The 121,896-nt window shown below is 50.5% G+C and overlaps 7 protein-coding genes across 21 annotated transcripts; 4 read left to right on the top strand and 3 right to left on the bottom strand.

Moving 5' to 3' along the window:
- Positions 1-1,722: 1,722 nt before the first annotated feature.
- On the top strand, positions 1,723-21,724 carry Gtf3c5 (general transcription factor IIIC subunit 5). Of its 4 annotated transcripts, none has more exons than XM_027423064.1 (12): positions 1,723-2,226; positions 4,458-4,677; positions 6,716-6,914; positions 12,754-12,949; positions 14,052-14,156; positions 15,605-15,719; positions 16,998-17,078; positions 17,220-17,317; positions 18,368-18,450; positions 19,213-19,355; positions 20,055-20,225; positions 20,838-21,724. In XM_027423064.1, the coding sequence occupies exons 1-11, from the start codon at positions 2,011-2,013 to the stop codon at positions 20,198-20,200; spliced, it is 1,602 nt and encodes a 533-aa protein (XP_027278865.1). In that variant the 5' UTR covers positions 1,723-2,010; the 3' UTR covers positions 20,201-20,225; positions 20,838-21,724. The 4 variants fall into 4 exon arrangements, with proteins under 4 accessions (XP_027278865.1, XP_027278867.1, XP_027278864.1 ...); XM_027423066.2 differs by having other exon boundaries at positions 1,724-2,163; XM_027423063.2 differs by having other exon boundaries at positions 1,724-2,226; positions 20,037-20,225.
- A 1,583-nt stretch (positions 21,725-23,307) lies between these two features.
- Cel (carboxyl ester lipase) lies at positions 23,308-32,942 on the top strand. The gene is made up of 11 exons (XM_027423062.2): positions 23,308-24,695; positions 26,723-26,873; positions 26,955-27,077; positions 27,322-27,519; positions 28,059-28,189; positions 28,317-28,424; positions 28,560-28,677; positions 29,865-30,051; positions 30,269-30,472; positions 31,345-31,542; positions 32,400-32,942. The coding sequence occupies exons 1-11, from the start codon at positions 24,630-24,632 to the stop codon at positions 32,878-32,880; spliced, it is 1,965 nt and encodes a 654-aa protein (XP_027278863.1). The 5' UTR covers positions 23,308-24,629; the 3' UTR covers positions 32,881-32,942.
- A 3,011-nt stretch (positions 32,943-35,953) lies between these two features.
- Positions 35,954-57,705, bottom strand: Ralgds (ral guanine nucleotide dissociation stimulator). 7 transcript variants are annotated; one of them, XR_004770498.1, is made up of 19 exons: positions 53,655-53,915; positions 48,701-48,811; positions 47,230-47,423; positions 46,695-46,793; positions 45,786-45,979; positions 45,115-45,542; positions 44,192-44,407; positions 43,875-43,978; positions 43,474-43,558; positions 42,146-42,214; positions 41,750-41,836; positions 41,255-41,287; positions 40,842-40,963; positions 40,609-40,704; positions 40,147-40,348; positions 39,761-40,003; positions 38,438-38,552; positions 36,454-36,946; positions 35,954-36,361 (listed from the first exon to the last, which is right to left on the bottom strand). XR_004770498.1 is itself a non-coding variant. In XM_027423058.2 (18 exons), the coding sequence occupies exons 1-18, from the start codon at positions 57,688-57,690 to the stop codon at positions 36,771-36,773; spliced, it is 2,757 nt and encodes a 918-aa protein (XP_027278859.1). In that variant the 5' UTR covers positions 57,691-57,705; the 3' UTR covers positions 35,954-36,770. The 7 variants fall into 7 exon arrangements, 6 of the variants coding, with proteins under 6 accessions (XP_027278859.1, XP_027278860.1, XP_027278861.1 ...); XM_027423058.2 differs by lacking the exon at positions 53,655-53,915 and adding an exon at positions 57,508-57,705 and having other exon boundaries at positions 35,954-36,946; XM_027423059.2 differs by lacking the exon at positions 53,655-53,915 and adding an exon at positions 57,508-57,705 and having other exon boundaries at positions 35,954-36,946; positions 46,695-46,790.
- Positions 57,706-85,684: 27,979 nt separating this feature from the next.
- Gbgt1 (globoside alpha-1,3-N-acetylgalactosaminyltransferase 1 (FORS blood group)) lies at positions 85,685-95,165 on the bottom strand. Of its 3 annotated transcripts, none has more exons than XM_027423052.2 (7): positions 94,884-95,165; positions 94,063-94,246; positions 93,454-93,519; positions 89,387-89,434; positions 89,272-89,307; positions 88,417-88,551; positions 85,685-86,966 (listed from the first exon to the last, which is right to left on the bottom strand). In XM_027423052.2, exons 2-7 carry the CDS (start codon positions 94,131-94,133, stop codon positions 86,282-86,284), a joined length of 1,041 nt encoding a protein of 346 aa, XP_027278853.1. In that variant the 5' UTR covers positions 94,134-94,246; positions 94,884-95,165; the 3' UTR covers positions 85,685-86,281. The 3 variants fall into 3 exon arrangements, with proteins under 3 accessions (XP_027278853.1, XP_027278854.1, XP_027278855.1); XM_027423053.2 differs by lacking the exon at positions 94,884-95,165 and adding an exon at positions 94,812-94,850; XM_027423054.2 differs by lacking the exons at positions 93,454-93,519; positions 94,063-94,246; positions 94,884-95,165 and having other exon boundaries at positions 88,417-88,586; positions 89,387-89,430.
- On the top strand, positions 94,602-100,862 carry LOC113836465. Its single transcript, XM_035447095.1, has 4 exons — positions 94,602-94,673; positions 98,585-98,803; positions 99,404-99,451; positions 99,985-100,862. The coding sequence occupies exons 1-4, from the start codon at positions 94,602-94,604 to the stop codon at positions 100,831-100,833; spliced, it is 1,188 nt and encodes a 395-aa protein (XP_035302986.1). The 3' UTR covers positions 100,834-100,862.
- A 10,330-nt stretch (positions 100,863-111,192) lies between these two features.
- Mrps2 (mitochondrial ribosomal protein S2) lies at positions 111,193-113,390 on the bottom strand. 2 transcript variants are annotated; one of them, XM_027423047.2, is made up of 4 exons: positions 113,304-113,390; positions 113,053-113,199; positions 112,495-112,624; positions 111,193-111,974 (listed from the first exon to the last, which is right to left on the bottom strand). In XM_027423047.2, the coding sequence occupies exons 1-4, from the start codon at positions 113,344-113,346 to the stop codon at positions 111,389-111,391; spliced, it is 906 nt and encodes a 301-aa protein (XP_027278848.1). In that variant the 5' UTR covers positions 113,347-113,390; the 3' UTR covers positions 111,193-111,388. The 2 variants fall into 2 exon arrangements, with proteins under 2 accessions (XP_027278848.1, XP_027278849.1); XM_027423048.2 differs by having other exon boundaries at positions 113,083-113,199.
- On the top strand, positions 113,081-120,713 carry CUNH9orf116 (chromosome unknown C9orf116 homolog). 3 transcript variants are annotated; one of them, XM_027423050.2, is made up of 5 exons: positions 113,081-113,216; positions 114,579-114,674; positions 114,801-115,097; positions 115,881-115,959; positions 120,261-120,713. In XM_027423050.2, the coding sequence occupies exons 3-5, from the start codon at positions 114,955-114,957 to the stop codon at positions 120,447-120,449; spliced, it is 411 nt and encodes a 136-aa protein (XP_027278851.1). In that variant the 5' UTR covers positions 113,081-113,216; positions 114,579-114,674; positions 114,801-114,954; the 3' UTR covers positions 120,450-120,713. The 3 variants fall into 3 exon arrangements, with proteins under 3 accessions (XP_027278851.1, XP_027278850.1, XP_027278852.1); XM_027423049.2 differs by lacking the exon at positions 113,081-113,216 and adding an exon at positions 113,303-113,598; XM_027423051.2 differs by lacking the exons at positions 113,081-113,216; positions 114,579-114,674 and adding an exon at positions 113,303-113,598.
- The last annotated feature ends 1,183 nt before the right edge of the window (positions 120,714-121,896 follow it).

The raw sequence follows: 121,896 nt of genomic DNA, 5'->3' as shown, positions 1-121,896 counted from the left end.
TTCTCAGTCCTAGAGCAGTGGATGGAGAGGTGTTAGGGGTGTTGGCCTACACAGGCTCAAAACCTACCCAAGCAGCTGGGGCATCCCAGTCTAGTTCCTTTGCTAGTTGCTCTTGCTACTCAATGCAAGCTATAGGAGGGTAGGCTTTCTGCTTCATCATCTATGTCTCACAGAGTCCCAGGCATGCAGGAGATACCATTTGCTAAATGCATTCCTGTTGGACACTGCTCTTTTCATTGGCTTCCTGGTCCTTTTTGGCTTCTCTCAGTTTCCAGTCTGCCCTCCCTGACTCAGATCCCAGGTCGTACCACAATTATGTCTCTCAGAAGCTTGGTCTGATGCCCTCACGTTGGTCCTTGTCTTCCCCTCCCTTCTCCTTGGTTTCTGTGCACCTAAGGACATCCCTCTATGGGATGGGACCATGTCCTGAGACTGGACTAAATCAACAGCTTGAATGAGTCAAGAAAGTGGCCTCATTCACTGGCTCACTACATCTTTTCTTTTATTGCAGCACTCGGGAGACAGAGGCAGGAGGATCTCTGTGAGTTCAAGGCCACTCTGGTCTACAGAGCTAGTTCCAGAACAACTAGGGATACACAGAGAAACCCGGTCTCGAATTTTTTTTTCTTAAAGATTAAAAAATTATGTATATGAGAGTTTTGCCTGTATGTGAACCATATGCATGCCAGAAGCAGATAGATGTCAGATTCCCAGGAACTGGAGTCACAGGCAGCTGCGAGACTGTGTGTGGCTAATGGAAACCTGTCCTGGGTCCTCTGTGAGAGGAACAAGTACTCTTAACCACTCCAGCCCCTAATCTGCCTTTCTAACGCACCTACGACAATGAGTTGTTTGAGAAATCACTTCAGAAACTTGGGGTGCCCACATACAATCGGTCTCCTAATATCCTCAAATGCTGTTCCAAAAGTTCATTCTCATAGTCACTTCCCCACCTTCAGGATACATCTCCTGCCAGAACTAGTTTGCCTCTTAGTGTGTTTCATCTGAATCCACTTTAGCTTTCCTGATCCATTCCTCCACACAACCAAGGTCTTTAGTATGAAGGATGCCTAAATTCTGTCCGAGCTTAGGCCTTTGAGTCTATGTGGTGTGAGGAGATTACTTGGTGAACAATACCTTAAAGCCACCATTTTCACCCAGAATTCTCTCGAAGGGGCGTCGGAAATCTGGTCCCGCGCTGGGACATGTTGGCAAATGCTTTTAGTCCCAGCGCACAGGAGGCAGAGGCATGGAGATCTCTTTGAGTTTAAGGGCAGCCTGGTCTACATGGCGAGTTCCAGGATAGCCAGGGCTACACGAATAAACCGGGAGTGGGGGTGGGGGTAAGGGAGATCCTGTCCTGCATACTGTGTTTAGGACTGGAGAGCTGCACCCATGAAATCTCAACAATACGATCGCCTAAACACCACCACCACGGACATCAACGCGGATGGGGGAAATCTCACAAAGCCCACCCCTAGATAAAGAACTGCAGGTAATTAGTGGCTGCTGAGAATTAACCTTCTCCATTGTTGACCCCTATGATATCCAATCTCAAGTGGTCAGTCCTAAACTCTTATTCGCAGGAGCGATGCTAAAAGAACTCAGTGGGCTGTGCTTTTCTGTTTGTTTGAAAGTCTAAAACCAGCTAACTGATGGTAGACTGGCCAGAAGGCTCCTTGGGCACGCCTTCAAACTCTCATTGGATGGGATATCCGGAAGGACCCGGCCGAGTTGGGCTAACTGGTGGGATACGCCTTCGTCTCGCCCCCTTCATTTAAACAAAACAAAACAAAACAACAACAACAAAAACCTCCGGACCTCTGAGGTATCGCAAAATTAACAGACGCCGTGGCGCGCTGGTTCCGGAAGGCCTTCGAATTTCAGTGATTTAGGGAGACGTGAACGGTAAGGAGGACCGGAACCATTCCTTAGCGGAACCATTGAAGTGAGGCCTGGGGGAGCCATTTGAGAAGCGGACCACGTCAGGCCGGGACCGGACTGGCAGGCATGGCGGCGGTGGAGCCGGACGCGGAGCCAAAGGCCGCCATCCCTGTGGACCTACGGCGGGAACGGCGACTGGTGTGCGTGGAGTACCCAGGCGTGGTGCGTAACGAGGACAAGATGCTACAGACTCTGGGCGGCGAAGAAGGCGTCTCTCGAGTAAGGAGCTGGGAAAACTCCGGGACCGCGGGAAAAGAACCCGGCGAGAGAGCGGTTTCCTTGGTAACGGAAAGTTTAGGCAGGCTCTAGGGCCTTCTTTGAGACAGGCTTTGTTTTCTTTCTGTACTCAAATGTGAGTAGCATGCTTAGCATATGTCCCAGGAACATAATTCAGCTGCGGCCTCGCTGGGTGTAGTGCGCTTATTTCTCTCGGTAGAAAACCTATACACTGGAGGAAAGGGATTTAGAACTTTTGCCCCACCTGTAGTTGAACTTAAAAGTGTTGCAATTCGCTGACATTGAATTCTGTATTAGTCAAGTGCCAAGTGCTTTATTTACAAGCTGCAGTCCTTGGAACACCTAGAGTAGGAACTGACAACGTCTGCATTTTACAAGTGAACAGTTTAAGGCCAGACAACAAGTTGGGGGGCTAGAGTGATGCTCTGTGTGCCGGATCTTGGGATATTTCTTTTTCTTTGGTTTTTCGAGACAGGTTTTCTCTGTGGCTTTGGAGGCTGGCCTGGAACTAGCTCTTGTAGACCAGTCTGGTCTTGAACTCACAGAGATCCACCTGCCTCTGCCTCCCGAGTGCTGGGATTAAAGGCCTGCGCCACCAATGCCCGGCTTGGGATATTTCTTCAGAAATGTTTTCCCTAAACACCTTAGATTCTTGTCAGTTAATATCTAGCTCCTTCCATTGTTAATTCCAATCTGAGATTTCATTTTGATACACTTATTACCTGTTTATTACTTGACCCTGGGGCTATAAACTCAGAGCAGGGACCTCTCTTGTTCACCTCTGTATTAATATCTGTATAAGTCCCCCATTTTATAAGAATTTATCAAGTATGTGATTGAGTCCTAATGACAATCTCATGAACTAGATACTATTTTTATTCCCATTTTCCAGATAAGGGGACAGGTAAAAAAGGTTAGGCCAGACAAATCACTACAGGCCCGACAGGGATTTGAATTCCTGCCTGACTAGTGTCTGAGCTGCTGCTCCATTTTTTTATGATTGGAAAAGAGCTGGTTGTGCTAGTAGAGTTTCCATTATACACATTATGACCTTGACGGAATCCTTATTCTCCCATACCCCAGGGATGCCTGGTAGGGTGATCCTCCATCATTCGTACATTCTGCCTAGGTTTCTGGAGTACTCAATGTGCTAGGCAATGTCTAGGCTTATCCCTTCTCTATTAAGTGCTGTGTGCTTTGTGAGAAGGGGATGCTGAGGAATGAGGCAGCTTCTTTTTTTTTTTTTTTTTTTTAAGTTGTGTATACAGATGACTCTGAAAGCCAGAAGGTGTTGGGTCCCTTGGAGCTTTGATTCAGGTGGCTGTGCACTACAAAATGTTTGGGTGCTGGGAACCAAACTCCAGTCCTTCAGAACAGCAGCAAGTGCTCTTAGCCTCTGAGTCATCTCTCCAGGCCCCAGGCATTTCATTTTTTTCCCTAAGTTGCTCCTGAGCAATTCCTGAAGGCCCCCTGTCCCGAGTATTGGGAGTTAGGAGTTGAACTTGTGGGTGACCTCAAGCCAGTGCACATTGTTGGCTCAAAGGTGCATGGCTGATACTCACTGCATGCCTCTTACCAGATGTGGGGCAAATCTTTGTTCACATGTAGGTGGCATGTGCTGAGTGCTTACCATGAGTTAGGCACCACTATTTTAATTGAATCTTTGTAACAGTATTATAAGGTGGACACTATTCTTAGGGCTTTTTTCTGGGGGGATGGTTGTTTTTGTTTTTGTTTGTTTGGTTTTATTTTTATAAGAAGAAAGAACTGGGGCCTTGAAGGCTATGAGTAGTGAGAAATGCCAAAATGGTCATTACTGTTGATGTAATCTCCTGTGGGTCCAGAAACGCTTGTTTGTGAGACTGACTGCTGATTGAATCCTGGAGCTGTCGAGTTTTGGCATAGCCTAGTCAGTTCTGAAAGTTAACTTCTGTCAACTCAGAAGTAAACAGGGTGATAACCTGCCTGTGATATGGTGCTAGGAGAGTCCTTTTGTGCCTTACACTTGATAGGTGATAGTTTTCACTTCATTAGCAGTTATCTCTCACTTATAACCTATTGGGAGGAAGCTGTTTGACTTCATTTTCTCTATCTAAACACTGAGAAACTTGGCTTGAAAAAAAATGAGTTCTATGGGAACAAAGAGCTAGAAGTAGAACCTGTGCCTTCTGGCCTTTCCTGGCTCACCGTCAGCTGGGCTTTGTGGGAAGAGGAGCAGTGTTCTGTGGGATGCTTAGCTGCTTACTGTTCCCCCGTCTCCCTTGGCATTGCTGCAGATCTACACTGACCCTACCAAGAGGCTTGAGCTCTACTTCCGGCCCAAGGACCCATACTGCCACCCTGTGTGTGCTAACCGTTTCAGTACCAGCAGCATGCTGCTCCGGATCAGGAAAAGGACAAGACGGCAGAGAGGTGCCCTGGGGGCTGAGACTCACCCCCAGGTCACGTTCGACTTGGAAATCCTTGGCATCATCTCCACAATTTACAAATTCCAGGGTAACTGACATCTGTAGTGGTATTGGGTGATTTCAGGGCCTAATGTGGAGCCACATGGAAAGTGGGGTACAGTGTGCCTATGCATGAGGCAGAGCCATAGCCCATGGTGGAGGCAGCCTTTCTCATCTCCAGTTAACAGTCCCTCACCTCACGGATTGTAGGTACACTGCTTTCCTACCTTCTATTCATACTTTTATTCTCTCTCAAACTGAGTGTCTTAATTAGGGTTTCTACTGCTATGATGAAGCACCATGACCACAAGCAACTTGGGGAGGAAAGGATTTATTTGACTCTAAGTTCCTTATAACAGTTCATCATCAAAGTAGTGAGGGCAGGAACCTGGAGGAGGGCAGGAACTGATGCAGAGGCCATGAAGGTGTACTGCTTACTGACTTAATCCTATGGCTTGCTCAGCCTTTCTTATAGAATCCAGGACCACCAGCCCACAATGGGCTGAGCCCTCCTGCATCAATTACTAAGAAGGCTTATCTGCTTACAGCCTGACTTTGGTTTTTCGAGACAGGTTTTCTATGTAGCTTTGGAGCCTATCTTGGCACTCGCTCTGGAGACCAGCTGGCCTCAAACTCACAGAGATCTGCCTGCCTCTGCCTCCTGAGTGCTGGGATTAAAGGCCTGTGCCACCACACCTGACCTGAGTTTATTTTCTATTTTTGTGTGTATGTATGCCACATGTGTATTAGTGCCTGTAGATGTCTGAAGACAGTGTCCAATCCCCTGGAATTACAGGCAGGTGTGAGTCATCTGATGTGGGAACTAAACTTGGGTCCTTGGAGAATCAGGAAGTGCTTTTATGCCCTGAACTATCTCCTCAACCTTTTATACCCTTAAGAGAAGCTAGGAATCTAGAGTTCTGTGAGAAACTTTCTAGTTTTAAGATAAACCATTGTGTGGGGCCAGATCAGACTAATGATCAGATCTCCGGTCTGAGACCCCAATATTTTGGAACCGTCTCCCAAGCTGGCCTTAAATCTCTATGCCAACTCCCCAAATTGTTGAGATTATAAGACTGTGACACTGTCTGGCTCCCCTGTCAAGTCTTGATTGCTGCTGGCTTTATCCTCTGAAGCTTCTCTGCCTGACTTGGGTCCTGTAGCACCTCATGCTTCTTTGAACTGCAGGCATAATTCCAAACTGAATGCTACTTCCAGGGAGGATCAGAAAGCGGGAACTGGAAAGGCAGAGCCAAAGAGCATTCAGTTTGGAATTATGCCTGATGAGCCCTAAGAGTTTGTCTGTTATCAAATTTTGAAGTTAGCTTATAAAGTAGTGAGTTTCACTGTAACATTTTCCTACACATATATCTAGGCAGGCGCCCTAGCTTCCCTTTGCCTCAGTCTCCTTGTCTGTGCACTAGGGGCTGCAGAGCCAGGAATTCATTAAGCCCTGGACAAGATTCACAGTGATGGTGTCTTTTAAAGAGCCATGTGGGAGGTGCTTGGCAAATGATCAGCATACAGCTGCTTACGGCTGCTGCCCTAAGGAAGCAGAATCTGAAGAGACTAAATGACTGAGAGGAGAAAGGGGAGATCCAAAGAGAAGGAAGGAAAGGGAGAGGAATTTGGGGCCAGCCTGGGTTCCAGTAAGATGGTGTCTTAAACATAACACAAAAGAAAAGAAGAATAGGACCTAGGGTCCTTTGGTAGATGCTTGTTTGGAAGGATTGTCCTTCCAGGGGGAAGGTGGCTCCTCATATATCACAGTTGTATTTCTCTTTAATTGAGCCAGCACCCTGTTGCTCAGCTTGGCCCTGGAACAGCAGCCCCTGGAGCTTGGTGAAAATACTGTATTGTAAGCAGGGCACACCGTGTTTTATGATTTAGCTCCCTGGACTTTACCTGCTGTTCCATGGCTTCCCTGCCCCCCACCCCCCAGCCATTCTTCCTGCACTACTAATTTGCACACCCATCAGAAGGGTGCTGCACAGCTTATTCAGTACCTTCCTAAGATGATTTGGGTATCAGCACAGCAGTGCCAGAGCCTGAGTGAGAGTGTGCCATCTGTTCTCTTGTCTTTCCAGGAATGTCTGACTTTCAGTACTTGGCAGTGCACACAGAAGCGGGTGGCAAGCATGTGTCCATGTATGACAGAGTGCTCATGCGCAAGCCTGAGAAGGAGGAGTTCTTCCACCAGGAACTGCCGCTCTACATCCCCCCACCCATCTTCTCCAGGCTCGACACACCTGTGGACTATTTCTATCGCCCTGAGACACAGCACCGGTAGGCAGCCTCCCCCACACTCCCACCCCAGTGCAGCAGAGGATCTAGGGCCGAGGCATCAGGATTAAATTCAGAAGGCGAGTGTCATAAGCAGTGGTCTGGTGGTCACAGAGTGGCTTTGTTCCCAACAGACAGTGAACTCTAGGACTTGAGAGTGCCTGATAATGGTCTCTTTGGACCTTGCAGTCATCAGTAGTGACATTACCTGTGAAATGCCATGTGTGAACATTCCACTCTGACCCATCCCTTTTCTGTCTCCTCTGTTCACCTCATGGCCTCCTGGTTCCCGTCACAAAAGAGTTCATAGCTAGCTCTGTAACTCAGCCTTCTGCCATCTCCCTGCAGAAACTCAACCTGTTTGTCCCACTTGCCACCTCCCTGTCTGCTCACAGGGCTGGAGGTTGCTGCCAAGACAATCCAGCCCTTTCCTGTTTGCTGGTGCCTCCCTTCAAGCTGACCTTGACCCTCCCTGAAACTTGCTCAGAGTATGAGGTTGTGCTCTGAGGACGGGTGCTGTGTGTCTCAGAATCAATGGTGCGCATCTCTTGCACTGAGGGTTGTGAAAGCCCAAAATAAGACCACATGCAACTCAAGTGGGATGAGTAATTTTTCACAATCTGGGCAGAATGGGGACCCTACGGCTGTTGGAAAGGCAGGTCCTAGGCATTGTCGATTGTGGGTTTTCTCTGGAGGCAGCTGCAAATTGACTCAGAAGGGTCCCTTTGTATAAGAGCCAGGACTGACTAATGTGGAAGAAATTAATTTGAACATTCCCAATATGAGATTAATAACAGTCACCAGCTGTGGGGAATGCTGAGCCTGCACTTGGTCTCAGCCTCCCAGCAATTTGCCAGTTCCCTGTCATCCTGACTTTACAAGGGAGGTAGATGAGACTTGGGGTCTCCAGGCCACATGGGAAACTCTGAGCCTGACTTGCCCAACCTTGGGCTTTGCTCCATCGTTAATCTCACACTGTTCTTTTATGCTTGTGATGTTTAGAGAAAAGGTCTGTCTCTGTAGTCCAGGCTGGCCCAGAGCTTATTGCATCATCCAGGCTGACAACATCTTTGGCCTTAGCCTCCCAAGTGCTGGGATCATAGGCTTGAGTCACCATGCCTAGTACCTTTTTAAAATTAGATACACAGAAACAGCATTTCTCATTTTGTTGTATGCTTCCCAGAAGCAGTGGTTTGGTTGCCTTTGTTCTCTGCTATAACTTTGGGCCTGACCTGAGCAAAGCGCTGCCAATAGCTGGGACCCAGTGAAAGAAGCCTTGGGAAGCAAGGTCAGTGTGCCAGATAAACTAGAGGATGGAACAGCTTGAAAGCCAGCCTGTGCTTGCTCTCTGGTGTTCCTGAAGGAGACGCTGGCTGGCTGGCTGGCTGGCTGGCTGGCTGAGTGCAGCCTTCAGAACTTTGAGCTTGGAGTGCTGACGTGGCACATGGTGGAATCTGTGCCTTGTGAAAAGTGCAGGTGCTGGAACAGATACTGTAGCACAAAAACAAATGGTAGCGTTAGGGAGAGCAGAAGCCTGGGACCTGCCAGAAGGTGTTCCCAGGGTGGCCGTTTTGGGAGGGGGTGAGACAGAAACATTTGCCAAGTCCCGAAAGAGTCCTGCAGTGACCCAAGCTTGGATCTGGGGGTCAGCAGACCATGTGGCAGGGAGGCTTTGCTCTGGGCTGGAGGCTGTGAAGCAGGACAGAATATGAGCAAATGGATAGGTGCATTAAAGATATTGTGTGGGTGGGCTGAGGGGTGTGAGAGGCCATTGAGGAGCTGGCAGTAGAAATGAGTGGGAGCACAGCAGAGCAAGGCAAGAAAGGGTTCTGAGAAAACATTCTAGATCAAAGCTGAGGCTGTGCAGAAGAAGCATGGGGAGCCGCCGCCTCCAGAGCCAGGTTTAGGGTTAAGATCTCTGGGCTGAGGGGCTGGAGAGACGGCTCAGTGGTTAAGAGCACTGGCTGCTCTTTCAGAGGTCCTGAGTTCTATTCCCAGCAACCACATGGTGGCTCACAACCATCCATAGTGGTATCTGATACCCAATTCTGACCTGCAGATAGATCACTCATACAAAAGATAAGTAAATAAATCTTTTGTTTTGTTTTGTTTTGTTTTGTTTTGTTTTGTTTTTTGAGACAGGGTTTCTCTGTGTAGCTTTGGAGCCTATCCTGGCACTTGCTGTGGAGACCAGGCTGGCCTCGAACTCACAGAGATCCACCTACCTCTGCCTCCCGAGTGCTAGGATTAAAGGCTAGTGCCACCAACGCCCGGCAAGTAAATAAATCTTTAAAAAAAAGTCTCTAGGCTGGCTGGGCGTTGGTGCTATACACCTTTGAGGCAGAGGCAAGTGGATCTCAGTGAGTTTGAGACCAGCCTGATCTACAGAGACAGTTCCAGGACAGCTAGGACTGTTACACAGAGAAATCTATCTCACATAAAAATCAGCTTCTGTGAATAGGAGGTACAATAGCATATACTCATATTCCAATTACCCAGGAAGCTAACGGAGAACACTCACCTAAGCCCAAAAGCTTGGGGCCATCTTGGACAGAAAAGAGTTTGTCTCAAATAAATGAATGAATGAATGAAATGAATGAATAAATAATAAAGCTCCTGGGATTATAGGTTCATACACTGGTAATCAATCCCAGCACTCACAAAATTGAGGGTCACAAGTTGAAAGCCACCCTGAGCTGACCTAAAAACAAAAAAGAGCAGAGTGGTGGTGGTGATGCACACCTTTTATCCCAGCACTCAGGAGGCAGAGACAGGAGAATCTCTGAGTTCAAGGCCAGCCTGGTGGTCTACAGAGTGAGCTCCACGACAGCCGGGACTACATAGAGAAACCCTGTCTTGAAAAAAAAAAAAGGTGGGGGGGCGGTGTGTGTGCTTAGGTATTTCCAGAGCTGTTCAGTCAGTCTGTTGCTTTCCTGTCCACTCTTCTATTGTTTTTCTGATTATCAGCGTAAGTTGTGCTTGTTAAGAAAAAACAAGTATTATGAAAATATACAACCAAAAAGAATAAGTGCCATTGCCTCCCTGCCAAAATCTCTTACAGGTGGAAGGACAGTACATTGCATGTACAGTGTGCCTGCATGACAGTGTTAGATCTATATTGGGTATGATTGCTGTTTTCTTTTTTTTCTGTTAAATTTATTTATCTATTTAGTAAGTGTGTGTGTGTGTGTGTGTGTGTGTGTGTGTGTGTGTGTGTGTGTGTACATGAGTGTGTGTATGCTAGTGTGTACTCAAGAGTGTGTTTGAGTGCTTGTGGGCATGCCTGTGCCTTGGTGCGTGTATTGAAGTTAGAGGACAACTTGTAGGACTCAGTTCTCCCCCTCCACTATGTGTGTCCTAGGGTTTGAACTCAGGTCATCAGGCTTGACAGCAAGCCTGTCACTGCTTCATTTTTTTTTTCTTTTCTTTTTTTGGGTGGTGGGGAATTGTTGATTTATTTCTTTAAGACAGGGTTTCTCTCTGTAACCTTGGCTGTCCTGGAACTTGCTTTATAGACCACCAGGCTAGCCTCAGATTTACAGAGATGTGCCTCCCGAGTTCAGGGATTAAAGGTGCTTGCCATAATGGGTGACTGCCTCATTGCTGTTTCAAAGTTACACACTTCTGGTGTGTTTTCATCTCCTCACAAAGCAGTTTACACCTGTAGTAGGAAGAGCAATGCACAGAAGTAGAATACCTGTGCTACACTCTGCACACAGAGGCTGGCAGGCAGCTGGTCCAAGCCTCTGGAGTAGGTCTGGGTGGGGGCCAGCTGACTTTGGGGCTTTAGGTATGACCCTTTTTCTTCGACCCTTTTTCTTCCTCGTGTGATTGACCAGGTTCCCTGCACATGGAAAGAACTTGCCTTTCTTCCCAGGCACTGTTGATTTTTGTGCATAGCTGGCCTTCCTGTCGACCTCAGGGGGTTGAGTGTCCTACTGCCTGCAATTGCAGAGGGGAGGCTGGCAGGGTGTTCAGCCCCTTCTGCTCCTAGAGCAAGCTGAAGGCAGTGGATGGGCCGCAGAGGCAGCCATGCCACCCCCACCCCGCCCCCGGCCCCTTCCTTATGCTCCTCTCTGAAGTGAAGACTGGCTACCTACTTTCCTTCTTGGGGGCTAAGGGAGAAGACTTTAAGACAGGATAGTGTTATACCTACCTGGAATGGTTCCTGACAGTCACATTTGAAAAAAAGCACAGACTTGACCCTGTGTTTCATATTTTGTTTGCCAGTGTTTTTTTTTTTTTTTTTTTAAGCTGGCAGATGGTATGTACTCACATAGAAAAGTAGGATAAAGTGCAAACTGAATGGGGTTGAGGAGGATTGCTTGAATCTAGGAATTCTAGACCAGCCTGGGTTATATAGCCGGTGATTGTTTTTTAATAAGGGTAAAAGGGCAGGAGAGGTAGCTCAGTGGTTAGGAGCACTTGTTGCTCTCCCAGAGGACTAGAGTTTGGTTCCTAGCACCCCCATTAAGTGGTTCATAACTTCTGGCATCCACAAAACCCTCACACATACTGCATAAACATACAGATACATCCGCATAAATGAAAAGGTGATGGTGTGCAAATGGGCTTGTGGCATCCAGGACACACAGTACAATGCATTTTGCAGTACTGTGGGATGGGGTAGTGTGGAGGAAGCAGAGGCTAATGTGTGGGAGAAACTGTTGAAGCTGAGGATGTACACATGGGGGTTCTTGATACTATGTCTCTGTCTTCTGTTTCTGGTGACTACCCTTAAGTGTGCTTCAGGGTAGTCATGCTCTGTGCTGATACATGTACTCTGTGTGCGTATGTGCGTGTGTGTGTGCGTGTGTGCGTGTGTGCGTGTGTGTGTGCGTGTGTGCGTGTGTGCGTGTGTGCGTGTGTGTGTGTGTGTGTGTGTGTGTGTGTGTGTGTGTGTGTGTGTGTGTGTGTGTTTTCAAACTATTTTTTAAAGGTTCATAGCAAACTGAGGAATGTATAGAGATTTATGTATCCCTGTGTATGAGAAACACATCTCATCCACTTCTTACCCCTTCCCATGCACACACACAAAGGGGTATGTTTGTTCCAGGGCAGAGAGGTCAGGACATACTACCCTACAGGTAGTATGGGTATTACCCTACAGGTAGTACCCTACAGGTTCACATGGGTCCCTCTTATTCTTGGACACTATAGGTATGGACAGGTGGAACCCTGGCTTAACCTCTGGGCTTTGGTAATACCATCTGGTTGCATCCTTTTCATTCACCTGTGTTGTCCAGATGCTGCTGAGCCAAGTCATGCTCTGCTTGGTGGAAGGACAGTTGGCTAAGGGATGGCTACAGCCAGGCCTCTTGGGGCTAAGCCCAGCTTCTGTAGCAGATGCTGTTTGGACACATTTCTTAATCTTGGTGGCCTCAGTTACTTCCTTAGAAACTTACTCCTTGGAGGGTCATTTTGAGAGTTGAGTGAGTCGTGTTCATGTCACTGTCCATATATGTGGCTAGTGGACATTTGGATTGTGCCCAGCTTTTCACTGGCTGGATTGTGGTGTGTGGGACTCGATGCAGTTGCATTTGGGAGGCCATCAGACTTGTTATGATGCCTTTTTCCCATACCCCAGTCTCTGGGACTTTGGAGCCTTGTCCTCCTTCAAGGCCAATGGCCCCAGAGTTTCCCTGAGCCACTGCAGCCCCTTCTCTCCCTTGATGGCAGCCTACCAGCATATGCTTCTCCAGCAGGCAGTGTTGGGGTCCTCTCTCCACTAATCCAGAGAAGGCACATGGATGTGGTCTACTGGTAATGCATGTCTGCTGGACTTCCTGCCTGCCTGGCCAGGCCTGTGCCTGGGACAGTAATCTTAGCTCTTTGTCCACAGGGAAGGTTATCACAATCCCTCCATCTCAGGTGAGAACCTGATTGGATTGAGTAGAGCCCGGCGCCCCCATAATGCCATCTTTGTCAACTTCGAGGACCCTGAGGTACCTCTACAGCCTTTGGAGGCTGCAGTAACGACATGGAAGAAGGCCTGCACTAACCCCATAGATCAGAAGGTGGAGGAAGAGCTGAGGAAGGTGAGTCTCATGCCCCACCCAACCTGCTGGGCCACTTGTTCTGCACCACTGTGGGTGGTTAGGCTTTTTCTAGCACTGGCTGGTTAGCACAGGTTTTTTGTTTTTTGTTTTTTACCTCCAACTGCTACATCTAAAAGCTGTGTCTGAAGCTGGGCTTGGTGGCACAGGCCTATAACCCCAGGAGCAGAAGTAGTGCAAGTAACAGACCAGCTGGCTAGCAGAGTGATTTCAGGGCTATCCTTGGCAACTAGAGTATCTCAGAAAGTAAAAAGAGGACTGGGAGACATTGTGCTGGGTCAGAGTCCCTTTGGGATGTCATTGCTGGGGTGTGACTTGAATGTGAAGCTTGTGTCTAGGAACCTGTAAAGAGCTATTAACATGTAGCAAACCCATGGAATGTGGTCATGTGCCAGACTGTGGTGCCTTTATCCTGGGTTAAGCTGCAGACATGTGACAGGGCACTGTAGTCTGTTCGGGCTTGAGGAGCAGTGTGCAGGTAGCTGGGTTTCTGCTGGGTCCACAGGCCTAAACAGCAGTTTTTCAGTGAGGCTTTCCGTGTTGATGCTGAAGTCACAGCCTGTTCAAGGACAGGGTCCCTTGGAGATTTCAGCTCTTACTGAATCTCAGTTGTCACTGAGGCTTTCTCTGTGGCTCATCTTTGTCCTGGTTCACAGGGCTTCTCTGCCTTGCCTTCCATTCTCAGTGGCCTTGCACAGCCCTCCTCAGGACCAGGCCATCCCCTTCACCTACTTGGAGTCTTATCTTCAGCACTTGCCTTCTGGGTTAGCAAAAATCAGGGCTCTGGGGTTTTAGCGTATGCTTGCTCAGCCCTGTTGATCCATTGCACTATGACTCATATAAGGACAGGGACTGTTTGACCACTTCAGGACCCCACTTTCACACTCAGGACGTATAGTCCATGCCTTTAAGGGGTTAGGGGTAGGGAGGAGGGGTTTATGAAGGACTAGTAGATGTGTCGGGTTCCAGAGGCTTGTTGAATCTCAGCCTTCTACCACTGGGGCCCAGACACACAGGGATGACTGGTGTGAGAAGGCAGTAGGTGTTGGTGTTCATCTCAGACTCTATCTGTGACTTTCCCTAGCTCTTTGATGTTCGTCCCATATGGTCACGAAATGCTGTCAAGTCCAATGTCAGTGTCCACCCTGACAAGCTCAAGATCTTACTTCCCTACATGGCTTATTACATGGTAAGTGACAGCTAGTCTCACACTCACTCCCACCAGTGTGGTCCTTGATCCCTGATGTGACATATTATTGCCATGGCAACAGAAGATAGCCATACCTCCTAGCAGCCCTGCCACATGGCACCCTGAGACAACTTATTAAAACTAGTTAGAGAGCAGGGACATACACACACACACACACACACACACACACACACAGAGAGAGAGAGAGAGAGAGAGAGAGAGAGAGAGAGAGAGAGAGAGAGAGACAAATAGAGAGAGACAAATAGAGAGAGAGAGAGAGAGAAACAGCTAGAAAGATTTCAAAGCTCCCTGGTCCACCACAACCTTCTGATAATATTCTGGTTGTGTGTGCATGACTTGAGATGAAGAAGCATTACCTAAGTCATAGGTAAGCATTCTGTGCATTGTGACCATGTAGTGAGAAATTTCTAAGGGCCTGGCACTGGGTGAGGCTACATATCACTGCCTTTATTCCTCCTGGAGGTGACAGAAAGAGTCCCTTTGTATCTCTGAGGAAAAGCTGGGCTCAGAGAGCCCAGGCCCCTGAGTGACAACAGCTCTCATCTCAACTGCTTATTCTGAGTGGGGCTTAGTGGAAGAAGTCCACCTTAATTCCTCCCAGGAGAGGAGGAGATGGGGATGGTGGTACAGAGGCTTCCAAAAGTTTGGAAGGAAAGGGGTCCTAGCTGCCAAGGGGAGCCAGCATAAAACATGACCTCAAAGATTGATGATGGGCAAGGGCACTGTTGGACTGCAGCCTGGAAAGCTACCTTCTCTCATTGAACATGACTTCTTTTTTTTTTTTTTTTTTTAAAGATTTATTTATTATATATACAACATTCTGCCTCTATATATGCTTGTACACCAGAAGAAGGCACCAGATCTCATTACAGATGGTTGTGAGCCACCATGTGGTTGCTGGGAATTGAACTCAGGACCTTTGAAAGAGCTAGCAGTACTCTTAACCTCTGAGCCATCTCTCTCCAGCCCTGAACATGACTTCTTTTTTTTTTCTTTTTTTTTTTTTTTTTTTTTTTTGGTTTTTCGAGACAGGGTTTCTCTGTGGCTTTGGAGGCTGTCCTGGAACTAGCTCTTGTAGACCAGGCTGGACTCGAACTCACAGAGATCCGCCTGCCTCTGCCTCCCCATTGCTGGGATTAAAGGCGTTGAACATGACTTCTAAGTCTAACTGTAGTGCTATTGTAGTGCTATTCAAAGACAGGAATCCATGCACTAGGACAATTGTCACATTGTGCCTTGGGTACCAGGAGCAGTGGTAGAAACTCCTGATCTCACTTCGTCCTCATAGAACCTTGTCAAAGGGTAGGGTCTAAAGCCATGCTGTCAGAGCTCAGAGGGCCTGCTACCTCACTGGAGGGCTAGGTTCCCACCCAAGTAGGAGAGGATCTTTGGTCCTACCTCACACTCCGTACTTTTTTGGTCTTTAGATAACAGGTCCATGGAGAAGCTTGTGGATTCGATTTGGCTATGACCCTCGAAAACACCCAGATGCCAAGATTTATCAAGTCCTTGACTTTCGAATCCGTTGTGGAATGAAATATGGTAAAAATAACTTTATTTTCTGTCTTTGTCTCTTTGTGTCCTCCATTTCTAGCAGTCTCCTTAAAAAAAAAAAAAAAAAAATATGTATCTGTGTGAGTATGCGCACATGTGTGTGTACAAGTGAGCACACCTGTGCGTGCACTTCGAGGCCAGAAAAGAAGGTCTGTGACACTTTCCACCTAGTTCTTTGAGGCAGAGTCTCTTCATGAATGTGGGGCTCACATTTTCTCAGATGTCTGGAGGCCAGCAAACCTCAGCAATCCTGTTTCAGACAGACAGACAGACAGACAGACAGACCACACACACACACACACACACACACACACACACTCACACAAAGCATCCCCAGAGGTGGGTTGACAGGATTCGTGCAGGAAGCCCTGGCTGCTGTGTAGATGCTGGGATTCTTCCTCCCTTGAGTCCTCGTGTTTGCACAGCATGGCTCCAGCCACTGTTCCTGGCACTCCCTTCTGCTCTGGGGCTGAGTAGGGTGGCTCAACAGTTACACATGTGCTTGCAGAGGACCCTATATTCCCATTATCATGTCAGACAACTCACCACCGTCTGTAACTCCAGTTCCAGAGAATATGACACCTCTGGTCTCCATAGGCATCTGCACTTACATGCACATCACACACACACACACACACACACACACACACACACTTTTAAAATTAAATGTGTATACATGTATTTGTAAAATTATAATTTTAAAATTATACACACACTTTTAAGAGTCTATTCCCAGCAGGGCATGGTAGCACACACCTTTAATCCCAACATTCACAAGGTAGAAACAGGCAGATCTCTGTGAGTTCAAGACCAGCATAGTCTATATAGTGAATTCCAGGGCATTCAAGGCTACATAATGATAGCCTGTCTCAAAACAAAACAAAACAAAAAAACAAAAACAAAAAAACTCTACTCCTATAGAGAGACTAGAAACATTTCTGTACTCCCCCAGGCCATCCCACCCCTGAGAATCTATGGAAAAATATAAAGGGTCTTGGAAATAGAAGTGCCAGCTCTTTTCTGGCTGTTCTGTGGCTTTCTAGTTTATAAACAAGGGCCTGTGACACAGGTCCTACTTAAAATTTTAAGCCTGGGATGCCAGGAAAACCACATAAGGATATCAGCATGTGGGAATTGCTAGATGTGCTGGTGTCCATTCCTTCTGTAGGTGGCAGATGGAGTTGGCCACCTTAAGGTGAACCCCTGACTGTTGCCCAGATGAGTTTGGCACCTACTTCCCTTCTGACACATGGCCCTTGCATGTAGGTTATGGCTCCAGGGACATGCCTGTCAAAGCAAAGCGCAGCACATACAACTATAGCCTCCCCATCACCGTCAAGAAGACATGTAAGTAGCTGGATCACCTGCACCAGGACATGGCCAAGGGAGATGGGCAACAAGATGGGAGGCCTGCTGGCCATTCCTTACAGGTCAGACAGGGTTATCCACACTCCCTCTATACCAAAGCACTGCCTTGCTTCCTTGTAGCCAACCAGCTTGTCACCATGCATGACCTGAAGCAGGGCCTGGGCCCATCAGGAACAGACGGCCCACGGAAATTGACCTACAATAAGTACAAGCTCAAGGTGAGTGCTCTCAGGCTCCAGTGGGAGGTCAAGTTTGGGAATGAAGTGTCTTTGCAGGGCTGGGTACTTGTGACCCTGGGAAGGAACTATGACTGACTGAACTCTGCCTACCAAGTGCCTTTGCATTACTCCCATGTCATCCCTCCAGAAACAAAATGAGAATTTGGAGTGTCATTTACCCAAGGCCATGGGGAACTAGGGCCATCTGGGCAGAGATGTGGTGACAAGTCCTAGAGAGGGAAATTTGACACCAGCAGATGTATGGCTACCCCTGGTGAGCCTGGCTCCCCTGAGGCCTGTAACTGCTGCTGAGAAGACAGGACTCGGGCATAGACATGAGCACATGAGAACATCTGGAGCTCAGCTGTGGGTTGACACGTGATAGGATGGACCCGGACCTCCAGGGCTCACATTTTTTGTCAGTATCACCCCCACAATGGTTAGCACACCCCCACACTTCTCCTGATCCCTCTACAGGCCTTAGAGAGGCCAAACTAGTGTGTTCTCTGCCCTGGAGTCCCTGCTTGAGTGACTTGTCAGAAAATTCAAGATCAGCAGAGACAGGCGACATGAGGGAGACAGCTGTCCTCTTAGTGCCATCGTGCTTGGCCACCAATGTCATGGGGCCTTATTCTTGACTTTAGGGCTATATTCCAAGTGGAAAAAAGAGAAAATGATACTCATTAAACCCTGCCTTCCTCCCCAAAAAGCAGTCAAGGAAGCATGCAGGAGCGCATAGAGTGACTGATTAGAAACAGCTGGTGAGGAATAGACCAGATCCTTGTGGAAGGCAGAGCCCAGTACAGGCTGGTGGCGGCCCCATGCTGTAAACTGGCAGGCTTCCCAGAGGTCTGAGGAGGGCCTGACTGCCCCACCCTCCAGAACCTCCTGGGGAGTGAGAGCCTCATTTCTCCATATGTGCTGGCCACCCTGGGCCTGGGGACAAGCCAACTCCTTAGATTTCCATGAAAACCACAGCATGGGTGTCCTCAGCACTGTTAGATCCTGGGTACTACAAAACCGTCCTCTCCATTTCCCTCCTGTCTACAGGATTCAGTCTACATCTTCCGGGAAGGGGCTCTGCCACCCTATCGACAGATGTTCTACCAGCTGTGTGATTTGAATGTGGAGGAGTATGTATGAGGGGTCCTGTGCTGCTGATGCCCCGCGGAACTCTGGGCTAGAACTCACTAGAACAAGACCAGTGTTCTCTGTAGCTCTTCCTGCAGCAAGCTTTAAGGGAAAATTGGCCACTGAGAGCTGGGTGCTGCCCTTGGTCCTGCCATATGTGGGCTATAAGGCAGGAACCAGCAACTACGGCTGCACTGTGCCCTGTAGAAAGCAGCCCTGCTTGCTAGTAGCAGTCACTCTTAGTGGAGTCTTTTCCCGAGAGTCCCCTTGAGATTGACATGGTTCCTGATCCTGGACACCTGCCCATTTGTTCACAACCAAGTTTAGAAAACACCAAGAGTGGGGCAACAGCATGGAAACAGCAAGGCAGCGTGTGGAATCTAGGGAAAGCCTTACTGTTAACATAAAGTGTGCCTGGGTATATGCCTGGCTTTGTATAGGTTTTTTAGTTTTTTTTGTTTTTTTTTGGGGGGGGGAGGGGGGGCGGGAGGCTGCCCAGAGACAGCAAAATGTTAAGGTACCTAGCTGGGTCCATTCATCCCTGCAAGCTCTTCATTACCTTTGAGACTTCCCTGTGAGCACTGTTTGTCACACAGAGCTCATGTAAGAGCTTCCCCAGTGACATCCTGTTGCCACAAATGTCCTGCCCATAGAGCTGTGCTTGAACTCTAGCCCATGAGCTATCACACATACAGCCACACTCTGGGGCTCTGTATAAGTTCCCCACCATAGAGCCCTGCCCACACAGCCTCCTCTGCCTTCAGGTTGCAGAAAATTGTTCACCGCAATGATGGGACAGAGAGTGTGTGCACAGAGAGAGATGGCTGGTGCCTCCCGAAGACCACAGACCACCTGAGGGACACCATGTCACTCATGATTCTGCAGACCATCCGCTCTGAAAGGCCTGGTGAGAGCTGCATGTGCAGGGAGGCCCCAGGCCTGTTCCTGACAAAAGCTTCAGAGACCCTCATGCTGTCCATCACCCTTGGGAGGGAGGCCTGCGAGCTAGGACTCAGCTGTGACACTGAGCAGTGAGCAGACAAGAGGGAAGGGGTGCTGCCTTCCTGTACCTGAATGGCACCTCTGCTTATCTCTTCCTTCGGGATTTTATGGCCCATGGCCCTGCACTGCATTCCCTAGCTCCTTTCTCAAACCAAACGCCAGAGCTAGCCACTGGGACAGTGGAAAGTGAGTGGCACTTTCTAGGCAGGGGGTTTACAAAGGGACCTGCGGAGCAATGAAAAACTCTTGCAAAAGATTCCTCCAAGCTAGATAGTGGGTGTCTGAGTAGAGGAAGGCTTCTTAACTGTGGGACATGGGTTCACCCTCTTGGGAGTCCAGCCAAGGCTGTGAATCCTTTCTGGGAATGGTGTATGTCCTCTCAAGGTGCATAGGGTCCTGGGCTGCTTATGGCTCTCCTCAGAAAATGGACTTAAAGATGTCTTGTGAGGCTTCACCTTCCTGGGTCCCCACCCTCATACTTTCCACAGTAGTCTCTCAAGCCCAACTGCTTGAGCTGGTAAATGAGCTCCAGGGCCACCTAGGAAGCCTGCACTGGGAGACAGGACCTTCTTTCCTTCTCGTGCAGCTCTCTTCTCCGACACAGGGAAGACTGATCGTGGGAAAGGGCAGCTGATGTTTGAGTCTGGAGAGGAGGGCGAGGAGGAAGAGGAGGAGGAGGACGAGGAGGATTTCAAGCCCTCAGATGGGAGTGAAAATGAGATGGAGACGGAGATTCTGGATTATGTGTGACAAAGCACTGGTCCCGGGCAACCAGGTGAGACTGGTGACTGTCTGCATAAAGAAGCCAGAGCAAGTCACAGTAGTGCAGGCGGCCCAGAGACACCTCTGAAGAAAGCTGGTGTCCTAACAAGCAGGCCCTGGGTGTTTGAAGACAACCCGAATGCCATGTAGATCACCCAAGGCCAAGACCAGCAAAAGCCATAGAAGGATGATAAAGCCAGGGGCACCCATCCTAGCGGAGGCCTTGCGACTGTGGTGACAGATGGCCTGGGGAGCCTGGTTTGTCATCACAAACAGCCAGACTGCACTTGGGTTTGGACACCATCTGTCTGGGGAGTGTTGGTAAAAGCCAGGCCCACCCATAATAGTCCTGTTAGAGAATTGTCCTTGAGCTGGGCGGTGGTGGCCCACGCCTTTAATCCCAGCACTCCGGAGGCAGAGGCAGGCAGATCTCTGTGAGTTCGGGGCCAGCCTGGTCTACAGAGCTAGTTCCCGGACGGCCTCCAAAGCCACAGAGAAACCCTGTCTCAAAAAAAAAAATTGTCCTTGGTGGTGTCTGGGTGTCTCAACATGTGGGTTTAGAGTTGGGAATGTTTCCTCTTACCTGAAGCTCCCTAACACCTTATTTGTTCCTTCACTCATTCAGGACATGCTGGTATACCAAGATGGGACAGTTGGGACAGGCCTGTGCCCCCACCCAGGGCAGAGGGGTGAGGACACTGGGCATCCTCAGGCTGGGCTCAGCCTGACTTCACCAAATGGACCAGCTCTTCGGTTCCCTAGAAACACCCTGTTGTCTCACAGCTTCCTTCTGTAAAACCAGAAACTGTCATGTCCCTGCCAAGCTGGCCTCCCAAGCTCCCAGGGCAGCAGCACCACTTTGCTAAAGAGTGCTGAGCCAGAGGTGCACCATTGCCTTGTCCCTGGAACAGCCTGGCATACACAGTCAAGTCCCAGCAAGTCCAAAGCCAAATGCTTCAAGCTAGCCCATCCTCCTGATAAGATCGAGGAAACCATTGTTTCATTTGGCCTAAGTGGGCACCCCTAGGAACTTCCCAGCCTTGCAGGGAAGCAGCTGGACAGACCGTGTCCCCTGCTGACCCTGCTTCCTGCTGCTTGGAAGAAAGCTCAGCCCAGAGGCAGGAAGTACTTCTTCCCTAAAGGCTGGCCAGCCTTGCCTGTACTGCAGAGGACTTCTTTCACAGCAGCTGCCAGGACACCTCAGCTGGGAGTACTCTCACTTCTGAGCTGCTGCCCAGCCTGGTCTTTGGGGAGGAGGTCTAGGTTCTGGTCCCATCTACCCAGGAATGCCTTGACTCTAGATATAAGGAAGGTGCTGAGTGAGCGACCTCATGCCCTCTGAAGGCCTTACCCACACAGCCCAGGCCAATGGCAGTCTTGCCTTAGGTTGGCCAGACTAGAAGGACTTCTGAGGTCTAGCCACATTTGGCAAAGTGTGGTTATTCTTCTCCTGAATTCCCATGTAAATAAAAGTGCTTTTAATATGAAAACTATAAAGCACCCTCGGAAGCACTCATGTTTCATGCAGCTCGTTACCCATCATTAGACTTCACAGTTACTGAGTCTTGGTACATATAACCCCTGTATAGTTTTCTATTTGTGTTTTGCTGCGTGAGTTTGAGAAAAGACCATACTTGTCTCTAACAGAACTGTAGTGCTATTTGGTACTTGCTAGCCAAGATTTTACAGACCAGAACCATTAGTATTTATTGTAAGCAGTTGGCTCACAGTTGAGGTGCAGGTCCACAGTCTTTGGGGCATGGTGTAGGCTGGAGGTTCAGTGAGCGGCTGCCCTCAAAGACAGCATGCTGGCTGCTCCCTGCTCCCCCTCCCCCAGTCTCAGGCCTGCAATAGACTGGGCATGAAGCCCACCCACATGAAGGCTAAGTTGTCATGTCAACACCCATTGATTTAAACAGCATTTCATCTGAAAACAGCCTCACAGAAACATCCAGAATGTTTGACCAAATGTTTTAGGGTTTGTTGTTGGGTGGGTTTTTATTTTGAGACAGGCTCTTTATGTAGCCCAGACTGACATTGAACTTGGGGAGATCCTTCTGCCTCCAGCTCCTGAGTGCTGGGATTGAAGATGTGTATCACCATGCCTACCTTGACCAAATATCTGTGTACCATGTCAGTCAAGTTAATACTTGACGTTAATCACCACACTTAACATATTTCCAGTAACTTGTAGTTCTTTCCAGCAACCCTTTGGCCTCTGGGGCACCTGCACTCATGTGCGTATACTCCATACAGACATATATGCAAAATTTAAAATAACAAGTCATTGAAGTACCTAGGTTTAACGGTTGATAAATTAGACAAAGTAACATGATAGAATCAGAAGGCTGCATAGGGTCATTTAAGCCTCTCTGCTCTTTGTACTTGGGGTGAGTTCTGCAGGTCAGTGCCTGAAGAGAACTGCACCCCCACTATTGGATTGGGCCACTGCATCCTTTAGGCTTATGTCTCCTGCCTGAGAACAAAGTTCAAGTGCCTCATCCAGGGCACCTGTAAACAAGAAAGGGCACTGCAGACCCTGTGCTTGCTGTGCCAAGAACTTGTTGGAGGTTTCCTGGAGGAACAGGCTCAGGCCACTTAGCTGGGGAGTGGCAGCTGCAGGCCTGGCCTGAGTTGTGGTTGTAGTTCTGCTTTATGTGGCACCAGTGTTGGTGGATTTTGCTTTTAGGAAAGATTTTCTCACCGTACCCCACCCCACCCCCACCAAAAGCAACTGCTCTTACCTAAATTCTGATGTGTTTATGTCCTTGGGGTTAGTGTTGTGTATGGTCCTCCTGTCTATCAGTTCACCTTGATGCGTTCAGCCCAGCCTTTTCGGGAGGTTGTGGACAGTGAGCATCCAGTTGTGGTCCTAGACCCTCCATATGCCACAAAGAAGTACATCCAGTGTCAGCAGCAGCCAGCACTACTGAACTGTGTGACACAGATGTGTCCTTGTAGGTTTGTCACTGTAGACATAGGCCACTCCAGTGCTGGGGAAGTGGACATGAGGATTCTCCTTGCTTCTCGGTGTTGCTGTGAACCTAAAAGTATTCCAAAAGCTAGATACAAAGAGCCTCCCCACCCTCGCCCACCCCAACCCCCCTTCCCCGCCCAGCGCCTTCCCTGCTCCTGCCCTCTTTCCTCCTAAGCTATCCTGCATTACTCAACTCAGCTCTCCCCAGTACACAATTGCTTTCTTTAGCACTTGTTCTCAGAATCAAGACCCAAAGTGTGTGTTTCCTGCTACCTCACCTCTGTCCCAGCTTCCTATCCTCTCACCTCCCACATTTGCACACCTACTATGCACCATGGAGACCTGCACATTGGATTGGGCACAGCACATGGACACTGTGCATTGGGTCTGTAGGTTCCCCTGTGTTCTGGCAGGAACACATGGAGCTGTGATCTGAGCTGGGGTCTTGGGCTCCTGGATGGGAGGGGCTACTGGCCTGGGAAGACTCTGGCTATTCCTGGCCAGCTGTTGTGTCCTCCAGGTGTCCAAGGCAGCTGCACTCCTCAAAGGGAGCCTCTTAGGACTTGGTTTGTGTCCGTCACTGTGATAACCTTTTCCTGATAGCCAAAGTACACATCCCTAGGATGGTGGCCATTCTGATAACCTCATACTGGCCTTCACCTCCAAGCCCAATACTTTCCTCCTCCCTTCCTCATCCTGTGCCTCTACTCCTCCCAGGTATTGTCTCTTTCTACCTGGGCATGCCCCGGAATCCTTGCCTGTGTTCCCGGGGAGCCCCACCCGACCCTCCAGCAAGGCACAGAGGTAAAATATGACCGTTTAATCTAAAGGTGCCACCAAGCCCTGGTAAGTGGGTCACACCAGGTTTTGCTGTGGGAGCTTCCCTCTATCTGTGCCACCATGTCCACCTAGAGTTTCTTGTCCTATCCCAGGATTCTGCCTCCTGCAATCAGCTCAGCCTGCACTGCCCCATACCTTAGTGCAAACTCTCAAAGTTACCAAGGGTCAACCATACCAGTGCCCAGTAGCCCACAGCCACCTCTGGCTCAGGAGTCCTTCATGGATACCCCATTAAGGTAGGGGGCTTAATTCAGCGCCTTGAGATGAAGCACACCCATTTTTCTGAAGGTGACACTAAGCCCTAAAATTATGAAATTAATATGACAGAATGCAAAACACCCAGCACCCAGCCAGGTTTGGCCCTGGAAGGCCCTCCCCCATACCATGCAAGCCACCTGCCTTTGCTCCCAGGTAGGCAGTAACCCACACAGGTGCACTGTGGGCGCCACTCAGGATGCAAAGGGCCAGCCACCTGGGAGAAATGGACCATCCCACACCTGTGTGTCTGTGAGTACATGGTATGCACACGTACGACCTTGGCTCCAGCTCCATAAATACTGGACACGTGGAGAGAAGGCCGCCTAGAGGCAGACACTCACCATGGGGCGCCTGGAGGTTCTGTTTCTTGGCCTCACCTGCTGCTTGGCAGCAGCTTGTGCTGCAAAGGTAAGCCAGAGTCCTGCAGGGCACTTTAGCCCTCTCTTTCATTATGATCTGGAAACTGGGGACAGGGTCTGAAGGACTGAGGACAGAGAGATTACAGAAAGGGAAGGAGTGAACGGCCAGCAAGCCCAACACCAAGCTCATGTCCTGTCTGGGCCACACGCAGCTTGTCTTGTTCACATGAAGCCCAGCGCAGCATGCAGAATTGTACTGGAATCTCATATACACTTTGTGTGTAAGGACATCCCGTGCACTATTTGGAGCATTTATACTAAAAAGCCCACTCGTGCTCTGGTTTCAGGTGTGCCTAAGTCTGGCAAACCTCCCCACCACCTCTGGCTTTTCTTCTTTTCCAGGGGCCCCCCACAGAGAAACAGCTTGCCTGACATTACACAGCAATCACATCCTGTTCTTGAACAGGAATCTGAAATGTCTGTTCCAAATCCGGGGCCTGGCTCCTGAGTAACTTCCACTTCCTGCTCTTCCCTAGAGGAGTGAACACTACCTGTTGTATGCAAGGCTCCCCCTCCAAGTGCCCTGAGGAGGCTGCACCAGCTCTTCTGGAGCGCCTGTAAAGTCTGCCCTTTAGCTATCGCTCTCCATGGTGTGTGGGCAAGTCACAGAAAGCTCAACAGATGCAGGTCCCTGCACAGGGACCAGCTCCCCACCGCATTGCTTTTCAACCCGCTCATGCTCCAACCCTTGTCGTCTTGAGCCCTGGAGGCCATCCTCCTTCCCCGGGAGCCTGGAAGTTGGAGTGCTGGTCCTGGGCTCCCACCAAGGGAAGGAAGTAATTATCTTTCTTAAGAGAGTTTTTTTAGGGTGTTAGAAGGACCTGAACTTTCTCTCCACATCTCTACTGCCAGACAACATACTGATCCTGATACTGGCCAGGATCCCTGCATCCTTGGGCCCCCACCTGAGGCACTCAGGTCAACCACTAGCATATAGACACAGAAGTGACATTCCCCACCACACACACACCCCCACCAGCTGGCTTTCTGACTCCTCCCAGTAGCCTGGAGGCTGAAACAAAGAACCTCAGATGCCTCAGTTGTCTGTGCAGTCTCCCCGGACTCCTCTCTTTCTCCGATTTCCTTACCCAGTATAATAGGGAGTTCATTGGGCTTGGACTTCAGAGGGTTGCTGGGATCCTAACTTGGGCCTGCAGCCTCAGGCCACCTACTTCCCCCTCCCTGAAACTTGCACAGGGGAGAAGCAGTGGGCCACACCGTCCCTGCTGCCAGGTAAGCAGAGCTGCTCCTACGTGTGTCCTAGACTCTGATGCAAACGGAACAGGAAGGGGGCATGCACTGGCACTGAGGTTGGGCAGCCTTGTCTCAGCAGAATGACTTCCAGTGGGAAAGCCCTGCACCTCAGTTTGCAAGGACAGTGGGCAAATGAGTACCTGCTTCCAGGCCACTGGGTAAGAAAGACTACACACCAGCTAGGCAGTGGTAGCACACAACTTTAATCACAGCACTCGGGAGGCAGAGTCAGGTGGATCTCTAAGTTTGAGCCCAGCCTGGTCTACAAGGCAAGTTCCAGGACAGGCAGGGCTGTTACACAGAGAACCGTCTTGAAAAACAAAAAAAAGATTAGACACCAAGTGGCAGTACTGGATTGGCCCTGTGAGGACTTGGGGCCTCCATGCCTAGCTAGCTAGACAGTGGGGAGAGGTGAGGGAAGGAGAGAGAGACATGAGAAACTAACTCATGGCTATGTCAGAAACAGTCTGGTAGCACTGCGCATCCACCACTGTCGGCAGCAGGACATGCCCTCCCTCTGACAGCCATCAAACTTTGGGGGAAACTGCTATGACCGAGCATGCATACCAAGACTCAGATGAGCAGAATATGGGCTGAAGTGTCTTCAGATAGATGCAGGAGGGTGTGCCAGGGTTGGGTGGGGGTGAACTAGTCCCTCCATCACTTGGCAGGGGACCTGCTAGCACCCTGGAGCAGTCAGCTACTCTGGATTCAGGCTAGCCATGCACAAGCCCATCTGACCCTGCCGTATCTCACCTGCAGCTAGGTGCTGTGTACACAGAAGGTGGTTTCGTGGAGGGCGTCAACAAGAAGCTCAGTCTCTTGGGTGGTGACTCTGTTGACATCTTCAAGGGCATCCCCTTTGCCACCGCCAAAACTCTAGAGAATCCCCAGCGTCACCCTGGCTGGCAAGGTGGGTGCTGGGTTCTGGGGCTGGCCCTGGCTGGGGTGGTCCTGGCTGTTCCTCTTATATATGCCCCTTCTCTCATTGTAGGGACTCTGAAGGCCAAGGACTTCAAGAAACGGTGCCTACAGGCTACCATCACTCAGGACAACACCTATGGTCAAGAAGACTGCCTCTACCTCAACATCTGGGTCCCCCAGAGCAGGAAGCAAGGTCTGGATCCCAGTTTCCCGGAGGATCTTACCCCACCCTCACCCCACTCCCACCTCTACCCACACCCCAAGCTCCAAACCCTGCCCTGGAGTGCATTTGGTGCTACAAAGCCAAACATACCTAAAATAAGGGTTGAGGAGAGGAGGGGGTGCCAACTGCTGATCCCGGGCTGAACACTGGCTCTAAATGAGCTGGCAGAGGAGAAGGCCAGATAGTGTCTTAAGTCCCTGTCTGCCCCTTTCAGTGTCCCACAACCTGCCTGTGATGGTCTGGATCTATGGAGGCGCCTTCCTTATGGGCTCTGGCCATGGGGCCAATGTCCTCAAAAACTACCTTTATGATGGGGAAGAGCTCGCCACTCGGGGCAATGTCATCGTCGTCACCTTCAACTACCGTGTGGGACCCTTGGGTTTCCTTAGCACCGGGGATGCCAACCTTCCAGGTATGTTGGAACAGTGGATGTGCTGAACCCTGTGAACTTTCAGCCCAGAAGACAGATGCACTCTGACAGCTACAGGAAGGCCCAGAACCTTTGTCACAGAGTCAGATCCTGGAACTGAACTGTGAGACTTGGGGGCTCTAGGCAGTCATCAGGAAATGAGAGAGGCTGAGGGACAGACAGAATGACAGAGACACAAGCTGAGTCCTGGAGAGCAAGGAAGGGACGCTGAGGTAGAGTCAAATGGACATGGAAGCCAAAGGACAAACAGTAAGAGGAAACGGTGCAGGAGTCAAGCAGAGCCACCAGCCAGCTTCGCTTCCCTGCACCTCCCCACCCCTGCAACTCCTCTTCAGCTCAGCCTCCAGGAGATCCACAGTTGCCATCCTGGGCTCTCCCAGATTGTCCATGGAATTAGGACCGGTTCCCTCCTGTCCACATAACTTGCACTCTCTGTAATAAGCCCCAGGCCACTCATCTGTAGCTTCCTCTAACTCTAGTTGAGTGCCCCTCCTGATGAAGGCTACTCCCCTTACCCTCAGGTAACTTTGGCCTTCGAGATCAGCACATGGCTATTGCGTGGGTGAAGAGGAACATTGCAGCCTTTGGGGGGGACCCCGATAACATCACCATCTTTGGGGAGTCTGCTGGAGGTGCCAGTGTCTCTCTGCAGGTCTGTGGCCCTCTGGTGTGGATAGTCTGACCCCAAGATTAAGGAAGGGAGCCAATGGGGAGAGCAGGGTGCAGCTGGGAGCTCTAGACCAGGTGCAGACTACTGATGGAACTTCTGGGTATTGCAGACCCTCTCTCCATACAACAAGGGCCTCATCCGGCGAGCCATCAGTCAGAGTGGTGTGGCACTGAGCCCCTGGGCCATCCAGAAGAACCCACTTTCCTGGGCCCAAAGGGTAAGTGCAAAGGGGCAAGAGTAGCCAGGGTGGGGAGCTTTCCCGTGTCCATGCTGTCCTGAATCTTCCATTGCTCCTAGCCGTTCCAAGCCTGGTGGCTACTGCCTCGTCTAACCTGTCTCCACCTTCCCCTAGATTGCCGAGAAGGTGGGATGCCCCACAGACGATACCAGCAAGCTGGCTAGGTGTCTGAAGATCACAGATCCCCGGGCCTTGACACTAGCCTACAAGTTACCCATGACAAGCCAGGAGTGTGAGTGGCTGCTGCTGGGTGGGAGACATTTAGGTTGGAAGTGAAAGGACATCCTTGGGGAGCAAGGCAGAGCTCCAAGATAGAAAGATGCCAGACAGCACCTTCTCTAACTTCCTGCCACTTCCCCCTGGCAGGCCCTAGTGGTAAAGGGGATGTGTACTGATCTTTCTTCCACTCCTCCAGGGACTTTTAAGAAGCGAAACCTGGCCAGGTGTGGTGGCACACACCTGTAATCCCAGCGCTCTGGAGGCAGAAACAGGCAGATAGATCTCTGTGAGTTCAAATCCAGCCTGATCTACACAGTGAGAGACCAGCAATAGACACATAGTTAGACTCCCTGTCAAAAAAAAAAAAAAAAAAAAAAGGCAAAGCACAAGTCCCAAATAGCAGAAACCCATATATAGTTCAGGGAGATGTGTGGACCCAGACCCAGAGCCTCTAGGCTGGATAGACACTCTTTACCTTCCTTGTTAATGTGGCCATCATTTGCAAATTTCCAAATACCTCCTGTGGTGTTTGGACCTTCTAGCTGGAGCTGCTACCAGCAAACATGCAGAAACAGCCTGTCAGCCTAGGAAATAAACAGAACTTTGTGCTTACTGTTCTAAAGCCAGGTCTAGCAGTCTTAGCATCTGTGTCCTGTTTCTCTTTTGTCTTTTTGTGTCATAGATTGAACCCAGAGCCTATGCATGATAGGCAGCAGCTCTACCTCTGAGCACCTCTGCCACTCAAACCAACCATTTTGTTTAGGGAGCCTGGCTGTGCTGGGCCTAAGGTCAGCCAGAGTCTCCACCTGCCAAGCCAGTGCATGGGCCAGATGGCAAGCCTAGAGGGCAGGCAGACCTCATATAAGGTGACCAGCAGACTAGAACCTCATCCCTGGTTTAGGTTCAACAATGAAGGAGGGAAGGGACAGGGACACTAAAGCAGGAGAATGCTATTGCCTGTCACAACCAGAGAAGGGTACCACTGCTGTCTAGCAGGTTAGGCTAGGGACAAGCAGGTTAGGATAGGGACAGTAATCCTTATCCCAAGCTGACTGTGGCCCAAAAGTCCCTGGGGCTGGGGTTGAGGAACCCTGGTCTGGTCAAATAAAGGAAGAAAGAGGTCAAGTCTAGTATAAAAAGTCAAGAGAGGGACCAGGCAGGCATTTGAAGGTACAAGAACCTGTTGGCTTTCCCACTCAGACCCCATTGGGCACTATCTGGGCTTCACCCCTGTTGTCGATGGAGACTTCATCCCTGATGACCCCGTCAATCTGTATGACAATGCCGCTGACATTGACTACTTAACTGGCGTTAACAACATGGATGGCCACCTATTTGCTACTGTTGATGTGCCAGCCGTGGACAAGACCAACCAGGATGTCACAGAGTGAGCAGAGGGCCCAGGGCCCAGAGGATCATGTACCTGATAACACCTGGGAAAGAATAGTCATTGCTTGGGGGGGGGTAGCCCAGAGATGGGAAGGGGTGCTTAGTGGGGTGAGAGTGAGGAGGTGGGTGCTGTGTTGGGGTGAGTATAGGCAGACATGCTCCTGCCAACACCAACAGCAGCAGGTCCAGTGTCTGATTCACCCATCCCCATGCAGGGAGGAGTTCTACAAGCTGGTCAAAGGACACACTTTCAGCAAGGGGCTTAAGGGTGCCCAAACCACCTTTGACATCTACACTGAGTCCTGGGCCCAGGACCCATCCCAGGAGAATAAGAAGAAGACAGTGGTGGCCTTTGAGACTGACATCCTCTTCCTGATACCCACCGAGATGGCTCTGGTCCAGCACAAAACCCATGCCAAGTGAGGTTCTGGGAAGGTGTGTGTGTGTGTGTGTGTGTGTGTGTGTGTGTGTGTGTGTCCTGACAGGACTGCTTAGGCTGCCACAGCTTTTAGCCAAGTGTGTGTGTGTGTGTGTGTGTGTGTGTGTGTGTGTGTGTGTGTGTGTGTGTGTGTGTCTCCTGACAGGACTGCTTAGGCTGCCACAGCTTTTAGCCAAGGCCTCTTAGCTCACTAAACAATGAATTTAGCTTTGAGTTTCCCATCAGTCAACATTAAATAGGTAATAGAGGCATATACCTTGTCTAATTGTGTGAGAAACACGAATTCAGATGGAGAGAAATAAATCCTTTACCTTGAATTATGGGAGTGGAGACAGGAGCATTGAAACTGTAGATCTATGAATATGGGCTACAGCTTTTCTTGCCCTGGGTATCAAAAACTCCAGGTCAGAGCTAGGCACAGTGACACACAGAGGGTTTTTTTTGTTGTTGTTTGTTTTTGAGATAGGGTTTCTTTGTGTAGCTTTGGAACCTGTCCTGGAACTCACTCTGTAGACCAGGCTGGCCTCCAACTCACAGAGATCCACTTGCCTCCGCCTCCCAGGTGCTGAGATTGACAACATGCACCACCACGCCCCGGCTTTGGCACACACTTATAATTCCAGTACTCATGAGGCAGATCTCTGTGAGTTCAAGGCCAGTTTGGTCTACATTGTAAATTCCAGTCCAGCCAAGGCTGCATAAAGAGACCCTGTCTCAAACAAACAAGCCCCAGTTCCTTTGTGAGTCTTTGGGGTTCACCAGTCACTCACTGCCCTGCTCCTCCTGACCTCTCTCTAGGGCCTGCCTCCCAGTGGAGTCCCCTAACAACCTATCTGCTTCTGCTCCCCTCAGGAGTGGCAAGACCTATTCTTACCTGTTTTCCTACCCTTCACGGATGCCCATCTACCCCAAATGGATGGGAGCTGACCATGCTGATGACCTCCAGTATGTCTTTGGAAAGCCCTTCGCCACTCCATTGGGCTACCGGGCCCAAGACAGGACTCTCTCCAAGGCCATGATTGCCTACTGGACCAACTTTGCTAGGAGTGGGTAAGATGTGGAATTGAGCCCAGGACCAAGGACAGCAAACTTGAGGACTCCTTTGTCACTGTGGCCCTGTAGGCCTGGGCTCTAGCTCTGCCCCTCACTTGTGCAAACTTCTTATCTTCAAGCCTTGCACATGGGCAGAAGAGGTGCTGACCCAGCCCCAAGGCCAAGCACATGCTTACCACTACTGAGCATCAAAAGGTTGGTTCCGATGGCCAACCTGTATGTGTAGAGCTGTCTGGGAGCACAGGTCTCCAGTTGTAGCAAGCTTTCTCAGACCACCAGCCCCCAAATCATGGAAACATTATTAGTTATGAATGCCCAGTCTTTTCTTATGCTTGCCCCACTAGCTCATATAACTTCTCTTCATCTATGTTTTACCCCAGGGCTTTTAACCCTTCTTTCATTCTGCATATCCTACTTTTCCTGCTTCCTCTGTGGCTGGCAGGCAGCTGGCTGGCCCTGGGTGTCTCCCTCTCTCCTTTGTTCTCATTCTCTCCTCCCCTCTCCTGTCCTGTCCTGTCCTGTCCTGTCCTCTCCTCTCCTCTCCATCTCTTTTCCCTCCTCCCCTGCTAGATTCCTCCTCCTACTTATTCTCTCTACCCATGAGCCTTACCTATCACTCTACCACCTAGCTATTGGCTACTCAGCTTTTTATTAAACCAATCAGGTGCCTTAGGCAGACAAGGTGAAACAGCAACACATCTTTACCTAGTTAAGCAAATGCAACACACCTTTACTTAGTTAAATATTCCACAACATAAACAAATGTAACATCTTTACACAGTTAAACTATTATTTCACAACATTCAGTCTTTTTGCAGTCCTTGGTCCCCACTCAGTCTCTTCTCACTCTGCAGGGATCCCAACATGGGCAACTCACCCGTGCCCACACACTGGTACCCTTATACATTGGAGAATGGCAACTACCTGGACATCACTAAGACAATGACTAGCAATTCCATGAAGGAGCACCTGAGGGCCAAGTTCCTGAAATACTGGACTGTGACATTCGAGGTGCTGCCCACAGTGACTGATGACCAAGACACCCTCCCTCCCCCTGTGGATGATTCAGAAGCTGCCCCTGTGCCCCCTGTGGATGATTCCCCGGCCTCCCCTGTGCCCCCAACAGACGACTCTCAGGCTGCCCCTGTGCCCCCAACAGACGACTCTCAGGCTGCCCCTGTGCCCCCAACAGACGACTCTCAGGCTGCCCCTGTGCCCCCAACAGACGACTCTCAGGCTGCCCCTGTGCCCCCAACAGACGACTCTCAGGCTGCCCCAGTACCCCCAACAGATGACTCTGTGGAGGCTCAGATGCCTGTCATCATTGGCTTCTAATGTCTTGTAAGCCTTGGTCCCAGGGTCCTCCTCTTCTCAGCTTTCTCAATAAAGCCTCAGCTTTGCCCACCTGACATTTGGTTTTTGTTCCTGAAACAGCCGGGAGGAAGAAGGGACCCCTCAGTCAATGGTGACAGGCACTTGGTTCATCCCTGCCAATCCTTAGGCTGCAGAAGTCAAAGGACTATTTTAGATTAGGAACAAACACACAGCACCAGACATGTTGGACATGGGGTGGGTTGGGGTGGGGGTCTCTTGCGGGCAGGAAGCAGGCACCCTGGGATCCTGGAAGATCACTCATCAGGGTCATCCTCCATCCCTGGCCAGCATATGTGGCAGAGAGGCAGGGCCATCTTGGGCACAGGCAGCTATAGGAAGCTGGGACCTGACTCAGAGGCCCAGGAATGCTAGAGGGAAGACACAAACTACAGCCTTAAGCACTGCACCCTGGCTTTCCTAGTCACGGTACCCACAGGGGATGGAACCCTGAGGCTGGGGCAAGGGTATCAGGAGTGTCTCCATAGGAAAGGGGTTGGCCAGGGTTCCACCTGTCCTTGGGAAATCCTCCTCCTCCCCTCCTCTCTCTTTCCCTCCTCAAGACTTTTACAAATGACTTTGAAGTTTACATGTCCTTAAACTGTGATCAAAGAAACATTGAGGCAAGCTTCAAGTGCTCCTTTCTCCACAGCTGTGGGAAGGCTCCCTTTTGGTTAGGAATCCATACTTGCAAGTGGATTTTGTTGGAACCTAGGTCTTGCTGTATTGCCTAGGCTGGTTTCAAAACTGGGCTCAAGTGCTTCTCCTGCATCAGCTTTCCAAGAAGCTAGGATTATGAACTAGAACTTATAACTATTTATATTAAATAATTATATTTTGAGTCAAAGCTTTACTATCTACCTCAGGCTAGCCTCCAACTCATAATGTTTCTGCTTTGGCCTCCCAAGTACTGGGATCACAGGGGTGTACCATTGTGTTCAGCCTGCAAGCATAAAATTCTTTTTAAAAATAATTTATTTGTATTTTATGTACGTTTGTGTTTTGCCTGCATGTAGGTCTGTGTGAGGGTGTTGGATCCCCTGGAGCTACAGAAAGCTATGAGATGCCATGTGGATGCTGGGAATTGAACCCGGGTCCTCAGGAAGAGCAGTCAGTGCTCTTAACCATTGAGCCATCTCTCCATCCTGTAAAATTCTTAAAATTGTGATAAACAGGTCAGCAAGATGGCTGAGCAGGTAAAGGCACTTGCTGTGAAAGCCTGAATTCACATAAAGGTGGAAGGAGAAAACCAACTCCATGACGTTGTCCTCTGACCTTTCAGTGTGCACATAACCCCACACACAGTCTCAAAAATGCTTATTGTGATAAAATACATGTCTTAGGGGCTGGAGAGATGGCTTAGAGGTTAAAAACACTGGCTGCTCTTCCAGAGGTCCTGGGTTCAATTCTCAGCACCCACATGGCAGTTCACAACTGTCTATAACTCCAGTTCCAGGAGATCTAGCACCTACACACAGACATACATTCAGGCAAAACACCAATGCACATAAAGTATAAAATTATTTTGAAAAAAGACATGTCTTTGGCCAATTGAACTATTTGCAGGAGAAATACACTGTCGTACCACCATTACCACTATCTATTTCCAAAACAGCACCCCAGACAGAAACTCTGGCTCCCTAAACACAGGCTCTCCACTCCCCTTCCCCAGCCCTTTGTGACCTAACAGGTCTGCCTGTTCCAGATGCTTCTTCTAAGCAGGATAGACAATGAATGTACTGTGGAGGTCTGTCCACATACTCCAGCCCCGTTCCTGGCTGAGCACCCCCATCCTCACGCTCGTCTGCTGCTAGCATTCAAGGATGTCAAGTACTCCTTTTGACTGTTGCAAAGCTGGTAGCAATGTTCTCACTTTCAAATTTGAGTGACTGGGGTCCTTCATTATTCTTTGCTGATCTAACTTAAGGTTTGTCAATTTTGCTCATCTTTTCAAAGAACCTGGTTCTCTATTCTATTTATCTCTGTTATATATTTTCCCTCATTTTTGTGTGTGGAGAGTGCATGTTTGTGTATGTTCAGGGGCGTGCATGTGAAGGCCCAAGGTCAGTAATCATTCTGCATTTTCTTCTGAGTCCCAGGGCTTTTCCTCATGCTACACAAGATATGCCTCCAGCACCCAGATCCTGTTTTTGTTTTGTTTTTTGTTGTTGTTGTTGTTGTTGTTTATGATAAGTTGGAGCCTATCCTGGAACTCACTCTGTAGACCAGGCTGGCCTCAAACCCAGAGATCTACCTGCCTTTGCCTCCTGAGTGCTGGGACTAAAGGCGTGCGCCACCACGGCCTGGCTGGATCCTGGTTGTTTTTAAAGACTGATATATTTTTGTGTTTGGGGTTTTCCCTGCATGTGTTTGTGTGCTACATGCATGCCTGGAGGCCAGAAGAGGCCATCAGATTTCCTAGAAATTACAGGTGCTGGTGAGCCAAATCTGCGCCCTCTACAAGATCAAGAAACAAGTTCCACCATTGGAACTTTCCAGACCCTACTTAAAATTATAAGTATTTATTCATTCATTTTGTGTATGTGTATGCATTATGAGCACATGGAGTTTGTGAAGCTCAGAGGACAACTTATAGGAGTTGGTTCTTTTGCCACCATGTGGGTCCTAGGGAGCAGGCATGAGTAGTCAGGGTAGTGACAAGTGCTTTTTCCCCTCTAAGCCATCTCTCAGGCCCCCACTCCACCCTATCCCACCCCACCTCCATTTCCTTTCCAGACACCAACATTTCAGACAAGTGCTTTCCCTGCTAAGCCAGTTCTCAGCCCTCCACCCCTACCCCACTGTACCCTCCTTTCCAGACACCATACTTCAGATGCTTCCTGAGAACACCCCCAGGAGGTCTGAGAGGCCGTCAGCAGAGCACAGCACCTGTTTAGCCAGTCTGGCTCACATGAGGTGGAGGAGTGTTTCCTGTAGCACGCCTGCATGAAATCAACTGAGAATCCCCCATGAAAGAGAGTCAGAGGACCCTTCTAGGAGCAAGGAAATGAAAAGAACAGAACCACGGTGACCAAGCCATAGTAGAAACGGGATTTTAATATAATATTCAAGTCTAGCATTTTCTATTTACAACAAATAAATATTGCCCCACCCCAAACAGTAAACTTTTTTACTTTTTATACAAATATTCAGTCGACTTCCCCCTCCCCGCAAATATCTTTACCCTCGGCCTCCCATTTCACGTAGTCTTGTACAACCCAGGATGTAGTGGTGTTGAATGGCACTTTCAGTGGTGTGGGATTCGATACCAACCGGGTGGTCCACGAGAGGGCTTCTCTCTCTGATCCAAGGGAGGGCTGGGGCTCGTGGTGGGTGAGACTCCCTCACTCTGTAGGCCCTGAAGGTGGAATCTTTGGTGCAGCCTGAGAAAGGCTAGAGTGGGGGAGGAAAGGCCGGGACTTCCATGAAGATCCCAGGCCTGTGCCTGTGGGCACAAGGAGAGAATGCAGTGGTCAGCCCTGCTGGGTGTGTGGGTGTCCTGGAGCATCCGGGGGCATGGGTGGCAGTGATCTGCACCTGGGGAGGTGTCAGGAAAGTGTGGAGGGTAGTGTCCAGGGCAGGCAAGGTACCATGCCCAGTTGGCAGCACTCCTTGGCAAAAGTCAGCTAGTCCTCTGGTTCCAGAGAGCAGAAGGCACCTAAGGCGGCAAGTGGTCCCCGGAGGCCAGGTCAGCCTGTCAGTGGCAGGTGTCACTCCCGGCAGCAGGAGAGGTTTAGGGTGAAACTGGAGTCTGGGGGTAGCCTGGGCTGGCGGGTGGGCAGAGGTACCTGCGTGGCCTGGGCCACTCTAGTCTAAGTGCTTAGTCCCAGCCAGCCAGACCCTGGGAGACGTCCTTAGAAGATGCCTTTGGCAATCTTGAGTCCTTTCTGCTTCATGCGAGGGAGGGTGGAGCTGGCGCCATGCTTGACCTTAGCCCCCTTGGTAAAGGTCCGCTTCTTTAGAATAAAGTCATAGTTTGCGGTAGAGTTCATGGCATAGAACACGTTGGCATTTTCTGGAATCTTCAGCTCTGGTGGGAGAGGGGCAGGGCAACATTCAGTGGTGCTCATGGGGCTGGGATACCTCCACCACTTGAGAGCCTCCCCAGGCCACGCCACATGGAGGTCCTAAGAGCCTCCAATCTAGCTCCACCAACAAGGACCTCTCCTGTGACTCCCACCGGGGGCAGATGATGCTGAGAATAGAGAAACTTAATAACTAGTCAAGAGTCTCCCCATCCCACCCACATGGCTGTCTGTGCTAGTTGGGACTTCCAGCGAGAGCAGGCTTCCTGCAATTCAGAGAGCCTTTCTTGATGCTCCCCTACTACTCACAAAGGCTCTGAGGACCAGCAGAGGACAGAACCTTCCTCTGGGTCCAATCCCCACCATGCTCCTCTGGCCTATAATCTGTCTACCATTACCAAGCTGGACTTGCTGCTGCTCCTGACCCTGTGTCTGGCTTCAGGTCCTGAGCCTCTGCAGGCCTTTCTGAAAGGCCTTTCTGAAAGGTGTGTCTGTGTGTTAGGGGGTGGGGAGGTGTCACCTCATCCTGTCCATATGACCAAAATGGCAGAAGCTAAGAGAAGGTTTGTTAATACAACATCTAGATGTCACGGGAACCACTGCTGACTGGGGCAAATGGTGGGATGTGGGTGTTCAGCTCACATCAGCAGTGTAATGACAATATGCATGGGTGACTTCTGTGGTCATTTCTCTCTCTAGCATTAATCTGCTGGTCAGAGTCTCCTTTGGGAAAAAAGGACATAGATACAGAATGCCTAGAATTTTTCAAAATCCTTGAGAATGGGCTGTTTTTTATGAGACAGGGTTTCTCTGTGTAACAGCTCTAGCTGTCCTGGAACTCGCCCTGTAGATCAGGGATCTGCCCACCTCTGCCTCCTAAGTGCTGGGATTAAAGATGTGCACCACCACCACCCCCTTCCCCCCCCCCCCCGGGGGGCTGGTTCTTTCATTTATCTTTTTAATTATGTGCATGTGTCTATGGAGGCCCAAAGAAGGCATCAGTTCTGCTAGAACTGGAGTTACTGGAGGTTGTCAGCCAGCTGATATGTGCTGGAAACTGAACTCAGGTACTCTGTAAGAGCAGCACATACTTATGTTTTTTTAAGATTTAATTTAATGTGTGAGTATTTGACTGCATGTATTTGTGTACAACACATGTGAGCCTGGTATCCAAGGAGATTAGAAGGGGGCACTAGATGCCCTGGAACTGGGATTATAGGTGGTTGTGAGCCAGCATGTGGGTGCTGGGAACTGAACCTGGATCCTCTGGAAGTGGATCCTAACCACTGAGCCATCTCTCCAGCCCAGGCTTGTTCTTGATTTCCACCCTTCTCCTGGTTTCTAGAACACGGAAATGTGTGCTTTTTCAGTATGTGTGCCTTTTGTGTCCCAAGACAGGTTGTTGTGGGTGCCAGGACCACATTTACCTGCTACTGTACGTTCTAGGGCCTCGGACCTGGGGCAGAGGATGACCTGGGGCAGGTCATCTGACTTACTATGATCTTCTGAGATGATCTGCACCAGCTCATAGTCCTCTGGCTCATCTTCGTCCAGATTGTGTTTGTCCATGGCTTTTCGGATGACAGTCGGGGCCTTATCCTGGCTGGTCACCTGAAATGGGGACAGGCTATGAGGACAAGGGCCATATGACCCATCTGGGCACCTTTCACCTTCTGCATTCTTTTTTTTTTTTATAATTTTATTTCTTAAAGATTTATTATTTATATAATGTTCCTGCCTGTATGCATGCCTGTAGGCCAGGAGAGGACACCAGATCTAATTACAGATGGTTGTGAGCCACCATGTGGCTGCTAGAAATTGAACTCAGGACCTGTGGAAGAACAGACAGTGCTCTTAGCTGCTGAGCCATCTCTCCAGCCCCACCTTTTGCATTCTTAAAGTGGCCTCCACAGTATGAGGGTGGCTGTTTCCCAACCGTTCCCAGCCTCATTTTCCTATAATAGCCTGCCACCAACTGCCACACTGCCTTGGGGAACCATGTTCTCCTGAAGGCAAAAGGATCACAAGCCTGGGGAACCAATAGTTTCCACTCCAACCCTAAGGAGGAACCAGCCAATGCCCACTGGCCACCTCTATCTTGCCCCGCCCTGAGGCTGTGATGGTATGTAACACAGGCTAGCTCAGGGGGACTCAGTCACGTGGTCACCCAGGTGACTGTTTACCAGAGCCATTGCGGCCCCTGACACAGAGGGGCTGAAGCTCCATTGGCATAGTGTATGGTACCTGACCCAGTGTAGGGGTCCTCTGCAGCTGGAGCCCTGGCAGGTGAGAAAGGTCCTCCCTGGGTGCCCATCCACAATCTGTGAGCAATCCCAGTGGCTCCATGTTCAAATAATATCCAATCCTTTAACTCCACAGACTCTCTCCATGGTCACCAGCCTGCTTCAGCCTCCCTTTCCTGAGCTTGGACTGTACCAGCAGCCTCCTAAGCAGCCTGCCTCCATCTTGGTCACCAGCACTTCCCTATGGGCACACCGCGTCACCACTGACCTCTGTTTCAGTCTCCAAAGGAAGTCAAAGGCCTTACAGTTCAATGGGGTCCTGACCACCTGTCCCTCAACCCTTGTCCCATTGCCTCAGACCTGATGACCTACAGGCCACCGTTCCCTGGGGGCATGAGCATACCGCTCCTTTCCCTCCTCTCAGGCCCTGAATGCTGACCAAGGTCTCCACTTATTTTTATTTTTCCAAACCTAGGTGGTCAGTGCTAAGGGGTCAAAGACAGCACACAGGTATCTTGTGCATGTCTGCCACCTGGCCAAGTCGGGCCCCACGGGGGTGCCCCGCTGCCGGCTCACCAGGATGCTCTTGTACATGTTGCCGTTGTCCACATCCAGGCTGACCCGGATGATGCAGCAGTCGCCCACCTGCTGGTTATAGAGTGGCAGTGAGGAGCTGTAGCTGCAGACCCCTGAGACGGAGCGCTTGTGGGTACGTGTGGTAGACACGGGTGTGGTGGAGGCTGATGAAGAGGAGGTGCTGCTAGAGGCTGAGCTGATGCCAGAGGTCTCTGGTGATGACTGGGAGGCTGACTCCCAGAACTGTGGATGACAGCAATGTCAACAGCAACCTGAATCATCAAGGGCCCTGAAGCCTAGAGGTCAGCTCTGGGGACTTCTGGGCCCCTTGTTGAACACAGCGTAAGAAGCAACAATAAGGAGGGGTAGGGGGCATAGGTAGTCACCTTCTTTTCCTGGCCATCAGGAGACTCCGGGACAAAGCTCATGTTGATTTCCTCCACGTCAGAGCTGGAAGAACCAGCTGAGTGCACGCTGAGGGCGTCAGTGATGTCCCCGCTGCCGAGGTAGGGGCCACACCGGAGCTGGTCACAGGACTTGGAGTGGGCACTGCTACTGGTACTAAGCTCTGTGCTGGGAGCCTGGCGACTGGATGAAAAGGATTGCTTACTTTAGAGAGTCTTCCCAGGGACACTGTCCTTGAATGTGCAGGGTCTTGGACTACCAGTCCTGTTTTCCCTGATATCTGTGGGATCACCCCATTTCAGAGATATGGAAACTGAGTCCTGGACAGCTGATTCAACTCACTCTGTGACTGGTAACACCCTAGTGCCAGCTCCGCTGGTGCTCCTGGCCCACATCCCTGAGGCTTCTCTGGTCCCCGAGCAACCTTGGGCCCCGGTACTTACTCGCTCCAGCGTTTGACAATGGCTGTGCTTTTCTTGCTTCTGAGGGTGTTGCTGGCTGACTCAGACGGGGGTTCCAGCTCACACGAAAGGTTGTAGCTAAGGCAGAGGTGACTGTGAGGTTACCAGAAGCTAAGCTGGAGCTCCCAACCAGGGTTATCCCAGAAGTTGGATCTGGGTACACAGCCACCACCAGACAACAGTGTGACATGGTAACCCAGGGACTACAGCCTTACCTCTCAGCCTCACTGAGCCGTTCCATGGCTCGGAACCAGGCTCCAAAGTGCTCCTCAGGAGCAATGCTATAATTGTTGCAGGCAGACTGTAACAGCTTGATCTGGGCAATCACTTCAAACTCCTGGGTCGGGGAAGACAGGGTGGTGATGGGCCCGTGAGGGTGGGGCAGGAGCTAGCCTCTGGGTCTGTCTCTATCTGCTCTCCCACTTACACCTAACTCGGGCTCCTTCCTGTTTTCACAGTCCAAACAGCCACTCCTAGGAAGTGGTCCTGAATGCCGACTCCCGGCCCCTTTCTGTGGGACAGCCCTTGAATGGTGTACCAAGTGTCATCCTAAATCATCACAAGGATGGAAAGTGCATCTTGCCCAGTGCATGCCCCCCCCAAAACCTTGAGGGTGGCAGCTCCTCACCTTCCTTCTCTTTTCGAAGTTGATGAGTCTCCCCTAGAAGACAGACAGCCAACATCCATAAGAAAGCAGCTCCCTCCACTATTAAAGTCCTGCCTACTACTTTGCTCTGCACTACTACAGGCACCCACTAGGGGGCAGGGAGCACCTGCACCTGGCCCTAGGCACGATTGTAGAGAAACCTGAGAGCAGGTTTATAGACATTTCTGTCCAACCTACTGTGAATTAGAAGGCCCTGCTTGGCCCATATGCTGTCTGACCTTGGAGTGCGGAGCTTCACTCTCTTGCTCAGAGCCACCATCTGAGGGTCACGCATGTCTAGTCTGGCCAACCCACTCCTCAGCTCTGCTGTCAGACAGCTCTGGGGTAGGGGTGGGGGGTCACCAGGAAGGCAAACTTCAAGTTCTTTTGAGAACCAGAGCTCAGGGATCAGGAGGGGGCTTTGTTCTCCTAGGCCTCAGCCCCACCCCACCCCACCTCAGCCCCAGGTTCACTCACATACAGATAGTCCTTCATGGCAGTGTCCAGCATCACCAGGTCAGTGAGGAATGTGCCCAGGTAAGGGACCGTGCCCTGGATGACACCCTGAAGCATCAGGTGGGAAATAAGTAAGGCTCAGCGCCCATCTCCCCTACTCACCAGACCCACCAGGGCCTTCCACTTGGAGCAGCCTAAGAACCTTTGACCCCCTCTCCCAGGTCCCCTTCCCCCGACTCCCATCCCAGGAGAGCGGATCATCAACATATGGCCCCTGCCCATACCCTCCCACAGAGAGCTGCTGGGCCCTGACTGATGGTATAGTTTGTACTTGTCCCCCAAGATGTAGCTGGTCACCTTGCCATGGAAGGTAAGGGCCAAGGGAATCCTTCCTCTCCCAACCTCCAGGTCACTCACTGTCTCCTTCTGCCTCCTCTGGGCTCTCCTTGGGTTCATTTCCAGCGTGGCAAACTTGGAGGTTCCCTCCTGCCAGGGTTGAAGGCAGAGTGACTGAGACTGTCTCCTTCCCGATCCCAACCTATGCTCTGGCCCTGGGCCTGGAGGTCCCTGCGCTGGCTGGTCCAGGATGCCTGCTGCCACGTTTGATGCTTCTACACCAGACTCCTGATCCAACACCCACTGGTGTGGAGAAGGGAGGGCCTGGGCCTGGCCTTCCTGCACCCAAGTCCTCACCTTCAAAGTTCAGAGGACCCTGCACCTGCCTCTTGGGGACAGCAGGGCTCAATGCTCAGCCCCCAGGGCCATCCTAACTTGATTCCTGCAGCCAAATCGAGGTGACCTCCTGCACACTCACCCCTCTTTTCCCCTAGATATCATCACCTCCTATAACCTCAGTACACTCTATTTGCCAGACAAGAAAACAGGCCTAGAGACAGGCAGTGACTTGTGCAGAACCCTACACAAGTGAGTGCAGCCCACTGACTGGGGTCCTGGTCCCTTGGTGTGTGGGAGGATCTTTAACTGAGCTCAGTCACACTGGGAGAGGGACAAGGTGTCTCAAGCTCCTTGTTCCAGCCCCCAGGTGGGGCCCAACACCAAAGCTTCCCAGCTCCACAGAGCCCTCAGCAGAGACCTCTGACTTTGTTCTCTAAGGACACAGCTCCTCAGGGGCTGTCTCAGCCTGACCAATACGGGAAGGTAGGGCTCACTGATAATGCTGCTTTTTTTTTTCCCCCTGTATGGTAGCTTCTGGAGTGAAACAGAGGGGTATGTTAATCATCTCCTGCTATGTCTAAGCTGCCTGGGCATCCTGTGGCTTCAAGGGATAAGGCAGCCTGCCACTGTTTCTCAAGCTGGTCAGCAGCTTCTGCTTCAGGGAAGATGGGAAGAGCCATTTTTGCAGGTATATCTGCACCCTGGAACTAGATGTTTGGCACAGAGGATAGTCGCCATCCCTGGGAGGGGCCTGGCATCACAGAGACAGAATGGGCTGGTTCAGGAAAGGAAATAGTTGCACCCCCCTATAACCTGTCCATCAGTATGCCAGTGGCTAAATCCTAGCAGGAAGCTGTAGACCAGCTAATCTGACTGGATCATCCTCCTGTAGCAGCCTGGCTGGCTGGCTGTCCCCACTACAACAGATTACCAGTGGCCTCCTGATCCTCCAAATTCCTGCCACCTGCCCAAGGGTCAAAGACATCCCTCCTCCCTTTGTCCAGCTTTGACAGGACTGGAAGTTTGCCATCCCCTTGTTCCCTCTGCCCCCATCACTGTGGCTTCCTTACCTTGATGAGCAGCTCTCTGCTCAGGGAGTAGTTGTTCTCATCAGAGAAAATTTCTGACAGTTTCTGGAACACTCGAAAACTGTCCCTGAAGGAAGCACAGAGAGAAGGCAATGGTTGGGAAGAGTGTGCACTAGGGCAGGCACGATGGAGAACCCATTTTCTTTTAGAACAAAGATCCTAAGCTGCTGAACAAGGATGCTCTAAACATGATTCCACTGGGGACTACAGACGGGAGTAAGCAAAACTTTGTTTTGCTTTCAGCTGTGTGCAAGCATGAAACTCTGACCTGGCTCTAATCAGGGTGTGCATACCAGTGGACCGCCCCTTGGACTTTGCTGCTGGGGCTCACTGAAGGTCGAGCCATCCAGGGTATAGCAGGGGCAGGGAATGGAGAGACCTACCTGGAGACCTCTTCCCATGTCTTCTTTAGGCGGTGGATGGCATTGCTCTGTAGAGCAGAGAGGATGGCGTAGAGGGAGGAGAAATTCTTGAGCACTCTGCACTCCTGGGGACAAGGAGTCTGTGAGCGGTGCCCCAGGCTGAGCCCTTCCTTAAGAATGCCAGGAAGCTCCCAGAGGGCATGCCAGGGACATGCCCTCACACACACACACACACACACTCACACAGCAGCTCAAGTGTACAGTGCCAGGAAAGAGTGTGTGGTCCTGAGGTCTGTGAGGGAAAAGAAGAGGTTCCCCAGGCCCCTCCTGCAGCCTACCCTGGCCACCTCGATCCAGTGTTCCACCACCCGGGCCCTGTCTGAGGCCTTCATGCTCTGGTCCCCAAGGCAGGTTGTAATGACACAGTTGGCCACGTTGTTGAACTGGGCGACAGTGGCGCGGATGGTAGGTGCAAGGTGCTCCTTGCCCTTCTTGTCCCTCTGAGACCAGATGGAGCCAAGACAGTGGTAGGGCACCACTTTCTTGAACAGTTCCTAGGGAGGAGAATTGGTGTCACTTGACCCTGCACAGCCCACAGGCCCAAGCTGGAGCTCAGAGTGAGGATGTGGCTGAGCCCTGTGGGACTCTTACCTCTCCACCTGACCTCTGAGAGCAGCACCCAGTGCATGGGTGAACCAGGAGAAATGACGGGGAAAGGGAAGGTGTATATACCAATGGCTCATGCCTGCTCCTCTCAGAAGGCATCTGCTGTTCCCTCCCCTCCCCTGCCCAGCAAGCACACCTGGTACACAGCCTATCCTGTGTCTGGCAGTCTCCAGTACACAGGAAGCACTTCACAAATGCTGAGGCTAGACAGGCCTCCAGGGCAGAATGGAACGGGGTAACCCAGGGGCCTATGGGCACTTTGGTGAGCACACCTCCATCAGGTCAGGCCCGCCACACTTTCTATCTGCTCCAAATTCTCAATTCTGTATTATGTGTGGTGTGTGTGTACGTGTGTGTGTGTGTGTCTGTGTGTATGCGTGTCCGCGCACGCACGTGCATGTGCATGCACACACTCCATAACCACCATCCATGAAGAATCAGTGCCTTGGGGTTAAATAGTGTGCTCTAGTCACATGTTTGTTAACAGTGGAGCTGGGATCCGCCCTGGGGGACACAGGCTCTGAACCAGAAAACAGGTCTAGACAGCAGAATACAAAAGGAAGCCAGCCTTGCCCTACCCCACTGCGCCACTCACAGCATCCATCAGTGTAAACTGCTCAGCCACCAGGTCCGGAGGGAATAGCAGGAGGTGAGGCTTCTCGTCCAGTCCATTCTCTGTGGCTCCAGGCAGAAGCCAGGAAGGCTCTAGTGCGGGAGCTGGCACAGGGGCTGGTTCAAGCTCTAAGGTCTGTGAGAGAGCCGGCTCCAGCTCTGAAGCAGGTGCGAGGGATGGCTCGGGCTCTAGAGGTGGTGCTGGAGCTGGTTCCCGCTCAGAAGCTGGTGCCACCACCGGGCTGGATGCCAGTGCTGGTCCTGGGGCCAGATCTGGCTCAGAAGCTGGCTCTGGCTCTGGCTCTGGCTCTGGCACTGATGCCACCGCTCGGCTGGATGCCAGAAGCAGTGCTGGCGCTGGTTCTAGCTGTGTCTCTGGCTTCAGAGACAGCACTGGAGCTGGGGACAGCGCTGCAGGAGAAAAGGTGTCCAACATGGGTGCCTTGTCCAGAGCATTTCCAAAGACAGAGTACCACTGCCTGCCAGGGAGGCAAGACCCTGTCCCCAGAACAAGATGTTGACCCAGACCACAGTGTACTGCCTAATGGGTCCCAGGCTCATTCTTGCTCCTGGGCCAGTGCTGGCCCTAGAGCCTCTTTGTGGTGGGAACTAATACTCCTACCAGGCTCTGTGAACCTTCCCCTGGCTCCTTACCCTCAGACTCAGCCTCGCTAGGCTCCAGGTCCTCCAGCTGGGCCAGAAGAAGGTGAGCTCGGCGCTCCAGGTCTGAGCCAGGCATGTTGAGCTGCACATAAGCCACCAGCTGCTTGAGGCAGGGAAAGTCCGGAGGCTGACAGAAATCCTCTGAGTATTGGTCCAGCCAGGTGCCCAGGATGGAGGAGATGGCACTGGGGACAGGTAACAGAGTCAGAGGCATGGCCTCTCCTCCCACCCTCCCAGAGCACTCCTGTGGTGTGCTTCCACCCACAAGTACCCTTTGGCTGTCCTGATGGTGGCAGGGCAAGTAACTAGACAGAGGCTACAGAGAATCCCTATAGGAGCTGCAAAGGTTCATCAATGGAATGGCAGTTCTCCAGGGTCTTTAGGGAAACACCCCACTCCTGTCCAACTCTATTGGAATGCAAATACAGGAAGGGCTTATCCTCCTACCTGGCATTCAAGGAACTTCAACCAGTTGCTGGGACTATCTCAGTACCTATTCTATGTGAGCCAGGTGTGGGTTGTGTTTTCCTGAGGCACATGGTTTGTTCTTTGAACCCCTTGAGGACCAGCTAAATGACCATTACCAAGAAGTGAGACTGCATGCCTATCAAGACAGACTGTGCTAGGGAAGGATTCTCATAGTTGCTGGTTCTGATTGATACCCATATGCATGTGAGACACACACACACACACACACACACACACACACACACACACACACACACACACAACCCTCCTTTCTGATCCTTGAATGCTCAGTATCCCCCTGAACTCTATCTTCCTCTTGCTGCAGGAGGAGCCTTAGACCTCAGTCCACCAGCAGGAACCAGAGGTGTGGGACCTATAGTTTGCTCTGCCCTTGTTCCCCAAATCTCCCCTCTTGACCCAAAGCCCACTTACTTTCTGAGTTGGTCCTGTGGTCCACCGTCCTCACTGGAGTATGGGAGGATGCAGCCATATCTAGAGGAGGCCGTGAGGGCGTCACATCTACCGTACCTGCTTATGATGTCTAGTGTTACTGGCCGACTCCCTGATGGGAATGGAGCCCAGGGAGGCAGGGACTCTCTGCTCTTGTCACAGAGAAATGCCTGGCAACACAGCTACACATAGCAGATGTTTTATACACTCAGATACCTCAGAAGACCTGGAGTCTCTCATCAATTACCATGAGGCCTGTGTCTACCTAGGTCAAGGTCCCCCTGACCCCTGCCCCATTTCTAAGTGGGGAACCATTTAGCCCAAGACTCAAGTGAAATGGCTTCTCCATGGAAGAAGAAAGCCCAGATAGGGGTGGCACTGCCACAGCCTAGCTAATTTCGTCCAGACAACAGCCTATGACAATGTTTACTATCAAACTGGGGCTCACAGAGACACAAGGCATTCCCAACACCCAGCCAAGAGGAAGGGTGTGCCTGGGTCTAGAGCTGGTGCTCACCTTTTGAACAGCAGGTCTAGCACCTGCTGAGTGGTGGTGAAGGCTCTGTAGGTGCACAGGAAAACAGTGACGTAGGAAAGGTCACTGCCCTGGAAGGCAGGCACCAGGTGCTCCACCAGCTTCTCCAGAGTGCCAGCCTTCACTGTGCGTACCTTGCAGGTCTCGTAGAGGTTCAGGGCCGAGTCATTCTCACACTGGGTGAACAAGGGAAGAATACTGTCAGTGACAGGGCTGTGGTCTCAGGAATGCTAGAGGCTAGAGCTTGGATCACCTCCTACACACCCTCAGTACAATGTGGCCAAAGCTCGGAAAAATAGGGTCTCCGGTAAAGGGTCTCTGATTTTTTTTTTTTTTTTTGACACAGGGTTTCTTTGTGTAGCCTTGGCTGTCCTAGAACTCGCTCTGTAGACCAGGCTGGTCTCAAACTCACAGAGATAAGTCTGCCTCTGCCTCCCAAGGTATGAGCCACTACCACCACCCAGCAAAGGCCTCAGATTTTAAATCAAAATTTGAGGTGTGGAGGAGGGTAATTTCTTAGATGAGTAGTAACAATATCTAACATACTCTGAGAGGGGAGATTCCAACCACATAGCCCATCCTAGAGGTGGAATGACGATTTACTCCAGAGTCAGAGAGTTGGTCTATCAGGACCTAGGACATTCCCTGAGCAAACTCAATGAATATAGAGAAGAATCCTGTTGGGATCCAATAGCAAGGAAGGTAAACAGCTCTAACAACAGGTTTCTCTTCTGGAATATTATATGGCTGGGTTAGGCCCAGCTTCTTGGCTCAAGGTGCCCAGGAAACATGTTCTGAGACAGCAAGTTGCAGAAGTATATACATGCTTGATAATTTTGTCAACTTGACACAGGCTAGAGTCATCTTAGAGGTGGGAACCCCAATTGAGACAATGTCTCCATAAAACGGTGTTGTAGACAAGCCTGTAGGACATTTGCTTAATTAGCAAGCCAGTAAGCTTGAGGTTGTGAGTTGTTGCTTTCCTTCAGAAATGGACTATGGATGAAGAAGTGTGAGCCAAATAAACTCTTTCCTCCCCAACTTGCTTTTGGTCATGGTGTTTCTTCATAGCAATAGTAAACTTAACTAAGATAGTGTACAAAGCCTGAAATTCTATTCCCTGGGGATAAAGGGCAACCCTACTATGTGAGAGGATTTGTAAGGCTAGGAGGAAGGTGTAGGAGGACTGGCATCTGGGGACACGTATTAAACCCAGCAAAATATTCCAGTATGCATGGCCTTATGGGAAATGAGAAACAAAATCAATGGTGTCTCCTCTCACTTGTAGGGAGGCAAATCAGCAGGGTCTTTGTGTATGGGCTAGACTTTGGGCTGGGGGTGGGTGGGGGGAGAGGGTCAGCCCAGAGTCCTGAGAGGGACTGGGGCCCTCAAACCAAAAACCCTGGGAAGGAGTCTGACAGCGTCACCCTCTGGGTGTCCTCTCTGTACTCACCCCTAGCCAGCGCTGGCCCTTGGTGGCTCCCTGGTGTAGCTGAACCTTGCGCAGGGAGATGGAGTAGATGACCCCGTTGATCAGCTCCTCCCCAATCTCCTGCGTAGAGCTCTGGAAAGACAGGGCCCATCAGCCAGGCCAGGGCATCAGGGATCTGATGCAGGGGGAGGGCACAGACAAGTGGCTCCTAGACCTCCAGTGTGAAGTAAATGGAGAGCCCAGGACTGCCCTTCCCACCATGCTCCTACTGAACAAAAGGACACCACCTCAGGAACCTGCTCCTCACTAGTAATGGACTGTACTACACCATTTTCCTTCTAAGACAGGTGTTGTTATTCAGTCATTTCACAGAAGGGTAAGTGGAAGCTGAGGCAGGAGTAATTGACCCAAATCAAACTGTCCAATGTATATGGCAGAGCACCCATCCCAAAGTCCTAACATGGTCACAGGTGGCACTGGCCCTCAGAAAAACCTAGTCCCCAGAGCCCAAGACCTGGGGTCACCCATGCCTTCATCTCTCTGTCCAATCTGAGACTCCTGGCTGAAACAGCAGCATTAGGCAGTTCTTCCTAGCCCACGCCTGGAGTCAGCATCATGGATCTAGCGCAAGTGCAGACACAGGGCACATCGAAGGCTACTTCCTTCCCCTTCTGCTCATTCATGCTTCTGAGACCTCTTGGGCAACATGGGACTTCCCAGCTGGCTGTTCTTCCTCACGTGAGTGGGGAACAGCAACAATGTCAGGGTTCCGCAGAACCCCAAATCATGAGGCCCAGTTGAGAAAGAAAGGGGTCATGTGGCTGCTTCTCAGAGTCCAAAGCAGAAAGGAAACACTCTTCCCTGACACCCCAGGATCTCTCTGATTTCTGCCATCTGGGGAAGGGCTATACCTGGGACGGAGGGTAAAGAAACCAACCTCTCAGAGCTCAGAGAGGGGCCAGCTGCTGCAAGCCTAAGCCAGGGCTATTGCCCCCACAAGGATTACCATGGGGCCCAGGGGACTCCAGTCAAAGTGCTTACCTACATGGAGCACCACTACAAACCCTTCTCTGGGGGCCGGTGTGATGTGGGTTATCCTCTGTCTGCCATCTACCCTTACAAGGCTCTGGGAGGCCTGGAAACAACTTTTGGAAGTCCACTTCTTCTGCCCTCCCACTCTGAGCTTTGAACCAAGGGTAAAGCCGTGGCCACCACACTGGGCTCATGATCCTCTGCCTTCTCTAGAGACAAGGCTAGGCCTATTTCCTGGAAGTCAGTAGGCAACAAGAAGGCTCATGTACCCTAAGCAATACTGGCCCACAGCCTGGAGAACTTCTCCTCACAGACCAGTGGCATTGTCATCAGCTCACCCCTGGCCTGAATCTAGAATGTCCTTCAGAAGAGATAAAGGAGACCATGGCCCTGAACCACCCACCATGCCTCCTTAGAGGTCCTTGGAAGTCAAGGCTAGAAGTGTCCTCCTTTCCTAAGGAGTTTGGTCACATCTGGCACCAGTGTCCTAAACACCCAAGTGGTCAGCAGCAGGGACTCAGGGTCTCACACGTGAACTTCCCTCTCCCGCCACACAACACTGGATTTTAGCCCAAGGCACCCAGTACAGTGCCAGTTTGCAACAGGTTTTTATTGGTACTCAATGGACAGAAATGTGCCCTGAGTGGCCAGGCAAACCCACAGGAGGGGCTGGATGCAAGCAGTGTAGCAGCCTGAGCAGGGCTCAAAAGCAAGCCCTTTCTCAGCCCTGGGCTTGGGCTGACAGCCCAGCAGCTGGCCTGGGCCCTGTGGGAATGTCATGTGAGCCCTGCACCCTTCCCTCATCTGAGGGGGGTATTCTGTCAGCTGGGTTGGGGGGGGTGCTAACAGGCACTGAGAGCCATACAGGCCTTCCTCTAGGAAGTCAGCACCCCGTCACACAGATGGAAACTGCTCCATGAACTCCATTTCCATCAAGCAACCACAGCACAAGTGAACCAGACCACCTTACAATGCTGAGTGTGGGTACATTTGCACCAGATACTCAGAGGAGATGCCTCAGGCCTGGTTAGAAGGCAGCATAGAAGAGGCTCCCCCCCCCACCTCCTGCCCCTAAGGATCTGCCCTCAGGTCCCTCTGAGGCTGGAAAGGCAGGGACCAAGTACCCTAAGGCCACATTGGACTACCTTTGTGGCACACAGCCCATGCGGGCAGCAGCAGGGACTCAGGGTCTCACACGTGAACTTCCCTCTCCCGCCACACAACACTGGATTTTAGCCCAAGGCACCCAGTACAGTGCCAGTTTGCAACAGGTTTTTATTGGTACTCAATGGACAGAAATGTGCCCTGAGTGGCCAGGCAAACCCACAGGAGGGGCTGGATGCAAGCAGTGTAGCAGCCTGAGCAGGGCTCAAAAGCAAGCCCTTTCTCAGCCCTGGGCTTGGGCTGACAGCCCAGCAGCTGGCCTGGGCCCTGTGGGAATGTCATGTGAGCCCTGCACCCTTCCCTCATCTGAGGGGGGTATTCTGTCAGCTGGGTTGGGGGGGGTGCTAACAGGCACTGAGAGCCATACAGGCCTTCCTCTAGGAAGTCAGCACCCCGTCACACAGATGGAAACTGCTCCATGAACTCCATTTCCATCAAGCAACCACAGCACAAGTGAACCAGACCACCTTACAATGCTGAGTGTGGGTACATTTGCACCAGATACTCAGAGGAGATGCCTCAGGCCTGGTTAGAAGGCAGCATAGAAGAGGCTCCCCCCCCCACCTCCTGCCCCTAAGGATCTGCCCTCAGGTCCCTCTGAGGCTGGAAAGGCAGGGACCAAGTACCCTAAGGCCACATTGGACTACCTTTGTGGCACACAGCCCATGCGGGCAGCACCATGCTCCCAGGAAATCTCAAGCAGACCAGGGAGAAGAGGGGGTAGGCTGCCTAGTGAACAGCTGACACAGCAAAAGTGTCTGCCTGCTCATCTGCCTGGGGCAGGCATCCAGGATGCCTTCAAGTGCCAAGGGAGGAATGCCACATGGTTGGCTGTGTCCGTAGGAAGGATCACCCCCCTCCCCCCAACTACAGCATGTGCAAGGCCTCGGGGCCCTGGGATGAAGTTGGCAGCTGTGTCTAACACACTTGGGTCAATCACTTGGGGGTGACAGTGTCCCTGGGGATCCTGTGAGCACTCCCCGCACCGGCCCCCTGCCATCCCTAGCACTGTCTCTTAAGCATAACCAGAACTCTCAGAATGAGGCGAGAAAACATGACCTGGGTAGCATCACCTGATCAATGTTCTCAGGCCAGCAGGATGCATGTCCCCAGCTAAAAGAGAATGAGCCGCAGGCCAAGCCCAGAACAGTAAGTAGTAAGGGGCCCAATGGGGACTCCAGGCCTGCCACCTCTCCCTGTAGAGCGCTGGATAGTGGTGGTGGAGTGTCGAGTCAGACATTGGCTGTTTCTGTTTCACAGGAGGCCTTGGCAGACATGGTAGATTTCAGAGCACAAGACCACAGCTTCCTTCTACATGTGAAGAGGCTCCGTCTACTTGGTGGTGTAGGTGGACTCTCAACCTTGAGGGTGACTTCTAAACCTGCCCATACTACTGCCCAGTGCCACTGGGTCACTAGATCACTCTAGCAGGCCCCTTGCAGGCACCCTATAGCTCTGGACACACAGGGCCCATAGGACCATATTTCAGGAAGGGTCTTAACCCCCAGCTTGGCTCAGTAACCTAGACATGAGCTGGGAGAAGAGCAACGGCTAACAGGTGGCAGGGCTGGGGCTGTAGCTGAGTAAGGGTAGCAGACAACACCCAGCTGATGATATATGAGAGCCATACCTATCAGAGGCCCACCTGGAACTACTAGACCCAAATGGCAGCTCACTCAAGAGTTCTAGACCTTGAATGAAGCTTCCAGAAGAGGGAGAGAGCAGTCTGTATGCTGGTTACCAACCTTAGGCTGCTCCTCTCCAAAGTGGGGAAGCACACTCCCCATTTCAGAAGTAGAAACCAGAGCCTAAGGCGGGGCCAGAGAGACAGTGTCCAGGACTCCTCAAGGCCAGGCCCTGGTTAGACCATGAGCCCCAGTAGAGAAGGGAAAATGAAAACGCCAACCATTAGAGTCCTCTATCCAAGCTCCAGCACTGGGTGGATATCCTAGATGCTAAGGCCTCACAGCAGCTCTAGGTACTCCCCAAGCCCACAGCCCACAGAGGCCGCCTCAGCTGGAACTATGCAAGGTGCCTGGTTGCCATGGCAGCACTGGAGCACCAAGACCTAGGAAAGTAAAGTCTTGGGCTCAGTCTGTGCATAGCTTTCAACAGAGTGAGATTCAGGTCCCCAGGAACCCTCCCTGTCAGCCTGAGTCCAACTACTGGCCAAGTTAGCATTTTTTAAAAAAGATTTTATTTATTATTATGTATACAGTGTTCTACCTGCATGCTAGTCAGAAGAGGGCACCAGGTCTCATTTTAGATGGCTGTGAGCCACTATGCGGTTGCTGGGAATTGAACTCAAGACCTCTAGAAGAGCAGTCAGTGCTCTTAACCTCTGAACCATCTCTCCAGTCCCCAAGTTAGCATTTTAGGAATGAAAACTGAGCTCAAACGGGGGAGGAAACACCTATCCCTTTAGCCTAGTAAACCCATAACTTGTATACCCAGTCCTGCTGCCCATTTGCTACTGGGCTCTTATCATAAAATGACCACTGCTGGGCAGGCCTGGGAGGGGGCATGGCCTGGTCCTCACAAGGCATAAGCAGGTCCAGTTAAAGGTTCAGACCCACACCACTGACCATGAATATGCCATCCAGCTTACTCAGGCATTTCTTGTACCAGGTCCTTTGTATACTTCATGCAAGTGACTCTCCCAGTATGCTGCCTGGCAGATGAGGGCACAGCCAGGTAGGGCCAGGTGGAGGCTTACTCAGGTAGAGCCAGGAAACAGCAGCCAGGACAAGAATTTGGTCCCAGGCCTGGAGGGACATACCCGGATCTGGCTGTTGCTTCTACCAGAGGCCCAACGCCAGGGCAGGGTCCAGCCTTGGTCACACAGATGCAGGGCAGGAGCTAGAGACAGAAATGACTTCCTCAGGCTACACAGCAAGTGGGAAAGTAGCCAGGCCAGTGGTTTCACACCTGCACCTCTGAGCAAAGGCTTAAGGACATGTCCTGGGGAAAATGCCTGTGATGCCACGCTGAGGCCACATGTCCTAGGAGACCAGAGTCCAGACATTCAGGAGGCTTGGGCTTTGTCACCTAGTCAGGAAAACTAGTTGTGGCCACTTTCAGGCTCTGTAGATGGCACTTGTTAGGCTGTTGGTCTCACTTGGTCCATTCCAGAACTCAAAGAATAATTAGCTGGGCAGTGGTGGCGCACACCTTTAATCCCAGCACTCGGGAGGCAGAGGCAGGCAGATCTCTGTGAGTTCGAAACCAGCCTGATCTACAAGAGGTAGTTCCATGATAGGCTCCAAAGCCACAGAGAAACCCTGTCTCAACCGCCCCCCCCCAGAGTAATTAGCATTACGCCCATTTTACAGATGAAGAAACTCCGAGGCTCACAGGAGCCAAGCTGGCATTCCAGCACAGCTGCCTTCCCCACAGAGCTAGGTTATACACCTCCAGGTTCAAAAGGACAGAACACTTGCAGGTGTGACTGTAGGATAACAGTGGCAGGCAGAGGCATCAAAGGAGGGGAGACTGCCAACAGAATGCCCATGGCTCAGCAGTTCTGGTCCCTGTGCCCTGCTCAGTGAGCAGCCCCTCAGGTTGTCCTTTCTCCAGAGAACTGAGTTTGTTAGGGGCCTCAGCTCCTGTATCAGGAAGCAACCAATCTCAATCTCTCACTCTCACTGGGCTGTGGAGACTGAGCTTCCTAGGGTGTAGGCCTGTTAACATAGCACTTGTGAGCACATCCAAAGCCCAACCCCCAGGGCAGGTGTCAAACTGAGACCCTTAGGAGTGCAGCCTTTTGGAACCCCCTCCACAACCCACAGGCCTGAAAACTGTCTGGCCACCCCACTTAGAATCAGCCTGTTCTTGCCCTGCTAGCAATCCGGTTCCTCCTGCTCTAGAGCTGCCCTGAGGCTCCCAGGAAATGGGCCAGCAGGTCTCTCTCAGTGTTCCAGACTGGAGACAGAGGACCAGTACCAGCCATCTGGGCCTCCTCAACCTTTTCCTCTGTACCTCTGAGAAAAGCAACAGTGGGACAACAGGGTCCTGGAGTCCTAGCAGTGATGGCCAGACTCCCCAGACTCCCCCCCCCCCCCAAGAATATAACAGGCCCTAAAGTTCCTGGAGGCTGCCCTTTTACAGTCAGCCAGGAAGTCCCTCTGAAAGATTATCTTGTGTACATACACACACACACACACACACACACACACACACACACACAGCCCTCTATGTCCCAGTGTCAAGGGAACAAAAGAACCTTGGGATAAGCTAAGAGCTGCACACAGTGTGATCAAGAGACCAGACAGCCCAGAGGGAGAAGCCCCCGCTTCACTGTTGCCAACCCACGCAGCCTTCAGGCTTCATAGGCTAGCTGCCAAGGTGAGAAGCTGGCCTGGCCTCTGCCTCTGCAGTTGACCAGCTTATTGACTCTGTGCAATCTAATTAGTTGTTTCATCTGTCAAATGGGTTATTAATAGCCTGACCGGCCCCTCTTCCCCAAAGGACAAAATGCATACAAATTATTTAGTTGAGGTCCTTCCACAAAGCCCTAGGCCACTAGCTAGTATGTTAAGCTCCCAGTTCCACTGTCCCCAGGGTCCCCAAATGTGAGGTATTTCCCCCTTCCCCTGGATTCTAAATAAGCTTTCCCATCTCTCACCATCCCAGGGCCACCCTCCACCCCCAGCTTCTGCTGGCTTCTACTGTCCACTAGCTGTCTCTGCCTTGTCCTGCTTCCAGGATTTACAAGCAACAGGCACCCCACCCCCAACCCCAGGGAACACGGCTTGTGCTGAAGTCCTGTCTGCGACCCTTCCTGACAACATATTTATCTAGGTCAGGGACTTCACCTCTCTGCCCTCCAGCCTCTTAGCAGATGGCACTGGCATCTAAACTGGATGTCTATGTAAGCCAGAAGAACACGGCACTGGTGCCTGCTGCCTGCAAATACCACAGATCCACAAATGGCTCTTGCCAGGTTAAAGCTGAAGCCTGCCTGCCACTGGAGCATAGGCCTCATGACCTCCAAAAAGCACAGGCTCGGGCGGGTCAAACTAGGTCAGTGGGGGCTTGACTTAGAGCTGAGATGGCAGGCAGATGCCCAGATGTGTGAGGACATCTGGCAACCCCAGGGCTGATGGAAACAATGACAGAAAAGGAAAGGCAGAGACAGTTTGGTGTTTTCCAGAGAATGGAGGGATCTCAAGCCGGTCAGTCTCTTTTCTGGACCTGGGACTGCCATCAGGAAATCAGCCCCAGGATGGGGATGGGAGGGAATTATTGGCAAAACAGACAGGGACTTCCCTGCCCCCTCCCCCAGGCAAATGCTAAATGGTCATTGTGTTCAGTTTCCGGCTGCGGCCTCCTCTCCTGCCAGGACCCTGGTTTTCCAGCTCCAGCCAGAAGCTGCCCCTCTGATTTCTAAACAGTGATGGGTCTGCATGACAGCACAGAGGCCTGGAGAGTGAGGGCAGAGGAGGCATCTATAGCAGCAACCTGTGCAGGGTAGAACCTTCCACCCTGCCACTCCAGGCAGTTCTAAGGGGTGTAGTAGACAAACAGAGCCATAGAGAAGCCCAAGTCCCCCTCCATGAATGATCAGGCCAGACCCTTCCAACACACAAAGCCGGAGGCTCTGCCAGACATAATGAAAGCCAGATGAGTGCAGGGCTGGTGGCAGGCCGCCCACCACCATTTTCCCTGGAGTCCCTCCCCAGCAGCCATGAGGATGAGACCACTGGGCGAATGAGATGCCTGGCTTGGACACCTGCCAAGCTTGGGAGGCCTCCCTGGCCTGGGGGTTCCCTGACCAAAAGTTCCCAAGTTGGGCACAGAAGTATGCTTTGTCCAGGCCTTCTCTAGGCAGAGCAGGATTCGGGACTGCCTCAGGATACCACTACCACTGGGCATGGGAGCAGGTGCACACTAAGGTAGAAGGCTGAGTCCCTGCCCAGGACACACTAGAAAAAAACTCCTACCCTGACCCATTATTCCCACCTCCTGCCATACATAAAGGCAAATGGTCTCCCTTCTCTGAATCTGCCCAAATTCTTAAAAAGTCAGGGTGTCAGCACAGTTTCTAATCAGGCAGAAATGAATCACAGGTCACGGTGAAGCCCTGTGGACACCTGGTTCCACAAGTTAGAGATCAGTCTCCACCCCCACTCCCCTTCCTTCACCTGGACCCTCTGAGCAGCCTTGATGTTCCCAGATCATTAGACTTATGTTTAACTCAGTGATGGCTATCCAGAGGCCCCAGAGATCCCACTCACCTCTGGGACTGTGCCAACCCAACCATTTGCTGGTCCCACTGTATTGTGTGGCCTCCTCGTGTCTGCAAGCCCCATTAACAATGAGGCCAGGCCCTTGTGGTTGAGCATTCACGCACCACGGACATAAACAGTGACAGGCTTAAAGGGCTGCCTGATTGCAGGGATTGTGGCCATCACACTTGGGATGAGTGGGAACAGGCACTGGGACGAATTGAGGGGGACACGGAAATCCAGCTCTGGTCCCTGAGTATGCTGGAAGCTGTTATGTCCAACTTGCTGCCCTGGGTCTGGTGCAGCAGGGAGATTTCTGCGGAAGGAACCCCACCCCCACTCCCTGCACAAATGTACAAAGGGCATTGGGCCCTGACCCACCCCCACAACCCCCCGCTCACCCACCTCCAGACGCGGCAGATCCGGGTCTAGCTGAGTGAAGCTGTGCAACACCACGGGACAGCTGTCCGGGACGCCCACCTCCAAGCGCACGGCGTCCCACACGCTGCGGCTGCGCCGGGAGCCGGGAAACAACGGCTCGGCGCCCCCTACGGGCCCGGCCGCCTCGGCCCACATGCGCTGCACCATGGACGGCTCGCGCGGCGCGGGCGGCGGTGGGCCGCGAGCCGGGGCAGCGCGGGCGCGCGGGCCAGCCCAGCGCGATTTCGCGCTGCTGTGCCTGCCCCGCTGCCGCTGCCCGCTGCCCGCTGCCGCTGCCCGCCCCGCTGATGTCAGCTGGGGGCGGGGCCCGCGGAAGGGCGGGGCCTCCGGGGGGCGTATCATCACAAGCCTCTCAGTTGCAGGTCCAGTGGATACCACGTGCACGTGCAGGCTGAGTGAGTGCTGTGTGGGCGTGCCCGTGATGCAGTTTTGCTGAAGTCAGAACTGGAATTCCCAATTCCAGTTGCCACACCTTCTAGCCTTGCAGCCTCAGTTTCTTCAACTGGAAAGTATGGGTAATGAAAATGACTTCCTACAAGAGTGTGACCGAGAGGATGTCATGAAGTCACTAGCTATGTGCTCATATGGCAGAGCACAGGGAAGGGTGACCCTGAGTATTGATTGTGCTGGGTGTCCTGGAGGCGGGTGGTGTCCAGCCCAAGCCCTACTGGGAGAGACAACAGCTTTCAGCTTCAGTGCACAAACTAGAAGGGACCTACTTTATAAAAGAAATGCTACCTCTGGGTGAGGATATATATATATTCCCCCCGCAAGACAGGGTCTCTCTGTGTAGCCCTGGTTGTCCTGGAACTCACAGAGATCCACCTGCTTCTAACTCTTGAGTGTTGTAACTAAAGGCATGCACTACCACACCTGGCTGAGGCTGCATGCTTTTAAAAGGCTTGTTTATTTTATGTGTATGATTATTTTTCATGCATGTGTGTACACTGCATTGGTGCCTGATACCTGAGGGGGAGCAAAAGAGGACATTATGAGTTGCCATATGGGTGATGGTAACTGAACCCAGGTTCTCTGAAGAACAGTGAGTGCTCTTAATTCCTGGGCCACCTCTCCAGCCCCAGGCTTAAATTTTCTGAGTTTTCAAACTGTCCTAAAGTATTTTTTATGAGAAGGCTCCAGTGATAAATATGGTTTAAGAATAAGATAGGCAGATTTGGCTTGGTGTGGAGATGCCCTAAGGCTGCTCAGAAGCCTCAGGGGCCCTGCCTTGCTTCCAGGGAAAGTCAGGTGTGCTGGTCTAGGAAGGCAGTGGCTTCCACTTTCAGTTTGGCCTCTCCCAAATCCCAGTTCTCTCTCTCTCTCTCTCTCTCTCTCTCTCTCTCTCTCTCTCTCTCTCTCTCTCTCTCTCGTTTTTTGAGACAGGGAGGCAGGGTTTCTCTATGTAGCCCCAGCTGTCCTGGAACTCCCAGGCTGTCCTCGAACTCAGAGATCCACCTGAGTGCTAGGGGTAAAGGCATGAGCCACCACCACTGCTCAGCTTATGTTTGTTTGTCTTTTTTTTTTTTTTTTTTTGTTTTTTTTTTTTGTTTTTCGAGACAGGGTTTCTCTGTGTAGCTTTGGAGCCTATCCTGGCATTCGCTTTGGAGACCAGGCTGGCCTCGAACTCACAGAGATCTGCCTGCCTCTGCCTCCCGAGTGCTGGGATTAAAGGCGTGTGCCACCAATGCCAGGCAGCTTATATTTTTTAAAGGCAGCTTCTTTCTGATATTTAGTTCTGAGGCACCACCCACCCCTTCAGCCTCAAAAAGGGTGTGGGGGAGGGGTAGTCCCAAGGATGCTGGAGTAGGGAGTTAATCACACTACAGCCTCATGTGGCAGGTGCATGTGATGGCCACTGGCAGAGAGGTGGAGGTCCCATCATCTACTTAGCCCCTATGGTTGCTGTTCACCTCTTTTACCAAGTTCCTTTCCTGTTTCTCTGCAAGCAAAGCCTTCCCCAAGGCCTCATTCATAGGCTCTCCCTCATGATCAGCTCCAAGCTACAGGGTAGATCCTTTACCAAGGGCAAGCCCGTCCAAAGAGAGGGGATAAGGACAGCATGTGACATGGCACTGAAAAATACAACACACAAAGTGAGCAACCCACACCTAAATCTAACCATCATTTGGGGTCGGGGTCAGAAGGACACACTAGACAGACCACCAGCCTACAACCTACAGAAATAGTTTGTAGGACAGGTAGACAGACTTTTGTTTTTCCAACAAATATGGAGGGGGTTTACACAAAAGAGATGCCAGCCAGTGTGTTGGCTTGGTTCCCCTCTTCACTGAGGGGAATATGTTCTAAGATGCCCAGCAGGGCCTGAAATAAGGATAACAGTGAACTGTGTTTGATACCACAGTGGTTGGTGCAGTGACCCAGACAGCCAAGTGGCTGACCTGCAAGTAGAGTGTTTACTGTGGCTACAGTGGGCAAAGGGATGACTTCTCGTTGGTGCAGGTGTGGAGATGAAAGGCTTGACTTCATCATGGTACTCAGAGCAGCAAGAGATTTAATTTTTATTTCTAGAATTGTCCATCTAATATTTTCAGAGCATGGTTGACCTCAGGTAGATGACTACTGGATATTAATGGACATTGTTTCTTCTTCTTCTTCTTCCTCCTCCTCCTCCTCCTCCTCCCTCTCTCTCTCTCTCTCTCTCTCTCTCTCTCTCTCTTCTCTCTCTCACTCACTACATAGCTCTGGCTGGCCTGGACTCACTCTGCAGGGCAGGCTGGCCTGGAACTCAAAGAGATCTGCCTCCCTCTGCCTCCTGTGTGCTGGGATAAAAGACATTTGTTACCATGCCTAGCTGGACATGGACATGGTTTCTTAGCTGCCACTATGGTATGGCAGGTTGCCATGGGAGTTGTGTGGCTGGATCCATGTACCTGGGATTTGTGGATGAACTGACCTTGTTAAAGCTTCATGACATTTTTTCTACCCTGGATTTATCTGGGATTTTCCATAATAAAAGTTAAAGGAACAAAAGGAGCTTGGCTGGAGAATTGCCTTCTAAGGCTCCTGGGGCTCTCAGCAGCCACTGAGGGAAGGCCACAAGTTTTAAACCTGGTGGATGTAGTGACCCTGGGATAGGTTTGAGCCATTTCCTATGTGCTTCACTCTGCCCAGTCACTCACCCGATCCTTACAATAAAACAGGATGGAGATCCTGCTTTGGGCCAGGCAGTGAGCATCTGGGAAAGAGTCCTGATGCCCACATCATGAGAAAGGCTGGGACAGCCCCAGTGACCCTGGGTGAGTTTGAAATGCAAGGCTCACGTTAACCCTAACACTTGGGGTGTTAAAGAATACTGCTCCCATCTGCAAGTGAGGGTTACGTGGAACTAGTATCTTCCCCCCTTCCTCTCCCCCTTGCTACCAGTCTTCCTGAAAATGCATCTGCCCCTTGCTGGGGGCACAACAGGCCCCTCAAGAACAATGCTGACCTTCCACAGTCAGATGTTCCTCAAAGAGAAAGGCTTTGAACTGACAGTCGGAGACTAGAAGCAAGCCAAGTGTGGCTCACATGTGTATTTTGTTTGGACCACAAAGTGTTTTTAAACTTTTGAGCCAACGGTAAAAGGTCAGGTGATTTCACATAAAAATCCAAATTTCAGGCTGCTTCTCCTGTAGCTCTGGGTGACCCACCCACACCAGCTGTATCGCCAAGTGTAATCAGAGGCTCAGTGGGAGCTAAGCAGTACCTGTGGTCTTAATTAGGCATGCACACTGAGCTTGCCACAGACCCCTGGATACCATCCCTGATTTATGAGAAAGGTGTGTCCAGGTCAAATTCTGTGGTCTCTTTTCTCCCCGCTCCCGAAGCATCCCTGATTCCCTGACAAATGAGCCTCTCCGAGTCCTCATCTGTGCAACTGCCGAGGGTTCCCGAAGTCTGGGCTTCCCCCCACTAGGACAAACCTAAGTCCTCACCCTACTTTGGTAAGAAAGTCACTAGTGTGCCAGGCGTTGGTGGTGCACACCTTTAATCCCAGCACTTGGGAGGCAGGGAGGCAGAAGCAGGTGGATCTCTCTGTGAGTTCAAGGCCAGCCTGGTCTCCAGAGCGAGTGCCAGGGTAGGCTCCAAAGCTACACAGAGAAACTGGGTCTCAAAAAAAAAAAAAAAAAAAAAAGGAAGTCACTAGAGCCTGTCAGACCAGGCTGCCTCAACACTGGCTCCCGGGGGCACAGGCTCATGACAGCTGTGCAGCAGACAAACCAAAGCCAGACTGGACACCAGACAATGTCAGGGCAACCACAGACATAAGCCAACACCTGTTCTTCACACCTGGACTGGGTCACGGCCAATGAGGACAGTAGCCAGGCTGGGCCCTGGTAGAAATCCTTTTGTCTCTTATCTAGGCACAGTGGTATATGCCTGTAATCCCAGCACTAGGGAGGCTGAGGTGGGAAAATTATGAATTTGGGACCAACCTAGGCTACAGAGCAAGACCCTGCCTCAAGACAACAGAAAAGTTCTCACCCCTGGCTGGCAGGTAAAGACCTGCCTGCACATCTGTTGTTCTACATTTAGAGTCCATGGAGGGAGGGCACAGCCAGGGTGTGGCCAGGCCCAGGTGCTCTGTCATTTCCCGACTAGAGCATCATCATTCCTGGCTTGCCTGGATTCTGGGGTGGCCCTGTGTGGGTGTATGAGCACACACCTTGGCGGGAGGTGACGCACCTGGGCCAGAGTGGGTGTAGCTAGCACAGTGGGACAGGCCTGGCTCTATCCTGTATCCCTTGCAGCCTCCAGGGGCCTCCCTATACACTGAGATGGGAACTAAAGTATCTACCCCCACAAGAGGTCACACTGGGTAGAAGGATGTGACATCATTACCACACATCTCTGACCTCATATGGAATTACTATTCAAGGAAAACCGAACAAGGCCAGCCTGATGTTCAGTGGCTTGCTGCCAGATAGTGCAAATCTGACCATCTGAGCGCCATCTCTGGAACTCATTTAGAGTCTGAAGGAGAGACCAATTCCAGCAAGTTGTCCCCTTACCTTTACACATGCACTGTGGCATGTGGGCCCACACATATCATACACACTTGTGCATACACGCATCATTAATTAATTAATAAAAAGGGACTGAAGAGATGGCTCAATTGTTAAACTCTGGCAGAGGACCTGAGTTCAGTTCTCTGCATCCACGGCCATCTATAACTCTGGCTACACGGGATCTGATATCTCTAATGTCAAATGAACATACCCACATGCAGACACACACATATAAATATAATTAAAAATGAAAAAAGTTGTTTGTGCGTACATGCACACACACACACACACACACACACACACACACACACACACACACAGAGATGTTAAAAAAATTCACCAAACCTGGGGCAACGGAAATGGCCCATGTAAGGACAGATGGGTTCTGAGTCAGCCTTACTGGATCTCACTGTGTCTCACTGGGCCCCTGAAAGTGGGTGCTCTAGGCTGTGGCTCTCTGTCCCACCAATTCAACTCTAAGCTGGGGGCACTCAGAGGTGGCAAAGGGCAGTCTGCTTGGTACCATGAGAAGTGTTACTCATGGAGCAAGAACCAAGGCCACCCTGATGAATGTCCCCCAGTCACAAAATGCCCACTACAGACTAACCCCTGAGGAGTCATCAACAACACTAATGATACACGTGCTGCCCGAGATAGATGGAGGTAGGGGAGACAGCTAGTGGGGACATAAACATGTAGACATGGAGACTGAGACTTAAAGTGAAGCCCCAAACAGGAAGCTGAGGAGGAGCAGTCAAGGGAGCCACTGAGCATCTATAGTAGATTAAGGCACCAACAGCCCCATGTGTCCCACACGCTCATCTGACCCAAAGCCTGGTAATCAGGAGGCAATGACATCTGACCCATAGCAGAAAAGTGCTCATCACACCCCAGAGAGGTGCTGACATCAGACACCCATTCCCTCCCCTTCCCTGGAGGGTGGTCAGCAGGCTGCCAACCCTGCCCTCCTCTTACACACTCACCAAGTGCCATGTGGGAAGTGTCTTTAGGATCTCAAAGCAGATTTGAGCCCCATTCCCTGCTCTATCTGTGTCTTTAGAGTCTCAGGTACACCTCTCTGAGTCTCAGTTTCTCTCCCACAAATATGGAGACACTAACAAAACAACGGCGACAACGACGACAACAACAACAACAACAACAACAACAACAACAACATAACCAGCCAGTTTTCAGAGTCCCAGGAGCACAGACAGCAAGACACAAAAGCCTATGTAATCCAAGAAGCACCATCCAATACAAGCTACATGCTGTCTGCTGTGGTCAGGGACAGGTGGCTAGCCAGAGCTTACACAGGTACCAGCAGCACAGCACCCCAGCCTCTGTGCTGACACTGGGAACAAGAGACAGAGCCTCCCTGTGCTTCTTACCAAACTCCTTCAACCAGTTCTGACAAGGAGAGTAAGGAGACCTGAGGTACCATCTCCCACAGCCCAGCCCAGGCCTAGGCTGTGACCTGATAGCCCTTCCCAGCAAACACTCACCTCAGTAGTGGGTGCCAACAGGGATGCCGGCCAAGGTGTTGGAGTAGGAGTACGGAGAGTGGTGTGGCGGGCAATAGCCCACCGCCTGGCAGTAACCACTGAGACACAGGCAAAGAACACTGAGCCCTTCCTCCCCCTGACCACAGAAGGCCTGGCATGGATCCCGTCCGCTTCCCGGGCCATGGTAGGGTGGGAGCCCAGTGGGGGAGTGGGCTCTTTGGCAGGCTTTCGGATAGTGTGTCTGTTGCCTGCCTGCCCCAATGGAGTTGAGCACCAGGAGTGCCAAGGCCTGCTGTCACCTGCATGGCTGTCATACCTGCTGCTGTGACAGGCAGGACCAGGAATTCCCGCTTGTACCAGGCCATGGGGCAAGCAAGGATGAGTGGCCAGGGCTCTGTTCTGGGCTGGCCCAGTAGCTCTAGCCTGAACTCACACCCCTTGGGTGGACCCAGCTCTCTCCTCCAATCCCCCTCCCCCAAGATCTCATTTCCACTGATCTCCCTTGGCAGTCTGGAAGTCTACACAGTAAATCAAGGCAGCCCTGTGAGAAGCAGAGTCACCAAGTGAGCACAAGCCAGGTCTATGGGAGGCAGCAGGGAAGCCCTGCTTGTTCACTCAAAACAGAAGCCTAGAGACAAAGTGAGGTGCAGGTATGTGCCTGCAAGTCCTGCAGGAGGCAGCACCAAGCAGGGACAGGAACTAAGGCTTCACACACACACACACACACACACACACACACACACACACACACACACACACACACAGCCTTTCCTGACTACTACTAAACTCATAGTGCCTCTGGCCCTGATATGGACTTTTTTTTCAGACGTCATATAGTCCAGGCTGACCTCTAACTTCCTATGAAGCCCAGGCTGACCTTGAACTCCTAATGCTGGGATTGGAAGTGCTGCCGCACCAGGCACAGTACTTAATTTTAAACCAGGTGTGTCAACTATTCATGTCATCAAGTAGGGCAGTGAAAACCAAACACTGCCATTGTCAGTATTTCAGAAAGAGACCACAGAAGAACAAGGTAAGACACCCTGTCTGTAAAGGAGCAGCAGCAAAATTGGTGCGTTAGACTTTGAGAACCACTCACCACCCTTCCCCAGGTTTTACTGCAAAATGAACACTGTAAGTCACTAAACAAGTTCAACACATCCATCTGAAATACAGAAGAACTGGGACCCAGGGAAGAGACTTGCCCAAGGTCTCGATGGCTCATATTGTCCAAGCCCACAAGCTGCTTCCATCTGCATTCAGAGACCTGACCCAAAGCCCACCAATGCCAGCATGAAGGCCAGGAAGAGACCAGGCTGCATCCTCACCCTCCTGGGACCCTGGCTAGGCACCCAGCACTTGCAGAGGCAGAAACAAGGGTGGTGGCCAGTCAATCTACAGCTTCCCCAGAAGCACGCCCATCCTCAGTGGAGATGGCCAAGACTCAGCATCCAGGATGAGCCCCACCAGCACCATAGCTCTGCCTTCTGAACAATGGCCTTGGTGTGATTGACTGGCTAGCTGGCTCAAAGCCTTGAGGCTGGGGTGTCAAGCTTTGGCTCCTGTCCCTGCTTGGTGCTGCCTCCTGTAGGACTTGCAGGCACACACCCCCATCACATTTGTCTCTGAGTTTCAGTTTCCTCATTTGTGATGGGAGAAGGCAAAGCATATACAGAGACTTTCAAACTTGAATCCAACCTCTTGTTGGCCCCTCCTACCCCATACCCCAGCCTCAAGATCTTCACCCTAAACTAACCCAGAGGGCTCCTTCATGGAAGAAAGGATTTCAGGGACCTTGGGGTGGGGGTTCTCTGGGAATGTAGAAGGGTATTCTGGGGGGAGGAGTCAGGCCAGACTGGGCAGGCATGTAAGAACCAAGGCCAAAGGGCACAGGGGCCCTGCCGCTGACATGCCCACGCCTCCCTTTCCCCACTCACATCTCTCCACTAAAATCCTTCTACTAGTTGGTTTCTGCCGCATCCAGAAGAGGCCCATAAGTCCTCATCTGCCTGGAATGCTCTACATAGGGCCTCAGCCACCTCCTCCCCATGTCCTCAGCAGCCCAGCATTCAGAGCAGGTTTCTTAGACCACTGTGATACAACGACACCAATTCCAGCCTCCTCATTGCTGTGTGCCAGGCACACTTCCTGCTCCTTGTCACTGTCCCCTGGGAGGCCAGGTGTCAGCTCTGGCTTCTGGCAAATTCTGACACTCAGTCAGCCCTGACCTTTGAGGAACAGCAGCGCCCAAGGGTGAGCTCATGAAATAGCATCTTTGGGTCTTACTTTCTCATATGTAAAATGGGTCCACATCACAGGTACTGCAAACCTACTCTGTTAGGCTCCTTGGCAGCTCCTCACTCTCCCAGGATACCTGTGGCATCTACTTTGCTCCACACACAAGAGCTAGGTAAGGGCCGGCTTGGGGCATTAAGCACTCAGTGTAAGATGCACTAATTCTCCTGGGGACACTGTAGCGTTGGACATGAGAGAGCAGATGTGAGCAGACAATGCCTGGACAACCCTCGTACCATAGCTGGGCTCCATACTGCAGAGGGAGCTTCAGAGGACAGTCTGGCGTCTGTTCAGTACTCAGTATGGCCTTATAACTGGGCCTCCAGCAATAACTCTGAAATAGCCACTGATGTAAAGATTCACCCAGGCTCTGGTCCTCTTCTTCTGGAGTTCCCAGCATGGCTTTCTGTTTTTTGCCCATCCCCTTTGCTTGGTTATCCTTCATGTTGCCCCCCACCCCTGTACTGCCCATCTTGCCACCAGTATTGGCTGGTACAGTTTTACCAGTGAGGCGGGGGTTTCCTATGATATGAACCTGTTCAGTGTTCACAGAGGCCTGTGGAGGGAGTGGGAAGGGACCAACAGGGCAATGGTATTGTGCTGGTGCCTTTGATGGATGAGCATTTACATGGACTTCCTGACTACCAGGCCTGTACAAGATACAATGCTGCCTCTGATGCACACTTCCTATTGCCCAACACCTTCATTCCTTCCAGCATCCCAGACCTAGTACCCCCATTTCCTGGCCATGCTGGAGCCTCTAGCTTGGGCTGCAGGGCTTGATCCTGGGGCTATTCCTATTTTCACAGGGCAGGGCTGCCTGGGGCAGCAGCTCTGGGCTGGCCAAGAGGGCTGGAGGGTCTGAGTCACAGCCAGGTCAAAGAACAGGACCAGAAGGACCAGCTGCCACTCCTGAAGCTGGGCTTCCAGGAGCAGTGACAAGGAAAGGAGGAGCCAGTAAGCCTCCTGCCCCTCCTCCCATCCACATGCTCCCAGCCCCACCCTTCCACAGGCTGGCCTGGAGAGCAGGCCCTTTGTTCCAGGCCCTGGGGAACCACGTGACACTTCCACTGTCACTGTCACTGCCTGGAACGAGGATGGCCACAGGAGCTTCCAGAGCCACATAAGTGGTCTCTAGGGGATGTAAGGACAGGCAGTGCCCCCTTAGCCCCTGCCACAGGGACAGCACACCACCCTTGCCTGCACACCTGTATGTACACAGCTCATGCCCACTCTCCAAGACACCCGTGTCATCTGCTCTGTTCTACACACCAGTGGCCCCAGGACAAGGTACCTCCTGACCACTCACATAAGCCTGTGGTGGCATTTGGCCCAGGTGCTAGCATCTCGGGGGATACTACCTCTGGGGGAGTATCTTCCTACCCTTCACAATTGGGGACAAGACCTGAGGAGTCCATTGTTTATAAACAGCTAATGGCTGTCGCTAGGAGCTGTGACTCAGCTGAGTGGTGACTCCTCCAGAAGCTGTTTACTCAGTACAACATCCTGTCCAGGAGGCTGACTGGGGCCCTGGCTCTGCTCCTCTTTTTTCCTGTTGCCTGCTGACCTGTCACTTGGGGTCCTGTGGGGGAGGAAGGGAACCTCCCCCCATCCCCCCACACCAGGAACTATTCAACACAAGTTCCTGTGGTTCATGCTGCACTGGCTTTGCTGGGGCCAGGGAGAGTATAGGCCTTGGGTTGGGGAAATATGTATACCCCTCAGCTCTGATCAAAAGGCCCTGAGGCAGTAGTACTGCCAACATCTGTACCCTGCAGCCCAAACACAACATTTACCCATAGAGGGTCTGGAGGTGGGAGTAGATCTGAAGCACACTGGTCCCCAGCCAGGCCCTGCCTTTAGCACCTCACAGTGAACACAAAACATTTCCTACCCAGCCTGGGCCAGACTGCTGAAGCCACAGTCATTATCTCCACTGTAAAGCTGGAAACAGGGAAGCCCAAGGAGAGCAAACAATCTGCCTGAGGTCACACAACATATTAGTACCAAGTCCCAGGGGACGCTCAGACCTGTTCAGTTCCCAGGGCTGCCCACTTCCCTCTACTTTGAATCAAGGTAAATTTATGCCTGGTGGCGCTGACAGGTGCAGGGCTGCAGGGTTCAGGGCTTCAGGGTTCGTGTCACTGAGGGGTGATCTGTCCTTTGGATGAAGCCTGGGTTGGGATTCTAACTTCCATTTACCCTCACTACCATCTCTAGCCTGGCTGATGACTAGCCTGAATCACAACTGTTAGGTCCAAAGGGAGACTCTTTTCTGCTCATGCAGCAGTTCAGTTCAGTGATTTCAGGGTGCCCTCATTTACAAAAACCACCCAGTGCAGATACCACTGAATCACCACAATGTGCCAGGCAGAGAGGCTCCCTCACAGCCACGCAGCAGAGAGTCATCCAATGCTGCTGCCGGCTATAACTGGTGCTCCCAGCCATCCCCTCCCACAATTCCCGCCTTTCTTAAAACGCCAAGGGTGCCTTTGTCTTTGCAATGTCATCTGTAGGCAAGGAGAGCATCTTAGGGGCTCCTGCATCTCTGAAAGACTAGAGCCTCCAAGTGACTTCTGGGAAGTTTCATCAAGCCCTGGGGTGTTGCCTTATGCTCTGGACTGGGGAAGCCTGGAGCACAAGCACAGGCCACACCTGCCCCAGCGTGGGGAAGCTAGGAAAAGCCTAGGGAGGCTGGCTCACCGCAGGGCTCCCCTGCTCTGGCTGCCTGCCTGCTGGCTGGCCCTTCTACCAGTCATGCGGGTTGCCAAGAAGGGGAGGTCCCTGAGAATCTGTGCCCTGCCCTGGCCACTCCCACTGGCTTTGGGCCCAAGAGCTTGAAGCTCCTCTCCATGGCAGCTAGGGCTAGCTCTGCCTCCTGCACCCTGGGTCTGCCACCAGGATGCCCTGCAAGTAGCCTCTGTCCAACTGGAAAGGTCCAAGTGGAAGCTTCGAGCTGGGTCAGGACAAAATTCCAAACCACCTGATGGTTTTTAGGTCTCTTTTCCTTGTTGATCCTGGCCCAGAAAGAGAGCTAATCTCTGCCTCAGACAGGCTGTATGTTCAAGATAAATATTCAGTGCAAACACTTAGGTCAGGGCCTCACATGGCCCACTTGTTCAGAAAAATGGTTCCCCAACGCTGCCCAGGATCAGTCTTCCCTGGGAAGAACCAGGCATCTTTGCTAATTCAGAGGTATGACACCTACATTGCAAAATGTAACCTGAATTTGGCTTTGGTGATCAGTGCCACAGTTCCTAACCGCTTCAGTTTCTCTCCCTAACTAGGAAGGCAGCAGGATCTGTGGTGAGGTCTGGCCATCTAAGACTTCAGGGGCCCTGGGCCACACAGCATCTCATCTACATTGGCCTTATTAAGTTTCCTGGCACCTACTGGGTGTCTGTTCAAGAGCTGATGATAAACCAGAAAACAGAACAGATATAAACCCACCTTTGGAGCTGGGGGACATTGCTCAGTTGGTAGAGTGCTGTTCAGCACACATGAGGCCCTGGATTCTATCCTCAGCAATGTATGAACTGGATATGGTGGTGCACACCTATAATCCTAGCACTTGGGAGTTGGGGGACAGGAGAATCAGGAATTCAAGGGCATCTTTGGCTACATATAGAGTTGGAGGCCAGACTAGGTTGGAGGCTAGACCCTGTTTCAAAACAAACAAAAAGTTAAAATTTCTCCTTTCCCTCAAAATCCACCTACCCCTGTAACCTTAAAGCATTATGAGCAAAATACATGTTTGAAAGTAAAAATGTGCCGGGCACTGGTGGCACATACCTTTAATCCCAGCACTCGGGAGGCAGAGGCAGGCGGATCTCTGGGAGTTTGAGGCCAGCCTGGTCTCCAGAGTGAGTGCCAGGATAGGTTCCATAGCTACACAGAGAAACCCTGTCTCGAAACACACACACACACACACACACACACACACACACACACACACACACACACCAAAAAAAAAAAAAGAGAGAGAGAGAGAGAGAGAGAAAAGAAAGAAAGTAAAAATGCTATAGGGAAACAAAGAAATAAAAACAGAACAGGTACAGAGGAAGCCACTGCAATTTTCAACAAGCCAGGGAGTCCTACGCTACATGGGCACTACAGCTACTAGTGTCCTATTACTCATCTATACCCACAGCTAGAGTGTGCTTGAAGGTAGAGACTTCCCAAAGTGTTGGCAGACACAGGGATGCACACCTACATAACACAGCACACACCTGCAGCCTTCCCTCCTTCTGGAACTGAAAGGGATGGAAGCTGGGGCTCTGCTCCCCGGCACAGCACGCGGCACAGCAGATGCGTGAGTACTTGCATGAACAGGTGATCTGATGGCTCCTGGGCTTTCAAGTTCCTGACTATTCAGAACTCTTCAGGATCAGGAAAGCTTCATGGAGGAGGAGGAACACGTTGTCTACCCACCTGCTCCCATGGAGGGTGGAGGTGTTATCTTTCCCCAGAGGAGAGTGAAGTGAAACACTAAGGCTATAGCAGACCAGCAGAGGAAGGTAGAAGAGATGGCAGCCAGGCTTTCTGGGAAGCAGGCACACCTTGCCTTAGAACAAGAGCAGGGAGCTTCCCAGAAATCAGCCAGCCCTGGGATGCCAAGTAAGCTCTGGTTTGGCACAGGGATCTTCCCTCTTTCCAGGCTGGCCAGAAGCAGTTTTAGGGAAGAGTATCTCTGGCCACTAGCTAAGCAGAGGTTTTTCTGGTGCAGTTTGGCCTGAGTAGAGAAGCCCGCACCAAGGGATAGGCAGAGGCTCTGGGTGAGGGGAGCCCACAGCCAGGCCCTTGTGCCCAGCAGGCCATGGTCATCCAGGGTTCAGGAACCACAGGAGTCAGGACAAATGGGCCCTTGTGGTGCAGGGGGACTGTTTGCTGTGCCAGGGACACTGCGTGCCCAGAGTTGCCACCAGCCTGCAGCCCAGGGCTGGGAAGCCCTTTCAGAAGGACCTCCCGAGTTGCCCTGGCCTGAAGAGAACTCAGGATTCCAGCTGCCTGCTGGGAGTCGGCAGGGCTAGTGCCTGCTGCCCTATTTCCCACAGAACTTTTCCCACAAGGCAGTTCCCCTAGACCAGGGGTTGATGGCACTGCTTTGTCCTACCCTCTGGCTACCTGCTGGCTCTCTACCAACCCTTAGACTTTGTTCCTGCACTGGTGCTTTCCTGAAGGCAGGACTCTCAGACACTTTGTGTCCATCTGTTTATATCTGGGAACCTAACAAGGGAACAGCAAAGGGCCAGGCACTCACCTCCTGCCAGGGCCTGCTAGGGCTGCCTGTGTCTCCATGCCCCCATGTGGTAAAAGAATGACACGCATGCCAGGCACTATGTGGAGCACTTTCCAGCCACTGAACTGCTGGGTAATCTGAGAATGATTATCAGCATATGAACAGATCAGAAAATGGACACTGGGGCAACTGAGGGCACAGGCTCACATCCCCTACCCCACAGCTAGGATGTGAGCACGTATTTTCCTCTTCCCCTTCAGCACTGGACCCCACATACAGCCACTTGTCCCTTCATATATGCACTGTTTCAGCCACCTGTAGGTCTGTCATGTCTGGGGACACACACAGGTGGACAGCAATGATAAGGGCCTGTATTTACTCAAATGTGGGCCTGGGCATCAGAGGGCAGGGGGATGTCCCTCAGCCACTCGTGTGCACACAGCACACACTGATCCACACCCCCCACAAGGCAGTGAAAGATACAGCTGCTCCATCTTAAAGGCCCAGAGCTCGTGGAAGCACAGCATCTTCCCCACAAGAAGAGAGGGTGTCCTGGTGGCTCACTCCCTCAGACCCTACATCTGGCTTCTGTGCCTAGCCCCTGTTCCTTGGTAGGGTTGTTGGGAGCAGTGGGTGAAGCAAGTACTCTGTGAAGGGATTTCCCCACCCTGGATGCTAGGAAGGAAACATTCTCAGAATCTCAAAGACTTTGAGATTACGAGTCTTATCCCCTTCCCAGTGGGCACACGTGTCCCTCCAGCCTCCAGCTGCCACTTCTCTGGCCTTCAGGGCTTCAAGCCAGGTTAGGGTTTAATTTGGAGCATGCATGTTCAGAGGCCTGAAACTGGCCTGGGGGAGGCAATGGATGACAGCAAGGCCCCCTCAAATGGCTCAGACAATAGACTCAGCTTCTCAGGGTCTGTCTGGGAAAATCTGTGGAGTTAATTCAGCAACCTGTTGCCTGCTCCAAGGGTAGTCACTTCTGGAGAACCCAGTAGCCATCCGCCTTCAGTTTAGAGACAGACACTCCCTGTAACTTTGGAAGGCCTACTTGAGTGGTGTCTGGTGGAGTGCCCTCACACACACTCCACGTCTCTAGGAGTGCAGAGGAGGACATAGAGGCTTGGGGTTAAGGAGCCTGCTCAGGTCCAAGCCAGAATTTCCACCAACCTAACTTCTTCCTCCCTTCTGCCTTCCAGACCACCCAGACCTGCTAGCACCCACCCCCCCTCTCCTTGTCACAGGGGACAGGAGATGGTGCAGGCAATCAGGGCTGGGCCTCAACCAGGCATGGGTGGAAGGGGCAGGAATTCCTTTGAAATGGATTCAGTTCAGGCTGGGGCAGCCCCAAGACTTCAACCCCCCCCCCAGTTTGAATTTTACTGGGATGTCTCACCCACCTCCAGTCTCCTGGGACAAGTCTCCTAGGGTCAGGATGGAATCCCAAAGAGGTGGGCTGCACAGGCTCACCTCTCCCTCTCTCCCTTGGTAATAAAGGACCACAGGTGGCACTCAATAGAAATGGGTCTGCCCTCTCCAGGACAGCAAGTTCCAACCCAGGTCGAAGAGAAGAGCTTGGAGAGGACCCATTCCTCTCACCCAGCCCTGGGACAGTGAGAAGCCTCTGTAAGGGGAAGGGTGAAAGAGATAGAGCTGTGCAGAAGGTAGGGTGCCCAAGCAGTGGTGGGTTGGGGCTGCATGCTCTGGTTTCCATTCCCTCCATGCTGGATGGCATGAACTAGGGCAATCTTGGTCATTGTTTACCCATTCTTGCCTCTCCCCTTGGCCAAACACCCACCAAGAGCTTGCCCAAATCCTGCCTCTGTCCCTCAAGTTTGTCCAGCATACAGCAGATGATACCACAGGAACCGCCCAACTCTGAAGATGCCCACACCCGGGCTGGAGAGATGGCTCAGAGGTTAAGAGCACCGACTGCTCTTCCAGAGGTCCTGAGTTCAATTCCCAGCAACCACATGGTGGCTCACAACCATCTGTTATGAGATCTGGTGCCCTCTTCTGGTGTGCAGATATACATGGAAGAAGAATGTTGTATACATAATAAATAAATAAATAAAATCTTTAAAAAAAAAAAAAAGATGTGCACACCCCTTTGGTCTGACAGATCAGGCTAGCATAGCTCAGGTCAGAGGACACTGTATGTAGCCCAATGTTATCCAGTAGGAGAATGAGCAAGGCTGGCTCCCTCCTGGGGCAATGAGTCACTAACATCTCACTGACTGCTGTCACACTCAGCCAGAAAGTCTGGAGATCAATCATGTCCTCATACCTACCTCATTCTAAAGTCTACCCTACCCACCCAGCCCCATACTGCCCTCTCCTCTAAGCTGTAAGGCCACTCCAGGTGGTCAGAGGCCTCCTCTTTTCCAGCTATGCTGGCCTCTTCTCCTCTGACTGTGTCTTTGGGCAGTCTTTTTCAAGTACAGGGCTAGTGCTGAATACAGCATCTAAGGGACTAGATAGCCACATAGCCCCTTGCAGGGAAGATAGGAGTAGGAACTTTCTTGCAAAACACAGATAGGTTCTGAAGAATGGTTGCACAGGACTTTAGTCTCAGCACTCAGGAGGAAGAGGCAGACACATCTCTATGAGTTCAAGGTCAGCCTGGTCTACATGGGCATACCTTTCTCAAAAAAATATACAAACAAAAAACAGACTGGCTTCGAAATCATTTCAGGATATCCAGTACCAAGCCTCAAACTGGGATTCAAGCCTGGGGTCCAGCTCACAGCCAGTGTACCCAAAGCCTCAACTGAAGCCCTGAAATCTGTCAGCAAGATGGATTCAGGCAAGTGGAGGCCCTGGGCCTGACTTCTCACTTCCCATGTAAGTCCTCAGTATGTGACCTAACTCACAGGGTAGTGTTTATGTATAGAATGAGCTCATAGGCAAAGGGGCTGATGAGACACAGATGGAGAAACAGGCCAGTAAGGAGAAATATGCTGGGGTCATCAAATATGCTGGGGTCATCTGGCTAGTTAGTTGGTTTAGAATCATAGTCTTGTATTTCAGGGGCTCCAGTGGGTTCTTGGTCTCTGCCACACCTGCTGTGTCACCTTGCCCCAGGTCCAGGGAATTCAGAGATATAGGGGTGTATGCTCTTCCTGTATGGCTGGCACTAGGCTACAACTGACTGTACCTCTGATTCTAAATATCTGACATTCTACCATTGCCTAGCTGTCACTCAGGTATCCAGGAAATGGCCTCTGTTGCTATGGGATGGCCTGATGTTTAGCAGCTGCAGCTTGGGGTGCTGGGAAGAGGGAGTAGACTGGGGTTTCCCTCAGGAAGGATCCAGGGGGTCAGGGCTGCTAGGTTCTGTGTGGAGGGTGTGGGTGGATCAACCATGAGAGGTACCCATGCAAACTCAGAACTAAGGGCCACACACAGGCAGTGGGAAAGCCCCTAGCTGGGAGCCTTCCTGCAGGTATTTTGGGGGACTGCAGTTGCCAAGCAACTGAACGAGGTTGCCATGGGAACTCTCTCTTCTTCAAAGGCTTGTCATTTTTAGGGGGAATGCCACAATCGTTCATCTCTACCACCTCAGGCTGGCTTAGATACCTGTAAGGGGACCTGGAGGCTCCCCCAAACCCACCATACCCACTAGAAAGCCAACTATCCATACCTCTAAGAAAAGACTCCTCAGGGATTATTATTTACTTATTTTTCTATTTATTTGTTTTGAGGCATGAATCTCACAGTGTAACTCAAGATGACCTTGAACTCATAATTCTGCCTCAGCTGGGATTATAGGAGTAGACCACAATGACCCTCTGAGAGAGTATTCTTTTGAGGCTCAAAACCCAAGAACCCCAGCAAAACACAGAAAGCAGATTTGAGGCCCTCACTAGAGTTAAAGGGATGAAAAAACTGTTTAGGTTTGTTTACATCTCCATTCCTGCTAATCACCACCTCAGGGCCTTCCTGCCCTGCCAGGGCTCTGACCACTGGAAGCCCAGTGTAATTGGAAGGCATTCTCCACCCCAGCCCTGGCGCCTGGCCCCTCCCTGCCTTGTCTGTAAAGGAGTGTCACCTGGGGCTTGCCATTGAGGAGCTAGGGGTTGTTCCCATACCAGTAGACCCTTTCCCTCAAAGAGCTCTGAGCTGCTACAGTGCAGTCAGGAGAACAATGGTGTAAGGGCTGTCAGGGCTCCCAGCACCACCCCGAAGAGCACAGTCCCTTCCTGGCATGGGACCCTCACTCACAGACTTTTGGATGTCAGAACTGGAGCTGAGCCCTCAGTCACACCCTCTCCCATCACACCAGCTGCTGGCCCCATGCTCCTGCCCTGTGTTATGGCCTGTTCACTAACAAGCTAAGGCGCTCTCCACCTGAGGCCACATGCATGCAGTTCTCTCCGTTAACTGCTTTGTTAACTGACTGGGTCAGTGGTCCACTTACTATGAGCTCAGGGCTGAGACTGTACCCAGCAGCATTCATGGGGGGAGGGGTGGTGTGGGTAAAGGGTGACAGTGAGAAATGGCCTTCACTCCAGACACTCTGCCCCACCTCACCAATTTTGACTGGAGTCCGTTCCACATTTTCCTAACCACCCTGCATACCACAGGGCATTTAAGGAGACCAGGGGCAGCAGGGCAAGCTGGGTAACCATACCTCCTTTGGGACAGGGAAATTGCTGAGGCAAGGGACCTTCCAGTCATGCACTGTATGGGCAGCATCACCTTTCCCTAAGGCTACTTTCTGAAGTCTTCCAGACCTGGGTCTTGAGGCCTGTGGTAACAGGAGAGCTGTGTGGAAACCTCAGCTAGGCCAGAGCAACTTGCTGGGGAAGAAGGGAAAGCAAAGTCCTGGCCGGAAGGTGTGTATAGGGGCAGGTGAGCACAGGTGTCCTCCTCAACAGCTGCCAGCAATATACTGCTGCCTGCATGGTCTGACTCTGGTTTCCTTCAGTGTGTGTCACCAATGATATGACTTCTGATCTTTTTACAGTTTGCTTTTGTTTCCTGGCAACCAGGTGGGCCCTTTGTGGAAACTCAGTGCAGTGCAATGCAATGCAATACAATGTTGGACGGAAGTGCTGAACTTCTGGACACCAGAAGTCACAGCGCCACCTGCTGGTGCCACCACTGGTAGCCTCTAACCCTCATGCCCCAAGCCTTCCTTTACCACATCTAGCTGCTCCCCTAATACCTGAGGGAATCTGGCCTTCACTATGCCCTCATCACAGGTAAACTTTGTCCTTCCAAAAGATGGTGGATCCTGTAGATACAGTCAACATGAGGTTAAACTGGGATGGATAGGTTAAGGTCAGGGCCCATCCTAACCCAATATCCTTACAAAAATGGTGACACCTAGGCAGTAGACACACAGAGGCAGCCCTGTGAAGGCAGAGGGCTTGGAGTGACATGTTTAGGAGAATCTAAAGCTAAGGACTACAGCCATGCCAGAAGCTAAAGAGGCAAGAAGGAGGCTCTCCTTGAGCCTTAGGAGAAGACTCAGTGGTGCCTTGATTGAAAGCTTCCGGTCTCTAGAACCATGAGGTCAGGTTTCTGTTGCGCAGGGTCATCTAGTATGTGGTATCTGTTAGAGCAGCCGCAGGACACAACATACCAGGCCTGTCACCCTTCTCGTCACCATCACACACCTACCCTCTCTGCCACCTGCCTTCGGGACACCTCCCAGAAGACTGCTTTCTGAACTACTCCTGTCTTCTCTGGTGTGGCCTTGCCTAAGAGGGGTACAAGCAAATGGATGAATGGATCCCCACCTCTGCGACTTCACCGAGTTCAGATGCCCATCAAAGTCAGAAGCTGGAGAGATGGCTTAGAGGTTCAAGTGCCAGGACTGGGTTTGGATCCCCAGGACCCAGGCAAATGTCTGATGGGCATGGCTCCCTGCCTATAAATCTAGCCTCTAAAGGTGGAGATGGGGTCTCCAGAGCAAAGACCAGCCCTAGTAATTGAGACCCTGCCTCAAGGAAAACAGCACCTACCACACACACAAGCCTACACACAAACAAACATAGTGAGTTCCAGGATAGCCAGGGCTATGTAGAGAGATCCTGTCTCAAAAACAAACAAACAAACAAAATACACAGATCCACATACATGCATAACACACATACATGAAAATGGAAAGAAAAAAGAATGAAGTGACCACAGTGCATGTGTGGAAGGGGCCGGTGGGAAACAGGGGAAGTAATGGCAGGTGAAGGTAGGAGCTTCCTGATGCTCATAGCCACCCCGATGCTGGACAACCAACCTCTGTGTTTCTGCATCTCTAGACTTTGAAGCTAAAGGCCATGTGGGTCACCCTTGTGTTTTCCTGGGGTAGCCACTGTGCCTCTCAGGGCCAGTCTGGTCTCCCCATGAGCACAATAGGGGCTCATTCTGGCATCTACTTGAACACACACATATATATATATATATATATATATATATATATATATATATATATATATGATGACACCCTCAACACTTGGGGGTTGATGTCATCGTCTGTGACTAAAGTACAAACTGAAGAGGTAGACAAATTATGGGCGGCAATGGGAAATGGCAAGGAATACAAAACCGAACAAGCCTGCTTCTGGGGCAGAGTTCTAAGGACAGTCTCATTTCCCAGTCTGCACACTGGGTGGTTGACAAGTAAGCAAATGAGATAATGCCTTTCTGGCATAAACCTCCCAGTGGCTTGCATGTTAAGTTTTCTGCTCCGCCTAGATATCAGGTAGACATCTAATGCCTCCAAGCAACAAATAGTGGGACTTCAAGGTCACTACCAATATTCTGTTTAGAAAGTGACTTCTGTCCCATTGGCTTTCTCTTGTGCTTCCTCCTGGTCCTCCATCTTCCCAACTCGACTCTAAGGAAGCAGGCTCTGATGTTGTGGGGCTATCCTACAGAAAGGCAGGCCCACATGGCAAAAAGGCCCATGGCTCTTGTGACCAAAATGGAACTAAAGCCTAAGGCCCTACTGCATTCTGCCAATCACATTAGAATGAATTCCGAGGTCGCTTTTTCCAGCTGAACCAGCCTGGGTCCAGTAACCCAAAACCAAACGGATTATTACCAAGGTCTGGGGGCTGTTAGTTGTGCGTTAGGGGCAGGCTGTCACACCTTGGAGGATAAGCAGAACCTCTGCTTCTCCTCTTACATACTTAGGAGTTCCCAGAGGGCAGGGCCTACAGCCATCACTTTAAGAGCCACACCCAGGAGGAGCAAGGCAACCACTGGTCGGAGTTCAGGCATGCAAGGCACTAAGTGAAAAGACACAAGGAAGCTGGAGACCTTACCCTCAGCTCACCCTGAAGACAGAGATGCTAGTGATGGAGAGGCCTGGAAGGGTGAATAGACAACACCCCCAGAGTGACTCTGGGAAGTGTCCCCAGACCCTAGTTACTCCATTGAGGACACTGACACTGCTGCCCCCGGTGGCCAGAACCAGCACTACAGTCCCAGGCAAGAAACCCAGAAAACAAAACACAACCTTTTGTTTGTGTGTTGTCAAGGTAGCAGGTCTCCCAGGCCCCAGTTGGGCCAAGGAACGGGACCTGTAGGTTCCAAGAGTTACCACAAAGACCTCAGACGCCTCACTTCGTCCCTCTTTCTCCCTGATGGCTCTGGGGCTCTGGCTCATTCAGGAGGCCTCCTCTTTCAATCTAGGCAATAACTTGACCCCAATTCCAAATAAGGACCGAATACTCCAATGAGGGTGGTCTTGTCCTTGGACCTTGGATGAATGGTCTAGATTTTTGCGGCCCTCTGCATTACTCGGGCCTTAAAGTCGCTCAAACCCTCAGGCTGCTTGCTCTCTGCTCAGCAAGTCCACCAGGGGGAAGACATTTTCCTAGAACCTTTATGGGTAATGGGTCACTGAAGGAGAACCAAAGCCAACAGATACTCCACAGCCCGTAGGATCCTGAGGGATCACAAAAACCAAGCACCCCAATCTGCAAAGGAGGAAACTGAGGTCTTCTCTGCAGCCCCCTCCACACTAAGGACCTCCTCCCTGCCCTCCAGACTGGTCTGAGGATGGCCTCTGTCAAGCAGACCCTGGGAATCTTAGCATCGTTCTGTCCATCAGCGCCTCCCATACAATGGGCACCCCCAATGTTGCTAGGAGACTGGACGCCTCAGCCCCAAGACAGAGCTGCCTCTTGCCTCTTCTTCCATCTCACCACCTCTTCACTGTCCCGCCCTCCTCTGAAACCTAGGAAGTCTGTAGGATCATTCTAGAGTGAGTAGGGGTGTACGTTCCTGCCTGGGTGGGCTCCACATGGAGGGGGTGGCCAGTGTTCCCCAGGACCTCAGGAGACTCTCATTCCCAAAGCAAACCCCACGCTAAGGTTGAGCCCTGACCCAAGAGGCTGAAAGCCTTCCCTTCTCCCCTGGTCTCCGCCCACCTGGTGTGCCTCTTTCCAGACCTCAGTTTCCCGATTGTACTAAGACAGGTTTGGACACAGAACAGCTTAAGCGCACACCCTGCGTGGACGCGGCCCCGCGCGCTCTCCGGGTGTGTGAGGGCCTCGTCCACACCCACAGCTGCAGGGCCCCACGTCGACTCACCTGGCAATCTACCATCATCCTCAGCCTCGGCAGATCATCGCCAGCCTCAGGGCGCGGCCCAGGGCTCGCAAAGGCCGCTCGCCTCGGCCCGCGCGCGGCGCAGCGGGGCGTCCGGCTGCGGAGCTCATGGCGCGGCCTCCGGTCCCCGCCAGGCCCGGGGCTCCGCGGCCCTCGCCAATGCCGCTCCCATTGTCTGAGCTGCGCCTCGCCTCGCCGTGCTCCCGGCCGTTGAGGCCTCGCTGCTCGGTTCCGCCGGAGCTCCCGGGGCTCGGGACGGGTGGGCGGGGACAGCGCAACCCCGCCCCTGCCCCGCCCAGCCCGCCCGCAGGTGCGAGGGGCGGGCCAAGGCGCGCGAGCTCGGAGACGCGCTCAGCCTGTCTTCCGCGGGGCGCACGCGAATGGACTAGGGCGCAGGGAGGTCGGCCTGGCGCGTACGCGGTGCCGGCCGGCCGGCGCGCGCACACGTGACCCCGCCTCGCCGCGCGCACGCGCCCCGTACCCTGTTCTCCTCTGAACTGGTCTCTGGTGTCCCACAGCCCAGTAGCCTACGCAGTACTCCCATCCCAGTAGGGTTTAGAAACACTGTTACGGGTGCTGAGTGGACATGGAGTGCCTGGACACTTTGTCACCCAGGTACCCCCTACGCCACCTGCAGGATTCAGCTTGGTGGGTGGCTGGTGTCAGTAGACTCTGAGACAGGCAGGAAGGTCATGTCCCCTCGGACCTCCATCTCTCTAATCTCGTCCCTTCCAGGTTGTCCCTCGCTTGTGTGGGGGTTAGGAGGGAGCCTTAAAGGAGGTTCTTGTACCTGGGGATGAGCAGGTGTAAGGGGTGTGGGGAGTCACTGCTACTAAGGACCCCTAGGGCACTCAGGATTAAGCCACATTTTAGGAGTTGGAGAAATGGTTCAGCTGTTAAGAATGCTTCTTGTTCTTCCAGAGAACCCGAGTTCTGTTTCCAGCACCCATGCCGGGACTCTCACACTCTTCTGGCCTCCATAGGCACCAGCGTACATTCAGACAGACGCACAGACTCATACACATTAGTAAAATAAATCTTGCTGGATGTAGGCACGCACACTTTAAATTCCAGCTCTGGGGAGGCAGAGGCAGGCAGATCTCTCTAAGTTCAAGGCCATCATAGTCTACATAGGGAGTTTCATGCCAGTCAGACCCTGTCACAAAATAGATACAATATTTAAACGAAAAGCCCCATTTATAATGAGCAGTGGCACTGACAATCACAGCTAATCAGCCTTGGTGACCACATCCAACTGTGCCTGGGAGACTTAAAAGCATCACTCATTGGTCCATCCTGTGTTGGGCTCTCCCCAGCCAGGGCATCTTCTGCATCAGCCCTCCATATCCCTGTATTATTTTAAAACACACTTACAGAGGCAATCACCAGTCCACTTTTATCTCTTTTTTAATTTTACTATTTTTTATGTGTATGATACATTTCTGGCTGTGTGTGCAGTGCTGGAGGAAGCCAGAAGAGGGTGTCTGATCCCCTGGAACTAGAATTCAAAGCAGTAGTGAGCTGCCATGTGGGTGTTAAGGATTGAACATGGGTCCTCTGGAAAAGTAGCCAGTGCTCTCAACCTCTGAGCCATCTCTCCAACCCACTAGCCAACTTTCAATGAAAGAAACAGGATTTCAGCAGTCACCCATGACCCTACCTGTCACAGGTTATGGTGAGGCCCAACTTTGGTTTTAAACCAAGGTCATCAGGCCCCCAAAACCGTGCTGTATAGGAACCAAGGAAGTGTGATTGGGAACTCTGAGGAGCTAGGACTTGGAAGTGCCCAATGATTTCGGCCAGCAGTTGAGGGTTACTGCAGGGTAGAGGTCCAGAGCCTTGTCCAGGAAGTCTCCTTACAGCCAAGGCATTGTAGAGATTATGGCTGGAGGGGTTAAATGGCACTGTTACTCCAGCATGGACCCCAAGCACCTGCCTCAATGCACTCCAGTTTCTTTTACTGGCCTGCAGCTTGCCAATTAGGCTAGGCTGAATAGCCAGTGGGTTCCAGAGTGCTGACGGTCTCCAGCTCCTCTGAGCTAGGATTAGAAATGTGTTTGACCACTCCTAGCTTTTTAAAATTCACTTTTGGGGCATTTCACATGAGTGCTGTATTGACATTATTTCCCCCCCACACACACTTCTTCCATCTCACATGTCCATCCCACTCCTCAAAGCCATGGCTTAATCTTTCATTATACTTGTTACACACAGAGACACACAGTTTATAAATACAATCTGCTGAGTTCATTTAATATTGCTAATCTCTCAGATTGGCTACCTTATCAGGGAGTTTGTGCCCGAAGAAGACTGGTTCGCCCTACCCCCAGCAACCATCAATTACCTATAGTTCTCTTTCTAGGGGTGAAGCCTGTGAGAATTCCCCTATCCATGTTGGCACGTCATGGGTGGTGTTATTTTTTTAGGTCTTGTTTAGGCAACAATATTGTTGAGATTTTTCTGGGTGCTGCTTCCCTGACCAACGTAAAAGATACTATCTCGAAACAGACATAGACCCATATCCTGTCCCAGGCTTCTGGCTCTTCCAGTGTTTCCACGTCCTCTTTTGTGATGTTCCCTATGCGTTGGGTGTAGAGGCTGTGTTTTAGATCTATCAGCTGGGGCTGGGCACCGTGGTCAGTTCTCTGCACTTTCACCAGTTGTGGCTTTCTGTGATGCTCTTCAGCCACTGTGCAGAAGAAGTTGCTTCCGTGGGGGTGAGAGCCACACTTATATTTGGGTATAAGGCTAAGTAATTAGAATTCAGTCAGAAATGTTATTGGTTTAATGAAATGGCCTTGCCAGCCAGGGTAATGGGCCAGCTTTTTCTTGTTTTTATAAACAAAGCAAAACATGGCGTGCTAGATAGTTTTATATCAACTCGACATGATCACTTGAGAGGAGGGAACCTCAGTTTAAAAAAATACTTGCATGGGGCTGGAGAGATGGCTCAGCGGTTAAGAGCACTGACTGCTCTTCCAGAGGACCTGAGTTCAATTCCTGGCAACCACATGGTGGCTCACAACCACCTTGAATGAGATCTGGTGCCCTCTGCTGGCCTGCAGGCAGAAGACTGTCTATGTAATAAATAAATAAAATCTTAAAAAAAAAAATACTTGCATAAGATTGGGTTGTAGGTAAGCCTGTATGGCATTTTCTTAATTAGTGAACAATGCGGGAGGGCTCAGCCCATTGTGAATAGGGCCATCCCTGAGCTGGTGGTCCTGTTTGTTTGTTTGTTTTTCGAGACAAGGTTTTTCTGTGGCTTTGGAGGCTGTCCTGGAACTAGCTCTTGTAGACCAGGCTGGTCTCAAACTCACAGAGTTCCACCTTTCTCTGCCTCCCAAGTGCTGGGATTAAAGGTGTGCACCACCAACACCTGGCTGGTCCTTGGTTCTATAAGCAAGTAGTCTGAGAAAGCCATGAGGAGGTAAGTGTCTTGGTTAGGGTTTCTATTGCTGTGATGAGACACCATGACCAAAGCACTCTTATAAAAGAAAAACATTTAACTGAAGTGGCTTACATTTTCAGAGGTTTTGTCCATTATCATCAGTGTTGGGGACCATGGCAGTGTGCAGGTAGACGTGGTGCTGGAAAAGGAGCTGCTACATGTTGATATGCAGGCAACAGGAAGTAGACTGTGTGTCACACTGAGCATGGCTTGAGCATATATGAGACCTCAAAGCCCATCTCCTCTAACAAGGCCACACCTCCTAATAGTGCCTGTGGGGACCATTTTACTTCAAACCACCACAGCCAGTAAGCAGCACTCCTCCATGGCCTCTGTATCAACTCCTGTCTCCAGGTTCCTGCCCTGGTTGAGTTCCTGTCCTGACTTCCTTCAATGATGAACAGTGATATAGGAGTGTATGCCAAATAAATCCTTTCTTTACCAACTTTCTTCAGTCACAGTGTTTCATCACAGTAATAGTAACCCTGACTAAGATGAATGGGTTGTGGGTAATGAACTCAGGTCTTTGTGCTATCACCTAACCTTGAGCTATCACCAAGCTGCTCCCCTGTTTCTTTTCTTCTTTTGTTTTTTGAGACAGGGTTTCTCTGTGTAACCTTGGCTGTCCTGAAACTTGCTCTGTAGACCAGGCTGGTCTCAAACTCAGAGATCTGGCTGCTTCTGCCTCGTGAGTGCCAGCATTAAAGGCTTCTGCCTCATGAGTGCCAGCATTAAAGGCGTGCACCAGCACTGCCTGGCCTGCTCACCTGTTTCTTGAAGAGGATGCTCTGTGATCTTAAAGCTTCTGGGCCCATAGAACCTCAGTTTGTCCTGGAACTGTGGTGTCTATCACTCCACAAACCTCAAATCTGATTCTTCCATACAGAGGCCTAGGACTCCTTGCTGGGGTTGTCCCTGGACACCTTCAGAGACAGCAGGCCAGGCTCCTGTCTGGAGCATCTCCCACCCCAGTCCTTTGCCTCTTCCAGAAAGCAACACAGATGGTGATTTGTTTCTACAAGTTGGGTCAGTCTTTTAGCTAGTGTCTGGGACCATGCCCTCATTAGGAACCAGGTGAAGGTCTCAGCTGGCCCTGGGAGAGGCAGTACCAAGCTGGCTACACATGGGTACAAAGCTAAGCTAGGAGAGATATAGGTACCATCTCCTCCCCTGTTGATCAATGCTGCCTTGGGTCTCAGTTTTCCAGAGGCTTTCTCTGGTCTCCATGTCCAGAACCTCCTGCTCCAAAGAGCAACAACCCCTTGAAGGTAGGGCCTGCCTCTTAGCACAATTCTGCTTCAGGACCACTGATGCCTGGCAGCCTCGGGCAGATGCTTCCTCCTAAAGACAGAGGCTAGGGACTATTCCAGCTCCTCCTCAGAAGAGCCCTGAGGGTTCTTCTGAACTCTGGGTCTCTTTGGCCAGGCTGTGTCCTTGTACTGGAGACTCTCTGCCTGCCTACTCTTATGACCACCCCTGCTTGGCAGATCAACAAGGTGTGGAAAAACAGGCTAAGGATGAGCCTCCAGTTTTGCCAGGGATGGGTGAGTTATGGGGTACCTGCATGACTTCACAGTGTACCCCCAACCCACTATGATGCTTCCTTTCATGGAAATGATACTGTTGCCTAAGAAGTATTAGGTAACCAAGCTCTCAACCAATGTCCAATTCCATCTCTGCCTGGCCTCCATGGGCTTTTGAGGTTCCTCTGGGAACACCTTCTGAACCTGGCCTATCTATCCCACTACACCCACCAGTAGCCTCCCACAAGCATAGTGGCCATGAGTACAGAGGGGACCACGAGCATACCTCCTATATGTCCAGGGACTGAAGGCACAATAAAGCTGATAAGCACTGCTGCCCTCTAGGTGTGGCATATCTGACCACAGGACCCTATGTCACCTAGACCCCCAAGAACTGGAATGAGCAATGTCTGTGGTATCAGCCAGCTTTGGCTCAGTCTCCCAGAAACAAACAAACAAACAAACAAACAAAAAACATTAATCAACCCTCTCCTGACATGAACTGTTTGAAATCCAGGCTTTTTGTGTCCCCCAGAACTATCTCGACTGGCAAAACAGTCCGCTGAGCAGGTAAAACCCTGATCATCTTTATTGAACACTACCACAAACGCTGTAACCAAGGAGACATCTAGTCCCTGAGAGTGAGGTCCGATTCAGAGATAGCTCTGGGATCCTGAATGAAGAACACACACGGCTGGCAGAACAACATGGGTCTTGGGATGAGGATATTAAAGTGCAGATTCAAGGCAGCAGGCTGGGGCTCAGGGGCAGAGCACTTCCTTTTAATGTGCATGGCCCTGGGTTTGATCCCCAACACTGCAGATTAAAAAAAAAAAAAAAAAAAAACTAAAAAACAGTACATAATGAGAGTAGCAGCAGGCCTCTAGGCACTTTGAGCAGGGCTGGATTCCAGGGCCTATCCTGGGAAGGCACATCCAATCCTTGGGTGGATGTGAGGAGGCGTGCCAGGCCCTGTCTTTTTTGAAGCTCTGGTCTCCTTCTTGTCTAACCACTCGTGCTGTCCCTTGTAGTTTACACCTTATCTCTACCCATTTTCCTGGCTGGACTTCCCCAGTAGACTGAGGTGGGCAGGGCTGGGCTTGGCATGGGTGGGGTTTGACAGGGCTTTGGGGTGGGGTGGGGTCTCAGCTCCACTGTCAGCTCCTCAGCCAGCTGTTATCTTTTTCTACTGTGGAGAATCGGATCAGCTTCAGGCTTGGGGGCTGAGGCTTCCTGTCATCCCAGAGGTACTCTGGGGACAGCACCTTAGACGGTTTGTGCCAGATGAAGTGGCGGTTCAGGTGGCTCTCCTCCTGCCAGGCTGCCATGATGCCATTGGCTTTGTCTGCCAGGATGCCCATGTGGCAGCCCCTGGTAAACTCATACACCCTGGCTACTCGTCCCCCAAACACTGCCCCACCATAATAGAAGTCCCCCTCATTGTCTGCCACAAAGGCAGCGGAAAGTTGCCTGCGTTCATAAGGGAATTGCTGGCGAGATACAGCAAAATAACCTGGGTGAATGGCAGCCACTAGATCCCCCAAAGTCTCGGGGCCCCATGGGTTATGGAAGACCATATCCACATCGAGACAGAAGAGGTAATCTACCTCTTGGTGGGCCCTATTGGCAATGTGTTTGTTGATGGTCTCCATCCGACGCATGGAGATCTCCTCCCACTGGGAGTGACCCTGGATGGGGATGATGCTGAGGAGGCGACCGGGGCCCAGGAGGACTCTGGGAACGGCTGCAGGGTTGTGGGTAAAGAGGTAATAGTGTACTTGGTACCCACGCATAAAGAACTTTTCAGCTGACTCCAGGAAGGGCCGAATGAAGCAGGTGTACCTGGGGATGACAACTCTATCAATCACCGCTATCCATCACTGCCCAGGTCCCCAGCATGTGCTGGAGTCTACATCCTAGTTCCCCACCTCAGGAAGTCATTCAGGTCTTTCCTGGCAGTCCTCATCTGTCAAACTCCCACAATCCTTATTAAAGTTGAACACCCCTCATCTGAAAGCCCCACTCCAGAGTTCTGGGTTAAGATTTGTAATTGTTAAAGTCTACACAAATTCTAAAATCTATACTGAGAGACACTTCTGGTCAGAGTGTGACAACCATTTGAGGCAGATCCTTAATTGTCTGTGTGTCTGTACCTATATGTGTATCTGTACACACATATGTGTACCAGAGGTTTAACATCTTCCTTCATTGCTTGCCACCTTATTCTTTGAGACAGGGTCTTTTTTTTTTTTTTTTTTTTTTTTGGTTTTTTGAGATAGGGTTTCTCTGTGGCTTTGGAAGCTGTCCTGGAACTAGCTCTTGTAGACCAGGCTGGTCTCGAACTCACAGAGATCCGTCTGCCTCTGCTGGGATTAAAGGTGTGTGCCACCACCACCCGGCCGAGACAGGGTCTTAATAAATCACCCATCTGGCAATGCTGGCTGGGCAGCAAACCTTAGTGATGTTCCTATCTATATCCCTGGGGCTGGGATTATAGGCATGTGCTGTGGGGTCTGGCTTTTTTATGTGGGTGCTGGGTATGGAACACCCATGTTTGTGTTTGCATGGAAAGCAATTGCCAACAGAACTATCTTCCCCAGTGTCTACTGTGCTTCTTTAAAATGGAAATAAATATATATATATATATATATATATATATATATATATATATGCCACAGTGTGCCTATGGAGGTCAAAGAACAACATTCAGGAATCAGTTCTCCCCTTCTACCATGAGTGGGTTCTGGGGATCAAACTGAAGTCATCGGGGTTAGAGGCAAGAGCATTTACTAATGCCAGACAGTGCTGTTAGGTATGCCCATGACCTTTGATCTTAACACTAATGATCTGCTTAGAAACATGACCATTTTATAGGCACAAATACTGAGCACCAGGAGGATGAAAGTGGCTGAGAAGCCAACAGAAGACAGAATCCAGGGAAGATGGATGCCAGATGTTGGGGACATATAGCACAGTGGATGACATGGCTCCATCCCTAAGACAGGGGTTACCTGACCTCTGAGGTCCATTTGTCATCTGGCCAGTACTTCCAGGTGAACTAAGAGAAGGCCAGGGAGGGACAGGAAAGATAGGGAGGATAAAGTCTTTTCCCATACTCTGCTATTCTTCACCTGGGCTTGTCATGCCTCCTTCTCCATAGCAGGTGAGGCCTTACATCAGAAAGCTCTGCCACAGCACTGCACAGCACTTGGCCAGGATGGCCTCTCCATTGACTAGAAACCCCAGTGGTTCAAGGAGGCCCAGACCCACCACAGCGTAATCCACTACTCACTTCCCCACGGCGAACACGGTGACTCCAATGGTCAGGTTCAATGGCTGGTACATATTCTGCAGCAGCTCTGGGTTGAAGGTTCCCTCGGAGATGATGGGTGCCAACCAGGGAGTAAGCGTCAGCAGCTCTGTGGGCCTGGCATGGGGGAGGCTCAGGCTGTGGGAGCCTTCCTGTTTAGAAGCCTAGGTAGCATCTTGGCCTTATTGCTGGCCTTCAGTTTCCCCATGTGAAAGTGAGATAATAGCTATCTCCTGCTAAAGCTGGGAAGTCTAAGAGTTGGCATGGACAGTGTCTAAAGCAGTGGTTCTCAACTTGTGGGTTGTGACCCCTTTGGGGTGGGGGTGGGGTTTTATATATTAGATATCCTGTATATCAGATATTTACATTATAATTCCTAACAGTAGCAAAATTACAGTTATGAAGTAGCAACAAAATAATTTTATGGTTGGAGTCACCACAGCATGAGGAACTGTAGTACAAGGTCACAGCATTAGAAAGGTGGAGAACCACTATTTTAGTGGGTCCTAGCACTCCCACTACAGACCAGGGGGTGTCTATAAAGTGATGGAATATGCCACTGGGGACAAGCCCCTATCCAAGGCATGTGATACAGTACCACTGTCTACTGTTCCAGCCTCCTGAAAAGTAGGGAATATTATGATCTCCTCAAAAGGTAAAGCTTAGAGCAGACAGCCAACTGCCTATGGTCACACAGCTAGTGAAAGATGGAGCTCAGCTCCCTGACTCTCTGGGGCCCAAGGCCCCTTTACTATAGGCACTGCCACCATCCTCTAGCCACATTGTAACTCTCTGGCTCCCCTCCCTGCCACTACCAGGACATTCCCTGATACCTACCTGTGTTCTAGCAGCATAGGCTGAGGGTACTGCAACCTGTAATCAAGAAGGGCCTGTGTAAGAAAGGCAGCCCCAACTCCTGGGGCCAGAATCTAGGGAGAAAAGGTATACTTACTTTGTCACGGGCTGGAATGACTTCTGCCTGAACTGCAGCTTCATGTTGCTGGTGACAAAGAAAAGAGTGGGATTTGTTCAGGACATTTTAATATAGGCTTGAACATGAAGGTTAAGAGAGAGGCTCTTAAATAAAACACACCCGAGATGATGCATGCAGGCTCAAGAGAGGGTCACCTTACCTTTTCTTTGAGAGAGGGTCTCTCGCTGGCTTGGAACTTACCCAAAAGGTTAGGATGGTAGCAGCAAGCCCTAGAGATCTACCTGTCGCCACCTCCTCGATATGGGAACTATAAAGGAGTACACGCCACCACACCCATTGTTTTTACACTTTCTGGAGGACAAACTTGCAAGGAAAGCACTTTCTTTATTGAGCCCTCTCACTGGCCCTATTTCAATCATTATTCAATAAGTGCACAGTTCACTGGAATGGTTGCAAAACCATCACTATCACTTGTGTCAAGAATGTTTTCTTGCTGGACGGTGATGGCACACAACTTTAATCCCAGCACTCAGGAGGCAGAGGCAGGTGGATCTCTGTGAGTTCGAGACCAGCCTGTTATACAAGTGCTAGTTCCAGGACAGCCTCCAAAGCCACAGAGAAACCCTGTCTTGAACGCCCCCCCCCAAAAAAAAATCCTGCCTGCTTGCCTGCCCCACCTTGCAGTTTCAGAGTCTACAATGAGAATACAAACTGGGTCTGGGAGCAGAGGCTTTCAGGGACTGTTCTGGCTGCGGAGATGCCCCTGGAGGCATCTCTCTTACATTCTCACTGGCATCAAAGTGCTTATTCCAGAAAGATTCTTGCAATATTCTTGAGTGAACTTGCATAGTATCTGCTCTTCATGATTTCCATTCTTTAAACTCCATTTACTATGTCCCTGCTCAGAAAATAAAGGGTTTCTGAGGAGGAGGTTAGAATCAGGAAGAGGATGCTACACCAGGACGCAGCATTCTGTGCGGCCTGACAGTGATTTCATTTTCCTACAAGTCCAGACATGCTCTGGCTCCATTGGGGAATGACACAGAAGAATACAGAAGCTGAGGCTGAGAGTGTAGTTCAGGGGAAGGGAACCTGTGTACCATATAGGAGGCCAAGGGGGTTGGCCTTAGCCGAGCACACTTGTCAAAAAAGAACTTCGTATCTCTAAGTGCCTAAAGGCAATAAAATGAAAGTACAGATGAGCTTGGCATGTTAGCACATGCCGGTGATCCCAGCAACCAGAAGTAAAGAAAAGAAAATTGGGAGCTCAAAGTCATCCTCATATGTATAGATTTCAGGGCCAATGTGCTTAGTTTTCTGGTCAACTTGACACAATCTAGGTGATCTTGGGACAGGGAACCTCAGCTGCAGAATTCCTCAATCAGATTGATCTATAGGTAAGTCTATCGGGGGCCTTTTTCCTGATTAATTACTGATCAATCGCTGGGCAGAAGGTCCTGGATGGTATAAGAAAACAGGCTGAGCAGTGGTGGCTCATGTCTTTAATTCCATCACTTGGGAGGCAGAGGCAGGTGGGTCTCTAAATTCAAAGCCAGCCAGGGCTACACAGAGAAAGCCTCAAAAACAAAAAGAAAGAAAGAAATGAGAGAGAGAGAGAGAGAGAGAGAGAGAGAGAGAGAGAGAGAGAGAGAGAGAGAAAGAGAGAGAGAGAGAGAGAACAAGCTGAGCAAGCTATGAGGAACAAGCCAGTAAACAAGTTCCTCCATGGCTTGTTTCAGTTCCTGACTCCAGGTTCCTGCCTTCCCTTTCATAATGGGCTATGATGGGGACATGTAAGCCAATAAATTTTTTTTGCCCCAAGCTGCTTTTTGGTAATGATGCTTTGTTTTGGTCTGGCTTGGTTTTGGTTTTTGAGACAGGGTTTCTCTGTGTAGCTCTGGCTGTCCTGGAACTTGCTTTGTAGACGAAGCTGGCCTCGAACTCACAGAGATTCACCTGCCTCTGCCTCCTGAGTGCTGGGATTAAAGGTGTGCACCACCACCATGGCTAGTTGTGATGTTTTATTACAGTAATAGATAGAAATCTAAGTAGGACAGGGTGGTAATTTGAATAAGAGTGGTCTCTATTGGGTATAGGTATAGGTGTGGCCTTGTTGGAAGAAGTGTGCCAGTGGGAGTGGGCTTTGAGGTTTCAAAATCCCATGCCAAACTCAATCTCTCTTCCTGCAGATCAGGATGTAGAACTCTTAGCACCACATCTACTTGTGTTCTGCCAAGCTCCCAACTATTTTTTTTAAAGATTTTATTTATTTATTATGTATACAACATTCTGCCTCCATGTATATCTGCACACCAAAAGAGGGCACCAGATCTCATAACAGATGATTGTGAGCCACCATGTGATTGCTGGGAATTGAACTCAGGACCTCAGGAAGAGCAGTCAGTGCTCTTAACCTCTGAGCCATCTCTCCAGCCCCCCAAGCTCCCAACTATTATGATAATGGACCAACTTCTGAAACTGTAAGCAAGCCCCCAATTTCATACTTCCTTTTCTAAGAGTTGTCTGAGTCATGGTATCTTCACAGCATCAGAACAGTGATTAAGACAGACACTCTATCTACATAAGACCATGTACAGGAATTGGAGAGATGGCTCAACGGTTAAGAGAACTGGCTGCTCTTTCAGAGGACCTGGGTTCAATTCCCAGTATCTACATGGTGGTTTATAACCACCTGCAACTCCAGTTCCAGGGGATCTGATATCCTCATTTGGCCTCTGAGGGCATCAAGCACATCGTATATAGACACACATGCAGGCAGAACACCCATACATATTAAAAAATAATAATAGCTAAGCAGTGGTGGCTTGTGCCTTTAATCTCAGCACTCAGGAGGGAGAGGCAGGTGAATCTCTGAGTTTGAGGCCAGCCTGGTCTACTGAGTAAGATCCAGGACAGCTAGGACTACAAAGAGAAAACCTGTCTTAAAAAAGAAAACAAAGTCGGTGGTGGTGGCCCAAGCTTTTAATCCCAGCACTCGGGAGGCAGAGGCAGGTGGATCTCTGTGAGTTTGAGGCCAGCCTGGTCTCCAGAGCGAGTGCCAGGATAGACTCCAAAGAGAAACCCTGTCTCAAAAAACCAAAAAAAAAAAAAAATGCTAAAAACCCCAATGAATAAATAAATAAAATGTGTGTTATCTCCTGGGAGCACCACTCCCAGACCCCTGTCTCTGAAAAGTCTTCAGTTGCTTTTCTAGACCTGAGTGTTCACTCACTGTCCAGGCATTAGGTGGGGATAGTTAATTCCAGCTACAGTGGGAACTCCAGGCTTCTTGGGGTTTGAGTAAGGACACCTGGGACCTGGTCCTGGGCAGTCTCAGCCAGAGTTAAACATTTGAATTGTTTGTTTATGGAGTCTGCAGCATGAGCATGCAGAATCTAGAATCTCATCTCCTAGATGTGGGAAGCTGAGAATTGAACCAGGGTTCTGTTAGACTGAACCACCTCCCTGATCCCCAGAGTCAACTTTTAAACCTAATGTTTAAAATAATTTTTAATCCTCACGTTCAGTTGGCAATTTTGGTTTTGTACATTTAAGATCAATAAAGCCTAGTTCTCTTAAAAAAAAATACATGTGTGTTATCAAATAGCTTTACAGTTCAGATGCTTAATTTTTCTTTAGCCTCAACACGAGGCCTATCTTTTCATTTTCAGCTGTCAAACAGTTTCACCAAGTAGGGAAGGCTAAAGCCACTCAGTTCCCTGCACCCACACAAAATGGAGCAAGAGGTCCCTTCCTACCAGGGCTGTTTACTGACCACCTTCTATGTACCAAGACGCCAGGCTACTCAGGTGCAGCAGCCCAGGAAAGGTATCTCTACCATCCCATCTAACAGGCACGGCAAGCAATTAGCAAGACCCATAGCTCATGCTTTTGGTCTAAAGCCAAAGCATGCTGAGGGCAGCAGGATACTTGAAGGCTGAAATTTCAGGGTCACTGTATGTCTGTGGCAGCTGTGGCACTTCTCAGAACCATAAGCCCTCAAACAATGTCATCATAAAAGCTTTCCTGTCTCTCCAAATATGGTCAGCCCACACTGCCCCCCAATCCTCTAGCCTCATACTTACAACAACGCTGGGCAGGGGAGGTAATAAGGCAAGTATGAGACCAGCAGCAGGTCCTCGACATATCCCCTAGACAGAAAAAGTACCTATTAATGCTACTCCGCCTTAGAGGATATCTTGGTGCACTTTATCAGGAGCAAAGACCTTCCAATGGAGCATTTGGGAAGAAGCCCTGTCACTCTAGGGTTGTTGACTATAAACGACAACACCTGTATCTAGCACAGGGCCTAGTGTGTACTTGTCTTTTTGTTCATATGGCTATTCACTTATGGCATGGCTATGTCCTTGATGCCAGGTCCCACACATAAACAATAAGGAGGCATGCAGTGCCAGTAGCTCCCCACAAGGCCAACGGGGTGACTTCAGGACCACGCACAGTGTTCCTTATCAACATGGTTTGAAGGACAGTCTAGGCAGAAAACATGGTAAGTTAAAGGCTAGGAAGCTAACTCAAGGCAAAACATAAAAGTCTAGCTGGGGCTGGAGGATCCTGAGACTTGAGAGGTTGATGGGACCTAGGAAACTGTATGAGTATCGAGGCTTAGGGATGACATTCAGAGACAGGGAGGAGTGCTGTGAAGGGCAGTGAGGAAACTCAAAAAGGCAACTCACCACAGGAACCAGAGACTTGTGCTAGCAAGCAGGCAGAATGCTAGGCCCAGGGCCAGTCTTCGGCGGGCCATCACTGGGTGCTGAACAAGAAGCTTTAGAGACCCCTAGAACCTTGGCCAACCAGGTACTTCCCTCCCAGGTCTGTCTGACTTGCAGCCTCCCTGTTTTGAGGTCTCGGAAACTCCTGCAAAGAAATGCTTCAATTAATTTCCTCCTTCAGCTGACCTCGGGCTCACTGGGGAACAATGCCTCAGTGCCCAGTGACACTAGGATGTCTCCCCCAGGCATTGGTCTGTATGTAGGGTAGGCTCTGTCCCATCATCAGCAAAAGTGAGTAAAGGGCCATCTAGGATCAGACTAGGATCAGAAATTATTCCCCGTGACCTCAGTTCCTGGAATTTTTCTGAAAACAATTCCTGGCCCCCTGGGGGAGGTGGAGTCTAGGCTCTGTAGGATACAGCAGAAGGCACTTCTGCATCTTCCCTTCAAAAATCTCGTGCCTGGTGGTTTTCCACCGCCAAAGGTTATGGGAAGACGTGATGACGCTACAGGTCACAGAGAGTGTGGTGGACCTGAAATCGGAGAAAGTTCCCAGGCCTCGGGTCCTGGGAGTTAGGGTTCTACATACTCCATTGTTTCTGCAAATCCTTTCTCTCTTTCGCCCTCTGAGACCTGAGTTTCCCTACCCAGCTCTCCACTTCCCACCTCACTAGCATCCAGCTCAAGCCGGACATAACTGTTTCGCAGACCTAAGTCCAGATGCAAACCCTGCAGGTCCAAGAAGGGATTCAATTCCAGGAGGCTGGGGTTGAGACACGCACCTGAACTTTGGCCCACTTGTGCTGACTCCAGGACTCACTCCTCCTCAGCGACTGCGGTGGGATGTGGTGCGAGCCGGGTGGGGCAGAGTAGGGCGAGACTGTCTTTGGAGGTACAGAATCACTCCCTTGGGGCTGACCGGCGTTAGGACGGAGGGAGGAACTCTTCCAACTAGGAAAACAGGAACTGGGCGACTCCCTGTGGCTCACTACGACCCTACACAGGGTGGAACCAGGCAAAGCTAGCGCGGTTGCGGTTGCGCTCCTGGTCTCTGGGGCCTAGCAAAGCTTGAGTCCCACCCATCCACGCCCCTCCCACGCCCTCCCACTGCCTGGTGAGCTACACTCGAGCCCCGCCCACTGGCCTCAGCCTTGCACTTCCTGTAAGGAGAGAGTACAGGGACCCTGCAAGTGTTGTCTCTAGCCGTCTAAATCCTGGCCTAGAATGCAGAGCGTCCATCTCATAGGCAGGGTTCGCAGGTCCTAGAACACTGGGTTTCTCCCCTTCTATCCTCCCTTCTAGCGGAGTCCTCTGCATCCATCTGCAGAGATGTGAGACACGATACTGGGGGAAAACTTCTTTCCAAGTAGTCAAGGAAGGGGGGAACCAGGGGCTCTGAACCTGACCATGCCTCTCAAAATCTCCCAGAGGCCCCGTGTCTTCCTCAGTCCAGTTGAGTGGCCAGGCTTCCTTCTTTCGCCTATCAGTTCCAGGAAAGGCCTCCCTCGTCCACCCCAGGGTCCCAGGAAGGACTCAGTGACATGTCTGATCAAGTACCAGTTGTAAGGACTCAGACATTATGCTGGCCTGCCCCTGTCACCTGGCAGAATGCACTCAGGCAGTACCATGGTCAGCCCAGGGTTCCATGAGTATTACTCTGCAGGCAAGTGTAAAGGACCCTTTAAAAGACAGATACCTGCTCTCTTACTGTTCTTTCTGCTCTCTCTGCTCTCCTCTCTTTCTGCTCCTGTTTCCTTCTTCTCTCCTGTCCTCCGTGTCTCTTTATCTCTTTTCTCTTTCCATCCCCTTCCCTCCCCTTTCTAATAAAACTTCTCACTCAAGCTCTGTCTGCCTGGCTTGTCCCCACCCCCACCCCACCCACCTCGGTCACCCTTGCCTGCCATGGAATCCGCCACGGTCCCCCACGCAGGACCCCCTTCCAGCTTTATCCTAACATTGGTGCAAAAGAACAACACCAGCCAAGCACCACCAGCCAAGCAGATGGATGCAGAGGACTCCGCTAGAAGGGAGGATCGAAGGGGAGAAACCCTGCACATGAAGAACGGATTTGAAAGATTGATGCTCAGGGTCACAAAGCAGCTTGAAGCGCTGGCACCTCTGCCACAGCCCTCCAGCTCAGAGCAGTTAATGAGCAGCAAGTGAGGGAGTCTAATAGTCCAATAGGTCAGGTCAGGAATGGTGGTCGTGAGTTTGACCAGGGAGGGACACACTACCAGCATTCTCCAAAGCAGCCAGGCAGGGTGTTATTTAGTAGCTGATATGTGGAGGTTAAGGTCTGAAACAAGAGATGGAGTGACCATGAGCATAGAGGTAGAATCAGTGTCATCCAATATGGAAGATGTTAGGGGGGTAAGAATCTTTGATGAATGTTGGACCACTTCTACCGTGTCTATACCTAGGGATTGAGAGAATGGGGCGTGTACCCTCGGTAGTTTCATTGGATAGCTATGAAAAATGCTATAGTAAAGTTTACCAATGACCCCTGTCTCCCATCTGGGCTGCCATGGGTCCTTAATTACGATATAAAAGAGCCCACATTCTGCAGAAAAAGAGACCACCTTCCTGAATACACAGCAATTGTCCTAAGGGACCAATAAGGGCAGCCTCCAGAAGTCTCTGGCCAAAGACCAGAGTAATCTCTAGTTTGATCATAGAGAAAGCAAGCAAGGGGAAAGGTGTTTAGGAAGTTGATTTAGGCGTTACAGGGACAAGTGTCTCCTTTTGGCAACCTGCTAGTGAGCAGTCTCCAGACCCCACCACAGTAATGGTCTGGTTGAACCACTGAGTATAGGTTTATTAAACCTTTGAAACCTTAATATAGCAATAGCATAGATGGGAGAAAATCTGAAACATTTTTTCATTACCTTAAATCACTTTCTTATACCTTCAGAACTTTCTTAAGTTGTCCACATCCTCAGACCTTTATACACTTTCTTAGACTCTCATTGCTTGGGCTGGTTTCCACCAATAGTCTCTCCTGGGCTCTCTTTAGGAACCTCAGTCCTGCCACACAGTGCCAAGTTTCATTTTCCTTCCATGTCCTTTTAAAACTAATACCACCTACGTGACTTTCTGTTTTGCTTTTCAAGACAGGGTTTCTCTGTGTGTCAGTCCTGGCTGCCCTGGAACTTGCTTTGGAGATCAGGCTGGCTTCGAACTCACAGGTGAATAAGGGAGTTATAGGGAATTGGATCAGACTTTTTAAAAAATTTGATTGGTGTTTTCCCTGTCTGTATGTCAGACCCTGGAAGTGGAGTTACAGACAGTTGTGAGCTGCCATGTGGGTGTTGGGAATTGAGCCCAGGTCCCCTGGAAGAACAGTCAGTGCTCTTAACTGCTGAGCCATCTCTCCAGCCTCCCTGGATCAGCATTTGACAGCCTGCTATAGAGCAATTTTCCAGCCCTATTAGCCAGGCTGTTGATTAGAGGGGAGGGTCTCTTTTGGATGATAAACATCCATAGGTAAGAAGTACTCCAGACACGTGTAGATAGGAAGAAATAGAGGAGGAGAGAGCAAGTTTGTTTGTGTAGTGGCAGAAGTTGCCACCATTGAAAATTGAGCATGCCAATTTTGGCCATTGAATTGCACTGAAGCCAAGCTATTTATAGTAACAGAGCAAGGCTTAAATAAAATCTGAGTCTGTGGAGGAAGAGAGGAAGGAAGGGAGTTTTAGAAGCTCCAAGTGTGAACTAAGAGAGGAGAAAAGCTCAGGAGGGCATAGAAAAGCTGTGAGATTTCCAAGACAGAGTAGAGCGACAGAGGGACAAGGTTGCAGAGGCAAGAACAACTTAAGGAAGCTGCTGGACTTAGCAGGCAGCTCCAAGGGGGAGGGGGCAAGGAAACAGGAGGGTTCCAAAAGAGGGAGAGGAACAAGTAAGTGTCTTAGTAACTAGAGAGTTGCCCACGTGGTGGGGCCCCAGAGACTGTAGAAGGCTCGAAGAGTCAGAAAGAATATTTGCCTAGTAGGCAAGGAAAGATGGATGGTTAGAGCAGGTGGAGAGAAGTGGCTGAAGAGATAGACTCTAGAACTTGGAACCAAATATAATGGGTAGCAGAAGCCAGCAGAAACAAATGATCCACACATACCTTAAGAAAGTCAAAGTAAAGGACTTTAGAATTAACAAAGAAATAACTAAGAAGAAAAACAATCCTCTCACCCTAAGAACAGGGAGACCTGACTTAAAACCTAACCAAGGTCACAATGACCCAAGCCCCTGGAATTTCTTAGCTGGCAGAAATAACTCCCTTACAAGGCCACAAGACAACCTAACTGAATACCAAAAATTCCTAGAGGGCCACCCTGCCCTAGGGTCATGAAGATAAAAACAGACTATCCCACTGAGCCAGGAGACCATCCGGCCCCAAAGATAAGAGATCTCCAAAGGATCTGTGACTCTGGTCACGTACCCAAACCCCTAAAAGCCTATGTTTTTTTTCTCCTATAAAAGGAGCCTGCTTTAGAGGAACAGGGCTTTTCTTTGTCTGTCGGACTGGGAAGCCCGTTTGCGCAAACGTCCCATAATAAACTTACCTCTTGTTTTTGCATCAGCTGGACTGGGCATTGAGTGTTTTTGGGGGGATCGTCCGATTTGTAGAGACTCCTCGGTCCGAGGGTCTTTCATTTGGAGGTTCCACCGAGATCAGGACACCCCCCAGACTCAATTTCACAGCCAGTTGGAGGTAAGACAGTCTATGTATTTGTGTGTATGTGTCTCTGTGTCTCTGTGTCTTTGTGTCTTGTAAGGAGTTTTGGTTCGGCCCAGACGAGAGTCTGAGGGCCATTTGGAGGAGGGAGAAGAGACGAGGTCTCATTTCTCTGGGGAAGCGGCCGCCCCGGACTTTGCTTCCCTCCCGCTTTGTAACTTGTTTTTTGGTTGATTAGCTTTTGGTTCGGCCCAGACGAGAGTCTGAGGGCCATTTGGAGGAGGGAGAAGAGACGAAGTCTCATTTCTCTGGGGAAGCGGACACCCCGGACTTTGCCTCCCTCCCGCTTTGTAACTTGTTTGGCGCCAACTGTCTACTGCGGTCCGTCCTGTCTGTTGTATTTCGTTCCAGTGTGCTTGTTATTCGTGTCAATCTCTGCTTCTCCCCATGGGTCAGCAACTAACTACCCCCTTAAATTTGACTTTAGGTCACTGGCAGGATGTTTTGAGCCGAGCACGCAAGGAATCAGTAGAGATCCGGAAGAAAAAGTGGTGGACTCTCTGTTTCTCGGAATGGCATGCTCTCAATACAGGCTGGCCGAGAGACGGTACCTTTGACCTCACTACTATCTTACAGGTCAAAACTCGTGTTTTCCAGCCAGGACCTTGGGGCTACCCCGACCAGGTACCCTATATTGTCACCTGGGAGAGCTTGAGCCGTGATCCTCCTCCCTGGGTCAGGCCCTTCCTCCCACCCCATCTTTTGGGCCCCCGCCCAACACCTCTGCCTTCGCCTGCTCCACTTATCCCTACTCCTTCTGCACCCCCTTCGACTTCTTCCCTGCTCCCCTTGACAGAGCCCCGATCTCCCAACCCTAGGCCCAAAGCCCCTGCCGTCTTGCCCGATACACAGGAGGATCTCCTCCTCCTGGACTCCCCTCCTCCTTACCCTAATGCTGAGCAGGCAGCATCCCAGCTCCCAGCACCTGACCAGAGCCCCCACCACCACCGAGCTCTACTACCAGAGACCCTGGGGACCCATCGCCACCGTCCACCCGACTTCGATCTCGAAGAGACAGAACACTGGAGGGGCCTGACAGCTCTGGAATCTCCCAGGCTTTTCCCCTCCGGTCGATGGGGGAGGGGCGTTACCAATACTGGCCTTTCTCCTCTGCGGACCTTTATAATTGGAAGGCACATAACCCCCCCTTTTCACAGGACCCCCAGGCCTTGACAGGTCTTATTGAATCTATCCTCATCACCCACCAGCCCACCTGGGATGATTGCCAACAGTTGTTACAGACTCTCCTCACAACCGAGGAGAGACAACGGGTACTCCTAGAAGCCCGGAAGAACGTCCAGGGGCCAGATGGCAGACCCACCCAGCTCCCAAATGAAATAGATGAAGTCTTTCCCTTGATCAGACCGACAGACTGGGACATCAACACAGCAGCCGGTAGGGAGCGTCACCGTCTTTATCGCCAGACTCTGTTGGCGGGTCTCAAAGGGGCAGGAAGGCGCCCCACAAATTTGGCCAAGGTACGTGCGGTAGTTCAGGGCTTGGAAGAGACCCCCGCAGGGTTTCTAGAGCGTTTGATGGAAGCCTACAGAATGTATACACCCTTTGACCCCCAGGCTCAGGATAGGGAAGCAGATATAATCATGTCATTCATTGGACAATCGGCGCCTGACATACGCACAAAACTACAGCGCCTTGAGGGGCTACAGGGGTACACCCTTCGAGACTTAGTAAAGGAAGCAGAAAAGATTTTCAATATGAGAGAGACTCCCGAAGAAAAGGAAGAAAGATTACAAAAGTTACAGGAGGACAGGGAAAATGTAAGAGACAAAAAGCGAAACCAAGAGCTAGCTAAAATTTTGGCCACTGTAGTTCAGGGATCAGAACATAGACCAGGTCAGACAGGGAACCTGGGAGACAAAAGGAGAACAAGAGTGGAGAGAAACCAGTGTGCTTATTGCAAGGAAAAAGGACATTGGGTCAAACATTGCCCGAAGAATCCAAGGCGGAAGCCCACCCCCATTCTCCCTCTGGAAAAGGGAGATTAGGACAGTCAGGGCCAGGTGCCTCCCCCTGAGCCCCGGGTAACTCTTAACGTCGGGGGGCAACCCGTAACTTTCTTGGTAGACACGGGAGCTCAGCACTCAGTCCTGACTCAGACCCAGGGACCCCTGAGCACCCGGACAGCCTGGGTCCAGGGTGCCACCGGAGGAAAGCTACATCGATGGACAACTGAACGTAATGTGCACCTGAGCACTGGACACGTGACTCACTCCTTCTTGCTGGTGCCCGAATGTCCTTACCCCTTATTAGGGAGAGACCTCCTCTCTAAAGTGGGAGCCCACATTCACTTCCATCAGAAGGGTGCCACCATCACAGGAGAGGGGGGACAACCCCTCCAGGTACTGACCTTAAGGCTCGAGGATGAATATAGACTTCTAGAGGATCCCTTACCCCCCTCGCCAACCATGGAGTCTAGCTGGTTAGAAAAATATCCCCAAGCCTGGGCAGAAACAGCAGGCATGGGGTTGGCAAAAAAACAGCCTCCTTTAATTATCAACCTCAAGCCCTCAGCCACTCCAGCGGCCATTAAACAATATCCTTTGAGCCAAGAGGCCCGGGAAGGAATCAGGCCACACATTAATAGACTATTACAACAAGGCATCCTTAGGCCCTGTCACAGCCCTTGGAATACCCCCCTTCTCCCCATAAAGAAACCAGGTACGGGAGAGTACAGGCCCGTTCAAGACCTTCGGGAGGTCAACCGGAGAACTGAGGACATCCATCCGACAGTGCCCAATCCTTATAACTTGCTGAGCATGTTGCCTCCGAGCCACATCTGGTACACGGTGCTAGATCTTAAGGATGCATTCTTTTGCCTCAGACTGAGTCCCCAGAGCCAGCCCATGTTCGCGTTTGAATGGAAGGACCCGGAGACTGGGTTTTCTGGCCAGCTCACTTGGACACGGCTCCCCCAGGGGTTCAAAAACTCACCAACTCTCTTCGATGAGGCCTTACACCAAGACCTAGCAGACTTCCGGATCCATAACCCTAACCTGATCCTGCTTCAATACGTAGATGACCTCCTCCTGGCAGTGGAATCCGCCACAGGTACCTCCAAGGTACCGGGGCTTTACTGCAAAAGCTGGGGGAACTGGGGTACAGAGCTTCAGCAAAGAAAGCCCAACTTTGCAGGGAACAGGTCGCCTACTTAGGATACCGGCTCCAGGGTGGCCAGAGATGGCTAACAGAAAGCCGTAAGCAAGATGTAGCCCTGATTCCACCACCCAAGAGCTCCCGGGAAGTTTGGGAATTCCTGGGCAGCGCAGGGTTCTGCCGTCTCTAGATCCCAGGTTTCGCGGAGCTGGCAGCCCCACTGTATCCTCTGACTAAGGCTAACACCCCTTTTTCATGGACAGAGGAGCATCAGAAGGCCTTTGATGGCATCAAAAAGGCCTTACTGTCTGCCCCTGCACTAAGCCTCCCCAACATAAACAAGCCTTTCACCCTTTATGTGGACGAAAAGGCTGGGATGGCAAAAGGGGTCTTAACACAACAGCTCGGACCCTGGAAGAGACCTGTAGCATACTTCTCTAAGAAATTGGACAATGTGGCCATGGGCTGGCCCCCCTGCCTCCGGATGGTGGCTGCTGTGGCGGTTCTGACCAAGGACGCGGACAGATTGACTCTGGGTCAGCAACTCACAGTGATAGCCCCACATGCGATTGAGGCAGTGGTCCGACAACCCCCTGATCGATGGCTTTCGAATGCACGAATGACACATTACCAGGCTCTGCTCCTCAACCCAGACAGACTGCGATTCGGGGCAGCAACATCCTTAAACCCGGCCACCCTCCTTCCGGATGCGGATGCCGAAACTGCTCTGCCCCATGACTGCCGCCTGATCCTGGCCGAGACCTGCGGAGCCCGGGAAGACCTGATGGATCAACCGCTACAAGGAGCCGAGCACACCTGGTTCACAGACGGGAGCAGTTTTCTGCAAGACGGTATACGAAAGGCAGGGGCGGCGGTGGTGGACGGGCAGACTACAATATGGGCCAGTGCCTTGCCGCCAGGAACCTCAGCCCAGAGAGCAGAGCTGATTGCCCTGACCCAAGCACTCAAAATGGCTGAAGGTCGTAGAGTCAAATCTATACAGACAGCCGCTATGCCTTCGCTACAGCCCATGTACATGGAGAAATTTATCGGAGACGGGGACTTTTAACTTCAGCAGGAAAGGACATTAAAAATAAGACTGAGATCCTAGAGCTCTTGCAGGCTCTTTCTCTGCCACGAAGATTGAGCATTATACACTGCCCCGGACACCAGAAGGGAAATGACCCAGTGGCTAGAGGGAACCGAATGGCCGATGAAGAGGCCAGAAAAGCAGCCTTGGGGCCACAAGTCCTCTCCCTAAAGACCTCTGATCCAACCCCATGCCAAGGATTCGAATACACGGACAGCGACTTAGAAACAGTTCAAAATCTGGGGGCCAACTATGATCAGGAGGCAAACGTCTGGAGCTACCAAGGAAAAATTCTGTTGCCACAGGGGGCCGCTAAGGAACTTTTGTCACAACTACATCGATGGACCCACCTCGGGCACAAAAAGCTAAAAGCCCTTCTACAACGAGAAGAACAAACCTACTATATCCACAACCCCAATGCTCTCATCCAACAGATCACCAGCACCTGTGCCCCTGTGCAAAGGTGAATACAGGACGGTTCAAGTTGCCTGAGGGAACCAGGGTAAGAGGAGAACGTCCAGGGACCAACTGCGAAGTTGATTTCACCGAAATCAGACCTGGTAGCTTTGGGAACAGGTACCTCCTGGTTTTTATAGACACCTTTTCAGGATGGACTGAGGCTTTTCCTCTAAGCATGAGACCGCCCAGGTGGTGGTCAAGAAGATTCTTGAAGAGATCTTCCCGAGGTTCGGACTGCCTAAGGTAATAGGGTCCGACAACGGACCTGCCTTTGTCTCCCAGGTAAGTCAGCTGGTGGCCAAAACATTGGGGATCAATTGGAAATTACATTGTGCATATCGCTCCCAAAGTTCAGGTCAGGTAGAACGGGCAAACCGAACAATTAAAGAGACTGCGGTCACCCCAATCACCAGGCAGATTCGAGAGCTTGTTGCAAACTGCATGAGGCTTTATTGTAATTTAACGAGCTAACCCCATGTTAGTTCGGGTCTTTCACCCACCCGCCATGGCGGATGGCTAGCAAAAGACAGCTGAACCCGCTGCGTACTGATCTTGTAGGGCAGCGTAAGGGGAGTGTCTAGGGGTACGCACAGGCTCACTATTGGTGTGCCTCCAGCCTTGGAGGGCTTGCCCTGTGTTGATTGGTCAACTGGTTGTTATGGCCCATAGGCCCTCCCAGGGTGGTTGCTATGCTTTGCGTCATTGCTGTGTGCTTGTACACCCAGAGTTGTAAAGCATAGGGCCACTAGCTAACTTCTGATTGGTTCCTTGTCACAAGGCAGGCATCTGACTTTCTAGTGTCCAGGACAAGGTCATACAAGCACGTGTTCGGCTGCTATGAAAGGGGAGCTGGTCCCTTCAAAAGTATTACATTACAGTTCTTCTCAGGCTCTGGTTCTGGCACAAGTTGTTACAGCTAGGCTCCACTCAGTCAAAAGGGTCACACCACACAACAAACCTCACTCAAGAGATTTATTGAGGAAAAAAAAAAATCCAGGAGGGTGGCTGCCTCTAGGATGAGAAGCAGCAGCAAACTGAACAGGGTACTGAGTTTATATAGGGTTTCTTGGGGGTGGGGAGGGTGGAACTTTTCCAGAGGGGCTTGGTATTGGTGGGGTTTTGTAGCCTAATTCTGGGGCAAGCTCAGGGATTGGTGGGATTTCATTTTCAGGGATCTCAGGGATTGGTGGGATTCTGTGCTCAGGGGTAGGTTGGATTTCAAGCCTTGGTCCTGGGGTCAAGTCAGGGTGAGGCTGTTCTTTCTTTAGCCCTGGCCTTGGGGGTCAAGTCAGGGGCAGGGTGTTCTTTCTTTGGCTCTTTTTAACCTTACATTAACAGTAAAAGGAGTTTTTAGTTGGTCTAGATAATAAAAGGCCAGAGTCAGATATAGAGGGAAATGCTGAGAGATCAGAGAGAAGGAGCAAGCCAAGCACCCCTTACCTCCTAAGCATCTCAGCAGAGAAGAGAGAGATTTCCTGTTTGTCCCTGCATATATCCTGTTACTGCTCAGCTACATCTCTTCCTGCCTGTCTGTACAGACCTCCAGACCTCTATGGTTAGCTAGTGGCAACTTCCATACTCTGACCCCCAGACAGGCTTTATTTGTGCAAGAAAGATAGCACCATAATTAATCACTGATATTCTCTTAATTGATGTTATATTACATAATAAAGAGATGGAAGAAAGAAAACACAAATATCTGGATAAGGACACTCTTAACAACAAAATACAACAAAAACACTCATATTAATTATATTCCCAGTTTCTGGTCACATGGACTTATCTAATATTTATAGCTACCTTCCTCTGCTACCCATTCTGTATTTCCTCCACCCTTGACAAGAACCTTAGTAGGTCTTGGCTGTTTTTATGGAGGGGTAACCTATACCTTCACTCCTGAGAGTGGTCTGTGCCATTTGCCATCCTGCCTGGATTAGGTTGTTGTAATTTTCTATGGACTTTAATCACAAACCATGGTAGCACCAAGAGATGCCCTAAAGGATCTCCTACATTCTAGACAATCCAATATCCCCATGGTAATCTGGATCAATCACACCTCCTAATACTGTTATGACTTTCTTAATCTATTGGCTTTAGTAGCTTATGGTGACATCTTGTTTATACTCTAACAAATAAAGCTTGCCCAAAGATCAAAGGGTGGAGCTGGCCACTAGCCAACCATAGAGGTCTGGAGATTTGTACAGACAGACAGGAAGTGAAATGGCTTGGCTGAGAGAGGAATATAGGTGGGATGAGACAGGAACTTGGTCTCTTTTCAGTCTGAGGATTTCATAGAGGTAAGAGCTGTAGTGGCTGGCTGCTCTGCTTCTCTGATCTTTCAGCTTTCACCCCCCAATATTTGACTCTGTGCTTTTATTATTAAGACCTATTAGAACTCATGTTATATCTGACAATGTCAGATCAAGACAACGTCAGGGCAAGCACATGTTCGGCTGTTATGGCTGCCGAAATGGGGAGCTGGTCCCTTCACACTACAGGACTTACCTGCCCTAGTCCAGCTCTGCCTTCATGCAGCTTCTGCCACAGTGCTTCTTCTGCACAATCCCGTGGGCATTTTTTCAAACAGCTGGCTCCCTCTCCCTCTCAACTTCCCAGCCAAAAGGAGACTGAGCTTCTGTCTCCTCTTGCCTTAATACTTCCTCTCTCTTCCCAGCAATCTCACTTCCTGTCTATCTCTTCAGACCTCCAGACCTCTATGATTAGCTAGTGGCTAGCTTCGCCCTCAGATCTTTAGATAAGCTTTATTTGTTAAAATATAAACAAGATATCACCACAGTAGCTCAAAGTGGCCATAGTGGAAATCTAGTAGAAACATTGTGTCTAGGGTAAACATTTAGAATGGAAGAGTTGTTTCTCACTGTATCTAGGGTAACAGTTCAATGTATTAGTGTTTGTTGAAGGTACCCAGACCTTGTAGAGAAGAGTTGCCAGAGTCCGGCCTGTATCAGTCCTATGCTGCAGGGGCCATCTATTCTGGACTGATGTCTTTGGGACTGTGATCGGAACCAGCCGAACAGCCCCGGTTCCGATCCTGAGTGAGGAAGTGTGGATGAGGGAAAGCCTAGCTATCTGATGACATTAAGGATGAGACAGACATCTAGTTACCTCAGGAGGGCTCTCAGTCAATACTGGAGATCATGGTTTATTCCAGCATCATCTTAAATAGCTTTCTAAAAGCAGGGGTACTGGCAGAAGACATCTATTATCATGTATAGAGCTGATATCAAATATTTCCTTTAATCCTAGAGACACTCCATAATGGCATGTCTCAACAGCCTTCAGGCAAGATGTCTCACTAGCCCTCAGGGTGGGCAAAGGCTTGCCCAGGGCCTAGGTCTTTTGTTACACAAACTAGTAGCCATTCTCCACCGAGGCCAGACACCCAGAGGTAATCAGCAGGCATCTGAAAGATAATAGGAGTTCTGAACTCCTAGAATTCTTGGCTGGGTCAAGCATATTTCTGAGAAATAACATTTGGGCTCCAACAAACTGATTGTTTTCTATGATTTTGAGTTGTTTTTCTGATGGAGTTTTCCATCTATTACATGACTCTGCTCACAAGACTATCCAGCACACTTGGAGGTCTTGAATTATTGGGTACTTCAGACAGTACCCAATAAGGACTAAAGGTTGCAGGGTGATGCTTTCCTTTTGAGAATGTATAGAAGAGATTAAAGGGATTTTGGTTTGAGAAACTTGTGCTCCAAACACAGCCTTTGTGTAAATCAATAAATATGCTTCTGAAAGGAGGGTTGTGGTTCAGTTCATAGGAGCTGTTTCTCCCTGCTTCCAGAGAGCCTCAATTTCCATTCTGGGGTGACTCCTTTGAATGACTCATGCAACACAGAACATCTGACGGGGCAGTCTGAGTTTCTAGTTCAATGAAGTGTTTGTAGTGTCTCCTGGCAGGAGCACCACACTCTCTGGAAGTAAAATTTGTTTTTGTTTGTTTGTTTGTTTTTGTTTGTTGTTTTTTTTGGGGGGGGGGTTCGAGACAAGGTTTCTCTGTGTAGCTTTGGAGCCTGTCCATTATGCTGGCCTGCCCGTTACCTGGCAGAATCCTGTCCCAGGGTTCCATGGGAACTAAGTCTGTACGCAGGTGCAAAGGACCCCTTTAAAAGACAGACCCCTGCCCATTTATGTTCTCTTCTCTTCTCTTCTCTTCTCTTCTCTTCTCTTCTCTTCTCTTCTCTTCTCTTCTCCTCTCCTCTCTTCCTCTCTCCTCCCCTCCCCTCCTCTTTTCTCCCCTCCCCTCCCCTCCTCTCCTCTCTTCTCTTCTCTCTACTCCTCTCTCTGCTTCCACCTACTCGAACTCTCTCAATGGCGACCAGCCATGGTGGTCAGCCATTAATCCTGTTTCTCTTCTTTTTTAGTCTCTCCACTCTGCTGGGCCTTTAATAAACTGGTTAATATGTCTCATCTTCTTCCTCCTTTTCTTTTATTTCTAATTTAAACAAAAATCTAACAGGAGGCCAGTAAGAATAGTCAGGGCTATACAAAGAAACCCTGTCTTAAAAAACAAAACAGGGGGACAGGGGAGGAGGGGAGGGAGAGGGACCTGGGATTGACATATAAAATAATTTTCTTTATAATAAAAAAAGAAAAAACCTAACAAATAAAACAAAAACAACAAAAATTCCTTTTAACTAAGTTAAGACACAGGGCTGGAGAGTTAATTACCTCCTTGAGGTCAAACTGTAAAGGTTCACTGCTGGCCTTGCTAACTGAAAGCAAACTGCTTCTGGTGGTCCTTATGATCAGGTATTGAGAAAATGGAATTTTTCTGGGTCAATAGCTGTATACTATGCACCAGGAGATGCATTCATCTGCTCAAGTAAAAATACCACATCTGTTACTGAAATTAGCAACTGAAATTAGTTATTGGATTGAGTTTTCAATAGTTAACTGTCATTCTTCATGGCCCCATCTGTCCTCTCCATAGAGTTAAAGGAAGATGTGGGGGGAACCACTACCCCTGCAGTCCTTAATGGTGGCACTAATTTCTGCAGTTCCTCTAGGGATGTGATACTGTTTTTGCTTCACTATTTTCCTTGGCAAAGGCAACCCTAAGGGCTTCCATTTCCAACCATAACAGCCCTCACTCTACAGATCAGAGAACTAATGTGAGAATTCTACCAACGTCTAAGTATATCTATCCCAGTTATACATTCTGGGACTGGGGCAATTAACTACAGGGTGAGCTTAGGGATCCATTGGGCCTATGAGTGGGAGTTCAGTCCAAACTCCACTACTCACCTGACCTTCATAAGCTCCTACTTTAACTGGAGGGCCAGTGTTTCTTGGGATCTCCTGGAATCAGAGTCAGTTCAGAACCAGTATCCAATAAACCCTGGAAGGTCTGACTGTTTCCTCCCCGCCAGTGTAGTTAATCTTACTAAAGGCTGCAGTACCCTCTGGGGAAGCAATGGGGGAAAGGCTAACAGTAAAACATTTAGATAATTTATCAAGGTCCTTCCTCCAGAGAGCCTGGCCATCCCTTCATTGTGGTTCTCCAAACTGGTTCAAATCTGGAAATTGGTTCATGGGCCAAGAATCCCTTTAGCTATGATGCAAAGTAGCCTTTCTTTCATTTGAGAATATTTCCAATTATGCAGATCAAACAAAAATTCATGCTTGGAAGAACCAATATTGATTAGCTAGTACCAGAGATTAATACCAATCATGCCACCATAAAACCCATTATGGTCAGATAATGTTTTGTCTGTTTTGCTCATTACCATAACTACCCTCACCTGGTCTTTGGTGATTAGGAGCTGCCACCTGGCTCATGCTACTTCCGGGCCCAATTAAACCCACTGAGTTCTTTTCTTTTTGGTTTTTCGAGACACGGTTTCTCAGTACCTATGGAACCAGTTCTGGAACTCGCTCTGTAGACCAGGCTGGCCTGGAACTCAGAGGTCTGCCTGCCTCACCGCTGGGATTAAAGGCCTGGCTGTTTTCTTTCTTTCTTTCTTTCTTTCTTTCTTTCTTTCTTTCTTTCTTTCTTTCTTTCTTTCTTTTCCTTTCTTTCTTTCAAGACAGGGTTTCTGTGTTGCCTTGGCTGTCCTGGAACTTACTCTGTAGAACAGGCTGGAGGGTGGCCTTGAACTCAGAGATCTGCCTGCCTCTGCCTCCCAAGCACTGGGATTAAAAGCAGGCCACCTGGCAAAACCATTGCATTTAATTAATCCAAATGAGCAGCAGTGTCTCCAACCCTCAGGTCTGGCACAAGGAAAAGGGATAGTAAGGTTCTTCACATGTTCTGGTGTCCCTCGCCATTTTGAGTTACAATGTTAGTGAAGGGCATGTCTTCTGGGCCCTCTCATTGTGGAGGATTACATTTCACACAGCATACACACTTCTACCACTGCAATTTCCCTAAAAGTCCCTTTGCCAACGCTAAACCAAGGGATATCCTGCATCTCCAGCTGCTTTTCAGTAAGCTGTTGGGGTCATGGCCTGTAGGGAAACAAACCCTGAAAGAAGGAAAACTCAAGTTAAGCCTGACTAAGTTGGTGCTGGCTCAAAGTTCCAGAGTCTGACACCAGGCAGTTTATTTTAAGCATATTTAAACACAGCACAATTTTGGAACAAGGCTTCCTGGTGTAATATAATCCCTGATGCACAAGGAGGCATAATTACACTGAAACTCAGCTCAAAGTACTTGTGACCATGAATATGGTTTCTATAGCTTAAGGGCCAAGGATCTTGAGTGGTCTCTGACCCAGACAGCATAGGGATCTGAAGGCTATAAAATATCAGACATCTCACCTAAGGATGGGTTTTATTGACTGATAAACAAAGCTAACTGGGCAGAGTTGGCACATGCCTTTAATTCCACGAGGCAGGCGGATCTTCATGAGTTTGAGGCCAGCTGGTCTACACAGAAGAAACAGTCTTGAAAAAACAAACAAACCAAAACAAACAAAAAGCTAAAAATAAAGGTTTAGGGAGGGAGAGTGAGATAAACATTCTGGGGGTTTGTGTCTGGTCTGGCTCTACAGATAGCAAAGGTCATCAGGTCATAACACTATCCACTCCTGGCCGCCTTCGAGAAAAACAGGTATTTATTTCTTCCTTTAGAGACAACTGTGTGTAGCATTTCTGGTTTCCCAGTGGTCTGTGGACACAAGGACCTTTGTGCTCCCAACAGTAGGTTGTTTTTTCGAATGCTTTAGCCAATCTTTCAAGCAAACTTTTGGCACCTTTTAAAATTGCAAATTTCCATATTAAATCTAGACCTCCACTCGAGGGCCCATATCAATAAACTCAGCCTGATTCAGTTTTCTTTTCCTTCTACTATTATATCACACCCTTAAAATCCATTCTGACACATTCCCCAGACTGCTTGAATGAATGAACAAACTCATTAAGCTCTTTAGTAGTATAGTGCACCTCCTTAGAACTATACTTCCTACCCCTCTTAGGTGCCTGCTTAGTCTTTAAGTCTGGTTTTAGGTGTAGAGGCAACTATTGCCCCCCCCCCCCCCGAGGGACATCAATATTACCTTGTTTAGAATTTCCTTCAGAGAATGAAGTGTTAATTTTAATTGAACAGAGACCAAATGGAACCCTCCTGATGTAGACCTACTTCTAAAGTGGAAGCAAGGGCTTGACAAAAAGAGAAACAGAGCCTTCCAATTGGCTAGCTATGTCTTAATGGAGCCAGAGGACACACAGCTATGTACTTGAGTTTGTTCCCCAAAACGAGGCAGACAAGGTTTAATTCAGGATGATCAGACTCTGGGGTGGCCAGATCTTGGGAACTATAGGTCTCTGATGCTGAGGATGGGGAACAGGGATATATAGGCCAAGGCTGGACAAGGAGCCTCCTGCTCAGAGCAGGCTTGGCTCTAGTGTGGGAGCAGGGGCTCCTGTCATGGGGACTGGCTTTTATCAGGTGCAGAAGATGTCCCACTGCCCTCAGATCCCTGGGAACTCTGCAACCGATGCAGTGCCTCCATCTGCCTCCTCTTCTCCTTGGCCCGGGTGATGGCTGTCCGGAAGAGCTTGCAGAAGAGATGGATAGCTTGGGGTGAGTCATCGTTGCCAGGGATAGGGTAAGTGATGAGGCATGGGTTGCAGTTGGTGTCCACAATGCCCACTGTGGGGATGTTCATCTTGGCAGCATCCCTCACAGCCACATGGGGTTCAAAGACATTGTTGAGTGTGTGCATGAAGATGATGAGGTCTGGCAGGCGGACCGTGGGCCCAAAGAGGAGTTGTGCATTAGTCAGTAAACCACCCTTGAAGTAGCGGGTGTGAGCATACTCTCCGCAGTCCCGGGCTGTATTCTCAATCAAGTGACAGAACTGTCGGTTCCTGCTCACAAACAGGATGATGCCCTTGCGGTAGGCCACATGAGCCGTGAAGTTCAAGGCCAACTGTAGATTCAAGGCTGTCTGCTCCAGGTCGATGATATCTTGGCCCAGGCGGTTACCAAAGATGTATGGCTCCATAAACCTGCCAAAAAAAAAAAAACCAAGTAAAATGGAACAGTGTTCACAGAGCTACCCTTCCCTTTCCACAGACCCCTACCAGCAATTCGAATGAGGGCACTGCAGACTTCGAGGCACTTTTACTTCACCTGTTTCCCTCTACATCTTGTCTAGTGAATGGCAGGATGGGGGACACAGTGTTGTGGAGTTGAGCAGCTAGCACCAGGTGTGTGTCCCAACCTGTCCTTTCCCCCATGGAGATTTGAAGGCCAACTGCACATTAAACACGAACGCAGGCAAGGTACTCTTGTCTAGTATTGCTCTCAATGGCCTCTGGCCTCTTCAGTTCTATATAGCAGGACCTCTTTACTCGGGTGGCCAAAATTCAGGGGTCCCCAGCATGTAATGACCCTCAGTTTTCACTACGTTTATGAACAGCATCAGTACTAGCACTGCACTTGATGGTACTGTTAATGCTCCAATCAGCGCCACTTCCAACCTTGACCTGATCCCACCACTCTGCCCACACTGCCTGTGCCAGTTACCTATGTCGACAACCGGCTTTATGGCCCAGGTGTACTCGGGCCTCGAAGAGGCTCTTTACAGAAAACAGTTCCTTGACATTGAAGAAGTCCGAATGCTGCAGTGGCACATCTAGAATCCTGCTCTGGAGATCTGAAAAGGGAAGAAGAGAAGACACCGTGGCACACCACCACCAACCAAAGGCTCACGAGTCTCCTGGGAGTGGGGACCTCAAGGCTGAGGAGGAGAAATGCTGGGAAAGATCTGGAAGACAAGGGGCTATATGGTGCTGAAGGGCTAGAGCCAAAGTCTGAGGTGGACTCTCTGTGGGGAAAGCCTGTCACTTCTCTCCTCTTAGTCTCCATGGAGAAAGAGACCGGGGCCTCCTCAACTTCTGGCGCCTCAAATGGCCCGCAAGGAGACCGGCAAGGTGGATAGATTCCAAACTGGTCTTCACTGGTCTCGGGAGCTACTGGGACACGGTGGAGGGAGGGGGCATTCTCCCTCCCACCCCACTTAATGCGATTAGCACAGGGTTCATTCGGGGATCCCGCAATGACAACCCCTCCACGATTCTGCACCTCGGTCCTGCCCCAGCCGCTGGTCTTTACCGTCGCCATCCTGAGGCTCGCTGACCATGGGGACTTGGGCTCCCGTCACCATCCTACCATTCAGCCCCGCTGGGCCCGGGGTCGCCTTCTGCAGGAAACCTGGCCAGCGCCACACACCTGCGGGGAGAGAGCCGGTGAGGCCGCGCCCTGTCCACGTCCCTGCCCTCTTCTCTCGGATCCCAGGGTCCCTCCCGTCTCGGGGCGGGGGGTTCCAAGCTCACCTGCACACCGCAGCCGGGTGAGGACAGCCGGAGCGGGAGCCATGGCTGGCGCGTGGAAGGAGATGCCGCAGAGACGCTTCCTGCCGAGCAGAGCGCCTCCTCCGCCGAGTGCGTGAGGCCGCAGCGCCGCCTGCAGGTCCGGAGGACCGCTGCCGGCTCCCGCTGCGAGCGACCCTGTAGGAGGGATTCCGCCCGAGAGAATCTCTCTGCTGAGGCTGGCGATCAGTGCAGGGCTGGAAGGTGGGAGGGACTGAACCAGGACGAGAGGGTTCTCATCTACTGCTCGTTCCTCCCGGTAAAATTACAGCGTCCTCTCAGAACCGGTTAGAAGGAGGCGACCCTCTGGTTTAAAATGGCTTTTGTTTGTTTTTCTGAGACAGGGTTTCTCTGTGAAGCCTTGGCTATCCTGGAGCTCTCTGTAGACCAGGCTAGACCAGGCTGGGCTGGAATGGCTGGCCTTGAATGGCTGGTCCACCTCCCTCTGGCTCCCGAGTGCTTGCACCACCACGGCCTGTCTTATTGTTTGCTTTTTAATTGCTTTTTTTAAATTTGAAATTTGTTTTAGATGTATATATTTTGTGGATGAATATTTTGCCTACATGTGCACCCTATGAGTGCCCGGTGCCCGTGGAGATTGTAAGAAAGAGTTAAGGATGTTTGTGAGTCACCTTGTAGGTGCTGGGAGTTGAACCTAGGTTCCCAGTAAGAGCAATAAATGCCCGTAACCACTGAGCCATCTCACCAGCCCCCAAATTACTTTAAAGAATGAAGACAACACTAACCTAAGTTTTCCTGACTGGCCTGGCACTCACAGAGATCTGCCTGTCTCTGTCTCCAAGTGCTGGAATTATTGGTGTGCACCACCACACTATCCCCCGTGTGACTTTTATTGTTTGTTTTAAATTATTTATTATTTATTATTATTATTATTATTTATTATTATTGAGACAGGGTCTCATTATGTACCCTTGGCTGACCTAGAACTCTGTGTAGATCAGTCTGGCCTCTAACTCAAGATTTGCTTTCTGGCATTGCACTAGCAATGAACATGCACTGTTCACAAGATAATTTTTTTATATTTCAATAGTATTCGGCCTGGGAAGATTTCCTAAATTTAGCAACATCTCGGATCTAAACTTAGGCTGAATTGTGGGGAGCGAGGGGTAACAGAGGCTAAGGAGAAGTCCTGGCAAGAATAGTAAACTGCAGACCAGTGCGTGCTTGCTCAGGTAGAGATTGGAAGCATCTAATAATTCCTGTATGTTTTTTGTTAAGTCCCAGGTCCTAAGGTTTCATTTGCCCAGGATATTATCCCTACTGCCTTTTGGGATGATACCAGGATGTTCCCAACAGTTCCAGAAAAAGGCCAGCGTAAGTCCCAGAAAAAGGCCAGCGTAACTCCCAGAGGGGCTGCTGTCAGAAAGCTTGGGATTCCTTAGCGCGACAGTCCTAGCTTAGAATTCCTCACTGTTCCCTTTGTTATTCGCCCTCTGAAAGATTCTAGACTTGCCTATAGCTCCAGTGGCAAGCAACCTACAAAGGACCGCCCCTCCTTCCGGCCAGGCGACATAGTTGCCTAGTAACAAGACGCCCTGATGCGGCAGCCGCAGCTTTGACTACTAGTCTGAGGCTACTTTCCTGTGGAGGTCAAATGTCGGAAGAAAACCCCCAAGAGTGCACGGAGCTGGTGGAGCCCAAGGCTAAGCCTGCCCCAGAGAAGACGAGCGATTACTACTCCGTGAGCGAGCAGCTCCCAGTCAGGTTCAACAACCCGGGGTGGTTTCGTGGCTACAGGTGAGGAAAACTGAGGTTACCTCTTCCAGGAGGTGCCCTCGGTGGCCCTAGCTTGTGTGTGAAAACTCCAAATTGCCTGGCTGCTGAGGTTAAAAGAAGCCAGAGGCGGACCCTGTACCTTGTGTCATCATTACTACCAGGGTCTTGGACCTGCTGTCTGAGTAACCGTGAAAGTGAGTGCGTGTGCTCGTGAGCTTGTGTGTGTGTGTGTGTGTGTGTGTGTGTGTGTTCGCTTTTGAGGCTTCCCTTGTAAATGATGGAAGCCTTCTTGGCTTCTGTGAGCCATGTGCAGGCACACTCCCAACCCCTCCCCACAAGTAAGTGGACAGCTTGCTGAGGCCTCTGAGTGAGAAGCAGAGCGGTGTCCCACAAGTAGCCTCTGTATCACAGACCACAGCTTCACAAACCAGATTTCCTTCCTCTGATCCAACTACAGAAGCTCTGTCAGGTCTGGGGCTCAGAACTGGAGAGACAGCTGGGTGACAGGGTAGGAGCTGAGATGCTGTTCCCCAATCTGTGCCAAGGTTCCACCAAGGCCCCTCCCTCCAGCATTTGCTGGCTGGGTGCTCTGTAGGGGTTTATCTTGGAAGGATCACCCGCAAAGGCCAGCAGAGGAAGCCAGGGAGGTAGGCCTGCTGGGAAAGAGTGGCCACAGTGGGAGCCCTGTTGGCATGGTATTGCCATCTGGGGACATCACCAAAAAGCTGCATCAATCACATTCTTCCAGAGTATGACTGGCTGGCTTAGACTGACTGGGAAACAGAGTGTATCTTTCTTCTACAGGACCAACGAGCCTGTCTCCATATACAGGACCAGTAACCAAACCTATGGGAGCAGAGCACCTACGGTGCATGAGATGCCGGTAGGTGCATGCCAGACATGTCAGGATGAGGAGCCATCTAGAAGAACAGAGTTGTGAGGAGTCAGGGGTTGGGACCCCATTATAAATGTGAGGCACCTCAAATCATGTTAGAATGGGGTGGGGCAGAGAGATGATGGAATACATTTAGAAGCAAAATACACTGTAGAAAGAGAAGTCCAGCCGGGCGTTGGTGACGCACGCCTTTAATCCCAGCACTCAAGAGGCAGAGGCAGGCGGATCTCTGTGAGTTTGAGACCAGCCTGGTCTACAAGACCTAGTTCCAGGACAGCCTCCAAAGCCACAGAGAAACCCTGTCTGGAAAAACAAAACAAAACAAAACAAAACAACAAAAGAGAAGTCCAAGTAAACTTGGTTTTGCATTGTCCTTCTGCTCACTCATACCCTCAGATGGGTGTGCACTTCTTCTTCACATGGGCACACACCTTTATATGGGTACCCAGAGTCAAATCAATGAAGCCAAGTGTTCCTTGGAATTTGTTTCCAGCAATGAGATGTGCTTTGTGCATGGGGGTTCAGCAGTGGTCAGAGCTAAGTTTGCAAGATGATGCCATTGTGACTGAAGTCACTCAGATCCAGGGAAAGCACTAAAGGAGTCAGTGAGCATGTGCAGATCACAGGGCTCCCTCTTTGGAAGTAGGATGTTGGGGGTTATTTTCTTAAACAGTGGCCGTTTTTGAAGACCTGGTAGTTGATTGTTTAATTGTGTCATAGTTCTGAGAGACAGAACTCCTGTGAAGAGACTATTTGAAAAGATTTCCTGGATTCAGTGTTCCAAAATCAGAGAAAATGTGTTCCTGTGGGAAGCAGGTACATGGGGACCGGTGCTTCTGTACTCTGTTTTGCTTGTTTGCTTTGCTTTTTTTGAGACAGGGTTTCTCTATGAAGCCTTGGCTATCCTGGAATTGCTTTGTAGACCAGGCTTGTCTCAAACTCACAGAGATTCACTTGCCTCTGTCTCCCAAGTGCTGGGATTGAAGGTGTGCGACGCCTGGCTGCTTCTGTAGTCTTAAATTGCATTCTACTTGTCTTTTGCCAGGGCCCGGCTTGTATCAGTCACAAGCTACACAGGCTATCTATTCCAGACTGATGTCTCTGGGGCTGAAATCAGAGCCAGCCAAATGGCCCCCAGTCCATCCCTGAGTTGGGGGTGGGTGGTGGTGGGTGGTGGAGCTGGACTGGGAAACTCCTAGCTTCCCAACAGTGATAAAGACTAGACACGGGCATCTTGTCATTTCAGGAGGGCTCTCAGTCCATGCTGGAAAACTGGAGTCCCTGGTTTATTCAAGCATCCTCTTAAATAGCTTTCCAACAGTGAGGGTGACCGCAGATGGCATCTACTATTATGTATAAAGCTGATATCAAGTAATTCTTTTAATTCAAGAGGCACCTAAACAGTCCCTAGGCACATGAGGCTCTTAGCTCAGGTGTGGGCACACCCAGGGCCTAGGAGACATTCTCCACTGAGACCAGCATCTGAAAGACAATAGGAGATCAGGCTCCTGGAAAACAGAGTGGAGTTTTGGACCCCAATACTTTATAATCAGTACTTTCTGGGTCCCAACAGCCTTTGCATCTGTGGGTGCACCACGGCACATGTATGTAGGATAGAGGACAACTTGTAAGAGTTGGTTCTTCTTTCACCGTGTGAGTCCTGGGGATCCAATTCACGTCATCAAGGCAGGCAATACTTTATCTTTGAGAAAGGGTCTCAAGTTAGCCCCAGTCAGTTTTGAATTCACCATATAGCCAAAGATGGCTTTGAACTCCTGAACTTAGTGCCTCTGTCTCCCAAGTGCTGGCTAAAGAGCATCTACCATACCCTGTTTTGTGGACGGTTGGGGCTTTGCTAATGTAGACATAGTGTTCTACCAGCTGAGCCCCAGCCCCAGTTTCTGCTTCTGCCTTTATAAAAGGCCACTGAGAAAATGCTGCTCTGGTCAACAGTGGCATTTTACATTCAGGTTAGCAGGCCATGGGCCACAAGCCGAGGCTATCAGGCAGGTTAGGAGATGGCTAGTCCCTGCTTTTTACAGTTGTGTTCTCAGATTGGCTGTTCAGCTTCCTGCCTGACTACATTGCACTCTGTGAGCAGCTCTTAATAGTATTCTCATGATACTGCAGTGGTGGATATGTGTTATCATACACTTGTCAAAAGGTACTGAATGTGGAGGGCCAAGAGGGGGCCCCTGAGTGCATGGTGCTGTTGGTGAACAGCCAAGTAGCAGTATCGACTCAGATGCAGGTGCCCTTGCAATGCACTGGTAACTATGGGGGAGCCGTGTGCATTGCAATGGGATCTGGATACTATTTTATGTTCAGTTTTCCTAGAAATATCAAACTTGCCTTTTGAAAAGTGCTCTGAGCCAGGCAGTGGTGGCACACGGCGGTCAGCCATTAACCCTGTTCCTCTTCTTTCTTAGTCTCCTTACTTTGCCGGGCCTATAATAAATTGGTTAACATGTCTAATAGTCTCATCTTGCACCCCTCTTCTTTTATTTCTAATTTAAGCAAAAGAATATCAGGCAGGGGGCTGGAGAGATGGCTCAGAGGTTAAAAGCACTGGCTGATCTTCTAGAGGTCATGAGTTCAATTCCCAGTAACCACATTGTGTCTCACAACCATCTGTAATGAGATCTGGCTGGTGCCCTCTTCTGGTGTGCAGGCATACATGGAGGCAGAATGTTGTATACATAATAAATAAATAAAATATTTTTAAAAAAGAATAACAGCCAGGGCTACATAAAGAAATACTGTCTCAGTAAATAAAGGAAGAAAGGAAGGGAGGAATGGAGGAAGGAAAGAAAGAAAGAGAAAGAATGAAAGGAAAAATGCTCTGAAATCATTACTCTTTATGTGGTAGAGGTTAGTTTGCACATGTCAGACATCTCCCTATCATGTAATGAGTCTGTCTAGCTAGGCTGATTCTCACCACAGTTCCTGTGCGAGGCCTCGGGCCTCCACAGGGCAGCCCCCTCCCACACACTGGGCCTGTGGTGCATTCTCTGGAGTCTTTAAAGCACTTGCCAGAGGATTTTGGCTGACAGCCAGGACAGACACCATTGCTATGCCTTGGAGGGGTGACCCCAAAGGTCTGTGTGTTAAAGGCAGGGTTACTGGTGTGTGTTCCTGTGATGTGGGACTATATGGGAGTTTTCAGGGCTTTGGTGCTATGCCCTTGAGAGGGATCCTGGCATCCAGCCAGTCCTCTCTTCGCTCTTCCTCATGGCTCCAAACTCAAGTTTGCTTTGATCACTGTCACCCAGCACCCCAGCTGAGGGCCAAAGCATGGGAGTGGAACTCTAGGAGTGAGGCCCAGATATTATTATATTCTCTCTCTCTCTCTCTCTCTCTCTCTCTCTCTCTCTCTCTCTCTCTCCCTCCCTCCCTCCCTCCATTACTCCCTCCTTTCCTCCCTCCCTCTCCCCCCCATTGAAGGTGGGGTTTAAATGAGTCCAAATGAACCAAGATAAATGATAAACAAGTATTTATTAGGGAAGCACTTACACAAATAATAGTAAATAACCGCCATGGTCTCCCTGCCCCTGAAGACGCAGTCTCTGCCCTTCTGATGCTCTCACCACAACCCAAGAGAGAGTGAGCCAGCCCCTCCTCTTCCTTATAAGGGGTCACATCTGCAGCTGAAGATGCGGCCACCACCTCAAGTTCATTGGCAAAGCAAGATGCCACTACATCTCTCCTCTCATTTAGAATTATGAAATCACGACTGTCCTGAAACTTTCTATATAGACCAGGCTGGCCTCAAACCCACAGAGATCTGCCTCAAATGCTGAGATTAAAGGTCTGGCCCACTATGCCCTTTAACTTTTTCTCTTCCTAAGTTAATTTTAAGTATTTGTTAGAGTGTTGCATGGTGACTACACTCACAGAGGAAAAAACTGAAGATTTCAGAGGTCTAGGGACTTGCCCAGTGTAGCATGGTTGGCAGGAATAGACCTGTGTGTGGGGGTGGGGGGGTGGGGGGGGCGTGTTGCTCTGGCCTGACCCCAGATTAATGCTTGTTTGTCACACCTGGGAGTGGAGGTGCTGCACACAGGAGAGCCTGTAACTTCCCTTGCTGTCCATGCAGTGTGGAAACTGGGCAATGTTAATTATATTAGACATATTAAGTACAAATTGGGACAGTTGGGGCACTCTGGTTTCTGTGCTTCCTAGCAACAGAGGTTGTATTTTCTCACAAATTCTTACTCTTCTAAAATAACAGTTTGGCTGCTTGAGTATCGTCACACACCATTAATCTTCTTGTTTCTTTTCACTTCCAGAAAGAATTTTATCCAACTTCAAATAAGTTCTCCAGACAACTTGCAGTTTGTGGAATGTTCCGGAGTAATACTTTTAATGTTGGCTTGGAGAAGAGCGTAGTGACAGGACCTGACAATTACGTCACCCACTGTGACCCCCTTGACTTTCACCCCAGTTACAATGTTAACAGGCCATCCATCTGTGATTAAGGGAGCTGGATGCCTGCCCTGCCCCAGGGTGTGTGTGTGGGGGTGTCTCCTGACTCGGTGCTACTGTAGGGAGCATTCTGCCCCTGCCCCTTGACAAGTGCCGAGTTCTAAAGGCACAGATTTCACTGCCTTCTCAGAAAACACTTTTACTTCCAGGAGGAGAGAAATATGCAAATAGAGCCATTATGTCTTTCGTTTTGTATTTTACAAAGGAAAGATGATGATGGTTGGGTTTTCTATTAAAAAAAGTTGCCACAGCCTCAATTTCTGACTTGTCTCAGATTTGTCCTGGAGCAGCAGGGAACTGAACATCTTAGAACCCAAATCTTAATCTGAAATTCAGGGTGTGCCAGGGAGTGCCACAAAATGTCTTTGAGAGCTGTTGCCATGTGTGTGACCATACTAGGCACAGGCCCTAGAACGTTCCCAGAGAGTGTGGGGTGCTCCAACTGGTAGTGCACAGTGAGGGTCAGGGGAGGGACATATGCCATGCACCAAGGTTGACAATGACAGTCATTGTTGATAACTGTGGAAATTGGAGGTTTCCCATCCAAGTACCATTCAGGTCTGACCTCACTTAGCTTCCAAGATTGGAAATACTCAGGTTTACACAAAGGCTCTCTCTGATCATTTTATTTTATTTTTAAAAAGATTTTAGTTTTAAATTGTGTGTGTGTGCCTGGGAGTCTAGAAGAGGATGTCAGATTTCCTGGAGTTACATGAGATGTGAACTGTGTCTCATGTCGGTACTGGGACCTGAACTTGGGTCATTTATAAGAGTAGTATGAGCTCTTAGCCACTAAGCCATCTCTCCAGTTCTCATTTTAGTTTCTTTTTGTTCTTTTTTTTCATTATTTATTTATTTTTTTTTTTTTTTTGGTCAGGCTTGGCAGCAAGTACCTTACCCTGCTAGCCATCTTGTTTATCTAGATTACTTTTTAAAATGTAAGTGTACTCCTGAACCTGGGTGTACATATGTGTGGCTGTCCTCTGCCAGGTGTGTATGTGTGGAGGCCAGAGGTTGACATCAGATGTCTTTTGGGACAGGGTCCTTCCCTGAACCCGGAGCTTGATGTTTTGGTTGGATTGACTGGTCAGTGAAACCTGGGGATCCACTGGCATCTGTCCTTTAGTGCCAGAGTTATAGATGCATGTCCCTGTGCCTGGCTCCAAACTCAGGCCTTTAGGTTTGTGTGACAAATACTTCATCCACTGAGCCATCTCTCTACTTGTGATTTTTTTTAAAGGTTTATTTATTATGTATACAGAGTTCTGCTTGCATGTATCCATGCAGGCCAGAAGAGGGCACCAGATCTTATTGTAGATGGTTGTGAGCCTCGTAGGTGCTGGGAATTGGACTCAGGGCCTCTGGAAGAGCAGTCAGTGCTCTTAACCTCTGCGCCATCTCTCTAGCCGTTTGTTGTTGGTTTTTTTATTTTGATATTTT

The sequence above is a fragment of the Cricetulus griseus genome, chromosome 6 (assembly GCF_003668045.3).
Source record: "Cricetulus griseus strain 17A/GY chromosome 6, alternate assembly CriGri-PICRH-1.0, whole genome shotgun sequence".
Classification (NCBI taxonomy): Eukaryota; Metazoa; Chordata; class Mammalia; order Rodentia; family Cricetidae; genus Cricetulus; species Cricetulus griseus.
Note: the sequence above shows the minus strand (reverse complement) of the source record. Positions and strands in the feature narration are given on the sequence as shown.

What these genes read in the sequence shown, in the direction of transcription:
- Mrps2 (XM_027423047.2), bottom strand. Translation starts at nt 113,346, where the DNA reads ATGGCTCCCGCTCCGGCTGTCCTCACCCGGCTGCGGTGTGCAG. An exon ending in CACCCGGCTGCGGTGTGCAG is followed by an intron (nt 113,200 to 113,303) that starts GTGAGCTTGGAA and finishes CTCTCCCCGCAG; the next exon opens with GTGTGTGGCGCTGGCCAGGT. An exon ending in AAAGCCGGTTGTCGACATAG is followed by an intron (nt 111,975 to 112,494) that starts GTAACTGGCACA and finishes TTTTTTTGGCAG; the next exon opens with GTTTATGGAGCCATACATCT.
- CUNH9orf116 (XM_027423050.2), top strand. Translation starts at nt 114,955, where the DNA reads ATGTCGGAAGAAAACCCCCAAGAGTGCACGGAGCTGGTGGAGCCCAAG. An exon ending in GGGTGGTTTCGTGGCTACAG is followed by an intron (nt 115,098 to 115,880) that starts GTGAGGAAAACT and finishes TTTCTTCTACAG; the next exon opens with GACCAACGAGCCTGTCTCCA. An exon ending in CTACGGTGCATGAGATGCCG is followed by an intron (nt 115,960 to 120,260) that starts GTAGGTGCATGC and finishes TTTCACTTCCAG; the next exon opens with AAAGAATTTTATCCAACTTC.
- LOC113836465 (XM_035447095.1), top strand. Translation starts at nt 94,602, where the DNA reads ATGACGCTACAGGTCACAGAGAGTGTGGTGGACCTGAAATCGGAGAAA. An exon ending in AATTTCACAGCCAGTTGGAG is followed by an intron (nt 98,804 to 99,403) that starts GTAAGACAGTCT and finishes ACTATCTTACAG; the next exon opens with GTCAAAACTCGTGTTTTCCA. An exon ending in CTTGGGGCTACCCCGACCAG is followed by an intron (nt 99,452 to 99,984) that starts GTACCCTATATT and finishes CCCTTTTCACAG; the next exon opens with GACCCCCAGGCCTTGACAGG.
- Cel (XM_027423062.2), top strand. Translation starts at nt 24,630, where the DNA reads ATGGGGCGCCTGGAGGTTCTGTTTCTTGGCCTCACCTGCTGCTTGGCA. An exon ending in GCGTCACCCTGGCTGGCAAG is followed by an intron (nt 26,874 to 26,954) that starts GTGGGTGCTGGG and finishes CTCTCATTGTAG; the next exon opens with GGACTCTGAAGGCCAAGGAC. An exon ending in GTGCCAGTGTCTCTCTGCAG is followed by an intron (nt 28,190 to 28,316) that starts GTCTGTGGCCCT and finishes TGGGTATTGCAG; the next exon opens with ACCCTCTCTCCATACAACAA.
- Gbgt1 (XM_027423052.2), bottom strand. Translation starts at nt 94,133, where the DNA reads ATGGCCCGCCGAAGACTGGCCCTGGGCCTAGCATTCTGCCTGCTTGCT. An exon ending in ACAAGTCTCTGGTTCCTGTG is followed by an intron (nt 93,520 to 94,062) that starts GTGAGTTGCCTT and finishes TTTTCTGTCTAG; the next exon opens with GGGATATGTCGAGGACCTGC. An exon ending in TCATTCCAGCCCGTGACAAA is followed by an intron (nt 89,308 to 89,386) that starts GTAAGTATACCT and finishes TCTTGATTACAG; the next exon opens with GTTGCAGTACCCTCAGCCTA.
- Gtf3c5 (XM_027423063.2), top strand. Translation starts at nt 2,011, where the DNA reads ATGGCGGCGGTGGAGCCGGACGCGGAGCCAAAGGCCGCCATCCCTGTG. An exon ending in CGCCCTGAGACACAGCACCG is followed by an intron (nt 6,915 to 12,753) that starts GTAGGCAGCCTC and finishes CTTTGTCCACAG; the next exon opens with GGAAGGTTATCACAATCCCT. An exon ending in CATCCGCTCTGAAAGGCCTG is followed by an intron (nt 19,356 to 20,036) that starts GTGAGAGCTGCA and finishes CTTCTCGTGCAG; the next exon opens with CTCTCTTCTCCGACACAGGG.
- Ralgds (XM_027423055.2), bottom strand. Translation starts at nt 53,900, where the DNA reads ATGTCTGGACTCTGGTCTCCTAGGACATGTGGCCTCAGCGTGGCATCA. An exon ending in AGGGCCAGCGCTGGCTAGGG is followed by an intron (nt 47,424 to 48,700) that starts GTGAGTACAGAG and finishes TTGTTCACCCAG; the next exon opens with TGTGAGAATGACTCGGCCCT. An exon ending in CGGCTCAGTGAGGCTGAGAG is followed by an intron (nt 40,705 to 40,841) that starts GTAAGGCTGTAG and finishes CCTCTGCCTTAG; the next exon opens with CTACAACCTTTCGTGTGAGC.